Source organism: Nicotiana attenuata, unplaced genomic scaffold (assembly GCF_001879085.1).
Source record: "Nicotiana attenuata strain UT unplaced genomic scaffold, NIATTr2, whole genome shotgun sequence".
In the NCBI taxonomy this organism is placed as follows: Eukaryota; Viridiplantae; Streptophyta; class Magnoliopsida; order Solanales; family Solanaceae; genus Nicotiana; species Nicotiana attenuata.
In genome coordinates this window covers 25,126-169,304 of record NW_017672665.1, presented here as the reverse complement: position 1 = coordinate 169,304, position 144,179 = coordinate 25,126, and the positions used below count along the sequence as shown (strand labels likewise).

The 144,179-nt window shown below is 38.5% G+C and overlaps 6 protein-coding genes and 1 pseudogene across 6 annotated transcripts; 2 read left to right on the top strand and 5 right to left on the bottom strand.

Annotated features, from left to right (window-relative positions):
- Positions 1–28,853: 28,853 nt before the first annotated feature.
- Positions 28,854–29,544, bottom strand: LOC109214027. The gene is made up of 2 exons (XM_019377896.1): positions 29,390–29,544; positions 28,854–29,298 (listed from the first exon to the last, which is right to left on the bottom strand). Exons 1-2 carry the CDS (start codon positions 29,542–29,544, stop codon positions 28,854–28,856), a joined length of 600 nt encoding a protein of 199 aa, XP_019233441.1.
- An 8,564-nt stretch (positions 29,545–38,108) lies between these two features.
- On the bottom strand, positions 38,109–39,730 carry LOC109214026. Its single transcript, XM_019377895.1, has 3 exons — positions 39,530–39,730; positions 38,949–39,438; positions 38,109–38,284 (listed from the first exon to the last, which is right to left on the bottom strand). Exons 1-3 carry the CDS (start codon positions 39,728–39,730, stop codon positions 38,109–38,111), a joined length of 867 nt encoding a protein of 288 aa, XP_019233440.1.
- Positions 39,731–41,686: 1,956 nt separating this feature from the next.
- LOC109214031 (DNA topoisomerase 3-alpha-like) lies at positions 41,687–55,406 on the top strand. The gene is made up of 9 exons (XM_019377900.1): positions 41,687–42,062; positions 42,477–42,655; positions 42,757–42,829; positions 43,082–43,204; positions 43,294–43,415; positions 43,496–43,568; positions 43,662–43,778; positions 49,647–49,730; positions 54,628–55,406. The coding sequence occupies exons 1-9, from the start codon at positions 41,745–41,747 to the stop codon at positions 55,324–55,326; spliced, it is 1,788 nt and encodes a 595-aa protein (XP_019233445.1). The 5' UTR covers positions 41,687–41,744; the 3' UTR covers positions 55,327–55,406.
- A 1,334-nt stretch (positions 55,407–56,740) lies between these two features.
- On the top strand, positions 56,741–57,953 carry LOC109214025 (mitochondrial dicarboxylate/tricarboxylate transporter DTC-like). The gene is made up of 3 exons (XM_019377894.1): positions 56,741–57,122; positions 57,420–57,628; positions 57,737–57,953. The coding sequence occupies exons 1-3, from the start codon at positions 56,741–56,743 to the stop codon at positions 57,791–57,793; spliced, it is 648 nt and encodes a 215-aa protein (XP_019233439.1). The 3' UTR covers positions 57,794–57,953.
- Positions 57,954–58,703: 750 nt separating this feature from the next.
- Positions 58,704–65,685, bottom strand: LOC109214028 (annotated as a pseudogene).
- A 3,045-nt stretch (positions 65,686–68,730) lies between these two features.
- On the bottom strand, positions 68,731–77,040 carry LOC109214030 (mitochondrial dicarboxylate/tricarboxylate transporter DTC-like). The gene is made up of 6 exons (XM_019377899.1): positions 76,781–77,040; positions 75,964–76,047; positions 74,647–74,708; positions 70,764–71,125; positions 69,197–69,411; positions 68,731–69,104 (listed from the first exon to the last, which is right to left on the bottom strand). The coding sequence occupies exons 1-6, from the start codon at positions 76,898–76,900 to the stop codon at positions 69,048–69,050; spliced, it is 900 nt and encodes a 299-aa protein (XP_019233444.1). The 5' UTR covers positions 76,901–77,040; the 3' UTR covers positions 68,731–69,047.
- A 12,515-nt stretch (positions 77,041–89,555) lies between these two features.
- On the bottom strand, positions 89,556–99,837 carry LOC109214029 (putative esterase YitV). Its single transcript, XM_019377898.1, has 13 exons — positions 99,509–99,837; positions 96,930–97,006; positions 96,761–96,841; positions 93,514–93,642; positions 93,335–93,421; positions 92,882–92,935; positions 92,635–92,725; positions 92,488–92,558; positions 92,323–92,392; positions 92,181–92,233; positions 90,411–90,504; positions 90,175–90,272; positions 89,556–89,770 (listed from the first exon to the last, which is right to left on the bottom strand). The coding sequence occupies exons 1-13, from the start codon at positions 99,732–99,734 to the stop codon at positions 89,681–89,683; spliced, it is 1,221 nt and encodes a 406-aa protein (XP_019233443.1). The 5' UTR covers positions 99,735–99,837; the 3' UTR covers positions 89,556–89,680.
- Positions 99,838–144,179: the final 44,342 nt, after the last annotated feature.

Here is a 144,179-nt window from a genome sequence, read left to right as displayed (position 1 = left end):
TTTTTGTCTTACTAAACTCTGTTCGTATTCTTGCTAAACATGCTCATCTGCTTTTGTTTAAGTTTGTATCATCTCTTTCTTTAGAACTCGTTTAAGGTCCGAGGTTTCTCAAATATGTTCTTCATGATCTTGAATCAGCTTTCTTACTTTGTTGTTCAAACATGCTCTCATATCTGTTTTGTTGAGGCTCCGAAACAAACCTTTGAGTCTGTTTCAATGGCTTGCTTTCTCACCTTTATATCTGATTCAAGTTGAAACCCTACGATTTGGGGGTTCCCCTTGGCGATTTTCATTTTGTGTTCGAGTTAGGGTTCACTTTGGGACCCTGGACTCTCAGACTCGTATCCTCTTACTTACGATTCTGAACCTTTCAATGTTAGAACTATTTTTCTAAGTAACATGACGATTCTTTTGTTTGATTTGTCTGCTTTATATATGAGAAGTTCTTCTTTCAAAAGGGTTTTCGCCAACTACTAATTGATTTCGAATTCCTTTAATAGTATTTACTTGACTGTTACTAATTTCCTTTAAATTAAACCTTTCTTTACCCCTTTCCTGACTTGATTCATTCGAGTAAAAGCCTGTAACTTTGATTTTACTAGTTGTCCGATTGATTCCCTTTCCTTATTTCACACAAACCGTGTACCATTGGGTTGTTACCTTAAATAACTGCTATGTATTTACCCTTTATTGTACTGCCTGGAAAATATATTTTCAAATCCCTTTCCTTAATTGTTTTTACCCGTTTGAAATCAGAATCCCTTAACTAAAGGGAGATTGATTACAATGTTATTTTCCTTACCTTGTTCTTACTCGTTTGCTGCAGTATAAAAGGGGCTCGACCCTTCAGCACTAAAAGAACTATGAACTTTTGAATCCTAAGTTCAATACTCATACTCTCACACGCATACTCTCAATTACAATACTCTTTTAATTCTCTACTCTCTTCTGAGACTTTTGTACTACTTTGCTTGCAACTTGGCTTTTCAAGACTGCTGTTTTTACTTATTTGTTTTCCCTGAAACTGGTATGTCTCGATTTGATTTCAGCTTCTTCCCAATGTGTTTATTTTACAGTCACTACACTCTTGCCTACTTTGCTGCTCATGTTCTGTATTAAATATGTTACTTTCTTTTATGTTTACTATTTGTTATAAATTCCCCATACCCCCCATTCCCTTCTATGTGCTGAGTTAAAGTTCATGGCCTGGCAGTATCCAAATTAGTGCCCAAGTCTGAACCTGACCTTCAATGGGTCCTAACTCCCAAATCTAGCTGACAGGCTGGTCAGGGCTGTGCCGGCATTCCTAATTGTTGGGCATGACCACTAGCCTGTCACGGCCTTCCCTAACTCCCCCTCTGTTGCACTTACACTTACTCTTAGACTCTAAGTTCTGGCCCCCTCCTATGAGCCTTGCCTTGGGGACCTTGAGTTCCCTCTGAACATGGACATTTGAGGGCTAGCTCTTCCACACTGCACTATAATCTGATCCTGCAATGTATTTGGGTGTATGCACTGCCTGGAGTTCATGAAGCTCCTTGGAACTTTGACACACCCAAAGATGAGAAAGGCTTTGGAAATGTGATCTTTAGAAGTTGGTTTATTTCATGTTTCAGACTAGGGGTCTAAATTAGGCTCTCCTTGGTTGGAATTTTTTCTGATGTAATTTTCTTTACTTTTTTCTGGATTCATTCAAGTTGTAATAATCTTGTAATAACTTATGGGGTGTATAGTAAAAATGGGGGAGGGTCACTCATGTTATGCATATGGGGTAGATATCATGTTTTAGGTCTTTACTTCTGCAATCTCAACCTTTTCGTTTATGTATCTGTATATAGAGATCCTGCCTATAAGTTGTTTCATTACTGCATATAGAGATCCTGCCTATAAGTTTTTTCATTACAGCATATAGAAATCCTGCCTATAAGTTATGCATTTCGTTAGAAATAATGTATATAAGTTTCTGCATTCCTACATTAGAGACCATGCCTATAAGTGTCTGCATTTCCGCATATAGAAGTCATGCCTATAAGTTTCTACACTTCTGCATATGCATATGTCACTAGGCAAACAATCTATAGTTTAAAGAATAATCAATCGCATCCCAGATACCATGCTTATAGGATTCCTGCACTTACGTAACCGTTTTAAAAATCAGTAACGCTTAGAATTCATGCCTATAGGAGCTAATCGNGGGAACTGGTTTGTAGTTATTTTGTTCTTTGTTCCTAAACGACTTGAGAGTTCCTTGATGGATGATCACATGAGAGCTCTAGTGAAATCTCCAAGTGTTCAAGTGAAGTGTTTTTCCTTCCTTTATTGTATTAATACATGTATGACATCACTTGCAATGATGTAAGCAAGGTAGGTAAAAAGTCTTCCACAGAAAGTTGACTGCTGCATTGTTCCAGTACTGTAGCGTGTGCAGGCAGCAACTTTTCTAGTCTGGAGAGTTGACTTTGTACAGTCACCTCGGGAACTGGTAGGGACTTGAGGAGTTGAACCATAACCCAAGCTCGAACCTTGTGATCTTAAGGTCTTATAAATGTGTAACAGGTTCCTTATCTGGTTCTGGATAGTAAGTTTGTTAGATCATCAAAATATAAAACAAAGTACTTATGACCAAGGTACTTGTAACCTATCGTAAAACTCTGAAAAGCCAATCTCCCTTCCCTTTAGGATTAGTATTCCCAACTGCCTCCGGGACTGATAGGATTTGGGCGGGTAATAGCATGTAATAAGTAACGAGACCATTCCGCGATTTAATACCTTAAAGGGGTGGGTAAGGGTAGACATGGATATGATGACCACGCGATAGCACCACGTGTATAAATGGTTACCGGGTGTGTTGTGGGGTGATCCATGTTATGTATAAACCTAGGACCCCCTCCCTCTTTATTTGTTTACTTTCTTTTCTTTCCAGAACTTTTTTAGAAAAGCTGTTAATTTTTCAGTTCTCTAAACTTCTTCTTTTATTTCAGTCACTAAAAAATGTCTTTTAATTATTTGATTTCCAGCATTGTTTCTTCTCCAAACCTCCGCCTCTTTTATTCCCTTTGTTTGATTATTTGTACCAACTATTTGACCCCCTTTTCCTGCACTTGTATATCCCTTAAATAATTATGAAATCGCCTATCTCCGAACTTCGGCATGTTTATTTAACTTTTATATTTCCCTTGTTTGCAATCGTTATGTGAAAGCTGTCTTGTATGTTTACTTGTTGTTTATATTTAAAGTCACAATTATAGCATGGCCGGGAACCACACTAGTGGATCTTGGGGGGTGCCTAACATCTTCCCCCCGAGATAATTTCAAGCTCTTACCCACTCTCTGGTTCTTTTTTTTATTTTTTATTCTTAGTGTCCTAATGCACTCAATCATTAGGTAGCGACTCTTCTAAATTGCAAACCCGATTCCCAAAAGGAAAAGATTTGTCCGCCCAAATGTCATAAACCCGATTTCGCGAGAAAAAGGGGGCATCGACAAACGTATATCCCATGGCTCAATCACAATGTGTACAACAATCTCAGTAACAACAAAATGAATGAGGAAATGCTCAACAAGGAAAGATATCTCAACAATTAACAACTTCAACCTCAATGTGATAAAGGATTCCACAACATCAACATCAACAACGCAACGAGCAGATATTCCATGAAATAACAACTTCAAGGAAAACTTAATTTAACAACAAAGGAGTAACAAGACAGTAAGAGAGGTTGTAACTTCAACTAAGTCATTAGAGAGCAATTACATCAATAGACGATCGAACAAATACTAACTACGTCAATTAGAGAATGTGAGAGGAAATTCAACAATGATAGATGTAACATGTTATAACAAATTGAATTAAATGCATGGAAGAAGCCTAAAAGTCTAAACCGGTCAAAATACCATTTATAGCCCGTGTGCACACTCGTCAACTTGTGTACACATCTTCCACATAGTAAAATTAGCACAAACAACCCAAAACCTAAGGGGTAGTTCCCCCACGCAAAGTTAGGCAAGATACTTACCTCAACAAGGCCAAATAAACCCTCAAAAATAGCTTTTCTCCTAAAATTTGCCTCCACACGACTCAAATCTAACAAAAAATGATTGTTATCATCAAACAATGTATGGGAAACCAATTATGATAGATAAAGCTGTGATCTTTACACATTTTCCAAAAAGTCAACAAACCTGAACCCCGGGCTTGCGCGTTCAAAACCCAGGTCAAAGGGTAGATTCCGACTACCCATAACCCCACGAGTCCATATATGTGTTTTGTTTTCAAATCCAAGTCCAAATCGACTCTCAAAACTGAAATATTAATTTTTCAAAACTTGGACAAAAATCCCCAATTTTCCTCTTTCATTCTCATAAATTTATTGTTAAATTTTCGATATAATCATGAAATATAGTGCGAAATTGATTAGAATCACTTACCCAATGTTTGTAAATGAACAAGCCCTCTCCAAAGCTCCTACTACCGAGTCTAGGGTTCTAAAATATGAGAAATGAGACTTAATCTTGACTTTCCAGCCCTTATGTTCAAATGCAGATGTTGCAATTTCAAACCTCGCAATTGCGAAGAAAATCTCGCAAATGCAGCAAATTATGTCGTAATTGTGATCCTACCCAATCTGCCTATGTTCGCAATTACGATACCTGGACCTCACCTACTCACTTTTTTATTGCGAGGCTTGTGCTTGCATTTGCGACATCAGAGAGTCCAGCACACCAGCAACCTATTTTCAAGCCAAACATTTCTGAAACACGTCTGAAACTCATCCGAGCCCTGGGGGCTCAAAACCAAACATCCACACAAGTCTAAAATTATCATAAAAACTCGCTCGCATGATCAAAACACAAAAATAACATCTCGAACTACAAATTCGACATCAAAACGTATGAATTTAATAGAATAGTTCAAGAACCTCTATAACTACAACCAAGCGTCCGAATCCTATCAAATCAACTCCAAATTATACCAAATTTTGCAAACAAGTTCTAAATAGCATAATGGACCTATTTCAAGTCCCAAAACCAAATTTTGAACCTGATAACCAAAAGTCAACCTACGGTCAAACTTGAGAAATCTTCTAAACTTCAAATTGCCAACTTTCGGCGAAACAACACAAATCAACCTACGGACCTCCGAATTCGATTCTGGGCATACGCCCAAGTCCAAGATCATGGTACGAACCTATCGGAGCCATGAAAATACCATTCCGGTTTTGTTTTCTCAAAAGTCAACCTTTAGTCAACATTTCTAACTTAGGCTTCTAAACCAAAAACCAAATGTTCCAAATCAACCCTAAACCTTCTCGAAATGAAAATAACCAATCTCACAAGTAATAAAACCACAAATACACATGTGTGAAGCATCAAAAGGGGAAATAGGACGCAATTACGTAAAACAACCGATCGGGTTTTTACAAATAATATCCGAGAATGATAAGAATTGCCTATATCACCAATAGAGATTCTCTCTAATCATCAAAGTATTTGCTCGTAGGAACCCCCCACCAATACCTCCATTCCAAACTTGTTGACCTTTGGAAATCATCTGAACTGTTAATCTTGATTGACCTAGGATGAGACTTCATTATTGTCAAGTTTGGACAGGAGGAAAATATGGTTAAAGCATTACACCAAGGACCATGGTTCATATCTGGTAACTTCCTCTCCATCAGAAGATAGGAACCAAAAAGTTTTCACAGGAGGCAATTCTATCTTTCACTGCCATATGGATTATTCTACTACAATTGCCCACAGAGTTATGATAATGAAATCTTGGAAAAGGTTGGCAACAAGCTAGTCAAACTACTAAAAATAAACACATGAACCTCATCTACCCTGAGAGGGAGATACGCATGAATATGCATTCAAAACCCACTTAAAGTCACAGTAGAAACATCAATTACCATTGGAGATCACAAACAAGTTGTAATGACCCGGTCGGTAGTTTTGAGTATTATAGCCCCGTTTCCCCTATTTGATTCTTTAAATATGTGTATTTGTGGTTACGTGACTTGTCGGGGTGGTTAGTTTGGTTGTGGGGTGGTTTTGGAGTGAATGGGATACTTTGTCCCAAGGTTGGAAACTTAAGTTGTAAGACTTTACCGGAGTTTGAGTTTTGTGTAGACGAACCTAGAACATTATTTTTAGGGTTACAATATCTTTGTATGATGATTTTGGACTCATATGTCCGGATTCGGATTTGGAGGTTCTTAGTTTGTTTTGGCTTGAAATGGCGAATGTGGAAAGTTGAAGGTTTGGAAGGTTGATAGGTTTGACCGAAGATTGACTTTGATTGTATCAGGTTTGAATTATGGTTCCGTGAGTTGGAATAGGTCTGTTGTGTCATTTATTACTTGCATGCAAAATTTGAGGTCATTCCGAGTTGTTTAGCCATGATAGGCGTAAATTTTGAATTCGGAAATTTGGTTTAGTACCTTAGGCTTGTTGATGTTGTTTTGTGTGATTTGAGGCCTCGAGTAAGTTCATGTTATATTTTGGGATTAGTTGGTGTAATTGGACCGGGTCCCGAAGGCCTCGAGTGTGTTTCGGATGGGTTTCAGACCATTTCTCCATGTTTTGGAATTGTTGATTTCTGATGTCTAGTTTCCTCCTTCGTGATCACGACAAGGAAGTCACGTTCACGGAGGGTATTCTTATGGCAGGAGAGTTTATTCTTCACATTTGCATTAGTGTGGTTGCGTTCGCGAAGCTTGGGGAGGAAGTGGCCTTCGCGATCGCTATGTGCGGGACGCATCGTGTAGAAGGAGAGGCTGGTAGGGGCATCATACTTTTAGCCTTCACGATCGCGAGTGGAGCATCGCGTTCGCCTAGGTTCAGCAGTGATGTGCATCAAGTTCGTGGTCATTGTTTCGCGTTCACATAGGGCTTTTTTTAGGCATATTTTGGTTGCTTCACGATCGCGATGTTGGTCCTGTGATCGCGAAGGGTATGCTTTGGCAGACCATAAGTACTTTATTTTTCGAGGGTTTTAGTCATTTTAACATATTTTGAGTAATAGAGCTTGAATTTAGGCGATATTTGAGGGGATTTTCATGATTCGGATTGGAGCAAGTGTTTTTGACTTGGATTTGTTCATTATTCATTATTCCAACCTTGATTTTAGCATACAATTGGTACATTAAAGTGGAGAAATTGGAAATTTTATTAAAAACTTTTCTAAAGTAAAATTGATAATTGGAGGGTCGATTTGAGGTCGGATTTGGATGAAACACATATTTGGACTCGTATTAGAATGAGTGTATGGAATTTGTGAGTTTGGTTGAGTTTCGGGGTGCAAGCCCGGGGTTGACTTTTTTATTTTAGTTAAAGATCGATGCATTATTATTTGGAATCATTTCCTATGGATTTTATTGATGATATTAAGTGAGATTCGAGTCGTACGGAGGTTGATTCACGTGGGAAGGACTTCTTAGAGTAATGAATTAGCTTGCTTGAGTTAAATATCTTACCTAGACTTGGTTGAGGATCTAGTTGCCTAAGTTATTTGTGATAGCTACGTGCTATGGGTGGCGCACATGTGTGGGATTGAGCCCATGTGCATGCACCAGGATATTATTGATGCTCGGGATGGTGTTTAAGCTATGATATGTCTTGGATTGCTTGTTAAGCTTCATGATGTGATGGTTCTTATATTTGTAACCCTGTTGTGAGCTATTTGAACCATGTTGAGGTTAAATAGAGGTTAGTCTCCTGATTGAACCTGATAACTTCTATTTTGGTGATGCAATTGCTTGATTTGAGTTATGATAGCACAGTTTGCACATGCATACACCTTAGCATATCACTTATATCAATCCAGAAGTATGAAATTTGATATTCCTTGATCATATACATGTATTTTTGTATATTTTCTTTCTGTGTGATATGGTTTGGACTAGTAGTATCTGATCACACCGTGCGGTTTATAATATTGAGCATGTGACCACGCTAGGCAGATTATGATATTGAACCTGTGACCATGCCGGGCGGATTGTGATATTGAGCCTATGACCACGCCGGCAGGATTATGATTATTTTCACAAGACTATACCCTGCAGCGTGCAGATATGGATCCATCCCCCTAGGGTCACCCTCTCATTTTTCTTCTTGATGGTGTACATGCGGTTTAAGGAAACTGATTAGTGGTTTGGTATGGTTATGGAAATTCTGAGGAAAAGCTGGCCAGTGTTTGATATGGTTATTGCATTTCATCTTTACTTGCAATTTCCTTGGTTGTTTCCTTATTTATTTGCATATTTTCTTTATATGCTGGATTGTTGACTGGGCAGAGTACGCTATGTAATTGTGTGCACCAAGGTGGTTCTTTCTGTAATTCATGACTTAATCATATTATGGATCTATACTTGTTGGATTAAATGAACTGTATAGGTGATTAGCAAGTATCATTTATAATTCTTGCCTCTATTATATCGCTGAGGTTAGTTATGATACTTGCTGAGTACATGGGGTCAGTTGTACTCATACTACACTTCGCACTTAATTGTACAGATCCAGGTGTTGGACCGAGCTATTAGTAGCTGAGACCTGTTTTGCTGAGTTATCTGGGAGAGATGAGGTAGAGCTGCATCTCGACCGTAATCTTGGCGTCTCTTTTCATTTTGTACTATTTTCTTTTATTCTGACTGTATTGTTATTGGTATTTCAGACTTGTATTTCTATCTTAGATCCCATGACTCTGTATTTACCAGATCTGGGGATTCGTTATGTATCTACAATGTTGTTTATGTTAATTGGTCTTAGACTTGTACTATTTTTGTTAATTCAGTATTTATATTGTGCTTTTATTATATTTGGCTTGCCTAGTAAGTGAGTTGGGTTCCATCATGACCGGTTGGTGGTTTGGGTCGTGACACAATTGGTCGTCTATGAAGAAGAAGGGATACTATGTAAAGGTTGTGGGAGACTAGGGCATACTTTGAAATCGTGCACCCACAGACTAACCCCACAAACCCCATCCCAGGAACAACTAGAATGTTCCGGAGTTAATAAAATACAAGATGGGGACTATGATTGGATGACAATGACCTTCCCAAGAAGGAAGAAATCCACTAATCCCACTAACGAAGGACAAGCTAGAGCGGCAAAACACACAAATTAGAATGGGGAAATGGACCAAGGAATCCAGGTAAAAACGTTCGATACAAATTCTGGTAAGTTCCTAAAAACAAACCTTGAAGTACAAAAATAAAAATGTTTTTGATACATTGAATCACCAATAAGCCGGATAAAATGGACAAGTATGCAAACATGGCTAATCGGAATAGTGCTAACAATTTTTCTAACACCACCAAAGCCCACTTAACGCAAGAACAACCCAAGTTCAATGCCAAGAGGAAGGCAAGGCCCGTCTAGATAAAACCCGTACCAGTTTGGACGCAGACTCTACTCAACATATACCAAAAGTGACACCCATGCCCAACCAACATCCAAGCCCAAACACTGCCACTGCATTCCTGACAATAGGAAATTTATTGGCCCACACAAACTTTTATAAGTCCACCACAGGGGCCCAACCCCGAAAGGCGAACACTACCCCCCTGATACACCCTACTGCAGTAGCTACCCACCCTACTCATCCACTAACAGACCTCTCTAGAAACAAGATATATCAATAGTCGTAAGTCAACAAAGTACCAAGCGCAGAACTTCAGTACACATATGGATGCCCAGAGGGACAACTTGCCATAGTTTTGTATGTGTTCACAATGTGAGGCCTAGAGATTGGCTAATAGATAGAGGAAAAAGGATAGAAGAGTCGCATAGGCGCACAAGTTTGGAATATTATAACATGTACTTTCGGGGTGAGAATAAGGTGCTTAACATGATAAGGAGGTTATGTTGTGAGTTATATTAGTAGTATGATATCTGTCTGTTACGTTTCAAGCGAGTTGTGGAACAAAAGTTGGAAAAGGTCATCACATGTTACATTCATAATGTACAGAAAATTAGGTCAAATGTAGCTGCCCTTTTCTCCCAATATACTTTGAATAAAGGAATGATATATATATATATATATATATATATATATATATATATATATATATACACCAAATTGAATATCTACGAGTCTAGAGACTAACGCATTAAACCGTCGTTGATACAACATCAGAGTAGAGAGATATTCGCATTTTAATGAGACCACGCAAGCAGCTCCCATGGGACCCAGAAAGTCGATGTAAAACTCCAGCTTGTATTTAAGTCAATTATATGTCGTTTTAACTCATTTTTCTCATCCAAAACAGTTCCTAAACCCTCATAAATGCTCTCCAAGGGTTCCTCCATGATTCTAGGGTGAAAACCTAAGATAAAACATGAATCCAACGCTAGAAATCCTCTGGTGCTTGCTAGATCGTAGTTCTTCATCTTGTGGCTGTTTTGGAGGGTTCTTCAAATGTAAGTAACCTCATATTTCGTGTTTTTCCTTATTTTTTAGCTAAGAATCAGTCCCTACTTCATATATATTAGAGTTTCAAGGCGAAATACAAGTGTTTACACACCAACTTGAACACAAAAGTTTATTCAAGAAGAGAATACAAACCCTATAGTGTTGTGGTGTGATTGAGGTTGTTGTGAGCTACACCATCTGGGGATTTCAAGTTTTATCTACGACCTAAGGTAAGTAAATCATGTTCTTGGTTGTGCTTAAGTTTAACCATGTGTTGGTTGAGTTCTTTGAGTGAATATCTACAAGATAGTAATTGACATGGCATAAGGAATCGTTATCTTTTTTTGTGGGCTGTGTTGAGGCAATATATACGGTTTGTTGTGGCTGGAAATTGTTATAAATAGTTTGATTATGTTGTGGCTGTTTTTGTTAAGCTTATCTACATGCTAATTCAGTGTGTTGATCCATGTTGTTATTTCCTTATAAACGTTATTCTAAGTCAAGTATNCTGCAAGGTTTCATTCTACCCAAACCGATTCATGAATAAATAGGAGATGGACTCCGTTAATCATACTTATTAAGTATCTCATTAACAACTTTCATTTCATTTCCATTAGCAGCTTAAATCGTAATTATCAAAATATTACAAGTTTTATACATCATTGCCAAACATCAATATTTCTATTTTAATTCCAATACCCGACACTACCCACAACCTGTCTACGGAGCCTCTAAACACAACAGAATGATAATATAATATGGAAATGCCGGTAACAAGGCTCCGGCTATACCTCAACTATAAAGTACATGATAAACAGATGAAACAGGACCCCGAAACAAAGTGGGGCTCACCAAGTCAGCTGAAAGGATGATGCGACACTAGCTGCGACCAACACTGCCTGCTATAGAAACACCTACATCCATTTAAAGACGTAGCGCCCCCGGCAAAAGGGACGTTAGTGCCATCGAATAGCACTAGTATGTATAACTAAACACCATCTAGTTAGAAAGAACTTTCATACAAGAATAAGAAATCACAAGTATAACTGAAAAGCTTTAAACGATCACCACATTATCAAATAAAGGAATCATACAACTTTCACATCATTTTCCGTAGTTTTTTTTAGTTTTGGGCATTTCACATCATTCATCATTGCTCACAATACCACCGCTATCTTGAGCGGAGTCCGATCTCGACCCGATCGGCTAGGTTGCCTCATTTGAGGCATACGCTTCAATCACAATCTCATTTTCCCTTTTTCCAAAATTCATTCACAACACCACCGCTATCTAGAGCGGAGTTCGATCCCGGCCCGATCGTCTAGGCCGCCATGCCAAGGCGTTGTTCCCTTCTCATTTATCATTTCGTTTCATATATATCATTTCATAGGCACTTGGGGCCACAACTTATCACATCATTCTTGGCATTAGACCGCATTTCACAACTCACATTCCACATCACTTTCTCTTTCAACAATGAACTTACAATTTTAAGATAATGGGCATACACAAGAGAAATTCAAGTTATAAGCATAGAGGGGAATTCTCATGATTCGGCACAATAATCACAATTTAAACTTGACTTGAAATCTAGGCAATTTAGCATATACTTCACATTCTTCAATCTCAATTTATTGTCTAAGCATTTCAATACATGAATCACATTTCTTGCACCTTTTCAAGTTACCAAGAATAGCATATTGATCATATTGAGACACATCTTTCACGCATATAAGGTTGCAACACCAATTCATTTGGAATAACAATCAATACAAGAATTCAACTTCAATCTTACCATATTCACACAAACACCGATGAAGCTCAATTTCTAAAAGATGGGGTTTTAGCCATACATACCTCAAAGAGCTTTCCCTTAAATTTTTAGAATACACCAACACCTCTAGCAATAACAATCTATAAGGAAATAGCGGAAATCGATTAATAATTAGAAAGATTACCCATGGTGTAACCCTCTTAGGAATTTCATCAAACACCTAGCAAGTGAAGTAGACTACAAGGTTCTACAATGGAAATTCCTTCTTCCCTAATCCAATTTCATCAAGAACTACCCAAAATAGTTCATTAATCCCACATACTATAGCTTAGTGTCACATGCATGGCCTATTTCTAACCCCACAATATATTTTTGAACTCATAATCTCATATATGAAATATTAGAAGTAGGACATACCCGGAAGATAGTGAGCTAGAGATTGGCATGCTTGATTCTTGAGGGTTTGTGCAAGATTGATGATTAGGAGGCTAGGTTCCTCTTTCTCTCTCTAAAATGCTCTCACCTCTCTCTAGATTTAGTGTAAAAATAGTCCCAAATGAAGCCCCAAAGCTTATTTATCAAGGTGGGTTCGGATATGAAAATTTCCAAAAATAACCCCCGAAGTCAAAAATGTGGTGCAATTATGCTATAGCATAATCGAAATGTGGGCAGCATTCTTGCAGCATAATCGAAATGCAATAGCATAATCGACAGCATAATTGATTATGTTACAGCATAATCAACATGCGACAGCACGATGTTTTGCCCAACACTGCTTCACTATGCGACGCATATGCGGTCCGCATGGTCGTTTTGCGATCGCAAATTGGTTGCAAATCCAGCCTTTGGTAATTTGATCATAACTTTGTGTAGGAATGTCCAAATGACGAACGGTTTGAAGTGTTCGAAACTAGACTCAAAGACCTTTCATTTGATAGGTTATTAATCACATAAAATCTTATACATATTTATATATGCTCGTTCAAAGTATGGACTAGTGCAAGTACCTTTTGAATCTTAGTCTATTATGAAATTTTCCGCACTTGGCTTACACTTAGGCCTCTCCATGGACCTCACCTTACTTAATATATGACTCGTACACTTGTTTAACAACTCCAATTTATGCCCACCATGTTAATAGCACATAAAATATTAAAATTAGCCTATGTGGCATCATGAAATCCTAGATTACTTAGCGAAATTTTTCCGGGGCCTTACATTCTTCCCCTTAGGATCATTCGCCCTCGAATGAGGAGTGGAGTCTGACTTAAACGCTTAACATAATAAATCTCTTTTCTCACCTACCTCAAGTCCCTAAATTTTGACTAACTCCTAAATTTTTCAGAAATTTCGACAGAGTCTCCTTTGTAACTAGGCCTATCCACCTGTCAGACAATCACCCAAAACCATCCTAAAAACTCATCCACAGATCGACAAAGCACTACAATGTATATACCCATAACACAAATTCTCAGCATCACAAGAACTACATTATCATAATGACACCTGAACATGGACTGCACAATTTTAGATCATAACACTCATAAGGTACTCTTTTCAAGTCAAAACCAACTGCTATACAATCTAGAGAAAAATACCTTATTTACACAACACTCTCGACCTTCGATGTGGCCTCCTCGACTTACAGGCATTACCACAACACATTCGCGAAAACAATACTAACCTTCAAGTTTATCTAACAAGGATGACAACTAGATACCTCGCATAAGTTAACTATCCATTAACTTCACGCTCAATAGTTTACACCAGGATAATACACAGATGATCTCCGACTACCTTCTTAGACATAGACATATGAAGACACAAATCATGAGGAACGACTATAAGGAAACGTCACAATCCTAGAGCGACATAATGGGAAATGCGTGTCACGCCCCAAATTCGAGGGACATGACCGACGCCCGACCGGGTAGCCCCAGCCAAGCGAACCTGGATGCCTTTCCTAACCCACATGTTACCCCACGTTTTCCTTACTCAATTATTCCAAGAATTTGCCAAATAATTAATTAAGAACACTTTTTAATTTACAAAACACATACATACTTACATAATAGTAATGAAATCACCAACTCGTTACCAATGTATGAAAACACGGATCTACACAAGTTTCTAACCCACATCTACTGTCTACGGAGTCTCTAATAGTACAACAGGATAATACAGTATTTGTCGGTAACAAGGCTCCGGCTATACCTTACACAAAATCAACTAAAGCTCCGGAAACAATGTGGCCTGAACCATGCAGGGCCCCGAGAGGAAAGGGGCTCACCAAAAAGCTGATGGATGACGAAGGGGAGCTACGATCGGTGGACTGGAGTACCTGCTACGGATCCACCTACAATCATAACACGAATGTAGCACCCCCGGCAAAAGGGACGTCAGTACATTTGAATTGTACTGGTATGTATGAACAACTTTGCTCCAAGTAAACTCGAACCATAAGCAAGTAAGTAGCAGTAATAAAAGTGACAATCAAATCCACAAGGAGGGAACAATTAAGCCAACAGGTACACAATCTCTCCTCCATAAACAAGCATGTAATTGTAATGTAAATAACAATCAAATCCACAAAGAAAGAGAAATTCAACAAGTTTACAATCTCTCCTGTTTCCCCTTCCACATTTCCACATCAATAATTTCACAATTTGTTCATAGTTCATTTCAATAGCGATTTCGATCGCTTTCCAACCTTATTACCTCGGCCACCCTTATTACCTCGGCCACCCTTATCACCACACCCACACCTTATTTCTTCGTGTTGCGGCGCGCAACCTGATCCCACCGAACAATCACAATTCACAAACAACACAACAACAACAACAATTCACAAAGAATAACAACAACAATCCTCAAGAAACAACAACAATGACCCTCAAGGAACAACAACAACAATTTACATGAACTTCCATAGCCATCAATACCATTTCCATGTATTCCACTACTCATATGCATTAATAGGTCACAACGATAATTTCCCACGACAAACCACATATGTTACTACCACGGTCATTCCGATCACATCAATTCCCATTTCCTTCCATTACTTGTTTCACAGTTCTTACCACATAGTACATTCACAATCGCAAACTTGGTTTATTTCTAATTACTTGCATCAATATAGCGAAGGCACAACCACAATCACTCAGCTATACCAATCGCATGAATTTCACAAACAATCCCGTAGGAATCACATACCAAGCACTCAAACACCCAAACAAGGCGATTTTACAAGTTCAAAGTTAGCCATACATACCTGGAGCCGGGTCCCTTTTAACTTCTATTTCCAATTCACCAAATGGTCTAGCAACGTCAATCTAGTGCACAAGTTAACGCGTATGACTTAGAAAAGAAGTTCACAATTTCTACTCAAACTTATTTAGGTCACCAACCCATCTCTGTACCATCTTTTACTCCTACCCAATTACTCTCACTAGGTTTTAGGTTATAGAATGACATGCATGTATGGGTTCAACCACTATTTTCAAAACCCAATGCATGAGACTCCCCCCCCCTCAGTTTAAACCAGAAATTCAGTGAAAAGGGGTAGGGATGTTACCTGCAAGAAAAGGGGGATGAAGATAAGCTTGAAATTTCCCGGCCCGGATGGTTTTGAAGAATCAAATTTTGGAGAAGATGACTTTCTCTCTCAAGACCCTCTCTTCCNCGCTCGGACCCATACAACTCAAAATATATGCGGAAAGTGTACAACCAAATCCCAAACCCGAAAAACTCACGGGAAAACACAGGCTAACAGAAACATAGTACGCTGCTCTAACTCCAGAATATCTAAACAACTGAGAGAAAAGGGATAAACTAAATACTAAAGCTGGAACAGAATAGAGACTCCTGGTCTGCGGACGCGGCAGATATACCTCGAAGTCTCCGTGTATCTCCTCGCCTCAAGGATAGTGCGCCTGAGAAGAGGTACCTGGATCTGCACATGAAGAACATGCACAGGAAGGGCATGAGTACACCACAGCGGTACTCAGTAAGTGCCAAGCCTAACCTCGGTCGGGTAGTGACGAGGAAGGTCAGGGCCCTACTGAGATAAAACATAATAAATAATAAGATAACGGAAACAGTTTAAATAAAGTCTACAGCGAGAATCTAAACCAGATAAATAAGGAAGAACAGTAGTAGAAAGCAAAGGTAACGATAAAAGGAATACCGCTCTCAACCAGGAATAATAACCGGGGATCTCTTAGTATCCCGAGGATCTCTTGGTATCCTCATCACATGCACCAAGGATCTCTTGGTATCCCGAGGATCTCTTGGTATCCTCATCATAAACACTGGGGATCTCTTGGTATCCCGAGGATCTCTTGGTATCCTCAACATATACACTAGGGATCTCTTGGTATCCCGAGGATCTCTTGGTATCCTCAATAATATGCCAGGGATCTCTTGGTATCCCGAGGATCTCTTGGTATCCTCAATATATATAAATGTGCCAGGGATCTCTTGGTATCCCGAGGATCTCTTGGTATCCTCAATAATATGCCAGGGATCTCTTGGTATCCCGAAGATCTCTTGGTATCCTCAATGTATATAAATGTGCCAGGGATCTCTTGGTATCCCAATATATATATAGAAACACATGTGCCAGGGATCTCTTGGTATCCCGCACCCTCAGTCCAGAATATCTCAAGTACAGAGGGATCTCCCGGGAAGCCGTCCCGTAGTCCCAAATTAAACACACAACAACAACGATTCCTAAATCTCGGAACAATGCTAAAAATCAGGACACGAAGTAGTAAATTATAGCCTAACATGCTTCACAGGGTACAAATAGCACAGTTAAAGCAAATAAGCAGGTAAGCCAGCTAAACATGAGTCTCTAAGCTAGCACAGGTACAAACTTACAGTTAAGATGAACAAGTAACAGTAAATTCTAGCCCTACATACTTCACGAAATACAAACGAAGCAAATTTTAAGCAAGTAGGCAGGTAGGTCAACTAAACATGCTTCTCTAAACTAACACAGACTATAATTGCAAGTAAAATAAAGCAAATAAGAAAGAAACTCAGTCTAAGTATTTAAAGTAAAGCCGGAATTTCAACAATTAGCTCAAGTACGCGCTCGTCACCTCACGTACGAGGCTTTCAAATATCAAATATCATGTCCTAAGGGGAAGAGGTCCCCCACACAAGGTTAGACAAGCCACTTACCTCGAACCGGCTCAATATCAACTAGAAACCACGCTCTTGCCACGAGTATCCGACTCCAAATGGCTCAAATCTATTCAATTCGATTACACATCGTAAATAACATCGCAAACACCTGGTATTGCTAATAAATTCAAAGCTACGGCGTAAAATTAGGTGAAATAACCAAAATGCCCTTCAGGCCAACGCCTCGGAATCGAATAATTTTCACATTTTCAGAACACTCGTACTCTCACGAGTCTAACCATATAAAAATCTCCAAAATCGGAGGTCAAATGCTCACTCAAAACTCAATAATTTAGCCGATGAAGTTTTACCCCAAATTATCAAATTTTTGATCCTAAATTCGAATTCCCATGATGTATTTAACTATATAATGATGAAATATAACAAGAAGGGACCAAAGAAACGTTACCCAGTGATCTTCACTTCAAATCCCACTCAAAATCGCCTTAAACCGAGCTCTCAATTGATTTTGCAACTTATGAACTCAAACCCTCGACATCTCTATTTCTGTCCAGGGGTTTCCGCTTCTGCGGACAAGGGACCGCTTCTGCGGTCCCGCTTCTGCGGACCACGAGTCGCTTCTGCGGTTCTTCATTAAAGTCAAGATTTCCGCTTCTGCGGCCCTTCACCGCACCTGCGATTGCCGCTTATGCGGATTCATTACCGCTTCTGCGATTTCAAACAAAATTCCAAGGACCGCATCTACGACTACTATCTCGCAGGTGCGTAACCGCTTCTGCGGTTAAACTTCCGCACCTGCGAAAACTGAAGAAGCACTCGAATTTCGCTCCTGCGGTGGTCTAGCTGCTTCTGCGCTTCCCAAGCCGCAGAAGCGGAAATACCAGATGACAGAACCTTCAGCAATTCATTCAACTTCAAAAATTTTCGTCAACCACCCGAAATCATCCCGAGGCCCCCAGGACCTCAACCAAAAGCACCAATACCACCTAATATCTTATTCAAACTTGTACCAATCTTGAAAACACCTAAAACAATGCCAGAAACCCGAATTAATCAAAGATTTAAGCCTAAGAACTTCAAATTTCTTCCAAATACGATTTTGATCAAAAACCTAACCAAAACACGTCCGAATGACCTGAAATTTTGCACACATACCCCAAATGACATGACGGAGCTATTGCAACTTTCGGAATTCCATTCCGATCCTCGGATCAAAAACTCACTATCGGACCGGAACTTCAAAAAAATACAAACTCGGCATTTCAAGCCTAAATGAGCTACGGACTTCCAAAATACATTCCGAACACGCTCCCAACCCCAGAATCACCTAACGGAGCTAACGGAACCATCGGATTTCCATTCTGAGGTCGTCTTCACACTGTTCCGACTACAGACCATTTTTCAACACTTAAGCTCTCATTTAGGGACTAAGTGTCCCAAAACACTCCGAATCCTAACACCGAACAACCCGGCAAACCAAAATAGCAGAAATGAACTTAGGGGAAGCAGTTAAGGGGGGATCGGGGCATAAATTCCAAAAACGACCGGCCGGGTCGTTACATCAACCCTTCCTGACAGTTGGACATATATAATAGAGCTAAAGATACTACAACTTGTCTTCCAAATAAATATGCTCATGATATGTGCAAAATTCTAAAGGAATCTAATCTCAACCTTTCACTAGTGAAACCACATAGCTAGAACATTCTACCATGGGGGGAAATCATGTATTGGTTGGAGGAGTTCCAGTGGTTGACATAATGCTCCGGGAAGAAAGACAATTAAAACTCCTACCCTCCTTAAGGAGGTGAACTGCCAGGGGTAGCAAAATTTCCCGCACATGACAATGACGTTGTCAATAATCCTAGAAGTCGAGTGAGTAGAAGGCCACGTAACCCATCCTTAAAGCTACAAGACTTACTCTTTGATGCCATGAAACATAAATGAATTTTACAATAAGAATTATTAGATGAAACAGATAGTAGGGTAGAAAAACTAATGAGCACCATTTGGGACCAACAAGCTTAAACTAAGTCGAAGACATTAGAAGTCTATAGTAAGGGGGATTTACCCACTATCCGTGTCCTTTTAGAAAAGGGTACTTGTAGAGTACATAAAAATGAGGTGAATTTAACCGAATCGTATAGTTGGATAACTAGTTGAGACATTGAGATAATATCGCATTGAAGATTACGGGTAAACAACACACGATGCAAGATAAATGAAAAGAAAGTGAAAGAGCCTTATGGAAGTAACCTTTGCATTGTAACCACTAGGAAGGGTGGTAATATAAAGCGATTACGAGAAGCTACATTTTTTTAAAGAAGATCTATGTATGAAGTCACGTGATGTATAGCTCCAGAATTCTAAAATCCAATTATGTTTAGCAACTCTACCTCATAATGAAGCACTACAACACACTTCTGCACAACCAGCTATTACAAACCACATTGGGAGATGCTATAAGACTTGACTTAGAGAAAGGCTTTGATATATGTATGTGTTACTAGGTGTATTTCTCCCTGGTCAACCCAAAACCTAAATGCGAGAGTTAGACTGATAAGCAGATCGTTGGACTAGGACATGTGTAGATAATCCATTATCGAAAGGAGATCATTCAATCTCTGCAATTGCGACATGCCACCAACCGTTGATGAACTTGAAGTGATATGGGAACCCAATGAGATAGTATAGAATAATCATGGAAGGTTTGCAGATGTTCATAATGAGTTCTTCATGGATTTTGACTTGACAACTTCCCAGATGCTAGTGAGAGACAGAAAAACATGAGAAACAGGCTTTGTGCTATAATAACCCCCAAAGGTGTGCTTGGTCTTGACGGAGAGCCTAGTAAGGGTCCTTACGAGAAAGAAAGTGCTACAATGTCTCATAGAAGGATACGTTCTCTCATAGTTATCGAACAAGTGTGGGGAAACTAGTACAATGAATTCACTAACTAAGGAACACAATTATCACATGTTGTATAGGTGTAAAGAGAAAATAAATATTTGTTATGAGCCGGACACGCTTCTGCTATATTAACTCCCAACTACAATACACGACCACGCCACGAGCCCACAATACTAGGAATAAAGTGAGATACTTACTGTGGGATGTCCCAAATGGACATGAAAGTTATACTAAGATGGCGACACAAGATTTTTCCTATGACGGGGATGTGAGGATCTCAATTTTTAGAGAGACTTTGTGCACACGATGACCATTTCGATTGACATGCACTCATATGATAGGTGTTAAGGTATGCTCTTATGTTACATCGCAACACTGGGATGCTTTACATGGAACTCGACACCACATAGGTAAACTTTACGACGGTGCATGCATAGGCACAAATGGGCAGATGTTGTCCATTTCAATAAAATATTCTGTAAGAAATTCATCAGGTATAGTCCCTTATTAAGAATTTAGGAAAAGCATGTTGGAAGTATTAATCCTAGAGTCATAACTCCATTCAAGGACACAATTATAGAACTTAATTCCACAAGAATGTAAATAAGAGGATTTGTAATAGAGTGGATTTACGAATATTACGTCTCGTTCAAAGAGTCAATACATGCAATGTTTTGTTATTCAAAACCTTGTTAAGACCATGTTTATGAGAATTCTTCAATATGGATGTACATGTACAACGAGTAGAGATTTTGATTTGACTCACTTAATGACTTTAGGTTGGTAGGGCAATATCTTAATCGATACTCCTCGACTAAACATCCCTAACGTACGTAGGTAACATACTGATATACTACATGATCTGATGGTGCAGAGACACTAATAGGAACAAGGGTAGCAACAAGTTCTACCAATCCCTCCATGGCTCGATACATTCTCCTAACAAACACTTGGGCAATCTCCCTCATATTCAATGGTGGGGGCATTCCCTGCTTTCGGCTTCCAAAATCATGAATTTCTCATCTTGAGATTAAGACATAGAATGGAAACTAGCTCCCTATCTTGAGCTCTATTGCACGATCTGGAGTATCAAAGAAGGGTGAAATTCCTAAATGTCCGAATAGCCTCCAACTTACAGATGTGGTCGACTACACACCGTTAAGAAGGACTCTACTAGACACGGCTCCGAGACATCCTAGGACACATTAAAACCTTAGGTACTGATACCAAGTTTTTCACGCCCCAAAAACCGAGGAGCGCGACCGGCGCTCAACCGAGTGAACCCAACTGAGCAAGCCTGCTAGGTTTCATTCTACCCAAACCGATTCATGAATAAATAGGAGATGGACTTCGTTAATCATACTTAGTAAGTATCTCATTAACAACTTCCATTTCATTTCCATTAGCAGCTTAAATCGTAATTATCAAAATATTACAAGTTTTATACATCATTGCCAAACATCAATATTTCTATTTTAATTCCAATACCCGACACTACCCACAACCTGTCTACGGAGCCTCTAAACACAAGTGAAGAGTAATATAATATGGAAATGCCAGTAACAAGGCTCCAGCTATACCTCAACTATAAAGTACATGATAAATAGATGAAACAGGACCCCGAAACAAAGTGGTGCTTGCTAGATCGTAGTTCTTCATCTTGTGGCTGTTTTGGAGGGTTCTTCAAATGTAAGTAACCTCATATTTCCTGTTTTTCCTTATCTTTTAGTTAAGAATCAGTCCCTACTTCATATATATTAGAGTTTCAAGGAGAAATACAAGTGTTTACACAACAACTTGAATACAAAAGTTTATTCAAGAAGAGAATACAAATCCTATAGTGTTGTGGTGTGATTGAGGTTGTTGTGAGCTACACCAGCTGGGGATTTCAAGTTTTATCTATGACCTAAGTTAAGTAAATCATGTTCTTGGTTGTCCTTAAGTTTAATCATGTGTTGGTTGAGTTCTTTGAGTGAAAATCTACAAGATAGTAATTGACATGGCATAAGGAATCGTTATCTTTTTTTGTGGGCTGTGTTGAGGCAATATATATGGTTTGTTGTGGCTGAAAATTGTTATAAATAGTTTGATTATGTTGTGGCTGTTTTTGTTAAGCTTATCTACATGCTAATTCAGTGTGTTGATCCATGTTGTTATTTCCTTATAAAGTTATTCTAAGCAAGTATGTATGATCCTTGAATCCTACTGAGGTTCATATTGATAGTATGGATGTCCATAATGTTAATCGATGGTGCACCGAAATTACGTCACTCCGAAAGGTTTAGAACATGATTCTATGGGTCAAGCATGCATTATATATAGTATCTATTTTACTCTACCTCGATCGGGTATGACACCTGTCACGCCCCAAAAACCGAGGAGCGCGACCGACGCTCAACCGAGTGAACCCGACTGAGCAAGCCTGCTAGGTTTCATTCTACCCAAACCGATTCATGAATAAATAGGAGATGGACTTCATTAATCATACTTAGTAAGTATCTCATTATCAACTTCCATTTCATTTCCATTAGCAGCTTAAATCGTAATTATCAAAATATTACAAGTTTTATACATCATTGCCAAACATCAATATTTCTATTTTAATTCCAATACCCGACACTACCCACAACCTGTCTACAGAGCCTCTAAACACAACTGAAGAGTAATATAATATGGAAATGCCGGTAACAAGGCTCCGGCTATACCTCAACTATAAAGTACATGATAAACAGATGAAACAGGACCCCGAAACAAAGTGGGGCTCACCAAGTCAGCTGAAAGGATGATGCGACACTAGCTGCTACCAACACTGCCTGCTATAGAAACACCTACATCCATTTAAAGACGTAGCGCCCCCGGCAAAAGGGACGTTAGTGCCATCGAATAGCACTAGTATGTATAACTAAACACCATCTAGTTAGAAAGAACTTTCATACAAGAATAAGAAATCACAAGTATAACTGAAAAGCTTTAAACGATCACCACATTATCAAATAAAGGAATCATACAACTTTCACATCATTTTCCGTAGTTTTTTTTAGTTTTGGGCATTTCACATCATTCATCATTGCTCACAATACCACCGCTATCTTGAGCGGAGTCCGATCTCGACCCGATCGGCTAGGTTGCCTCATTTGAGGCATACGCTTCAATCACAATCTCATTTTCCTTTTTTCCTAAATTCATTCACAACACCACCGCTATCTAGAGCGGAGTCCGATCCCGGCCCGATCGGCTAGGCCGCCATGCCAAGGCGTTATTCCCTTCTTATTAATCATTTTGTTTTATATATATCATTTCATAGGCACTTGGGGCCACAACTTATCACATCATTCTTGGCACTAGGCTGCATTTCACAACTCACATTCCACATCACTTTCTCTTTCAATAACAAACTTACAATTTTAAGATAATGGGCATACACAAGAGAAATTCAAGTTATAAGCATAGAGGGGAATTCTCATGATTCGGCACAATAATCACAATTTAAACTTGACTTGAAATCTAGGTAATTTAGCATATACTTCACATTCTTCAATCTCAATTTATTGTCTAAGCATTTCAATACATGATTCACATTTCTTGCACCTTTTCAAGTTACCAAGAATAGCATATTGATCATATTGAGACACATCTTTCACGCATATAAGGTTGCAACACCAATTCATGTGGAATATACAAGAATTCAACTTCAATCTTACCATATTCACACAAACACCGATGAAGCTCAATTTCTAAAAGACAGGGTTTTAGCCATACATACCTCAAAGAGCTTTCCCTTAAATTTTTAGAATACACCAACACCTCTAGCAATAACAATCTATAAGGAAATAGCGGAAATCGATTAATAATTAGAAAGATTACCCATTGTGTAACCCTCTTAGGAATTTCATCAAACACCTAACAAGTGAAGTAGACTACAAGGTTCTACAATGGAAATTCCTCCTTCCCTTATCCAATTTCATCAAGAACTATCCAAAATAGTTCATTAATCCCACATACTATAGCTTAGAGTCACATGCATGGCCTATTTCTAACCCCACAATATATTTTTGAACTCATAATCTCATATATGAAATATTAGAAGTAGGACATACTCGGAAGATAGTGAGCTAGAGATTGACATGCTTGATTCTTGAGGGTTTGTGCAAGATTGATGATTAGGAGGCTAGGTTCCTCTTTCTCTCTCTAAAATGCTCTCACCTCTCTCTAGATTTAGTGTAAAAATAGTCCCAAATGAAGCCCCAAAGCTTATCTATCAAAGTGGGTTCGGATATAAAAATTTCCAAAAATGACCCCCGAAGTCAAAAATGTGGTGCAATTATGCTATTGCATAATCGAAATGTGGGCAGCATTCTTGCAGCATAATCGAAATGCGATAGCATAATCGACAGCATAATTGATTATGCTACAGCATAATCAACATGCAACAGCATATGTTTTGCCCGACACTGCTTCACTATGCGACGCATATGCGGTCCGCATGGTCGTTTTGCGATCGCAAATTGGTCGCAAATCCAACCTTTGGTAATTTGATCATAACTTTGTGTAGGAATGTCCAAATGACGAACGGTTTGAAGCGTTTGAAACTAGACTTAAAGACCTTTCATTTGATAGGTTATTCATCACATAAAATCTTATGCATATTTAGATATGCTCGTTCAAAGTATGGACTAGTGCAAGTACCTTTGGAATCTTAGCCTAGTATGAAATTTTTCCCATTTGGCTTACACTTAGGCCTCTCCTTGGACCCCACCTTACTTAATATATGACTCGTACACTTGTTTAACAACTCTAATTGATGCCTACCATGTTAATAGCACATAAAATATTAAAATTAGCCTACGTGGCATCATGAAATCCTAGATTACTTAGCGAAATTTTTTCGGGGCCTTACAACACCTATTGTTCAACCACTGATTAGTCGAGTTTTACCGAGCTCCACGTGGCCGAGTATGATTCTATCGAGCCTTATGATGGCCGGGTATGTTTTTACCGAGTCCTCTTCAAGGCCGGGTACGATATGATGATGATGATGCCCATAGAGGTGTATGTTTTTAAAGTTTATGTATATATATTTATCATACATTTCATGTCAGTAGCCTTCAGAGGCACTCACATGCTACAGGTTGTACCTCCTATATCTCTCTTTATATTGTTATTCTTATTTATGCTTTGCTACCTTGCATACTCGGTACTTTATTCGTACTGACATCCCTTTTGCCTGGAGACGCTGCGCTTCATGACCGTAGGCCCCGATAGACAGGTTGACAGTCCTCCTAGTAGGCTATCAGCTCAACGAAAGGTGTTGGTGCACTCCACTTGCTCCGGAGTTGCCTATTTGGTCACCATGATTTGGACAAGTATTGATTGGCATGGCGGGGCGTTGTCCCGTTCTTTTGATGTTTATGTACTCTTAGAGGCTTGTAGACAGATGTCATGTATATGGATACTTGTATGGCCTTGTCGGCCTATGTTTTGAGTATACAAATGATCATGTCGGCATTATAGGCCCGTATGTCACATGTATAAGTTTCTATATCATGTTCAGTCACCCTATGCCTAGCATTCCTTTATGTTTTATTCTGATTATCTCATGATGGCCCTTCTGGCCATTTACCCATGATGGTGTGATAAGAAAGATACACTACGTCGGTACTCGATTGAGTAAGGTATCAGGAGCCTATCGTGGACCTCCAATTTTGGTCGTGACAATAAATCAGGTAATTAGCCATGGAAATTGCAAGTAAAGATGAAATGCAAAATACAAAACAAACACTGCCCAGACTTTCCTCAATAATTCCAAATTTGTACCAAACCACTGATTAGTTTTCTTCAAATTCGTGTGTATGCCATCAAGTGAGGAACATGAGAGGGTGACCTTAGGGGGATGGATCCATATCCACACGCATGCATGGACAATTCAACGTGCTACCAACCCGGCGTTGTCACATGATCAATATCATAATCTGCTCGGTGTGGTCACATGCATAACAATACAATCCGCCTAGTGCAGTCATAGGAATAACAACATAATTCGCCTGGCATAGTCACAAGCATTACACCACAATCCTCTCGACGTGGTCACATGCATAACAACACAATCTGCCAGGCGTGTTCATAGGCATCCAGTCCAAATCATATCACACAGAAGCAAATATACAAGAATTCATTTATATGATGAATGAATAACAGATCTTATGCTCCTGGAACTATAAATGACATGCTAAAGTGTAGGCATGTGCAAAGTGTGCTATCATAGCTCAAATCAGAAATTTCATCACAGAAATAACAATCATCAAGTTCATTCAAGGAATTAGCCTATGTGTAACCTCAAACATGACTCAAATAGTTCACAACAATGTTACAAATATGAGAAACATCATAGCTTAAAGCTTAATAGTCAGTTCTAGGCATATCATAGCCTAAGCACTATGTCGAACATGGATAAATACACCGATGCTTGCTTATGGGCTCAAACCCCACACATATGCGCATCCATAGCACGTAACTATCACAAATAATTCAGGCAACTAAGCCTCAACAAAGTTTAGGCAAGATTCTTACCTCAAGAAAGCCAAATTACACCTCTAACAAGCCCTTCCCACATGTATCAACCTCCGAACGACCCGAATCTATCCAAATCAACTTAATGTAATCAATAAAAGCCATAGAAATTGAATCCAAATGATAAAGCTAAGATCTTTAACCAAAATCAAAATGTCAACCTCGGGCACGCACCTCGGAACCCGATAAAATTCACAAATTCCGAACACTCATTCGATTACGAGCACAACCATATCAAAATCATCCAATTCTGACCTCAAATCAACCTTCAAATCCCCATTTTATACTTTTAAGAAAGTTTTTACTAAAATCCCCATTTTCTCCAATTCAAATCACCAATTAAATGATAAAACAAAGATGGAATTATGAATAACTGACATATCCGAGTCAAAAACACTTACCCAAATCCAAATCGTGAAAATTCCCTCCAAAATCACCCAAATCCGAGCTCCATAACTCAAAATGTGTTAAAATGAACAAAGTCCTCGAAATAGAGTACTATATAGTCTGCCCGGGCATTACCCTTCGCGATTGCGAAGAACCAAATCTCTAGTTGCCCATATCCTCCTTAGTGAATGTGACACCATAGTCACGAATGCGATGACCAAACATACACAGTTATGCGATCGCAGACCTGACCACGCGATCGCGATGAACAACCGTGTGCAAATCTTCCCTTCCTTCTATGCGAACGCATATCCTCACTCGCGTTTGCTTTGAACAAACACCCAAGGCTTCGTTAATGCGTCATTTTCTTTGCAAATGCAATGAAGAAAGACCCACCTGCCAGCAATAACTCTACGCGATCGCGACCCTTTCTTCTCAATCGCAAAAGAGGAAACCAGAAACACAGAATCAACAAATCCAACAATAAAGAAAATGGTCTGAAACCCCTCGGAGCACACCCGAGGGCCCCGGGTCCCCGACCAATCGCACTAACCATTCTGAAAATACAATATGAAATCGAAATCTCAAATCACATCAAACAACACCAGTACCACGAACCGCCCCCCAATTCAAGCCTAATGAAACTAATGAACTTTCAACTTCTAAAACTTATGCAAAACCTTGTTAAACCAACTCCGAATGACCTCAAATTTTGTACACTAGTCCCGAAAGAAACAACTGACCTATTCCAACTCCCAGGACAAAAATTCGAACCCGATATCAACAAAGTGAACTCTTGATCAAACCTCTCAACCTTCTAAACCTTCAACTTTCCAACTTTCGCCAAAAAACCTCAAACAATCCTACGGACCTCCAAATCCAATTTCGGACGTACGCCTAAGTCCAAAATCACCATATGGAGCTATCAAAAACATTAAAACTCTTTTATATAGTCGTCTACACAAAAGTCAAACTCTGATCAACTCATCCAACTTAAGTTTCCAACCTTGGGACTAAGTGTCCCAATTCACTACGAAACATCCCCGAAACCAAAAAAACCACCCCGGCAAGTTACATAACCACAATTGAACATAGATGAAGTAGTAAATAGGGGAACAAGCCTACAATACTCAAAACAATCGACCAAGTCATTACATCATCTCTCCCAATATTTCTTCTGTCTACCTCTACCTCTCCTTGGACCCGCCATAGCCAACCTCTCACACCTCCTCACTAGGGCATCTGTGCCTCTCCTCTTCATGTGTTTGAACTCTCTCATCCTCGCTTCCCGCATCTTGTCCACTACATAGGCCATTCCCTCCTTATCTCGCATATCTTCATTCCTAATCCTATACATCCTAGTATGGCCACACATCCATCTTAATATCCTTATTTCCAGAACTTTTAACTTCAGAACATGAGAGGTCTTGACTGGCCAGCCCTCTGCCCCAAACAACATGATCGGTCTAACCACTACTCTGTAAAACTTACCTTTGAGTCTTTAAGGCACATTTTTGTCGCATAAGATCCCGGATGAGAGCCTCCACTTCGTCCATCCTGCTGCAATACGATGTGTGACACCCTCGTCAATCTCTCTTGGGTATGACTTGTGTGTCCAAACTCACTTTAATGTCATCCTCCCAAGTCATGTCACAAAACTTTCACTTCGGGTATTTTTGTCGTAAACCTGCTCAACTTGAAACCTTTAGACTCCAGGGTCTGCTTCCAGACCTCCAGCCTAGTGTTAACACCACCTCGTTTCTCGTCAATCAGAACTATGTCATCTACAAATAACATGTACCAAGGTACCTCCCCTTGAGTGTGTCGCGTCAACTCACCCATCACAAAAGCAAATAGCAACGAGCTAAGCGTTGATCCCTGATGCAACTCCACCTCTACAAGAAAGCGTCTCGAGTCCTCTCCCACCGTTCTAACATGGGTCTTGGCTCCATCGTACATGTACTTAATCATAGTAGTGTATGCAACCGGTACACCTCTAGCCTCCAAGCATCTCGACAGAACTTCCCAAGGGACTTTGTCGTATGCTTTCCAGATCGATGAACACCATATGTAAGCTTTTCTTCCTCTCCCTATACTGTTCCACCAATATCCGAACAAGATGAATGGATTATGTCTTCGAATGCCCCAGCATTAATCTAAAATGGTTCTCAGAAATAGACACACACCTCCTTACCCTCAACTCCACCACCCTCTCCCAAATTTTCATAGTATGGCTTAACAGCTTAATACCCCTAGAGTTGTTGCAATTTTGAATATCACCTTTGTTTTTGTATAGAGGGATCACTGTGCTCCACCTCCACTCCTCAGGAATTCTTTCCATCTTAAAAATGTCGTTAAACAACCTCGTAAGCTATTCCAAAATTGCTCTTCCCGCACTTTTCCAAAATTCCACCAGGATGTCTTTCCCGCACTTTTCTACAACCTGTAGAGGACGAGGGCGAGGCCGTGCTAGAGGCCGAGGCAGGTGCAGGGCCCAGCCCAGAGCAGCAGCACCAGCGGCGGGGCCTTAGGAAAAGTTCGAGGAGGAGGCTCCAGCCCAGACTGTTCCAGCAGGGCCAGCTCAGGTCCTAGAGGGGTTCATTGCTACCCCGGTACTTCAGGATGCTCTGGTCCGTCTAGTGGGCCTTATGGAGAGTGTTGCCCAGGCAGGCTTACTTCCTGTAGCACCAACCGTCTCTCAGGATGGGGGAGGAGCACAGACTCCCGCTACTCGCACTCCGGAGCAGATGGCTCCTCAGTTTCAGACTCCAGCAGCTCAGCCAGCTAGAGCAGTTCTGCCGGGTGTGGTAGCCCAGACCGGTGATGGAACAGCTATGTCTGTTGATGCCTTGTGGAGGTTGGATAGGTTCACCAAGCTTTTTACTACCACTTTTACTGGTACATCTTCTGAGGATCCCCAAGATTATTTGGACAGTTGTCATGAGGTTCTACGGAACATGGGGATAATGGAGACCAATGGGGTCGACTTTGTTGTTTTACGTCTATCTGGATCCGCCAAGACTTGGTGGATAGGCATGGTATCTACGTGAAAATGCAGAATTGAGAAAGCATACACCCTATAGGCATGGTATCTACGTGAAAATGCAGAATTGAGAAAATATACACCCTATAGGCATGGTATCTATGTGAAAAATGCAGAATTGAGACAATATACACCCTATAGGCATGGTATCTACCCCTTTGGCATGCATTCTATCCCATCCCTTTTCACTATATCCCAGTAGTTATTACAAGGTTCATTACAAAGCTTATGACAGACCAAGTGAATCAAAAGAATAAATGAAAATACATCAGTGATTACATCTACATCTAATCAGCCTAATCCAGACTCAAAGTCTAATAATATGAGATAAACCAACTTCCAGAATCGGATTTTTCAAAGCCTTTTTCTTATTTGGGATGTGTCAAAGTTCCAAGGAACTTCAAGAGTTCCAGGCAGTGCTTACACCCCAAATATTATTGCAGAACAGATTATAGTGCAGTGTGGAAGGGCCAGCCCTCAAGTGTCCAAGTTCAAAGGGAACTCAAGGTCCCAAGGCAAGGCTCACAGGAGGGGGGCAGGACTTAAGGGCTTAGGAGTAAGTGTAAGTGCAATGAAAAGGAATTAGGGGGGGAGCCAGGGCAGGCTGCTGGTCATGCCTAGCACCTGGGCTGCTGGCACACCCCTGACCAGCTTGTCAACTTAAAAATTGGAGAGTTAGGACCCTTTGAGGGTCAGGTTCAGCCATGGACAGCAATTTAGAGGCTGTCAGGCTATACCTTAACTCTATACACATAAGGGAATGGGGGTATGGGAGATTGAAAGAGGCTGGGATCCAAAGGACCCAATCTTAATCCATGACAACAACTTTGTATGTTGCCATGTCTTAAACTACAGCCCAAGCACATAAAGGGGAATGGGGATAGGGATTCATTGCAATAACAGATAGCCAAACATAAGTAATCATTTTAAAACTAAACTCTATAAAGTAGTAAATTAGGCATGGGCATAAAAGCTTGTAAGTAAACACATTGGATTTTGATGCTTGAATCAAAAGTAGGACATACCAGTTCATAAGAGCGAGTAGGAAGAAACAGTAGATTTAGGGAAGCCAAATTGCAATCAAGAAGCAAGAGTGTAAGTTTTAGAAGAGAGTTGTGAAGATTAAAGTCGTGTGTGTGTGTTAATGAAAGAGCAGGGTATTTATAATTGCAAACAGGTGTAGCAAATGAGGCAAGAATCATAGTTTAGTAATAATTAAGGAACTATGTGCCAATTAAAATCAATCAACCTATAGACTTCCTTTAATTAAGGAGTCCAAATTCAAACGGCAATGGGCAGAAGTTATTTAAGGAAGGAAATCAAGTAAATACCTCGTGCAAGGTAGACAAATAAGGGTAAATACATGGTGGTACTTGATTTGTAAAACAAGGAAAGGGAACCAGTAAAATAACCAGTAAAGAATCCCATTGAAAGCCTTGCTCGAGTCAGAAAAGAGGTAAAAGGAAAGTTTTAATTTAGGGAAAAACCAGTAACAATCAAATAAGCAACATTAAAGGAATTCAGAATCAATTAACAGTTGGCAAGACCTTTGAAAGAGAAGCTCTCGTATAAAACACATAGACATGTCAAGCAAGAGGGTTTCAAAATCACAAACGCAGAAAAAGGTTCAAATTCAATTCATAAACTCGAAGTGAGTCTGAGAGTTCAAGGTTTCAAAGTAGAACCCTTGTCCAAACATAAAACCAAATTTAGCCAAAGAAAACCCCCAAATCCTAGGGTTTTTAAACTCGAATTTGATACAGAGATGAAGAGGCAAACTATCGAGGTGAGCTCAGAGACCTTTTCAGAGTCTCATGAGAAGCATACAAGCACAATAGCAAGTAGAACATAGGAACCAGTACAGGAAACAAGTTTCAAGAAAGCTTGAAAATTAAATGAGTTCAGGTAGTGTAAACTTAAAGAAACAGTCGATGAAACACATCTAGAAAGAATCCAAGCAAAGTCCGGTAAAGGCTAACAAAGGATCAAAACTCAGTAGGAAAATACAGTAGAGGAACACATAAGATAGACATGAGAGAGCATGGTGAAAAACCAGTATGAGATAGAACGGAGCATAATAAAATAAATTTCATAACAAGGCAAATATAAGAACACACGAAAGGCATGTGAGTCAGAAAAGAGCCAGTAAGAACATAGCAGGGATCGATTCACACCAAGAAAAGAGAAGAAGAAGAGTCAGAAACATTTTAAGGACTTTCCAGAAACCCTAATCGAAAAGAAGTGCTTTTTTGAAAGAAAATCGAAAAAAAAGGTTTAAGAAACTTAAGCAACAGTGCAAACATGTAACAGATCTAAAATAATCGGAGAGAACCTCGATATTTAGGGTTCCAGATGAACCCTAGAGATGAGAAAGGCTTCGAAAATACCCGATCTAAGTCGGATAATGTCATAAACAGGCTCAAAAGACCAAGAGCCACCGGAGCAAGGCCGGAGATGGCCGGAATCTTTGAATCGGTGAAGGCTTGGGTGAAGACCCTCGAGGTCTGGCCTCGATCCTTCGAACAACAGGCATGCAGGAGCCATAGGAGGTGGGTATAGGCTGTCCATGGCCTGAGAAGCCATGGACGCTGGTGAAAACATGGTGGAACAAGGTAGGGGAGGCTAGGGTTCCGGGGAGGGTCCTTTGAGAGAATTTGGGAGTTCAAGGCGGCTGCAAGGAGGAAAATGAATTAGGTTTAGGGTCGTCTGTGAATTAAAAGGAATATAATCAATCTGAGCCGTTGATTTCTAGATCAATCGGCTGAGAAAAAAGGGGGATCCGGTCGGTTTTATAGATTGGGTCAGGTTAAAATTTTGGGCTAGTTGCAATTGGGCCTCAATTGGTGGTGTTAAAATATAAAATTGCAAAGGGGTTATTAAATTGAAAATGGACGAGGCTAAATGTTAAATCAGCATTTCTTCCCTTTCTTTATTTTAAAAATGTTAAAATAATTTCCAAAACCAGTTAAAAGCACTAAAATTGGATTATATCATATAAATATTAATTATAAAGTACTGTGGAGCAATTTGCAATTCCAAAAATACTGGTTGAATCGGAAAATAAGGCTATAATGTGCAGATAATGCAATTTAAGCCTTTAATAACCAAAGTAAATTTTTAAAAATGTGAAAAAAATCACATTAATTATATCTTGGTGTAAATATGAAATAAAAATAAATTAATTCATTAACAAAAAATGATAGTCCCGGAAATAATTATTGGTTTTGTACTAATTAAAATAGACAACACAATTGATTTAAAACCTTTCAAAAATAAGGGAAAAGATACCAAAACTCTTTGGGCATGCTTATAATATGGCATGAACATACTATTTTGAGATATCTTGAGTATATAAAATACATAGAGAAAATTGTAAGGTCACATAGTCTTAGCATGGAGTCCATTTTATATTATACATTTTGATGGGTAGCTCGAGGCCCGTCCCGACCATAATTACATTCTGTTATCCCTGCGAGGCTTGTTAGACGATTCCTTGTACATTTTATATTAGAATTGCGGCCTTTACCCAGCCCTATTGTAGATGTTTTAATTTGGTATTGCTGGTTGTGTAGACGTTATTTTCAGAATGATCAGAAATTTTCGGCCTCATCGAGCCTAAGTTGAGGGTTACCCATCTAGAGTTCATAGTTACAGAGTGGTACGCTCGGGCCGAAGTATGGCACGGGCGGTCGGCCACGCCTTTAGGTTTGGGGGTGAACCTAAGCCCAAACCAAGTGCCAGCCCCACCTTTAAAAAGTCCACGACAACTAAAATCTACCTGAACACCATTTCCTATTTCGTAGCTAGTTTTCCATTACCTCAGTTAGTTCTCCGCTCACCCATTATAAATCACATGAAGGGACAATTTTTTCGGGTTAAGATTCCAATAGCCCTCAAAGATATCTCTCTCCACTGGGGGAACCGACGGAACACCTCTTCTTCATTATTACCGTTCCACGAAATGACAAACACACATTTTCTCAATCGGGTCCAATGTGAATTTTTATTGCCACTGTCCTTCACCACTCCTCACTATTATACCTTATAGACTTGTACTGAAGTATTACATATCCTCAAAAATCAAAGGTTGAGGGTAGGCGTTTTCCTATGTAATTCCCTGTTTGTGTGGGTTTTCGTCACTGAAGTATGTATTGTTGGAGCCTCTTATTTTTTTTTAAGATGTGAGTGCGCTTGATCACTGATTAGTAACCATTGAAAATGAGGATAGGTGTGCCATGTGAAATCTTGTCGAATGGAGTCAAGAAATATGGTTATCTGACGTAAGGCCTTTTATTTTGGTGGGCTAGGTTGACTTGGGATTGGGTAATAAATAAATATAAGTATGGCGTCTTTTTAAATCATGTGCAACCACATAAATTACGTTCCAAAATAAGGGTATATCTACTTCATAGGTAAAACGCGTAGGGTCCTGGATAATGACAATTAGTATATATAAGAGGGCATATTTAAACATTATTTTTGATAATACGGAACAATCATATTTGGCCTTTTTCATGTATAAAATCTTACGTCCAAGCATTGGTAAGTATAAACATTGTAAAATAATGCGTAATCATCCACAATAGTATCTATGTGAGTTAGTTGGGTCTCGAGAAGAACTGGAAGATTCAGACAGTGATGAACTTTACAAAGAAACTAATTTATAGAAGGTGTTAAATGGGAAGGAATTGAAAAAAAAAAGAGCAGAAAAATACCCAAAAGCTATTTTTTAGAAGAGAATAAATACTTAGATGTAAGAAGAAAAGAAGGTCAGACAACAATGGAGGAAAGAAATACTTGGGGCCTTTTTTCTTAGGAGAATCGGTCGAGGGGTTGGTATATGTGAGGTCGAAGGAATTTTTTAATGGGTGGGGCATTTTAATTTATGATTTGATAAAAAGGGAAGCAATAATTGATGTGCCACGAAAGGTATGTTTATAATGGTTTGGGGTTTTAAAAGGTTAATCTAAGTACGCGTTTGACATACGAATTATAAAATTCAAAGGAAGTGAAATTTTTTCAAAGGAAAATGATACTTAAAATTACAGTTGTGTTGGGACAATGAATATATTTTGGTTGTTTTTTGAAAAAATTTGAGTGAGTTGAGGCCAAAAAATGTTTGGAAAAAATAATATTTTTGGAAGTTTTTCATATTTTTCGAAAGTATTTTAAAAATTCAATATTGAGGTAAAAAGTGAAATTTTTATTGCCTTTTTTGAAAAAAATCTTTCACTTTAATACCATTAATTTCAAACTATTTAACCCTTCAAATGTCATGGCCCAAACTATTACTACTCCCTACCCATGGCCCCCAACTACATTTTACCCCCCTATTTACCCTTTAATCGCGGAGAGCCGCATGTCAAGCTCTCATAAGCCGAGAGAGTACGGCGTCTTCCCTTTGGTGAGGCCTCGCAATTCATTGAAGCAAGTCTTGTCTTACATTGCTGGCTCCAAATATTTTGTGAACGATTTGCAAATTTCTGGGGTTGACTCTGTGGGAAGTAAAGGAGCAGGAAGGCGACGTGCTCTGGCTGGCATTTTCGACGTAGGAATTTACATGCTGCACATGGTGAGTAGATGATAATGAAGATGAAGAAGATGAAGCCATTAACACACAGTATTATAGCTTATTGACTGCACAACAACTTTCCTCTTCTTAGAAGAATTTAATTGTTTGATTCGATGTGGTTGCGCTTATATATCTTCGAGTAAGCCTTCCCAGATTCTAAATTTTTATGTGTATTTGAATAACCACCTTGTTTGGGCTTGGAAGCTCAATTTATTTTTTGAAAGATTTCTTGTTTGATTCAAAGTGGGTGCTGTTAAAATATTGCTAATATAGTACCTCTGGAAGTTCATACTGAAATTTGATAGCAAGTTGGAGTTGATTTGAGTTGATTGAGATCCGAAATTTTCAGTTGAAAATATCGAAGAAGAAACACTCAGCTACATTAAGCGCTCGTATACAAATATGTTGTAGAGTATAAGCTTACTGCAACACATATATATTATAGTTTACAAAAACAGTATATCGCTATAAGTATACTAATATACTATAGGATATTATAGTTATAACTACAACATATAACTATTATAAAATAACGATATATTGTTTGGATATACTGTAATAATATGCAAGATACTGTAACAATATCTGATGTAATAGCATAACAATATACCTATAATAGTATACTTATTACGCCGTAAAATTCACTTGTCTTTTCCCTTTTAATTTGTTTTAAGCTTTTACCCCGTGCTAGGGGTAAATTGAAAATGCGGAAAAAAAAAATATAACAGTATGCTATTATGATGTTAACGGCAACTCTTACAATTAGATCCTTTTAGAATTTTTTTTTTACAAACTGATGATTAATTCAGTTTAATAATTGAATTAATTTTTTTAACTCTTTTGCGTACAATTGCTATACCATGTTGGTATTAAGCTATATACTATACTGGTATCATATGTTAGTTAAATATTTTTGGTTGTATTAACTACATTTAATTGGTGCACAATTTGATTTTTCTTTAGTATAATATATAAAAAAAAGAATAATAAACAACAGCTTGAAAACAGTAAATGAAATTAGATATGAAGAAAAAAAAGATATACAAAAAAATAGAAGTTAAATGAAATTAGAAAAGAAAAAAAGGCAAAAAATAAGAGAGAAACAAGAAAAAAAAAGGAGAAAAGAAAAAAAGAAAAGAAAAAGAAGCAGAGAAATAAAAGAATGTAAGAATAAAGAAAAAATTCCTCACCAACTGGTCAAAAACCCCATTTTTGTTATGTGTCCCAAACGGGCTCTAAATTTAAATTAGGAGCCCGTTTGGATTGACTAAAAAAAGTGGCTTTTAAGCACAAGTGCTGGAGCTTGTTTTATAAATAAGCAGTTACGTTTATTTGGATAAAAATGCTGAAACTTAAAAAAAGTGGTTAAAGTGTTTGGTAAACAAAGTGTTGTTAGACTTTTTCTTTTAAAATGACTGAAATATCCTTAAAGCTGATAAACACTTAAAAAATAAGCTTATTATTACAAGTTTTTAATGCTAAATTATTCCTAACAAATTTATGTCTTGTTCCTCGTTAAGTTCTCAATGATTTGATAAAATAATTTTTAATATATATAATTATTTATTGTAATAACATTATTAATATAATTTGGACTAAAATAACTACTTGGCCAATGGCATGTAATAATAATTTAACTAGTTTACCACTATGTCAATGAACATTAAATGAATATATTTAAGATGTTTTCTAACTTTCAAACTTTTTTGCGTGAATTGGCCTGTCAAATTTGACTCGTGATGGTTTATTACAAAAATATTGTGACGGGAAAGGAGCACCATTGGAAAAGAAAAGAAAGGAAAAGGAAAAGATGGGAAAATAATTAATGAAAGAGTAAAGAAAGGAATAAAAAGAAAGAGAGGAAAGTTATGGAAGAGAGAATAAGAAAGCAAGGCTACTGCAACAGAAACGAGAAAGAAAAATAGCATATTTTAGGTTTTAGGGTAATTTCGGGATTAAAGAAAAACTATAAGGGATAAGAATGTAAGTGTACTTGGTCAAAGCAATATGACTTTTCCATAGATTATGAGTGTCGCCAGTTATGTTACAATATGTTGTCAAGAGATATTTGTTTTTTCCATAGCCTGTTAAAGTCAACCTGCAATTTAGTACAAAATAATATTTCTTCAATTGAAATGAAAATAATAAATATTAGTGTTTTTAAAAGATTCATATAAACTACAAGTATTCAAAAGCTTACAAATTCTTAGCCAATCAAATCGCGAAGACCCATCCAAACAAGATCACTTTGCTCTTCCAACATTTTCCGCATTTATACTGTTATTAGCTCTCAAAGACTGACCAACATCAGGATCAACAGATGGAATATATCTCTCATTTCAGCAGTCCATTCCTTTCTCAACTTGCTCCTCTGTATTTCCTCCAGTTTTTCTTCATCTTCATCGTCTGACGAATAACTTGGATAAGGATCTATTATGTCACTAGAGTTTGAACTCTCCATTTCAACTGGAAAATAAAAACATAAGTAAGAAGGAGTTAACTGTTAGCTTTACAAATGCATTCCAATGATTAGTTTGTGAAATTTAAAAAAGAACTGGAGGAGTGAAGCTAGTTAAAAGCTAGTTTACAACATAAGCTTTACAAACTGAAGCATTTCCAGAACATGAATTAACATAAGCTTTACAAATTCATAAGCTTATCATTAACATTAGCTAAACTGAAGCATTTACATAAGCTCACTAACTGAAGCATTTAACATAAGCATTACAATTGAAGCATTATTAGTTAAAAGCTTATCATTTAACATAAGCTACTAATTAAAACATTTGACATAAGATTACGCTAATTAAAAAGCTTTACTAAAAGCTTTACAAATTCATAAGCTTTACAACTGAAGCTGCGTTAAAAGCTTAACAAACAAAATCTTTATATTTAATAAAAGTTTAGTCATTACAATCACAACATCTAAATACAAAAACCATAATAAAGTTTACACATAAAATCATAATAAAGACTCAACCATAACGATATATTATCCATTTTTGTTAAGGTATAAACTGGTAGTTAAACTCCAACCAACACTTGCGAGGCTTCATCAGTAGGCATCCCCAAAAATATTTCGATTATTTTTCTTGCGGAACATATTCATAGTTAAAACTGTAAATTTCACTCCAGGCATAGAATATCCAGGGAATTTGTCCCAACGTGCCAATACACTTCTCGATGGATGTCTCATCAACTGCAGGAGATGTAGCAGTGCTTTTGCTAGACATAAACTCTATGAGAGAGTGTATATCCTCTTTTATTAATGTTGCAGCTGTTTTTTTCTTACTCTTTCTTACTTGACTACTGCTACTAACACCATCAGTTGATTTTTGTCTTTTTAGTGATGGCTCTGGAAACACAACAGAATTTATATTCTGTAGATCATCACTTTCATCGCTCATTTCATCATTAAGATAAGTGAAGTGTTCTTTGTCACAATCATCAATAACATTTATCCCTTCTTCATCGAGATTAAGTCCAATGCCCGATGATTGTTCTTGATTTGCTGCACGTGCTCTTTCTCCTGTGGCAACAACATCAGCAAACAGTGCATCGTAGCGAAACCATATGAGCGAAAGATCTTTGTTCCTAAATTTCTTATATTTTGCATTCTCCTGTAAAAAGAAAATAAAAACTACTTTAATCAAACAGATAAAATTAACAATGACAAAAAAAATTACACATATGATAATGTGAGAGATGTACCTTAATTTTTCGCTCCCACCAATCATCATCTGCCATAATCGTATTTTTCGTGGCATCCCATCCTAACCCCGTCTCCCCTCTCATCAACTGCTTAAAAAGTGTCCATTCTCCTTTCATGTAATCCCAATGATTTTTTATTTTTTTTATCATAGTCTTTTCCCGTCTTCTTACAGAACTCGTCAACAAGACTTTTCCACCCATCTTTATTTAAGTAAGTGTTTGGTCTATTTCCTTTTCTAACCTCTTGCTCACACAACTCAATAAATATAATATGTGTATCATCGTCCCATTTAGCGTTGTCCGGCATAACTGAATGTAAATAATCTGAAGAAAGCAGAGCAACCAAGAAGCTAAGACTGAATATGTAAAAATAGTAATACCAGTACTTTTGTATGTTAACTCAGATCAAGCATTAGGAATATTGCATAATGAATAAGTTGGTTTATGTAACTAAGAATGTGTTCTGTACCATCTAGAAGTTAAGTTTGTGTTGTAATTGTTTATACAAAGTAAGGATCATGTGCCAGGTCGAAAAGCAGACCAACTTTTTCCTTGTATAGAAAATTAAAGTAATCACTATCATATAATTTTCAGGATGTATGGCACTGTGAAATATGCAACCGAAAGCCAGGCCATGGTTTTGGTATGTTTCTTTTGGTTTTATATTTTTTCTGCTGTCGAAGATTATTCTTCTTTATAACTTTACAAAGCAAGTATTGTTGACTTGTAATTTCTGCACCCATTTCTAAGAGCACAGATCAATTAACAAGAAACCAAGAAAAATAAAATTATGAATAAAGTCTGTTTGAAATCAACTTATGTGAAACAAAATTTCTAAGAGCACAAATCTTTTTTCATCCATAAGGGAGCGTGATTGAAGCTGATAGGTGATGATTACTGTGCGATGTAAATACTGCTCGACAACATGTATAATCAAATCAGTAAAATTTTCCAATTCAAACAAAAATATACAATTAAGGATCGAGAAGAACTTACAACGATAATTTCGCTGGTCAAACGATAATTTTGTGAGATGGCTATTGGATAATCTTGTTCAAAGAAAGAGCTTCCTTAAAGATGAAGGAGAGATGATGAAGATGAAAGGAGAGGCAGTCTTCAAAGTTCAACTAAAGAAAATATGAGAAACACGATGATTTAGGGTTTCTTTTACCGGGGGCAATTTTGCTATTATAAAAAGTTATAAGGGACAGGAGGGTAATTTCGCTGGTCAAACCAAAATGGCTTTTAAGCCAAAATAAAAAAAGTTGGGGTAGACCAACTTCTTGCTTTTAGCTTTTTTTAAGCACTTTTTTGCTTTTTTTAAGCAGCTTTTTTTTTTTATCCAAACACTCCATCCCATAAAAAAGTGCTTAAAAGCTGGTTTGACCAGCTTTTAAACCCATCCAAACACCCTCTTAATGCTTTTAGCTTTTTTTAAGCAGATTTTAACTTTTTTTAAGCTCTTTTTTGGTTGCGAAACACTTTCACAAGTTAATAAAAGCCCATCCAAACAGGCTCTAGGTTGGGGCATTTTTAGGTTAAAATATCATGGTATAGCCAGTTTTCACACTGGTCAAATGAAAAATAGCCAGCGTTTATCAAGTCAATGAAAAATAGCCACTATTTTGCTTCAACAGGGACCGGTCCAGTATAATATACGGGAGTTCTGGTGCATTTGTGTACGAACTCCAGCATATTATGCTGGACCGATATACTTTGCTAACTCCTGTAAAATTTGCGGGAGACTGGAGCACCAATGCTCCAAACTCCAGTATATTATACCGGACAATTATACTTGCTGGAACTCCCGTAAAATTTGCGGGAGTTCCAGCATAATTATGCTTGAACTCCCGTAAAATTTGCGGGAGTTCCAGCATAAGTATGCTTGAACTCCCGTATTTTTCTGGATTTTGAATAGTATTTTCGCTCAGATTTAAAGTGGCCTTTCTTGGGGGCCCTGTGTAAGGGCGGACGGGAATGCCTACCCTTCTAAAAGCTCAGATTTAAAGTGGCTAAATTTCGATAAGCTCAGATTTAAAGTGGCTAAATTTCGATGACTTTTGAAACTTAGCTATTTTTCGACAACCAATGCTAAATCTGTCTATTTTTTAATTTCTCCCCATCTTTAGCCATTTTCCGGAAAACGAATAAAATGAGGTTTGGCTGCACAGCTTTAAGTTAAGCCGGGAAAATCCTACTATTAAGCAGCGGCGGAATGGCGGGCGGTGGAAGCGGAGGCGGAGGGCGGGTGATAAGGGTGCTGAACGTGGCAGAAAAGCCATCGGTGGCGAAGGCAGTGTCGGGGATACTATCGAGGAATCAAGGAGGTGGGATGAGAGTGAGAGACGGACGTTCCAGGTACAACAAAATCTTCGAGTTCAACTACACCATTCGGAACCAGCCTTGCCAGATGCTCTTTACCTCTGTCACCGGCCACCTCATGGAGCTTGAGTTTGACGATCGTTTCCGCAAATGGCACTCCTGTGACCCCCTCCACCTCTACGATGCCCCTGTTCGCAAGTATGTCCCTCAGGTACCGTCTTTCATCTCCTCCCCTACAGTTTCTTTTTGTTGGAAAAGAATTTGTATTTCTTCTAGATGCAGAGTTGGTATTTCTAATCTTCCGCTTCTTTCCCTTCAAGTATTCTTCTAGTCCTGCCTATCCAAAATATACACAATGGCGTAACCTCCCAAATGTCCTCCCCCCGCATCCCAAAGGGAAGTTGTAGATGCAAATTATGTGTCCCCAGATTAAAATGTTTCAATATTTTGTATTCATGTCAAATACTGGTGTATTTGTTTCCTCCCTCTTGCCATGTTGTAAAGTGAGAAAAATATAAATGTTTTTCTCCTTTGGTTTATCGCAACATTGTTGTGATTGAAATTGAGACGTCATTTGTAAAAGAATATGAAAATATGGGCTATAATATATTCTGGTCATTTGTAGGATAAATTGGATATCAAAAGGACACTGGAGGAAGAAGCCAGAAGATGTCAGTGGATTATATTGTGGCTTGATTGTGATAGAGAAGGAGAAAATATTGCATTTGAAGTGTTGGAAGTATGTAGACAAGCGAATCGTAACCTTAATGTGTGGAGAGCTCGTTTCTCTGCCTTAATTGACAGGTTCTGCCAGCTACCTGACATCTTGTGTTCCATATTAAGGTTTTACGTGCTACTCATGAATTGTCATTTTGCTTTCTGAAAAATACTTCTGAGATCACCAGGGAAATTCACCAATCAGTGCAGACCCTTGTTCAGCCAAATCAGTTATTTTCTGATGCTGTAGATGTTCGGCAAGTGAGTTCCGTTCCTCAAGTCATTCTATTTTAAGACAGTGAAAAGCTTCCTTAGGTCCGAGACAGCCAACTAGAGCTTGACCATCATCTTCCTGTTGGCAATAAAATTGCAATAACCTTTTTAAATAATAAATTAAGTGATAACCATTATATTTTACTGGCGGAATCTTTATTACTGGTTGGTCAAGTATGACAGAATGCTCTAATATAGTTCTTTGTTTCTCATACTGTATTTTTCTATTTGAATTTGCAGGAGATAGATCTTCGTATTGGAGCTTCTTTTACAAGATTTCAGACAATGCTTCTGAGAGATGCATTTGTCCTTGATTTTGCAACTGATGATAGAAATCTTGTCTTAAGCTATGGTCCCTGCCAGGTAACAGATAGTATAACATTTTTACTAGGTGGATTTTGTTTTACTGTGTGAGGTGTAAAATTTTGCAGTGCACATCGTATTTGCTGCAGTTCCCTACACTTGGCTTTGTTGTGGAGCGTTATTGGGAAATACAAGCACATGAGCCTGAAGAGTTTTGGACAATCAATTGTACTCACAATTTCGATGAAGGCAGTGCTACGTTTAACTGGATGTAATGTTGCACTTGGTTCCATCATAAGATTATTTCTGAAATAGAAGATCAAAGTACCTATACTAATTTTGACTTGGCAGGCGTGGTCATCTGTTTGATTACACATGTGCAGTAACAATTTATGAGATGTGCATCCAGGAACCCACTGCAACAGTGAGCTCTAAAAAGCCAATTCTCATAGCTAAACCTTTTTATAGACCAGAAATTGAGGTTGCGAAGCTTAATTGATTATGTTGATTTGGGAAGGTGTCCAAAGTTAAACAGCAGGAGAAACTCAAATACCCCCCTCATCCATTAAGTACAATCGAGCTTGAAAAGCGTGCATCCAGATACTTCCGTATGAGTTCCGAGCAGACAATGAAGGTTGGCATTGTTCAAAAGTTTTTTTACTGGAAATCTCTCTTTTGCTGTTTTGCACATATTTTTTTCTTTAATTTCCTTGTTATGGAAATATTGTTAGTTTTCCTTTTCTTTTATTTGCCTCTTTGGTTTCTTTGTAGAATTGAGGCCTGCAATTAATATAGGTAACCTAAGGTATAAAATTTACACAACCGTTATATTAGGTGATTATAATCAGCTTCAAGCACTAAGTTCTTTATTTGAGGCTTTGCAGATGAAGCTTCATATCCCAAGGTCATGGACTTTGTTGCTGTTAAACTCAAGGATAATGAATGCCTTTTTGTTAGGACAATCAGCTTGTATATGCCCAAGTCATCCACATTTATGGCATCTCTTTTTAAAAATAGCTTCTTAAGCCATGGGCTTCTCTTCAACTTTCTGGACACTTGGTTTTGTTATAGATGATTGTGGCTTTGGAGATCTCAAACTAGTACTCCCATGGTTGAAAGTGTTCGGCTTTTTGATGGTAGTTGATGAAAATGTGGCTTTGACTTCCCTATGTTGTGTCTCTACGACCTTGGCTAGTTTGACAACATCTCCAAAGGTCCAATGGGGCTGCAACTGAATCACATTCGCAATAGGCTTATTTAGTCCAGCCAAATATTGAGCAATTAGGCGGGCTGGTTTTTCTTTAATGTCACTAGAGTCTAAGATATTTAAATTCTCTTGTGTACTCATCCACGGATAAAGTTCCTTATCTAAAAGAATGAACTTCAAGTAAGAATTTTCTTCATATGTCTCTTGCAAGAACTGTTTACGCAATTCTCTTTTCATTCTCTCCAAAGTGCAAATTTGTTTTCCTTCAGGCTCTTGCTCCCTTTTGAGGGCTTCCCCCCATAGTAATGCATAACCTCTAAGCTTTATAGCTACAAGTTTGACATTCTTCTCATCAGAATATTCTTTATAATCAAACACAACTTAATATTTACAAGCCAATCAATGAATTCATCGCCTTGAGATTTGCCATCAAACTTTAGATTTTCAAGCTTAATATCATCACGCTGATACCTCTCTCGATAATTGTTGTGTGGCTTTCTATGATGTCTCCTTCTATCATGTTGATACCGAACTTCGTCAGGGTCGTACTCTTCACTACCTTGATCATCTGAGTATTCCGAATTTGAGTTTTTATCATAGTAAGCATGGCGCCTCAGTACTCTTATGCCTTGGTTAGCTATAGCTTCTTCCGCTTGCTCAATATGTCATGCTTTACGCGGTTGAATTGGTGGATCTTGAAGTGGAAGACGTAGTGGTGGCACTGGTATATTATGTCTTGGTGGTAGTGGAGGTTGTAGGCGTTGTGGCGGATTTGGGAGCTGATTTTGAATCGCCAAACCTTCAACCAATTTTGCATTAATTTCTTAAAGCCATCTAGTCGCACTTTAATTTCTTTATCTCGTTCAAGGGTTTTACTTCTTAATCTTTCAATTTGAAGTTGTTCATCAGTTGAAAATGATTCCAAGTTTGTTATTTTCTTGTCTAGCGACATGATGAACAAGATAATAATTTAAGAATTCTGACCTAGAACTAGTGCTTTGATACCATTGATGTTCTTTCAAGGTTTTGCACCTCTCAAGCACAAAGAAGAGAGAAAACAAAACCAACCTGCTAAAGTTTTTCACAAGACTAGCGAAAGCGTTCTTCAAACTCACGTCTGAAGAATTTAAGATGAAAAGAACCTTACCCACACGTTCTTCAGTCCCGCAAGATTGCAAGAAACGTTGAATAAAGGAAGAAGAAATAAACAAAAGAGAAATCACGTTTTTGAAGCAAGTGCCTTAAAAAACTAATCACCAATGTTTATTTTTAGCATATTGAGCCCTTTAAATCGGCTTTACAATGAGTAAAATTGATAATGTTTAGGATAATTAATCCTAATTAAACTAGAATAAGAATAAAGCTAGCACCCAAGGGTGTGGCCTAGTGGTGGTCAATGAAATGGGTGAGAACCATAAGGTCTCATGTTCAAATCCCAGGAGAGACAAAAAATACTAGGCGATTTTCTCCCATCTATCCAAGTCTTGATCGGGAGAGGGGGGTGGGGCGGGAGGTGGGGCAGGGGCTAGGGGATAGGAATGGCGGCAAGGGAGGTAAGGGGAACAAGGGTGCCTATAGTTGAGAATTGGGTCATGGAACGTAGGTACATTGACGAGTAAGTCTATAGAGTTGGCAAAGATCCTCCGGAAGAGGATGGTCAATATAGCATGTGTCCAGGATACTAGGTGGGTAGGGTCGAGGGCGAGGGATGCGGACGGTATAAGCATTGGTACTCCGGAGTCCGGAAGGGTAAGAATGGAGTGGGTATCTTGGTGGATGGGGAACTTAGGGAGTCGGTGGTTGAGGTTAGACGGGTGAATAATAGATTGATAACTATTAAGTTGGTGGTTGGAGAGTGCACCCTAAACATCGTTAGCACTTACGCGCCGCATACGGGCCTAGATGAGGATGTTAAACGACGATTCTAAGAGGGGTTAGATGAGATCGTGCGCCAGCTCCCGCTTACGGAGAGGCTTTTCATAGAAGGGGATTTCAATGGTCATATTGGGCCGACTGTAGGCGGCTATGGCGAGGTACATAGAGCTTAGGTTTTGGGGAGAGGAATGGAGGAGGTACTTCGCTGTTGGACTTTGCTAAGGCTTTTGGGTTGGTGATTGTGAACTCTAGCTTTCCGAAGAGGGAGGAACATTTGGTTACTTTTCAAAACGTAGTGGCGAAGACTCAGATTGACTATCTCCTCCTCAGGAGGTGTGACAGAGGGTTGTGCAAACATTGTATGATTATTCCGGGTGAGATATTCGCGACGCAACATAGGCTCTTGGTGATGGACGTTAGTATTATGTTAAAGAGAGGGAAAAGGTCTAGCCGAAGACGACCGAGAATCAGGTAGGGTGCCTTGACTAAGGATAAAGCCTAGGAGTTGGAGGGGCGGTTATCGGCTATTGGAGCCTGGAGGAATAGTGGTGACATGAGCATTATGTGGTCGTCGACAATAGACTGTATAAGGGAAGTTGCGAGAGAGGTATTAGGGTTCTCGACGGGCTTCTCTGGCGGGAACAGAGGAGACTGGTGGTGGAATGAAATGGTCCAAGGTAAAGTGGAAGCGAAGAAGGTGGCATACCTGAAGTTAGTAGGGAGCACACGTGAGGAGGAGAGGAGAGCGTGCATGGAGTGGTATAATGTAGCTAGAAAGGAAGCTAAGTTGGCATTCATGGAGGTTAAGACTGCGGTCTATGGCCGTATGACGAGGAACTGGGGAAAAAGGCGCAGAGAAGAAGTTATTCCGGCTGGCCAAGACGAGAGAGAGGAAGGCTCGGGATTTGGACCAAGTGAGATGCATCAAGGACGATGATGGTAGAGTATTGATGGAAGATGCCCAGATTAAGAGGAGATGGCAGACTTGCTTTCATGAACTTCTGAATGAAGAAGGGGATCGGGATATTGTGCTAGGTGAACTGGAGCATTCCGAGAGTCAATGTGACTTTGGGCACTGCAGGCGCATCGAGGTAGAGGAGGTCGTGGGAGTTATGCGTAAGATGAGTAGGGGCAGAGCGATAGGGCCAGACGAAATTCCAGTTGAATTTTGGAAGTGTGTGGGTAGAGCAGGCTTGGAGTGGCTGACTGGGCTGTTTAATGTTATTTTTAGGACGAAGAGGATGCCGGATGAGTGGAGGTGGAGTACGGTGGTTCTGTTGTATAAGAACAAATGTGATATCCAGAATTGTAACAATTATAGGGGTATCAAATTACTGAGTCATACCATGAAAGTTCGGGAGAGGGTGGTTGAAGCGAGGGTGAGGAGGATGATGTCTATATCCGACAACCAGTTCGGGTTCATGCCGGGTCGTTCTACTACGGAAGCTATACACCTTATTAGGAGGTTGGTGGAACAGTACAGGGAGAGGAAGAAGCTGTGGAGGTCGAGTATTAGGGCTGTAGGTTAGGAGATAGTTTAGTCTTTCCTTACTTCGTACCTTTGTGAGGCTAGTCTGGTAGGGCTTTTGTCGAAGTCAGCTGGTGGCAATGTTGTGTCTTACTACTCTTTCGTTTTTCATAGCGTTGGGTGCATGTACTGTCTATCGCTTTTGCTTTGCATCTACTTTTTCATTTTCATGATGTTATGTTTTCTATTGGTGGTACTGATATTGTCTCTCTTCGTCTTCTTGAGCCGAGGGTCTTTCGGAAACAACCTCTCTACTCCCTCGGGGTAGGGGTAAGGTCTGCATACACACTACCCTCCCCAGACCCCACTAGTGGAATTTTATTGGGTCGTTGTTGTTGTATCCAAGTCTTGATGGATAGAGTTACCTGGTACCTGTTGCTGGTGGGAGGTGGCAGGTATCCCGTGGAATTAGTCAAGGTGCGCGCAAGTTGAACCGGAGACCACGGTTATATAAAAAAAAGAATAATAATAAGGCTGAGAAAACCTATCCTAACTAAAATAGAAAAAAGAATTCTAGTAGGAATGAAATACCAACTAATCCTTACTAAACAAGAATTAAGAAATCCTACTCTTTAAGGAAAATAATTCCTAATCTTGAATGGATTATTGGACTTCTTCAATTTCTTGAGATTGTTGGGCCTCAATTGGACTAAGGCTAATTAGTGTAAGCATTTTAAATTCGTGGCTCAATTCTCCAAATCCATTGGCACTTTCGTAAGCCCAATAAGCCTCCATTGTTGTAGACAATATGGCCTCCACTTGTGCTTCTCTAGCATCATGATTTGAGCTTGTATGTTCATCCAGAATTTAGATATTTTTCTTTAAATACCCATAATTTCTAATGCATTAGAACTATGCTATCCACATTTATTAGTTTTGGGTGTCAAAGGGGCGAGTTTGGGGAGGGGGTGGGTCAAAATAGGGTGGGTCAATAAATGATTTATGACCCCAATTTTATGTGGAGCAAGATGGGTGATATCAGTTTTGACTAAACTATGGGTCATAGTTGAACCTGCTCGGATCAAAGCCATTTTTTCCACTTATTTGTTTGTTTTGTTAATAGTTTGTTTAGTTATCAAACCACTTTTTTTCCTTTATACAGAGAAAGATTGTGAAAGTATAAAGACAGAAATATCCATAACGATTAAATAAAATGTCATTTTGTATTTGTTGTCGAAGTTTACTTATGGGTCAAGTTGGGCTGCTCTGAAGCTTCTGTATGAGTCACCTTGGGTTTGGTGTGCCCAAATTGACCCATCAATGAATGTATTCCTAGCCCAATCTGCCCAAGCGCGGGGGAGTTGGACGGGTACACTTTTCTAGACTAATTTGACTCTCTTAGTTTTTTTCTGGTGTGTTACTTCATGGGTCTCAGAATGATTGGTGTTGGTAAGACATTAGTATTTTCATGGTTTTCGAATGTCCTACTTCCTTTGTCTTTGTCCCCATCTTAATGTGATGTTGTTCCACTTGCGAATTTTACAGTTTAATTTGAATTGTATATTTTTGTTGAAATAGAACAAAATGATAGTTGAAAATTTGTTTATATGGAAAAATGTTTTGTGAGACTTTTTGAAATTTTGAATAGCTAAATGTACTGAGTTCTTGACAAGTTCTCAAGAAAATTAATACTAGCAGCAGCGAGACGAATTTTGGGACCAGGATGCAAAGTGAATAACATAAACTAGGATAGGAGTATTATGTATCTTCTTCCGGTGTTTTTCTATCGGTCAGTGGGTTGATTGGTCTAGTGTTCAGAATTTTACATTATTTGCCTCATTGATGTGGTATGCCCTTTAATATTTGCTGATGAATATGTTTAATTGCTCGACATGCTTCTGGATCGGGATTATTAGATTAACTTCCTCTGTTCCTTTTCGAGTTTTTGACAGGTGGCAGAAGATCTATATCAAAATGGTTTTATCAGTTATCCTCGCACAGAAACTGATTGCTTCTCGGATAAGACTGACTTGCGTGTGAGTAACTATTTTTTTCACTTATAAGCTAAATGTAAGTCATGTTGTAGGTGATGTTATTCAAGCTGTGCCACTTGTTAAATCATGATAAGTATGTGAAGAGAGAAGTTATGAAAAAGCATGAGTCCCATCTATGTTGCTCGGAACAGGTGTGGCACCTGACATGAGTATGGATCTAGAAGTTCGTCATCACCTGAATTTTAGGATTCGGGGATAAGGATAGGAGTATGTATATGGGTGTTAAGGTAAAACCAGTAAATGCATATTACGAAGTATATAAAAGCCTCTTTGAAAAGCCACCATTTGGTGCAATTACACAATTAAGATGTTTGTTTGGCCAAATAATTACACGGTTTGCATGGAATTAAGTGTAACGTGGGGGTTGCAATTACAGTCTCCAATTCTCAAGGGGTAAGTAAGAATTGGTGGTAATTACTACGTGTAATTATAAGCTTATATAGCTTTTCTATTTCTCTTTTATTTTTCTTTTTTCAAATATTTAAGTGTTATCTTTTACACTATCTTTTTTCCATTTCTCTTATTCTCATTTTTCAACTTTCGAACGTATTGCTTATGGTGTGCTTCCATATAATTTTGCAACTTCGCATGTTTTATACTTTATTTTTCTTAATTGTTAAAAACAATTTCGTATTTTACTAGCTTTGCTTTCCATTCATTTTAGTATAAATATGTATTAAGAAAAAATACCTTCTAAACTCATATATATCTTTTTGTTATTTAAAAAGTGCAAAAAATAAAATATTTCATATAATATTCATATGAGCGGGTAAAAAACTTAATTTCATAGTTAAAATTTGTATTGATTATTTTAAGTTAAGATGTTATTTATTTGAAAGATAGTCAAGATACCGATTATTCTTTACAATATTAGTTTGGCAGAATATATTGGGACTCCCCCTCAACGTGACGATTTTTATTCAATACGCACCTAAACTTTAGGGTAGCCTAATTTCCCCCTAAACTTGGCAATCTGATAGCCTCAACTCCCTTGACACAGATGTGGCAAAGAGCGTGAATACACTATCGGTTTGTGCGTGAGAGGGAGAAAAAAATAAAAAAATCAGATTCCAAATGGGATATTTTTCAACTATTAATTGCCACATAATCAAATACAATAATTTATTTGTTCCAACTTTGCTTCTCTATGTTTCATCTTACTATACATTTGGATATTTTATCTCAATTGTATTTCTCTTCTTTTTTCGAGCAAAATCTTTGGAACTCCATTATTTTAGCCAAATAAAAAGATGTTTTAACAAAAGTAATTGAGTTCAAGTGGTGTATTTTCAAGAGTGAAAAAAACTGTGTATTTCTTCTTCTCATGCAATGACTATTTGTTTAACTATGTATTAATTCCTTTTCGGGTCAAATTCGTTAGACATTTGGTGGGAATTTTATGTTTTGCCTTTTTAGCCAAAATAATGGAGTTCTAACTGCATATTTTTTATTTCTTCTTTACATGGAATGATTATTTATTATAACAGTGTCATTTGTTTAAACAACTCTACTAGGATATCATTATCTTTAGCCAAAATAATAAAGCTGTAGCCAAAATAACGTTTGAAAGTTTTTTCTAGAGATTTGGCTCCAAAAAAATGATCATAATAATTGGATTTAAAAAGGTTAAAAAAAAAATTTTATTCTAAAAAAGGCCACATTGACAAAAAATCCATGTGACGGTGCGTGTGCCACACTTATATGGGTTTTTACTGACTCCCAAACCTTTTGCTCTAATTGAGGCCATGACCTTGTCGCATTCTACCAGCAAATATCTCCTCTCTACTGTTGCTTCACACCACAAAAAGTCCCTTATTAATTTCTTACTCAAGCTAATAGAAGCAAAATGGTGACCAGTAACATGAGTTGTGAACTACCGGCTTGAAAGTGTCGCTTCTACTAGAGCTTTTACACCCCTATTGGAAAAATATTGCTTTTTTCATTCTCCAATCTCCTTTAAATTTTTCGCATCACCGGTCACCACCTTAAGGTAGGGTCAGATAAATGGGCTCAAGTAGAGTGGATAGAGTATAGAGGATTCAAATAGCCTATCTCAACTAGTTTGAGATGGAGGATTAGATGAATGACAGAAAGTGGGATCAGATTAAGTTCTCAGGAGATTAGCCACCTTATATCCATATGATGATGTTAATTCTTGTATGGTCTGTGCTTCTCCTATGGGAATATAATCTCAATTCATTATATCTATACATTGTCTGGTTTAACCTGAAACCATATTAATATTTTTGAACAATGATCATACATGTCTTATGTGTAATTCGCACAATATCAATTTATCATCTAGGAATAAAAGATGTGAAATATGGATCTTTTCATTCATTCCCTCGATCGCCAGAGATGACGAGTTTCCTTGTCTAATGCCTCTATTATTACTGGAATAGCCATAGGAGTCCCCTTAATCATTATGGAGAACTTTACGGTGGATATGTGATAATGTATCAACTTTTTGTCGCCAAAAGCCCATTCTGCAGGAGTATTTATTTAATAACTTCCTTTTTACGTGGTCATAAGCTTTCCCATATCTGCTTAGCACGTAAACCATGATCATCCGCTTCTGAGCCTCGAGTACCCTGTCTCATTAGAAATAAAACTTGCATGCAAGATTTGTCTTCCACTACAAAAGCACTCTAAGTAAAAGATGCTAATCCATTACTATCCTATACCTTATTCATACTATTTTTGCCATGATTTTGTACATGCTCCATATCAGATGCCCCTCTTCTCTTGGGCATCAAAACTATTAAATGATGAATTGAAACTTATCCCAAATGATCCACAAAAATGGAAATATCTATACATTCCAACACATCATTTTGTAAAAACCATTTCCCTACAATGTTGAAGAATGTTAGGGTTAGAGTGCAAACCATCAAACCTTGGTGCCTCATTACCTAAGCAATGACAAAACAACTTGTTTAACCACCTCTTCCTGAAAGGTTTCTCAAGCTCCTTCTCATTCTCATGGCTTATACTCAAGAAAGTAACACCATCCATGCCTTGTCTCTAGGCTTCCTTCTCCAGTACGCAGTGCCTGATAGTACTGTAGCATCATTTGCCAAGCCTTTGAGGCTATCAAATTTGTTAAGTTCGGGGGGGGGGGGGGGGTAATTAAGCCAACATAAACTTCAAGTTTGAACTAAATAGAAGTCGTCAAGGTCGGGAGGGGGGGGGGAGGGGGGTCTATTATGTTGATAATTATTTAATACTTCTATCTTAAAGAAAAATATAGTTTAAATACCTAGTTATAAATAATGTGTAATATTTCTTATATACATGTATTTTTCACACATTAACGTTTGCTTACTTTGTATTCTACTAGTTTTATTTTGTACTCCCTCAAATCCACAATAAGTGATCATTTTACCTTTTTATTTTTATTTTGGGGAGGGGTAGAGTGTACGTAGACCTTATTCCTGCCTTTGACAGAGAGGAGATTTCCGGAAGACCCTCGGCTCAGGGAGGAAAAAGGGAAAGGGCAATAATAAGCAAACCAATCTGACAGCCAAAGCGAAAATATAAAACTAACACTAAGTAGTGCAAACAGAAAATCGAAACAAGGCAGCAATAAGTAATAACAACAATCTAGAGATAAAAAGAAGTACCCGAAAGACACTAAGAGTTGTATCAAAGCTACTGCGACAAACAAGGACAACAATCGGCTACCTAACCCTCTACCTTTATTCTCAACCTCCACACCTTATTATCTATGGTCATGTCCTCAGTTAGCTGGAGCAACGCCATATCTCGCCTAATCACTTCATCCCAATACTTCCTCGGCTTGCCTCTACCTCTCCGTTGGCCCTCCAACGCCAACCTCTCACACCTCCTCACCGGAGTATCAGTGCCTCTCCTCTCTACATGCCCGAACCATCTAAGTCTCGCCTCTTGCATCTTATCCTCCACAAGGGCCACGCCAACAAGATGCTCGGAATTAAAAACTGGACACAAAAGACTGAGTAAAACCAAATTTTCTGATTCGGCAATAGATTTGTGCTTTCAAATATTTTGACAAATTGGATTAACCTGAATCAGCTGAACAAGCTGAGAGCATCCAACCCAATACTCATACTCGCGACAAGTATTAGTATTATATGAGTTGAAGTTCAATTATTGAACTTGAATTGTATTAAAACATGAGATAACGTTAATCTTTTTGACAAACTTAGTACTCCTCTCGCAAGAAGAATGGCAAGGTTCTGAGCACGAGGTCCAATGCATCTAATTTTTAATTTTGTAATTTTTTGGAGTAAATTTACATATCCAGGAAGTACATAAACGTACTATATAACAATCTATTATAAGTAAAACTATGTAAAAATGTTTCAACAAAATGCAGTAAAAAAACTCCACAAATAATAACTTTCCTTTTAGATTGAGGAAGTACTTGTAGAAGACAAATAAGTCCCATGCTCCGGTTTCAGTTTGGGTGATGAAAGAGCATATATGAGTTTCCATAAAAATCTAATTTTTCTCCAATGGAGTAATACAGAAGCATTTGGTGTTGTGGAAAAACCTAACTAGTAAACTAGACATAATTAACCAAAAATGAAACTAAGATAGTTAAATTAGGCCAATTGGTAGGGTTAAGTTGAGGAAAGCTCATTGAGGCCTGCTAACTAAAACACCAGAACTTTTTAAATAGCTCTTAGAAACCAACAGCAAATTTACTATGAATTTGAATTAGAAAACAATTTTCTTTTTGTTTTTGTTCTGCATTTTTTTTTCCAGAATGTGTTCAGATTTTGTATGTGAGAATGGTTTCTGGGTGTGTGCTGAGAATTGGCTTTGTTTTTTTCTTTTTCTTTTTCCAAAAAGAAAACTGTTTTTACAGCAAAACCCGTTTTGTTTTGAAAATCAGAACAATTTTCGTTCCAACAAACTATTGTTTTTCAAGTTCGAAAACATGTGGCTGCAACAAGAAGGTTTCATTGACATGGTGAAGGAGTGGTGGCAGAGTTACGTCATAAGTGGCAGCCCAGATTTTATACTAGTACAAAAACTGAGAAATTTAAAAAAGGACATAAGCAACTGGAACAGAGATGTCTATGGCAAAGTGGAAGCAAAAAGAACCAAGGCCTTGGAGGAGCTCTCAATTTTAGATCAGACAGCAGAAAACAGAGCTCTAACACAAGCTGAGAAGCAAATGGTAGTGAACCTGAAAGTGGAGCTAATGGAATTGGCTAAAGCTGAAGAAATCTCATGGAGGCAAAAATCAAGATGCTTGTGGCTTAAAGAAGGAGACAGGAACACAAGATACTTCCAAACAATTGCAAACTCACACAGGAGGACCAACAATATTGACAAGCTCAAAGTGGATAATGAAATAACAGATGATAAGGATGTGATCAAAGAAGAGATTTTGAACTATTACCAGAACCTGTACACTGAGAGTGAAACCTGGAGGCCCAGTGCTAATTTTGATGATGTTGGCAGATTATCAAGTGAAGACAGGGAGATGTTAGAAAAAGCTCATGCGCTCCAGATAAAGCACCTGGTCCAGATGGATTTACTATGGCCTTCTTTCAAAAGACATGGGACTTTATCAAGCCAGAGGTGATGGGGGCGCTCAACCAATTTCACCAGCAGTGTTACATGGTGAGATCATGTAATGCATCTTTCATCGCTCTGATCCCCAAAAAGAAAGGAGCTAATGCTGCACTGTGGGCCGGGCCCAGCCCGGGACCGGACCGGGACCGCGGTCCAAATGGGCCAAACGGGCCTGGTGGGCCGGTCTCAGTGGGCCGGTCCCAAATGGTGCGCAAGGCCCGTGGCGGGCCGGTCTACTTCAAGGAGCCCACGAGCCCGGGACCGCTAAGCCCGGGACCGGCAGGTGGGCCTGGGCCGGTTCAACCGGGCCCAACGGGCCTAACGAGCTCCAACGGCTAATTTTAAAAAAAAAAATTTCAACGGTCAGATTTTTAATACTATATATATATATATATATATACATAACATTCTATATATAGTATAGTATACTATACTACCATATATATATATATNAGCTCCTTAGTTATAGTTTAGCACATCCTAAAGGGGCTTACAAACTCTTATTTTTCTGTATTTTTGTCTTCTGATTTTGTAACTATTGCATCTACTTGATGCCTTTCTAATGAAATACCTTACTTCATCAAAAAAAAAAATAACATGTGGTAATTGAACAATGGAATCTTTTGACATTAAAGAATAGACAAATTTCCTGATATCTGCAACTGAAGATACCCCCAGGCAATTCAACAACCACCTTAAACTGTTTCACTAAAAAGACAATTTTCAGCAGTTCTTTCTCACCAACGGCAGATGATTGAATAGAAGGGGAAGAAAGTGAAACTGCACCTCAATTAGTGGAGAATTCATAGTTCTACAGGCTGCCCTATGCTTCAGAACCTTCAATCCCGGAAAGTTATCTTGGCATATTTCTGTTTTTTCTTTAATATTGAAGTCAATTCAAAAGTAGAAGAAGGGAGTCTCAGGTCACCTAGTGATCACCATAGACACAGTAGCATGAAGTAAAACCTGTTTTAACATCACATAATTCTGCTCATGCAACCCTTGTTAGAAGTAGTAGAGTACTCTGTATCCAGCTAACAGGTTAGAACTTCTTACTAAGGAGAAATGTGGGAAAAATACACTATTGATCACAGAGGAGAAAAAAAGTTTTTACAGATGTTTATACGGAGTTTACTTTTAAGGATCCATACTTGTGTTTTTCAAAGGCATAGCATCTTTACTCAGGCCATCATAATTGATGTTTACTCAGTTCTGAGCAACTACAGAGATCACATTTTTTTGACTCATCCCCTGAAAGGTAAGTTGTTTCATTATCATTAACCAGGAGGAGGGTGAGACGACATAGGTGATTTGGGACATGCTTTTGATATTTAACCTGGTTGAGCTTATAAATTCATTTGCATAATTTTTTTTTTTTTTTGTTGACAAGCTAATTTGATGATGCTTAGAAAGTACTTAGATGAATGATTTTGCCCCTTTCTTCTAGGATTTTGACAAGAAAAGTGGAAGCCTTGAATAAAGGGAGCCCTTTGACCATCTATCAGGAGGCTGCTTGTGGGCTTATCTCTGGAACATTTCGTGCTTATATTTGTTATCCTCTGATAGAAGGACATGTTGCTGCTGCCATTGCTCAAGCAGTAAACCTTAAATATAATCGCTTCGGACATATTTTCAGTACAATCACACAGGTGGTAAGAAATGAAGGGCTTTTAGCATTATGGAAAGGAGCCTCGCGTGTTAATCTAGTATCACTAGCATCATGCACGGGAATGCTAGTATCATATGATCGGACTCGGATTTATTTGAAAGAAAGATATGGTCTAAGGGAAAATGCTGCACGTTTAGGTAATTACTTTTTAGCATCCGTCTGGTTTCTGTTATTTCCGAGGGCCTTTCGGAAACAACGTCTTTACCTTCATAAGGTAGGGGTAAGGTCTGCGTACACACTACCCTCCCTGGGATTTCACTGGATTTGTTGTTGTTGTTGTCTGGTTTCTGTTATTATTGTCCTCATTATTATTGATCCGTCGCTTATGTGGTTACATATTATTTGTCACAGCAAAAATGTGCTTTCAAATGTTTTTCCTTGATCATTTTTTTTAAGTGAAAAAAACTTAAAATGTATCCTCTGTTGTGCTTCAGGTGCAGGAATATTCTCAGGGATGTGTTCTGGCGCCTGCACTATATCAGTTGGTTATGCAGCTGGAATTATTGGCTTTATTCGAGCCAAAAGAATTAAATCCCCACATAGTTTTCTATTCTATGCCTTAAAAGTTCTTAAGCCAGGTGGAGGCTCTAATTTCTACTCACGTCTCGGAAACCAATCTGTTCGTAATGCTCCTGGTGCTATGGTAAATACTCTTTCATTGCTTTAAGAAATGAAATTCTTTTTTTCTTTTGTTGCTTACAGAACTCCTGTTTGCGCATTATTTTTCTTTTAATGCAATGATAATTTGCAGACCGTGTGGGTGTTTCTGGAAGCCATCCGTGACGCAGAGGAGTCCATTGGGTTGTAGCACACCAACTGGAAACTCAGTTTCACAGGAAAATAGTGAAATGTAGAGGTCAAAAACTAGCCTAGGAAGTTGCTGTAATCAAAGGAAACGCAGGCAATGTAATGCCATCTACTGGTTTATATTTATTTGAGACTAACTAATTTAGAAGCTCAGTTACTTATCTCTTGCTAATTTAAGCCTTGTGTCGCAGTAATAGTTACCCCGTTGTTTCCTTCTAGTGCAAAAGTGGAACATAGAGCAAGGGCAATAGCTGCTTCTGAGCTCACACAGGAGAAACAAATTAATTACATTGATAATTCAAGTTTACAGACATCAAAGAAATGAAGTAATATTGTGATAACTAAGGGACAATGCACATAGCTTCTAATACAATCTTTCATGAAATCACTAAGAACATAGAAATAAACTGCTACTTTGTCGGGAAAATAGCTCTTTTCAAGGTATTATAACATAGTCTAAGTAAACTAGCAGCCATCTCTACCAAGCTCTTAGAGGACCTCGAAGTCCATGCATTTGTGACAAGCTTGGTACATACGATTTATATACACCAACTTGAGTATATACACGAACTTGAGAAGGACAGTTGGAACATTAGAAAATTATGTTGGAATTCGGGAAATTAATATAAAAGGGCAACCCGATGCATTAAGATCCCACTATGCGCGGGGTTCAGGGAAGGACCGGACCACAAGGGTCTATTGTACGCAGCCTTGCATTTTTGCAAGAAGTTGTTTCCATGGCTCGAACCCGTGACCTCCTGATTACATGGCAACAAATTTACCAGTTACGCCAAGGTCCCCTTCTCGGGAAATTAATGATATGAAGAAATTAAGGAGTCAAGTTCACCCCAATACATACACCGTGAACAAGAAGTCCAAGAGTCCACAACTTACTCAAAAGACGCACCACATAGAAGTAACGGAAAGATCTATCACACTAAATGCAAGCATACAATTATTTATCGTAGTTATAACATTCGCATACATTTCTTTATCTCATTATTTGTAACAATCATCAATATAAAGAATTCACACATCTTTCTCTTGTATAGTTTCCAACTACTCTTTTACTCTCTTGTTCAAGTGCTTGTTATTATATCAAGCTTAGTCTATTCTCAAAGTGTCCACAAAGCCAATAACTACGATTATGACGTGAATGATATAGTAGTCTCAAACAGACACATCAACATAGGATGAGACCATCTTGATGACGTAAACAGGATCTCCCACTTTGATGGTCTTTCTCTTCTCTTGATCAAGGGAATCTATGCACACAAAATTCTGACCAAAGTAAATCTGCATTCAATGAAATTTAAGCAATTAAATTGTCGTCAAGAGAATGATGAACACAAGAACTAATTTAATTTGCTTACTCGTCCTTGTGGTTTCTTATTTGTTTTTAAGATTTTATCTGAACGAAACTTCATGAGTGTTTCACTTGGCTCGGAACCTGCTTCTGCAGTTTCTTGATTGATTGTGGGAACCTGAAGGCCGTATGTGAAAAGTTAACGAAGAAGATGAGTGTTTATATACATGATTTAGGATATTTTTTCCAAAGGCACGTTTAGTATCATTGGAGCTTCATAAGAACCAAGAGTTTCATAAACATAAAAAAAATTACAATAGGGGCGAACAAAGTGGAATTTCCTGCTTCCGACACAAAGCCTAGAGTTCATCACTGAGAATTTCAACGTAGACAACAAAGCATTACTTTTGACACAGTTATAAGTTTGCAGCCGCTTTTTCCTCCACTGTGTTTCTTTGTTGTAATTGGAATATCATCCGAAAAATGTTCTGCATGTTTTTGCTTATTCGCATGCATATGTTAAGTGTGTTGTCTGTGTGTGTGTGAGTATGCAAACACTCAGACATAAACATGCTAGATGACATTCCTTCAATCTTTTACAATAGAAAATCCCCCCAAAGTAACGCCGATGGCGGACCTAGGTTTTGAGGTATGGGTGTTCGAGAACCCATTACTTTTGGATCCAAATATCATTTATATAGAAAAACTAGTAATTCATACAAATATATTAACTGAGCACCAGTCTCAGTACCAATTTCCAGATTAAAAATGCCGAGCACCGATGATTTTGAAATTCTAGATCCGCTACTGGTAATGGTAATTATCAAGACTTAGAGAAAGCATACCATTTACCTTGCAGCGATAACATAACTCCGTGCTACGGAATGTACTTTCGCCTATCTTGATATCCTTCCATAAATCTTCACAATATGGCTCAGATCCATCAACGAGGATGCTGTATGCATGTTTCCAACAGCTAAGAGGTTACGAATTAATGCGAAAACAGAATACCATTTATGTTGACAACAAAAGAAATGAGTGATGGTTTAGGGGATTTTCGTAAAGATTCGTTCATGGAGCATTTATTCCAAAGAAGCCACTATCATTAGCTTAACAAGTAGACCATGTAGAGGACCACGTTGAGGCAACAATTAAGTTCTTAATGATGCTGGCTCAACAACTCTAAAGAAATAGGGTCATATTTCAGGGCTTCAATGTCATAAATAAAGATGAAAGAATTAAGCTACTGGATTGACCTCTTTATTACTTCCAAACAGAAGCTCCTTCGATAATAATCACTGAATTGGAAGAAAGAATTAAGAATTTAATTACTTCCATTAAAAGGTTGAGTAAGAGCGAGAAGATACTTTGGTCTAAAGCGGTTAATTGACACAGGCTCCTTCAGTTGTTCATTTAATGTATCCAGTGATTTCTGCCAAAGATAAAGGAAACAGGATTAGAAAATAAACCCAAATTGATAGATAAGATTTCATCTTTAAAAAAAATAATAAGTTAATGGTAACTTGTCTAACCTGGGATATAAGGAGGAAGGGATACGCATCATTAAATTTAATTTTGTACCCAGGAGCATAATTAGGGTCGGTAGGTCTAGATTCTGATACTGCATGAGCAACAAAAAAAAAAGAGTGAAATGACTATGGCTGAGCACGCTTTCAGATGCACACATCTTTAAATACATACCCTCCGTTTCAAAAATATATGTGGCGTAGTTTGACTAGATGTAGGTTTAAGAAAGAAAAAAAAGACTTTTGGAATTTCTGGTATTAAACATGCTGTGAGATTTCCCTCTCTATAGCCGGGAGGAAGGAATTAGAGGTAGTTGCAGCCGCGTTGAGTAGAAGCATCAGAAGAGAAAGATAAAAGATACAACTTGAAAAGCAAGTACTGATGTCCAGTGTTTAAACAAATGGACATTGTTAAATTTATTACACTGATCTTTTGTTTTTTCTATCTTTCACTAATAAGTCAAACTATCCAACTTGATGCAGCAAAAGTACACGATGCTAGATTTTTGTGAAGCAGATTAACTCGTTAAAACTAGCTATTCTTCATCAACAAATTTAGCAATGAAACGCAGTAGCATGACCAAGTTGGCAGAAAAGGTTCTTTATATTTTGTTAATTACTCATTCAGTTATTCACATTAACTTTCTGGTTACAGCGCCACAGGCATCTTGAAAACGAAACATAAGATACAGAGACAGACCATACAGGTCATTTATTTGCAAGAGAAATAGTCCTTTAGAAGAGATCAACCTACACTAATATAGACAGACATAGAAGTATACCTTCATTGAAACGTACGAGACGATTAGGTTTCCCTAGATATTTGGAGAACCATTTTGATGCTTCATCACCTTCATCCAAAGCTGAGCCAGACCACTCCCACACTGAGACACCATTTGCTACTTCAGATGGCTCAACTAGTGGGACTTTAAGCACATCCATACCAGGGGCCTTTATCACTGTCAAGAAAAGCTGAGCTACTGATACTAGTGGAGTTTCACATTATTGCGATTATAATTGCCTTACTTCTGGAGTTTACAAAATGCCTCAAACGAAATGATGAAGATTAAGAGAAAACAAGGATCACAAATTTTATTCTCTCGCTAACCTAAAAATGAGCTTGGATTGGGTTCCCAGCCCTCTAATAATGCCTCCTTTGGAAGTTCAACCTCAACTAGTGCAAGCGATGGCTCTACTCTTTGAGTACATGCTCTGCCTTTGGAGTTTACAACTATCCACTGTCGATCTCATCGAAACCCTGAGTACAACCAAAGCAAAAGAAGTGATTTTGGGTTCAAGGGTCATTGACTTTGAAAGTCAATTAACTAGAAGATTAATATTAACTTCTTGTGTTCTATATGAAGCATAGGGTTATAATACCTCACTAACAATTTCTTCTAAAATCCAATTTTTGCGCAATGTGGTAATTGACTATTATACGGACATGCTATCAAACATAGGCGGTAACTCATTACATGCCAATTCATAGAATTTTATGATCTTGCGTCATACGCCTCCATACCAATGGAAAATCTTATAATACAAAACAATGCAGTCATTACATGAGAATATCTTTTACTTTTCATCTATTGATAAGTACAGGTTCAGACAAAAGGTTAACTAAATAGTCGATCAATTCGAAGATTATTAGGCATTGGTGATTCACACCAAAATATGAGACAGTTTAGGCAAATTGATAATTCAAACCTTGATACGAACTTAAGAGGAAATGAACAATTTACAGAAAATTGAGGAAGCCTCAGTTAAAGACCTCCAAGGAGTTTACAGTCGCGGCTTTTTGTCCAAAATACTTGTCAAAGGGGCTTGAGTTCTTAATAAACTTTTTTTTTGGTGAACGTTTTAACATTTGTAGATGACAGGAGGTATCATAGTATGGCTTTGTCTTCAACAGTTTACATACCCCATATCTGGTTGGATAACAACTGAACTACAATGAGAAGATCTACCATGGAGCCAGATATATTATTCATTCTATTAGGTTGTAAAGCGCAGTTCCTCATTGGCTTCAAATTAACCTAGGCAGGGATTGATATCCTGAGTATCAAGCAACAATAGGACAGCTAAAATTTCGGCAATTTCACATGGTATCAGAAAAGGCTACATACATAGAAAATATGCTATTTTCAGCGTGCTGCAAAGGCTTTTTGCATTAGTTCTACTGACAATAACCAAACATAGAAACTTCTGCCAACTGAATCTCCAAAGAGAGAAACGGCTTTGCAGCCAAAAAAGAAAGAAATCCAAGAGAGAGAGATAGAGAGAGAGAGAAATGCCTCATTTAACCTTTTTATATTTATTAAACTAAGGTTCCTCTTCTTCATATTTAGAATCAAGTAAGTTCCGGTTAAATATAAAGAAGGTACAAAAGTATTTCTCTATTAGCTATGTATGTAGGGAACTAACAAAAATAGCAAAAGAAAGATCTCCTACATGTTGGATTTTGCATCTGTTACTGCTACTGTTTTCTAGAATAATTAATTATTTAGTTTTAGGAGGAGTCTGCTAGAAGATTCAGAATTTTAATTATAGTAAGAGTTTAGTAATTTAGTTGTAGGAGGATTCTACTACTTAATTTATTTGGCTATTTAAAGCCCTATGATTAATAAAATTTTAGAGACAGTTTTTCAATCCTATTTTTCAACCTTCTTGCTGCTTGCATATTTTCTAAAATCCATAACAGTGGTATCAAAGCCTCCATTGATCTTGACGGATATCTGAATTAGCTGAAAAACAACCAATTTCAACCACTTTTAAACCATACCAATTTTTAACCAAATTTTTAACAATGGCAAGCAGCGGTCTCTCTTTGAATACCAACAAACTTTCACTGGTGAAAACTATCAGATTTGGTCAGTGAAGATGAAATCTTACCTTGAAGCTTATGATCTATGGGAAGTTGTAATGGAAGACAGACTTATATAACCACTTCCTGCAAATCCTACCCTTGCCCAAATCAAAGCTCATTCAGATGAGAAAACCAAAAAATACAAAGCCAAAACTATAATTCAAAATTCAGTTGCAGATTCAATCTTCTCTAAAATCATTGCATGTAAGATAGCAAAAGAAGTTTGGGAAACACTCAAACAGGAGTATCAAGGAAGTGAACGAGGCAGACAAAATCAGATTTTAAATTTGAAAAGAGATTTTGAATCTTTTAGAATGCAAGATGATGAGACCATCGCTAAGTATTCTGACCGAATTTCTTTAATTGTCAATAAAATCAGGTTGCTTGGCGAGGATTTCAAAGATGACAGGATAGTTGAAAAAAATTTTGTGACAATTCCCGAGAGATTTGAATCCAAAATTTCCTCACTGGAAGAGTCTAAAGATCTCTCTACCATCTCTGTTGCAGAATTAATAAGTGCTCTTCAAGCACAAGAGCAAAGAAGGGCCTTCAGACAAGACAAAGTTACTGAGGGTATTTTTTATGCGAAACACCAAAAGGAAAAAGTCGATTATCCTTATTGCAAATATTGCAAAAAGAAAACACACTTAGAAAATTTTTGTTGGTGGAGACTAGATGCATTATGTGGAAATTGCAAACAAAAAGGTCATGTTACAAAAGTGTGCAAGTTCAAAGATGCTCATGCACAAGCACTAATAGCATAAGAAGGAATTGAGGATGACCTTCTTTAGACTGCAGCAACAGAAGCAAGGAGGAGTGTTGGATTTTGCATCTGTTACTGCTACTGTTTTCTAGAATAATTAATTGTTTAGTCTTAGGAGGAGTCTGCTAGAAGATTCAGAATTTTAATTATAGTAAGAGTTTAGTAATTTAGTTGTAGGAGGAGTCTACTACTTTATTTATTTGGCTATTTAAATACCTATGATTAATAAAATTTTAGAGACAGTTTTTCAATCCTAAAATCCATAACACTACACCCTTCAAAACATAGATTGATCCCTCCCTCTAGATTCTCCTTCTCTACCAATTGCAAAAAGATTGCTTCAAGGTCTTAGGCATCACTGATTTGACTTCACAAACGTCCAAACTTATACTCCACAATTCTGTTGCTAAAGGGCAATGCAAAAACAAATGGTCTACATCTTCCAACTTCTTTCATACATAAAGCACCCGCTACAGATGTGAATCCCATTCTCATTAAATTATTAGTGTAAGGTAGGCTTAATATACCACAATCCTCACTAGACATGCAACTCTAGGAAGTAAATCATTTGCTATTTCCAATCCTTACTGTTGCGAGTTGAAAGTCTGTTGCAACTTGGCACTGTTGTGTAACCTGATTTAACTGTATCACAACTTCAGCTTTTCTAAAGGAATCTGCCACTTCCGTTGACAATTAACTTGTCGAGTTACACTCATTTAGCCCAGTTACTCCGTTATTGCACTTTCATAATTATATCAATCACCTAACCTGTCATACTTTGATCCGAACACCTAACCTGTCATACTTTGATTAGAGGAGGGGTTATACAAATTTGGGCTAATATTGACAGAACCAGAGATATTTAAAGTTTACTAAGTCGTCATCTTTTCCCGATCGAGGGTTCAAGTTGGATGAGTGTTTATGCTCTATATCAGCAAATTTAGTGTTGTAACTGTAAAATGGTGAAATGAGAGGGCATATTGTAACAGAAAGCAGTCATTTATTGCACATCGGTTAAGAATCAGTTCTCAAATTCAGTTGACCAATCACTCTTACCAACTTCATATGATCATATCCCCAATTATATAAGAATCTCAGAATTCCAACTTGCACAAAAAAAAGAAGTTACTAAAACATGTAATTGTACAACTATAAGGATGCAAAATTAAACAAGAAAGGTTATGTTGTGACTTGAAAGAAATTAAGTTCAAATATCAAATGGAGAATCCTAAACGAGAGTGAAGTAATTTCATACCAGTAGAAGAAAGGGCAGCTTCAGAAACAGAAATACCACGGCATGATTTCACTGGGTATATGAATATTGATTTAACTTGTGCAATTCCTACTTCTGCCATATCAACAAAGAAAACAACTACTCTCTCTTTCTTCGCCCTTCACTTAATAAATGAATTTTTCTACCATAGAAACTGAGCACGTGTTCATGAAAAGTTTGGTCGACTTATCCTATCACTATTGTGGGGTAAGACCATTTTCAGCTGATTCGGCTCCTTGTCAGCTCCTTTGGCTTCATTCCTTTTGTCTCACCTAAAGATTTTTTTTATCTTTTTTCGGTCTTCTAAATCAAGTGAGTTTGGGCAATATTTGAGTTGAAGCTGGAAAAAGAATTTTCATATTAAAATCACAATACTTAACATAACTTAAAAAAACTAATTTGTAAGATGAAGATTTATAAGTAACACTTGCAAACCATTATTTTAGAAGTGCTCGTTTGGATTGGCTTAAAAAAAGTAGCAGCTTTTAAGTGTTGGAGCTTATTTTATAAATAAGCAGTTATATGTTTGGATAAAAGTGGTGAAACTTAAAAAAAGTTGTTGAAGTGTTTGGCAAACAAGTGTTGGTAAGCACTTTTTTCTATTAAAAAGACAAAAATATCCTTAAAGCTGTTAATATTATAAAGGAGCTGATTACTACAATATATTTAATTATGAATTAATGCAAATAAAAAATAATTTATATTTTAATTTAATTTTAATTTAATTGATTACTTTAGATAATTTTTATAAATATAATTCTTGAATGCTCATTTTTCACCACTTTCAATCAAGTAAACTTCCATAAAAATCTCAACCTATTTAAAATGTCAAATTATTTTGTTGAATTCCTCTTTCCCTTTTTGTTCATTTACTCTTGAAAAATTAAAGATGCAGTTACATCCATTGAAAGTAGAAGGAAGCTCATTTCTTTTTATGCCAGGTATGGTAACCATTGGCTTATATTTGTCGGTTATTTTTCTTGCGGAACATATTCATAGTAAAATAAATTTCACTCCCTACTAAAATATTAGGAATTTGTTCCAACGTGCCAATACACTTCTCGATGGATGTCTCATCAACTACAGGAGATGTAGCATTGTTTTTGCTAGACATAAACTCTATGAGAGAGTGTATATCCTCTTTTATTAATGTTGCAGCTGATCTTTTCTTACTCTTTCTTACTTGACTGCTAGTGCTAACACCATCCGTTGATTTTTGTCTTTTTAGTGATGGCTCTGAAAACATAACAGAATTTATATTCTGTAGATCATCACTTTCATTGCTCATTTCATCATTATGAAGAGTAAAGTGTTCTTTGTCACAACCATCAATATCATTTATTCCCTCTTCGTCAAGATTTAGTCCAAGCTGTACGATTGTTCTTGATTTGCTGCACGTGCCCTTTCTCCTGTGGCAACAATATCAGCAAATAGTGTGTCGTAGCGAAACCATATGAGAGAAAGATCTTTGTTCCTAAATTTTTTATACAGAGCATTCTCCTGTAAATAAATTCAAAGCCACTTTAACCTAAAAATGAAATTTAGCAATGAAAAAGGAAAAGAACGACACATGTAGCAATATGAGAGATGTACCTTAATTTTTCGCTCCCACCAATCATCATCTGCTATAACTGTATTTTTTTTGGCATCCCATCCTAAACCTGTCTCTCCTCTCATCAACTGCTTAAAAAGTATCCATTCGGCTTTCATGTAATCCCAATGGTTTTTCAATTATTTTTTATTATACACTCTTTCCGTCTTCTTTTCGAACTCATTAATTATATTTTTTCACCCATCTTTAGATAAGTAAGAGTTCGGTCTATTTCCCTTTCTAATCTCTTGCTCACACAACTCAATAAATGTAATATGAACCTCATCGTCCCACTTAGCTTTACTTTCCGTCATGATTGAATGTAAATAATCTGGAGAAAGGAGAAACAAATATCTAATTAAAGTAGAAGAAACTTCCTCATTAGTTGGAGTGACTAATGAAATATCAAATATATCCAGTAGGCTCTATTTACTGTGATAACTTGGCAAGTTTGCTCATAAACAAGAAAAGTCAGGAAAGTTTAGTCCCCAATTTTGGTTGGATATTTAATAAGCATTTGAGTGTTCTCCCCGCCACGATAATTTTTCTATGAAGCTAACAAAAATATACAACATAACTAGGTTACAAAAATACCGACGCATACAACCAGCACATAAGGAGAGGAGGACTCCGATCCTTTTCACATAAGACCTTAATTATAATATTATTATGTGCAAATATAAGGAGTAAAGAATTAATGTAGTTCTCTTCTAAAATGGTATACAAAATACATATTAACACTACATTATACTATTGATTGTTCTCGTGGTAGCCACTTAATAAGTCAACAGATTCTTCTCCTTTAATAATTTGCGGTAGGCCATTCCAATAGTATAAATAGTATATCCAAAAGAAACAACCCCATTATATCCACCTTTTGCCTTTGCAACTATCCATCTAGCTCCTCTACTTTTCACACTACAAGTTAACACTGCCGGCGTTTAAATTAATACTAAAATGCTATACAAAATACATATTGTAGAAACAGAGGAAGTAGATGGAATCGAGAATGACGCCGTAATATCAATAATTATTACAATTACAATAAGGATCGAGAAGAACTAACAACAAGGATTGATTTCCACTGAAATGCTTGAGGAAAAGTGTAGAAAAATGAGAGTAATTTTGGTATTATGAAAACTTATAATGGACAAGAAAGTTGGGGTCAACCAACTTGTTGCTTTTGGCTTTTTTTAAGCACTTTTTAGCTTTTCTTTAAGCAGCTTTATTTTTTTTGCCAAACACTGCAGAAAATAAGTGCTTATAGGATTCCGGTATATCTTCCTTTTTTTTTTGTTTTCCATCAGGTTTCTAGTGTTTGATACTTGGCTCCGACTAATCCGCATTCGCGATGCATAATACCCCATAAATGAGGAAATACTCCCTCGCAAGATTTTTTCTATTTCAAGGTCTCGATTCAAATACTTGAGGTTAAGAATGAAAGGATCCTATAGATCCCACAACTTTAGGTCCTTTTTCGAATCATTAAGTTATTATTCTATAATAAGAGTGCTTTCAAGAAACATATGAACTCATAATTGAAGAGCATTTCCTCTTCACGTTAATCGTCTAACTTTGGGATTATTCGTTGGTAAATCTAGCTCTAAAACAAATAATTAAAAAGTAACTTAGCAATCACATCAGCAGCTCCAGAGTACATATATTACTCAGCTAAAAGAATTTTCTCCTTTTTTTTTTTGGATGACAATTCTCTCAAAGAGAAATTGGAAGGAGTACTGTCAACTCTAAATCCCTGTTGTAACAGGAATCACTGAAAATATCTTGAGGCACCCCTTTTCAGTCAAGGTGAGACATTACAAAATCAAAAACTTGTAAATTTTGAAAGAAAAAAAAACAGAACTAAATACAAGACGGCTGTGTTATTCTCCTAGAACTCAACTTGGCGTATGAATGAGTAGTCTTCAGCAAATTACAATCCCATTTTCTTCTCCACCTTCTGGATTTGGTTAAGGAATATCCACGTCATCTGCACAGAGAATTCGTAGAGAAAATGTCCAAAGTTATTCGAGGCATAATCAAAAGTTGAATGCTCAGTTGGAGGACACAGAGAAAACATACCATGACATGAGGTGCGATCCTAACACAATATACTGGAAATCCAGTGTAGAATTTGAAGGGCCCTCCTGATTTCAAAGTTTTCATGGCACAATCGAATGATCCAGTGTAGGGATATTTTCCTTCAGCATCTGGCTGCATTTTCTGAATCTGGGTTTTCACATAATCAAATGGTAAACTGCAAGCAGCAGCAAAGAATCCCGAAACACTGCTGGCTCCTGTATTAGGAAAGAAGAAAGAACTTAAATTTAGTAAAGCTAATTTAACTCTGAAATTACTGCACGACTATACATACATCATTATAATTCACCTTTAACTATATATCATTTTACTACAGGCCATATACCACCTATATGCTATAATCACCACGAGATCAATATGGCATACTAAAACATGCAATATTAAACGTGAACCTGTCAAATTTCTGACATTTAAGGCAGTCAAGGTCCGAGAATTCGGACATCTAAAGCAGTGAAGGTCAAATGCAAAAAGGAGAATACAAAAAGAAACAAATGCAACAAGCAGAGAAAATTCTTACATTACAATCCCTGTAACACAATCCCTACATTGCTATAATCTCTACATCATGAGCTCATCATTACTAATTCTTGCATAACTTGCTTCTAAATCAAATGACCCCTTTAGAAAATTCGCATAGACACTTTTCCTATTCCCAAGTCTAATTTCTTCCTATTTTGCTGAATCATACACAAGCACAAGTTCCTAAAGAAGAAATTCTACATCCAAAAGCAGATGTATACAACTGCCCTTACTGTCGGACAAGCAATTTTAAACCCTCAAAGGCATAGCTCGTCATTTAACATTCTACATAGCTAACCAGCATTCCAGACCCTCTAATTCATATCAATAGACTGAGTCAGCACCTTGACTTATTTTACATATAAAAAACTTCAGCAAAACAGTACTCCTCCGGTCTCAATTTATGTGGCACCGTTTGGATTCCGAGAGTCAAACGAGTGTTTCTTTGATCGCGATTTTTACATATGCCTTTTAAATATTTTGAATTGTTAATCATTGTGATTTATAATATTTTTTTACGTAGTTTCCAAATATGTAAATTTTATTCAAAAAACTTAAAGATTCGAGGTCCAAATTCACGATGAAAATTAAGAAGTTTGACCCTTAAATCCAAACGGTACCACATAAATTGGGACAGATGGAATAATAAATATAAAAAGTTCTGCCAAGACCGCAATCTTTATCCTCAAACCACTAATTGAATAAAAACAAAATTAAGATCCAAGAACACTCTATGTCCTACACCATGTAAAAAAAAGGGGACGGTTTCCCAATGAATATAATAATTTCCCTGGATTGAGTTGTCATATTTTTAAGTTCAGTCAATGCTACAAAAATTGTTACGGACGGTTTCCCAATGAATATAATAATTTCCCTGGATTGAGTTGTCATATTTTTAAGTTCAGTCAATGCTACAAAAATTGTTACTTCTCGTTCTCGACAAGCAACAATTGACCAAATTACAGTGCAGGATTGGAGAAAAAATATAAGGCTGACATCAAGATGCTGAGAAGCAATAAAGTTATCATACCAACAACTGTAGCAGCCTCCCCCATGCCGAGATTGTCCTTAAAGAACTCAACACTCTGGTCATAAGAGGCAAGCATTCCCATGTTCAATGCCATTGCCCTCACTACTGTAGGCCCAGCACCTTTCCAAAGGGATAAAACTCCTTCATCAGCCACAATACGGTAGAGTGCATGAAATGCATTTGTGTAGTTACGTCTCTGGGCTACAGGTAAAGTAGCATCAGCTTGCATACGGATTAGAGCTAAATCTGCTGGACTACCAAAACATGCCCCAATTGCTCCGGCAGTCAGACCACACAAAGCCTTTTGGTATAGAGGTAAGGGCTTTCCATCATTCGCCTCAATAGCCTTGTTCGTCAAAACTCTAGCACCAGACAAGCTTAGAGGTTAGTCCCATTTTTTTCCTTTTAATAGAAAAGAACTACTTAGTAAGCAAAAGATATAACACCAATATGTCACCAGTCTATCCAAAGGATTAAAGCACTCTGTCCAACAAAGTATGGCGGGGTTCAGGGTAAATTCGGTCATCGATTTTCTATTTCTTTTGACAAAAAAATTTGCACATTAGAAACCAAATGAAAGTACATAGTACTATAAATAACAATTTTAGTAGTTAACTTTAAGAAGAGTGCAGATTTCATGATTTCATTGATCATTTTTTATCCATATGCAGGACGAATAATGAGACCACATTATAAAAGCTCACGATTAACGGGCCTAGAGGCAAAATTGTGTGTGTTTTTCCTTTTAAATAGGAGGGAGTGTTTTAAAGGTTTGTGACCGTATAAATATCTCATTTCAAACATTTAACAGTAGGAGTGTGTCTATTTTCGAGAACCGATTTGGGTTTATGCCGGAGTGTCCGACTACAGAAGCCATCCACCTTGTTAGGAGATTGATGGAGCAGTATAGGGAGAAAAGAAGGACTTGCATATGGTGTTCATCGACTTAAAAAAGGCATATGATAAAGTTCCGAGGGAGGTTTTGTGGAGATGTTTGGAGGCTAGAGGTGTACATGTTGCCTACATTAGGTTGATTAAGGATATGTATAATGGAGTAAAGACCCGAGTGAGGACGGTAGGTGGGGACTCGGACCATTTTCTAGTTATGATGGGGTTGCACCAGGGGTCAGCACTCAGCCCTTTTTTGTTTGCTCTGGTGATGGACGTACTGACGCACCACATCCAAGGGGAGGTGCCGTGATGCATGCTATTTGCAGATGATATCGTATTGATTGACGAGACGCGAGAAGGTGTGAACGCGCAATTAGAGGTATGCAAGCAGGCTCTGAAATCCAAAGGTTTCAAGTTGAGTAGGACCAAGACAGAATACTTGAAGTGTAAGTTCAGTAGCAAGACTCAAGGAGGGGAAGGGGAGGTGATGCTGGACTCGCAGGTCATCCCTAGGAGAGGGAGTTTTAAGTACCTTGGGTCTATTATTCAGGGGGATGGGGAGATAGATGAAGATGTCACACATCGTATTGGGGCGGGATGGATGAAATGGAAACTCGCTTCCGGTGTTTTGTGTGACAAGAAAGTGCCACCAAAACTTAAGGGTAAGTTCTACAGAGTGGTGGTCAGACCAACGATGTCTGGGGTTGAGTGTTGGCCAGTCAAGATCGCTCATGTACATAAGATGAAGGTAGTAGAGATGAGGATGTTGATATGGATGTTGATGTGCGGGCATACCAGGTTAGATAGGATCAGAAATGAGGTTATTCGCGACAAGATGGGTGTGGCCCCTATTGAGGACAAGGTGCGGGAAGCGCGCCTTAGGTGGTTTGGTCATGTGAGGAGGAGGAGCACTGACGCCCAGGTGAGGAGGTGTGAGAGGTTGCCATTGGAGGGCCTATGGAGAGGTAGAGGTAGGTCAAAGAAGAGGTGGGGAGAGGTGATTAGGCAAGACATGGCGCAGCTTCAGCTGACCGAGGACATGACCCTTGATAGGAAGGTATGGAGGTCGAGGATTAGGGTAGTCGAGTAGGTAATCTAGAGTGTTCATAACAGTAGTATTGGCACGCAGTCTCACTTTCTATTGGTAGTAGGTTTTTATGACTAAAAGTTGTTTTCTTTCATTGTTGATCACCTTACTGTCTTGTTTTTATTCTGCTTTTATATGGCTTTTTGGTATTGTCCATTATTGTCCATATTTTCTTTAATATGGTGCTTATGCTTTCCTGAGCCAAAGGACTATTGGGATATACTCACAAGGTAGGGGTAAAGTCTGTGTACACACTACCCTTAAGATTGGGTATGTTGTTATTGTTGTTGTAAACATTTAACAGTAGATATAGAACCTTCAACCTTTTTTTGATAAAGAAAAAGTAAAACAGTAGATATAGGTTACTTCAACCTTTGATACTCTGCTAAAACTTTCCTCATGTCACTTTCACCTTCTACCCACAGATATTGTAACTCCGCGAGTATCCATGAAATGAAAAGTACTACATCCAAGTGTAGACATAATATCACAACAAGATGCTTGTATTCGGTCAATCAAACGGAAGTTACAAAAAAAAAATCACATCTCGCAAATACAATTTGCAGAAAAGCAAATTATCATCAATCCGAAGAACTAACTACTTAAGAAATAATAGAAAGTAACAGCAAGATGAAATGAGACTTTTCCTTCAAATAAATCCCAAGAGCAAGATTTGCCGAGAATTAACAATATAGAGTCCATGGATTTATCCCATATCTTGTCATATCCAAAGATTAAGATATAAGATGGCAATCTGAATAAAATGTACACCCCTGGCCCCCTTCAAACACCAAAACGCAAAGTAACACAATCAGAAGTCATATATTTTCAAGCATTAATACTATAAATATCAATTAGTCAAGTACTACAGGCAATCCAATGGGACTTCTGTAGAGAAATCTGTCACACCACGCAAAATTCACGAAAACGTATCACTAAATATCTTCATTGCTAAACTAGAAACTAATACAATATATCCATTATCACTCTTACAAGAAATTTGACATATATTATATAAATTCATAAAATCCGAGAATCAACCATCCCAGATGGAAGAGTACACACAAAAAGGAGAGAGGTGACCTAAAAGGTATTCAGTGGGCCATGAAGGTTCCAAAAAGGAACAATTTCAAGAGAGTATCAAATATAGGAAACACCCATATATATGACTAAAGATATAACACAACAATTTGTATAGATGTAAACTCCCTGACCCCGTCTTGATTTGACTCATTCAGAATGTATCTTTAGCTCAACCATCTCAAATGGAAAGAGTAGACACCAAAAGGGGGAAGGTGACCTATTGGGCAGGACAGAAAGGCTCCACAAACTTAGAAAATTCAAGGGAACCTCCGATATACACTACACCCATATACACAGTTACTTTAAAAGCGAAAAACTCATAAACGCAACAAGTTCCATTGGAATTGAAGCGAAAAGTGAGAAGTAAAGCATGTGTTTCTTTGAAGTGAAGCGTATGATTTACGAAAAACTAAAAAATAACAAGCATCAATGAATTTAGTACAATAAAAATTAGATTGCAATTAGAATAAACTAATTTCAGCATTCAATATACAATATTCCCAATATTAATCCAACTCAAAGTTGAGATTCAATGGAATCATTTTGTGCACCATTAGTTTAAAGTGCAAACTTCTCTAAAAAGTGGCGATGCGATGACTTTTACTAGCACTACATACACTTGTATAAGACACACAAGGAACAGAGCATATGTTAGGCTTATGCAACTGCATTCAATAAGCTTCCATGGGCATATTGGTAAGGAAATAATAACACTGCAAAGAGTTTTAAATAACCTTGAGATATCAAAATCAATATTTTAAGGACCTCGATATATCTAACGAGGTTTGAAGGGGCAAAAGGAAATGTAGGACAAGCATTCACCTGAATGATCCAAGTCGTGCTGTTGTGTATGTTGCTTGCCTAAGAAGACCAGCTGACAAGCCCTGCTCAAAATAATGAAAAAGTTCATAATTAAGGTCTGTGACAAATAAAGAGGTGTACAACACATAAAGGTAACCACATGACTCATTAAAAGAATATAAGCAGGTTAAATTCCGATGTCCTGGCCCAAAAATGACGATGGCATGTTAGACAACCCTCATACCAACACCTGTCTTCAGTTACAGGCACATTAAGGCTGCTGACATCCATCTTGAGGCAAGATAATTTACCATTTGAAAATTCAATTTATCTTGAAGTTATGCTTCTCCATGTTTAACATTTTTTTTTTTGATAGGTTCTCCATGTTTAACATTATTCACAAGCTCTCCAAAAGACTTCCAACTGAAACTACATCCCAATACAACAACTTGCCTCAATCCCAAAACGGAGTCATGCACAGATGATACTTTTCAATACACTGACATCCTAATTCCAACTGTACTTAAAAAAAATGACAATTGAGATAAGTCATATATTTTCAAGCATTAATGTTATACATATCAATTGGTCAATTAGTAAAGACAATCCCATGGGACTTTTGTAGAGGAATATGTCATAAAACACTATGCAAAATTCTCCAAGATATATCACTAAAAATTGGCACTGCTGAACTAGAAACTGATACAATATATTCATATCAATCAAGCAAGAAATTTGACATTGATTAAACAAATTAATAAAATATGGAGTCAACTGATATAGTAAATCATGGTACTCTGCACATGTTTAACCCCTGATCCATTTAGTACACTGCATTACCAGTTAATGTGAAGTGTGATCAGATTATCTCTGTTATGCGCTAAGCAATAAATAGCGCACTAGAGGGCACAAAACAAGTAAAAGCAAAAAGCTTTTGCATGCATATTTTCAAATTTCCTTTGCTTTGGACGTTTGAATTTTCAATAGCATACGAAGTGGTAGCAATACAAAAGAGCATGAAGTCAAAATAGGTAAATTTTGTTTTTGTTGGTGAAAATAGGTAAACTTGTACCGTGTCCAATTATTTTCAATTCTCATAAAATGACATCTTGAGGATAACATAATGTTTTTATCCATACCACAGCCACATCTTTGTTACCCGAAGAAGAAAAATCCAACTTATACCTATTATGGATGATTAAAATACTCCCTATCTGTATGTTTTTTAATCTTAATAATTATTTTGTTTTTAAGTGGATTCAGCTTTAACAGAGTACAGCTATTATTCATCAAGGACAAAGTTAACCCGTCTATGCGTAAAACTCCAAGGGAACAAACCTTGTAAAATGCACCAAATCCCTCATTCTTAAGCATAGTCCTCGTGACATCTCCAGCTGATCCCTGCCCTAATTGGATTCTTACCTGCCATCATAAGAAACAAAATCCATAAATATAAATGAAACCCATCAAACTGAAGAACATAGAATTGAAAGAGTAACTTCACAATGTAAATAAGCCTCAAATTTCAATCTTTTCAAGGCTAAAGCTTGTTCATTTACTACAAAAGCACCTCAAATTTGAAATTTGAAGTCACCCCGTTCAATCCAAAATGTTTCCGAAAATATTTTCAATAGGAAAACAAAATCCGTAAAAGTCAGGAAAATCACATCAGCTGTGGAAGTAGGGAAAACAAGTTCCATAAGCGGCATTCCATGCTAATTGTCTCCTCCCCACTCCCAAAACACCCTACCCCAAACTCCCAAACCCGAACCTGCCCCCCGACCCACCTCGTCCCAAACCCCCTCACCCTCTCCCCGTAGTGTTTGCATGAATTATATATAAATGCTCTTGCGACAATATTTTTGCTTAGTTACCAAATACAAGAAAATAAGTAAGAAAATGCAAAAAAACATTACCTTCGTACCAAACACACCCTTAGGCTCCAAAAAGACACAAAGATACCAAACTCAAAAGTGTAGACAAAAATCAAAATGAGAAGAAAATAAAAAGAGAATTCCACAATATTCATTTTCATCCAAAAAAAATTGACCCCAAAACTACTCAAAACAAAACCAAGGAGTTACAAAAGAACAATCTTTACAAACAAGTGTAGTATAATTATAGAAAAATTGTGGGGTTAACTTTAAAAGAGTACCTTGATCATATCAATGGGCTGAATAACGCAGGTGGCAAGCATACCAGACGCACCTCCATTAGCGAATGGCTTTACAGTGGGCCAAACACCCGTGCTACTCGATTTCGCCTTCTCTCCCATTTTTCTACTCTATTGAAAGAGAGAATTGTGTTTGAGTGGTGAAGCTCTCAAGGGTTTTTACAGAATGAAGCTTTCCAAAACGTAGGTGAGAAGTATTAAGTAGCCAATAGCAGAGTGTTACTTTGTGTGACAGAGTCCACACAGCCACCAAATTCTCTTTTGACACAAATTTAAAAAAAAAAAAAAAAAAAAAAGAAAAAACAAATTCCTCCTGGCCTCTCACGAGGTGGTGGTGGTGTGAGTGTGTGTGTGTGTGACTACCTTAATTTGTTGCTTGGAATTTGGCCCTTGATTTTGAGAAAATTACACTTTTTTTGTATACATGCAAGCTCTCTTTAATAGCCTGTTTGGCCAAGCTTATTTTTGGCCAAAGTGCTTTTTTTTTTTTGCCAAAAATTGAGGTGTTTGGCCAAGCTTTTCGAAGGAAAAAAAAAATGCTTTTGAGGAGAAGCAAAAGCAGTTTTGGAGAAGCAGAAAAAAGTAGCTTCTCTCCAAAAGCACTTTTTTGAGAAGCACTTTTGAGAAAAATACACTTAGAAGCAGTTTTTTAAAGTTTGGCCAAACACTAATTGCTGCTCAGAAGTGCTTTTCAAACTAATTAGCCAAACACAAACTGCTTCTCACCAAAAGTACTTTTGACAAAAGCACTTTTGAAAAAAAGCACTTTTCAAAATAAGCTAATTTTTGCAGTTTGGCCAAACGGGCTATAAGTCGGGATCTATCGGAAACAACATCTACACCTACAATGAAAATGACATAATGTAGCCACTTTTAAGCATGTTGTTTAAAATATATCCATAATTTACGATGTATTTAAAGATTAGTCAATTTCGCTCAAACTTCAGGACATGACATCCTAGAGTTTAAACCTCAAAAAATCAAACTTCAGGACATCGTATACTAAAGTTAGAAAATTGTGTCCTGGATTTTAAATTAGTAGTTTAGAATCCTGAATTTCAAATTAGCAGCTCAAAAATTTAGGACATTAGGTCCGGAATTTCCAAATTCAGGGTACTTAGTCCTGAAATTTTAATGAATTGACTAATTTTTAAATACATCGTAAATTGTAAATATATTTTGAATACCAAGCTTACAAATGGCTATTATTGCACTTTGCCCTCACCTGCCCAAGGTAAAAATAAGACTGGTACTCTTTACCTATGTTATTATTGTATACTTTTGTGAATATAAAACAGAAATCTTTTGCTTTATTCTTGGTAGAATATCTTATTAATTCAGTGCATACCTAAATTTTTTATTTCTTATATTCAGTTATTTGACAATCTCGATTTCTGAGCAATCTCAGCTAATAGAAGTGAGAGCAACGTGGTCCATATGGCCTTTTTTAAAATAAAATATATATTTTGCATTTTTAAAATCATTAGATTTTTGAAATGGCAGTAAGTAACTGAAAGGAATTATCATAATCAACTCGTTCATGTTACAGGAATTTAAACATGCTTTCAAGTATAACAATTAAAGCCCGACACTAATAAGAACATGTCAGTTACAGCTAGCATGAGGTATGATACATGTCTATGCGTACCTATCAATTATGCATGTCAAATGAATGATTTCACAATGATATCACCAGATGCTCTCACTCTCAACATACTCACGTTGTCTGCCTCAAATGCCCACCTCATCACGCACACACAATCACTCAGCACTGTACGGGTGCTTGGCATCAATGTCCCTCACCAAAGCACGTCTATATATATATATATATCATTATGTCTGCGTTCATTGCTGGTATGTCAGACTCCAGAGGGGCGAATCCTACCCAACACTAATCAAACTACGGCATGTAGCAGCAGCAACAAACAACAACAACAACAACAACAACAACAACAAACAACAACAACGATAATAATAATAATAATAATAATAATAATAATAATAATAATAATAATAATAATAATAATAATAATAATAATAATAAAGCCAATATGGTCTGCTACGGCATGTAGCTCGATCCACAATAACACTCTCAACACAGCTCTAAGGCTCGCCTCAGTCATCAACCTCTCAAGTCTAAAGGGCTCACAATCTCATATCACTCAGTCCATCAGTACCACGTATGGAACAACAATGATAACATGCGATGTAACAATAAATGATGAACAGACACTGATATATGACATGCAAGTGAAGAACCATGACTAAATGTAAAATTACAGTTAAATCAGATAACCCCAAACAACAGAAATAGCCTCATCAGGTCTCAATCAAATAAACACATAGCCTAAATATAATTTCTAACATTAATCATGGCTCAATTAATCTAACAAGTAGTTGATGGTAGGCTAGAATCACGTATTCTAGCCACATTTTGCACTTTAATTATTGCACTTTAAGCGTGTTTGAGCTTAAATGAAGGTGATTTGTACTTTTTACGTGTTTTATGCTTTGTAGGAGATGATTCCAAGTTAAGAAGATGTTCTAGAGCTAAATCGAATAATTTGGAGCTTTGAAGTCTGAGTAAAAGCCCAAGGAATTAAACCGGGATCACGTCCGGGATTTGTGGACCAGCATTGCATACGAAAGTTGGAAGAAAGAGCAAGGGCTAGAGTAAAATGTACTAGTGCGTTGCATAAGGCGTGGCATTAAGCGTCGCATTAGTACAAAAGTTCATCAGAAGTTTGAGAAGTTCAGAGACTTGGAGTTTTTGGGTCTGACATAAAAATACACTAATGTTACGCATAATGTGTGGCATAGTGCGTAGAATCAGTCAAAATTTTGTCAGACAAGCTAAGTTCAGAGAGTTTACGGCCGGGCAAAATTCACTAATGCGACGCATCCTGCATAGCACTGTGCGATGCATGAAGCGTAAAATTTTTGTAAGTTCCCACTTCGGCTCAAAGAGGGTAGTTTCGTCCAGGTTCGCTCATACTTGGTATAAATACACTGAAAACATATTTTTGGAGGGACTTTTGACCTAGGAAGCTTTGGGAGAGCATTGCAGGCTACAAGCACAGGATTTCATCATCTTTCTATCAATTCAATACGGGAGTTCGGATTGTAACGTTAAATTGATGTTTTTTATTCTTTTATTATATTTGTGATGACTTCCTCCATAATTATGGAGTAGTTTACTTTAGGGTTTGATGGATATGGTGTTTTGATAAATATTTGTGGATTTTAACTCTAGTTCTTTGCTTGAATTCGTTTATGGAGCTTAGAATTGTTACAAAGTTATTCACTGGTCTATTTAATCGAAAGAGAAATAGTTTGGTGATTATCTTTGCATTATTTTATTTGATTTAATTCATTGATTCTTTTAAGTAATCGAAAGAGCTTGTTGAATTGTTGACTAAATCAAGTTAGGAGAATATTCGAGAGACGTTTTCCTAAAGACTAATCCATTAATGGCATGCTTGCATACTTTCACAGTGCTTATATTAGTTCACCTCGTAAAATTAAGATTTAATCGAGAGAGGATCCTGACTACACGTTTGAACTAATCATCGAGTGAATTCGTGAAAATCATTAGAACATTAGAGTGAATTAAACTAGAGTTAGATCCCAAAATAACTATCTTGCACCTATCATGTCAGCATCCTTATTTCTCACATTGATAAGAAACCAATTCTGCTAATCTCTAGTTCTTTGCATTCAGTTGTCAGTTGCTTTACTTTTAATAGTTAGTTGTAATTCATAATCATTCCAACCAAGGTGTTAATAATCCTAAATAGCATTTAAGCCAGAAATTACTCGAACATTATTTAAATTCAATACTTGTGGAGACGATATTAAACTATATTATCTTTGGCTAGCAAGCATCAGTTTCATGTTGTGTTTTGTGCTCGTCAAATTTTGGCATCGTTGTTGGGGATTGGCAATCAATAGTATTCAAAATAATTTTTGGTGCTAATTTGTGAATTAGTTTTATTATTATTATTAATATTTTTTTTATTAGTTAACTTCTTTTAAGATTTGTTTGTAGCATCTGACAAGTTCTAGGGGCAAAAACTTTAAGAAAACATTCTTGATATTGAACTCTAATTGCTGTGAAGATGGAGTACAACTAGCCTAAGAAATGGTTGAAGAGTTAGCAGTTGAACATTATCACAATTCTGCTGTTTGTTTTAAATGTAGGGAAAATCATCTTTGGGTTGATTGTCAAAAGTATTCCTCCAATGGTTCATCTTTTGAAGAGTCTCACTCTATTTCTAGACTGTACAGGTATAAGGTTTCATATGGGCACAATTTTAACTCTGGCTTGAACGAATACTCTAATTATGACTGGAACGAAAGCGAAGTGAGACAACCACCTCAAGAGGAGAATGGTAGTTTAGAAGAGCTTATGTATTAGTTCATGAATAGTGTTGAAGAGAGATTTATACAAAATGATGAAGTCATTAATAACCTAACAACACAAGTTAGTCAAATAGTAAGTATACTTTCAGAAAGCTCATTGCCTTGTGATGGTGAAAATAGGGAGGAGATACCCTGTGAAAATGAGCCTGCCCAAGAGGATGAGCATCCATAGAGAGAACTTGGCACTCTGCAAGAACACTCTGATTCAATTGAGATGACAGAAGATGAGGCTTTGGTTGATTGTGGAGCAACAAAAGAAGAGTTCAAACCCCCATTCACATTTCCGCATTTACTACCTTTAGTAGAAAAGAATGAGAAATAAATGGTCTTGAACATACCAGAGGAATATTCATATGACCTTTCTTCTTTGTTTTATTATTCTAACATTAATCATGTGGCTTCTTTGTTTTATTATTCTAACATTAATCATGTGGATTTTATTTTTGGGGATTTACAGGAAGATGTATGGACTGATACTGTACAAGAATGCAGTAACAAATTGAGGATTATCTTGCAAGAACAATTTACCGCTCAAAATGAGGCCAAGAAAGAAAGAAAAGAGCAGGTCTTACAGATATCCTCAGATGAATTTGGCCTACTGAGCTCCATATAGAATCCCAAAGAGTAAAAACGGAGAATGAATTCAAAATTAGGGGTTAAGTTCATAAGTTCTCGAAAAAGGAAAAAATTCAGGGGAGTTTTCTTTACCTCTTGCTTTTTCTTTGTGTGTCATCGGGACATGCCACAATTTAAAGTGTGGGGTGGGGATGTAAATATGTATATGTATGATTGTGTTTTTTTCCGTTAGTAATAGTTGGAAAAAAATTGACTTTTTCCGATGATGGATTTCCTCGACTGTCTTCTTAAGGGATTAAAGTCGAACAAAAATACAAAAATATTAAAAAGTTCTGATAATCCAAAAAAAAAAAATTAATTTTTTTCCTAGGCAGGTAGTAATTCCCCCTTGGTTTTTCTTTGTGTGCGGTTCTTTTCCAAGGGTTTTTACTTGAACCAGGTATAGTTAGTTTCTTTTTATTAGGAGTAGAAAATCTTGTGTCGTAGTGCTAATTGAAAGCAATTTCTCTAGACTTTGTTGTGCCTTGAGATCGATGAGTGCCTTAGTTGTGAAGTCTAGGCTCAGTTCTTGACTCGTAGATAAGTATCTTAATTTGTTTGATCTCGACTTTGCTTAACTGCTTTGACTATAGAGTCGGATAGATCCACCAGAGTGAGTTATATGCCAATGTGTTTGTGAGATTTTGTTGATATTCAGTGCATGTCAGTTGATGTCTAGAACTTGCCTTGTGTGTTTGCAAAGCGAAATAATAGTTTTGTTTAGTCTAAGAAGTGATAGAGGCGTTTCTTTGTCACCCAGATATATGCTTTTACCCACCTAATTAATATGTATATTAGTTAGCCCCTTTGAGCTTGTATTCCTATTTCTTTAGCAACCACGTTACAAGCCTGACCCCGTTGTTTGAATTGACTATCTATTTGAACCATTGACCTCTCTGGAGCACTTGAAATTGTTATGATCTTGTTAAAAGCTAAGTGGAGGTATGGTCGGATTTTTAAGTGAAACTATAAAAAATGGAGAAAGGTGCAATATTTGAAAAAACTGTGTGATCCACTTGTAAGGAATTGAAAAAAAAAATTGAAGTTGTTTGTGCTTAAAGAAATTGGGAGCTTGATTCTATTATGTGTGAAGGTTGGGGTTTGGTTCAACATAAGTGTGGGGTTGACATATTAATGTATATGTATTAAAGTGCTTAGGGAGGTGTAATCACTATTATCTATATGTATCCTACCCGTCCCGCAGTCTACATTACAACCAAATTAAGTCGTACTTGATCTTTGACTGAATGAGCTTAAATTAGTAGAGCATTACACTACAGGCAAGTCTATGGTACGCCTTCTGTAGCATAGAAGTTTATTCTTGAGAGTGAGTTAATTCTTTCTATCTTGAGTTCCTAATTGTTCTTGAACCTTATTGTATGTGGAACTACTCTCTACTGTTTATGTGAGGGCACAAGATTTGCGAAGGTAAGGTGAAATCTTTGACCTACGTGTTAGAGTAAGTCAGCGGGTTGCGAAAAATGTGTGGTGCTTTGAGTTGAGTGTTGAGGCGAGGGTGTTATGATATGGTGCTTAGTCTGTTTTAAATATTCTTGGCATGATGCATTAGGGAAGTTGTCTGATGAGAAGGTCGTTTCTATGTGAAGTGTAGTTTGATTGCTCGAGGACGAGCAATGTTTAAGTGTGGGATGTGTAGGAAAAACACGGATAAAACAAGACATGATAGCAACAAAGTACAAAAGTCAACCTGGATCATGATTACCCCGGTGCACACCCACACACCTGTCACCTAGCATGTGTGTCACCCCAACACATCACAAATAACTTGGTTCTCAAGGATAATTACCCTCAATTCCAAGTTTAGAAATGTTACTTACATCAAAATGCGCAACTCAATACTCCAACAAGCCCTTGCCTCGCTAATCGGCCTCCGAGCGACTCGAATCTAGTCAAATCAACTTAATACCGTCAATAATAGACATAGAAAACAATCTCAAATGTTAAAGTTAAAGTCTTGAATCAAATATGTAAAGTCAACCCCGGAATCGCACCCCGGAACCCGACACAAATTTCAAACACGCATTCAATTACGAGTCCAACCATACTAATTTTATCCAATTTCATCCACAAATCGACCCCCAAATCACCAAATCTCACTCTCCAACCACATGGTCTAAAATCCCCAAATTTCTCTTCAAATTCACATAAATTAGGTGTAATAATTAGTGGGTAATCAATATCTAATATCAAAAGTGATTAAACTTCACTTACATCTTCAATTGTAGCAAAAATCCTCTCAAAAATCGCCCTTAGCCGAACTCCACAAATCCAAAAATGAGAAAAATGACTCAAACCCTCGTTTTAATCTTTTCCCCTGCGATTCTCGCACCTACGGTCACTTAACCGCATCTGCAGCCCCGCAGGTGCGTCCACAATAGCGCTTCTGCGATCCCTTTATAGCCTCCGGTCTTCCGCATTTGTGGACAATGTTCCGCATCTGTGAGTCCACTTCTGCGGACTCCCTCTGCACCTGCAAACTATGAAGCTCCCAACCATCTCCGCATTTTCGGACAACTTAGCGCACCTGCGCTTCCACATCTGCGGTATCACACTCGCCAAATCCTCGCAGGTGCGATTGCACCAGAACCTACAACCTTCAGCATTTCTTCTAAGTCCCAAAATGATCCGCCAACCATCCGAATCACACCCGAGGCTCCATCCAAATATACCAACCAGTCCTAAAACACATTATGAACTTACTCGAAACCTCAAATCACATCAGACAACATCAAAATCACGAATCGCACCCCAATTTAAGCCTAATGAAACTAATGATCTTCCAACTTCTAAAACTAATGCCAAACCATATCAAATCAACTCCGAATAACCTCAAATTTTGCACACTAGTCCCAAATGATACAACAGACGTATTTCAACTCCCGGAACCAAAATTTGAACTCGGTATCAATAAATTCAACTCTCGGTCAAACCTCTCAACCTTCCAAACCTTCAACTTTCCAGAATTCGCTAAAAAGTCTCAAACCAACCTAAGGATCTCCCAATCAATATCCGAAAATACCCCTAAGTCTTAAATCACCCATTAATCTGCAAGGACTAATGATTAAGCATATGGCAAGAGTTGTTGATACCAAAAAGGCTGGACATGCTGCCTTGTGGATTTCTACTGACTACCTTTTCTTGAGTAGTTGTATGCGCGCTTTCTTGAAGTCAAGTATGGGACACAAAATGATGTGTATGATGCTATCACCCTAAGACAATGTGGATATACTAAGCTAAAGTCTTGGGTAGGAGCTAGTTTTTCTGCACTTCCTAGAAGTAGCAGAGTTGTTGGGTAGGACACAAAATGATGTGTATGATTTTTACGACTTTAATTTTGGTGATTTTGTATTTAAAAAATCTTGTGTTCTTTATTATTTTGCAATTTACAGTTTTAGTTGTCTGGACTAAACTAAGTAAAAGAACTATGTTTGTTAACAGAAGTTACGTGAGTTTTAGGAACACAAAATTTGGTACGACCCAATCTTGAGTCGTAGTCACCCAAAGTAATAATGTCTTGATTAATTTTTTATGAAACTTGACGATATCATAAAAATTGTGGAATTTGTTGGTAGTTTCAAAGGGTTTTGACTCAAATGGAAGCATGATTCTTTCAATTTTTTATACTTGTATTGTTTGCTTGTGTGTGTTCATAAGCTTACTCAGTGCGATCCTATAAATGGTGTCCGGGAAGGATAGGATGTAGGCAGACGTTACCCTCACCTTGTGTGAGTTAGAGAGTCTATTTCCACACCGTAGGCCCAAATACTTACTATAAATAGCCTCTTATTTTCATTTTAGGGTAAGTGGACTTTTGAGGAATGGAAGAATACTCTTTAATGGTTAAGTTTATCTTTAGTTGGAATTAATTAGTCCCTATGTTCCACTTTATATGAAACGTTCACTCTTTACGGTGTCAAAGAGATCTTTTTATACCTTGTTTTTTACAAATAAAATATAATCGACAACCACTTAAAGTTGTCCACACTTTTCACTTAAACACTTTATCTTAACGCTGTTCCATTTGAATACTTTAATTCCTGCTATTAATGTGGGTATCTCCGTTTCCAGAGTGGGGTCCGCAACTCAAATAAAAGCCATGAAATAAGTAGCTGGTAAATTAAAATTAGAACTAGCACAATTCGCAGAATTAGAAGCCTTTGCACATGGTATCATTATGAAAATACAAACCAAAACTGTGAAAGCATAGAAATATACATGCCCAGTTGAGATGGGATATGATTGCATCACGATGTCTAAGGACACGATCTAATAGATCGTTGTACCGAGTAGTTGGATTATAATCTCTTACCATAAAAATGGCTGCATGCGCGGCAGCAACAACTATGAGAAATCCACCTATCCACATGTGATGTGTGAACAATGACAGTTGTGTACCATAGTCAGTAGCTAGATACGGGTAAGGGGGTCAGGTCTTTACTGTGTCGTTTAGACACAAAATTCGTAAGCAGCCACACACAAAAGGTGCGTGTAATTCACACACCACAATAACGAATAAGCCGAGGACATGTGTAACTTGATCAAATTAAAAAAAAAACGAGAACCCCACCCCAGAGTCATCTTCCCCAATGATTCCTCCTCGTCGGAAAATTAATTTCCGGCCATCACTTTTCCAGCTCTTTCTTGTTCTCCAGAAATTTAATTTCTTTTTCTTCTTTTTCTTCATTCTTCCTTTCTAGGTTAAAACTACCAAGAGTTTTGGAACCAAAATGACTGGAGAAAAAATTTCTGGTGAAGAAAATCAGCTATTTGTGCAAATCAGTTGTTGTAATAGCAGAAGCAGAAGCAGAACCAGAAAAAGAAAGAGCATAATAGCCCCTTTTTACAGAGATAAAGGAGTGCTGCTGAGATGATTCAATATTTTTCTTTTATTGTTCTTCTTTTCTCAAAGCATTGTTGATTTTGATAATGGAGAAATCATGGACATGGCAGAGAGGGGCGACCATCAGTAGGGCGACCGTCCTTTACTGAAAATCCTTGAGGTTCAGATCTGTGTAAAATGGGGCAAAGAGAAGACAACAACGCCATGGCCTCTGCTGCCGATCACCGCCTGTCGGCGTCGAATCTTCACGCGAAGCCCCGCCCATCACAACATAAGAGGAACCAAAAATACCTTCTTCTTAATGACCAATCAAACAAAAATAACCTTTGAGCATTCAAAAGTTTCTTGTTAATTTGCTGCAATAGGAACAAATTTCTGGGTGTTAGTTTGTTTATCCAATGCACCAAACAAGTTAAGCACATACTCGACATTGCCTCTCCGAAATAAATTTGTGCCGACAAACTTCACCTGCGAACCATTTGGTCTCATCGCAAAGCTTTCAGATCTGAAGGATTTTTGGAAGATCCACCCGGAAAAAAAATTCGGCAAAAATATTCATTTTCCGGCAAGAAGTATGAAAGGTTTGTTTTTTGGTCTCATCGCAAACTTTCAGATCTGAAGGGTTTTTGGAAGATCCACCCGAAAAAAAAATTCGGCAAAAATATTCATTTTCCGGCAAGAAGTATGAAAGGTTTGTTTTTCAGATCATTTTCACGCGCTTGAAAAATGTGAGAGATATTTGCTTTGCCATGTCAGCATATTGTGTCTGAACCACTGGTTAAAGTATTCAAATGGAACAGAGTTAAGATAAAGTGTCTAAGTGAACAGTATAGATAACTTTAAGGGGTTGTGATGTATTTGGCCTTTTAAATATGTTGAATCACTGACTTTTGACTTATACTCTTTATGTAGATTTTAAATATTTAAGTTTATTCAATAAACTTTCAAAAAAAATTATGTTGGAACTCACGCCAAAAATTAGTCTGCTTAACCCTCGCACTTTGAAGTACGTCATATAAAGTGGAACGTATAATTTTAGGAATTAATCCGTTCTATTGTCAACAACCAAAGAGCACAGCATAAAGCACAACTCTACAAGAACGCTAACTCCACGAAATAAGTTTGAAGATGCCATGGAATACACTTGGGCTTAACTCAATCCCTCCGCCCTCCACATACCCCCCCCCCCTCCCCCTAAAAAAAAAAAAAACCAAATAAAAGTTGTGAATAAATGTAGAATTATTGTCTTCTATCAATTACATTTTCCCACTTTATTAGCTAGTAAAGCAGCTTTTACCATTTTACAGAAGAAATTATCAACGAAAACCTTGCTATTACACTTTAAGGAACCTGTCAAACCAATTGCTCGCTTCCTTCACCATCAATGGAGTCATTTTATGTCCAATACCATCTTCCGCTATCACCTGAAATGTACCGAGTAGTTGGATTATAATCTCTTACCATAAAAATGGCTGCATGCGCGGCAGCAACAACTATGAGAAATCCACCAATCCACATGTGATGTGTGAACAATGACAGTTGTGTACCATAGTCAGTAGCTAGATACGGGTAAGGGGGTCAGGTCTTTGCTGTGTCGTTTAGACACAAAATTCGTAAGCAGCCACACACAAAAGGTGCGTGTAATTCACACACCACAATAACGAATAAGCCGAGGACATGTGGATGTAACTTGATCAAATTAAAAAAAAACGAGAACCCCACCCCAGCGTCGTCATCTTTATTCCTCCTCGTCGGAAAATTAATTTCCGGCCATCACTTTTCCAGCTCTTTCTTGTTCTCCAGAAATTTAATTTCTTTTTCTTCATTCTTCCTTTCTAGGTTAAAACTACTAAGAGTTTTGGAACCAAAATGACCGGAGAAAAAATTTCTGGTGAAGAAAATCAGCTATTTGTGCAAATCAGTTGTTGTAATAGCAGAAGCAGAAGCAGAACCAGAAAAAGAAAGAGCATAATAGCCCCTTTTTACAAAGATAAAGGAGTGCTGCTGAGATGGTTCAATATTTTCCTTTTATTGTTCTTCATTTCTCAAAGCATTGTTGATTTTGATAATGGAGAAATCATGGACATGGCAGAGAGGGGCGACCATCAGTAGGGCGACCGTCCTTTACTGAAAATCCTTGAGGTTCAGATCTGTGTAAAATGGGGCAAAGAGAAGACAACAACGCCATGGCCGCTGCTGCCGATCACCGCCTGTCGGCGTCGAATCTTCACGCGAAACCCCGCCCATCACAACATAAGAGGAACCAAAAATACCTTCTTCTTAATGACCAATCAAACAAAAATAACCTTTGAGCATTCAAAAGTTTCTTGTTAATTTGCTGCAATAGGAACAAATTTCTGGGTGTTAGTTTGTTTATCCAATGCACCAAACAAGTTAAGCACATACTCGACATTGCCTCTCCGAAATAAATTTGTGCCGACAAACTTCACCTGCGAACCATTTGGTCTCATCGCAAAGCTTTCAGATCTGAAGGATTTTTGGAAGATCCACCCGGAAAAAAAATTCGGCAAAAATATTCATTTCGCAAGAAGTATGAAAGGTTTGTTTTTCAATTCATTTTCACGCGCTTGAAAAAAGTGAGAGATACTTGCTTTGCCATGTCAGCATATTGTGTCTGAACGACACAGTAAAGGCCTGATTAAAGTATTCAAATGGAACAAAGTTAAGATAAAGTGTCTAAGTGAAAAGTGTGGACAACTTTAAGGGGCTGTCGATGTATTTGGCCAAAAAGAAACAAACTTTCTCTTTTTTTTTTCAAAAATTTCGGCAGAGTTTCGGTACCTTTTGGACATCGGTTTTTTTCTTCAAAACAGGTAATTAGCTCTCTAACCNAAAAAGCCAAATAAAAGTTGTGAAATAAATGTAGAATTATTGTCTTCTATCAATTACATTTTCCCACTTTATTAGCTAGTAAAGCAGCTTTTACCATTTTACAGAAGAAATTATCAACGAAAACCTTGCTATTACACTTTAAGGAACCTGTCAAACCAATTGCTCGCTTCCTTCACCATCAATGGAGTCATTTTATGTCCAATACCATCTTCCGCTATCACCTGAAAAGTAAAGGAAAACAGAAACTTCAGGAAAACTGGTCCTCTAAAGCCTCATCCCCCACCACCCCCACCCCTATCCCTGCCACTACCACCCCGGCCCCGACCTTGACCTACCACCCTCCCTCGCCCTTACCCATTTCGTCTCCCGTAGTGTTTGCCTAAATAATATATTTTTCAAAAAATATTTTTTGTTACCTGATACTCTACCTAGCCAAAAACCAGTAGTAAGAAAACCAGTTATTTTCCAAGAAAATATTTTCGAGGACAATATTTTTCTTCCTACCAAACACGCCCCTTGTTTTCCCCTTTTGAACCCTTGGAATCAAAATTAGCTGATTGTGAAGAAAGGAAACATGTTTTGTTTTCCTGAAAAAAGGAGGGTGGCAGTGAGGATAACAATGTACCTTGAAATTAAGTGGACAACCAGCATTCTCACAAGCTTTATGGGCTCTTGATTTCGGAATATCCAGGCCAGCAATGGGACAACGAGGATCTTCCGCTCCTACATTTCCCAAATGTAGATTTATCTTCCAGTTATTTGCACAAATTTGAAATGGTGCATACATTCTGACAATTGATGTTTAATAAATGGTGATAGCACGAATTATCATAAATCATGTGAACAAATAGATCACCATACCATTTAAAATCAGCAAGGGGCGTGGTGCAATGACTGGTACTGTGTATGGTGAATCGAACTGAGATGCCAAACCTGGAGCAATTCTGTCCCAGACCTGGTCACATATTCTAATTAAGATCAAACAGAAATCTTTTCTTGATGAATATTATCGTGAAAATTTTAAAAAGTTCTAAAGCTGCATTTCGGAAACTGATGACTATAACAATATACAATTGAATTTATAAATTAAAAGTTGCCTTGCCACAAGTCTAACTTGAACAGTCGCTTGATCCAGTCTTTCGGAGAGCTATACATTTACTTTTTCTCAGCTTTAGGCTGATTAATTTTTACAGCTTCTCAAATACAGTGCTGGCCGATAAAACTGCATCAGAGATCTCCCTTAATTTATGTCACGCGAGGGGAGTTTATCCACTAAGAATGGGGTCATTGTGGATAGTCTTCTATTGGATCAAGAAATTTATTGGAGACTAGATGAAGGAAAGATGAAGTAAAAAAGAGAGACATTGAAATAATAGCAAACCAGATGAATAGGGTTATGAACAAGTACCAAGAAAAACGTCTTAAGGCTTTTGGTCTCAGAAATTTAGATGTCCTCAACAGCATGAGGTATGGGTTTCCATCTTAATTAGTAGAAACTATGAGAGTTCCACTAAAGAAGGATGAGTCTACGCCTCACCTTATTTATACATCAGCTGAACCTCTGAGAATAATCCGAACAATGTGAGATCCCATTTTCTTCTGGTTACTACGGAAACTGGTAGAACCTATGAGAGTTCCACTAAAGAGGGATGAATCTATGCCTCACCTTATTTATACGTCAGCTGAATCTTTAAGAATAAATCTGAAAATTGTGAGATCTCACAATAGATCCCGCTCCCTTGCACGAGAACTTGCTTAAACAGATTCAGTTTTGCTGCTACTGCTCCTCATTTTTCCCCTTAAGTGGTCATGGATGTTTAGAGAGCTTCTGGTGAAAAGGCTTGATCAACTGAAACATAGGAGCATTTGCTTTTTTGCTTTTGATTACAATTTACGCAGCTGCAACTAGTGCGTCAAGCCGCAGGCTTGCTCCTTAGAAGTTACTTCTACCTATCTAGAGACTTTTTTACTCTTGCCCTTTCCTTTGATGATAAGAAACAAGATATGATTGTCCCAAATCTCCAGCCACTTTAAGGCTAGTTATATTTAAAAGAATCAAGCAACTTGGGTAAAGCTAATCAGGATCTGCACAAACACAATGACCAAGTCGCTTACTAGACATCTAAGTTGCTCGGACTCGTGCGGGGCATCCGATACGGGCACGGATTCGAGTGTCGGATTCGGCAAAATCTCAATTTTAAGATTCTGGGGTGCGGATCCAGGTATGGATACGGGTGCGGGGATTCGGCTAAAGAAATTCAAAATTATAAAAAAAATAGAGCTATAAGACCGTATCAGAACACGACCCCCCTTGAATTCTTGGTTTTTCTGGAACACAAAGAAGCAAATATGAGATAAAGTACTACAATATTGAAGGTACGCCATTTTGCATGTCTTAAATATGTTCTATTTTTAATTTTGAGAAATCAAAATCTCAATTTCCCCCCAAATTTGTCGATAGACTCAGGTCAAAGTATCCGAAGTTAGTCGACCGAATCCGGGAGGTATCCCGCTCCCGTCACGTGTCGAGATGGGTGCGACACCAAAAACGAAGAGTCCGCACAACTTAGCTAGACATGCAACAAGGAAACCAGATAGAGTAAAAGAAGCAGGAAGACAAATAGACCTGACCTTCTGAACCACTTCTTTATCAATTTCATTCTTGCCTAAATCAGCACGTGCTTCTGAAAGGACAAACAGATGACATTTCCAGATAAGAACATGCACAACTACAATAAGCTGATAAATTACAAGTTAAGTTAGTTTCAGTCACCTTCAAACACAGCCTTGATACTGTCAACTCTTGCCTGCCACCTGTCATGCTCAATAGCCCACTGGAATCCCTGCAACCTCATTCCAAGATCTCCACAGTAAATGTACTATTGATATATCCGTAACTCTTTCCTTATCTTCACTTAAACTAATTTTCAAGGGTCACCTGAACTCCGATGATAGGAACAACCACTGTATAGCGAGTATCAGCGAATGCAGCAAACCATGCATGCATACCTGCAAGACAGAACAAATTATGAACTCCACATGTTTAAGTAACAGTTGATATTGAATGTAAAGTGACTCGCCTAACCTCCAAGTGATTCACCAGTAATTCCAATCCTTGACGAGTCAATATCTTCCCTCTCTGTCAGATAATCTGCCAGTTTTATCAAGTCCCAGACCTTCAAAATTTGCAGAAAAGTATTTTTTTCAGAGACTAGATATTAGATAATAAGCACGGTGGTTTAAGATTAAAAACTGTACTTTATCAAGTTCTCTCAACTCAAAAACAGTGGAATTACGTTCATTTTCCCAACAACAAGTCTCAGTTTCCTTACCGTATCAAATATGAAAGGCATTGTATCACCTTTCTTCCATGATGATATAAGGGCCTGAATTGTAGAGAGAAAGCAGTCAGGCATATCAACTCAATCAAATAGTAGCATCCAAGCATTCCATGTAAAGAAAATAGTGTGGCAAGTTCCCTTCTTGATTTCTCCTCCTCAATATGAAGCCAGTAATAACAGAAAAATTAAGTACACCATGATATACAGAACAGATCCTCCCCCCAGTTTATACTCCGAAAAAGCGAAGTAGTTTCAGTACTTCCATAGGCCATAGAGTTAATACTCAACAAATTGGATCCTTCACGATAAAAGGCCAAAGGTTTTGCTACTAAATGGTAGAGTAATTAGTACAAGGTATAAATTTAAGACAGCTCGCCCATAGCCTATTGGAACTGAATATACTGTTTTGAATGAAAAATCAAGATTAAAATGCTATGTTCTTACATCTCGATATGTTGTCATATTGGTGGCACGTTCTCCATGATATCGAGAATCAATTGCTACAGCTATGTAATCCCTTGAAGCATACGCCTGAACCCAAAAAGTAAAAAGAGATTCATACACAGAATTGTCCTTATTGATCCATGATGATTTAGAGTATTTTGAAGAAAACAGAATATCACCTCAAGCAATGGCCGTAACCACTCTTTGCATTTGTTTGTACTATGCAGGAAGACAACAGCTGGCCTCTTCTTCTTATCACTTCCCTTCATGCTCAGTACCAAGACAGGCAACCGCCCTTGCTCTCCTTCCTGGAAACAGTGAGTTCATGCTCAATACTGACAGCTGGAGATTGATAAGTTGGTATTTTGCTAACTTATTCATAGCTTTTTCTTGAGTTTTAAGGTTCTTTAAGTAAGATTTAATAGCCTTAACTAACTTAATTCGGTTGATTTCAGGTGTTTGCGCCTAAATGAAATAGTTGATGAAGGATTTGATCAAAAAGGATGAAAAGAGAAGGAATTTGGAGCAAAGGATTGAAGATATAAAGACTTAATGATGGAAGAAAGTGGAGCCGAAACTAGGGATGAAAAAGTGCATGAAAAAATGGCTAAGTACGGAAAATTTGGAGCGAAGTCTGCGCAGCTCCACGGTCTTGAATGGCTAGACGAACAACTACACGATGTGAATCGTGGATGAGCCGATTCAGGCCATGATCGATCTTGAAGAAATTGAAAGAACTCTGTCCAAGTCCACGAACACCGATGGCTCCATAACAAGGCCACGAAGACACGTGAAGCATTAGAACCAAAGTGGAGACGGTCATCAACCGGCTCCACGACTGGACACCATAGGGACACTTTTGCCAGATATCGCAAACAATTTTAAATAGCAATCTAGGTCATTCTTTAGAGCATCTTTGATCCCTTTGAACAACGTCGGAGAGCAGCATTTGGAGTTTCCCTTAAAGTTTTGGGCGACTTCACCATTGTTATAAACAAACTTTCTTTCCTCTTTAGTAGTGTTGTGAAAAGCGGGCGCTTCCTCACTTACAGCGAGAAGCGAAGCCAGGCGACCCATCGAGCTCTTCTGCTATCTGAAGCGTAGCAGGTATTCAAAAGCGTTCACTTCCCACTAAAAAGCGAGAAGCGACGATGCGAAACGATGCGTAAGAAGCGAGCGCTTCTCTGTTTTAAAGGGCTGCCAGCCTATTTAATTAAAAAAGATGTTCTTTTTTTAAAACATATCGACCAGCAGCAACAGAGAAAGAAAGAGGCAACTAGGGTTCAAGTTTTCTACACTTTTCAACTTCAAGATCATCAAGTTTGGTCCGGGTATGTGATTTCTTCCTCCTCCTCCTCCTCCTCCTCCTCCTCCTCTTTCTTCTTCTTCTTTCACTGTTTTAGCGTCCAAATAGTAGCGAAGTGCTACACTTTTCAACTTCAACATCATCAAGTTTGGTCCGGGTCTGTGATTTCTTCCTCCTCCTCCTCCTCCTCCTCCTCCTCCTCCTCCTCCTCCTCCTTCTTTCACTATTTCAACGTCCAAATAGCAGCGAAATGCTAGCCAGGTATGTGATTTCCTCCTCCTCCTCCTCCTCTTGCCATTTTTTACTGGAATGGTATGCTGCCCTTCCTCTTATTTTTGCTTACAGTTACATGTGTTGTCTATGCAGTATTTATTTTTTTATTTTTTTAAATTCGGCGTCACTTCAAAAAAGTGAGCGCTTCGCTTCTCGCTTTGAGCGAAAAGGGGGTTGTCGCTTTTCCTCGCTTCACGCTCTTCACAACACTGCTCTTTAGCTATTATGTTGAGAATTTCATCTCTTTTTGTACTTTCTTTCCTTATTATGTCTAGCTAAGCTTTTTAAGCTAGGATTGTGAATCCTAAGTGGGGTTATGCTTTTGGGTTGTTAATACAAATTCTAAGTTTGATTAAGCTTTGTGTTATCTAATTACTTCATGCTTTATTGATTGATTTTGTGGTTGCAAACACTAAGTTCATGCCTATTTTGCTTGTTCCAACTTGGAAGAGTGGAACCTAGCTTAGGCACAAAGTAATTACCTAGAAATTAAGTGGGTTAATCACTTGACTAATGAAATCTAGCTAGGAATAGTATGATTTCTACATGCTACTCAATGTCTTATCATTGAGCCTTAATTGACTTGGAAGAGCAACTTGGGGTAAAAACCTTTTTAAGTGTTGGAAGACATTAAGAAGTTACTAGAATAGAAATTGAGGCCATAACACATGCTTAATTAACTAGAATTGAACCCAAAAGCATAGCCTACACGAAGGGAAAACAATCCTAGTATCTTTCTCTTATTTGTTACTACACATTTACCATGTTATCAAAGGCGCGCTTAAGCCTTGAAGCGAGGCTCAAAACATGTTGAGCACTTCGCTCGCTTAGCGAGCACTTCAGTGCTGTCATCAAGCCTCTAAGGCATACTTTTCCTTTCCAATGAGCGTAATACTGAAGAGGTGACGCTAAACAATTGATATTTTACTTTATCGTAAATTTTCTTCAATTTCTTTGTCCATATATTTGGTATTCATGCTTATAGATATTAGTCTTCGTCTCTTCGACAACACATACATATTTGTAGTTTTTTTCCATTTGCGTCGTTCTTCATTAAAGCTCATGCTCCGCTTTTCGCGTAATGCCCGAACAGTCCTTAGAGTTTTTTTGTGCTTTTCGCCTTTGATAACACTGCAGCTTTATTTGCATTCTATGTGTTCGATAAAATTCCTTAGTTAAATTTTACTAGTAATTGTAGACATAATCGATCACCACTCTTTTGCTTGAAGATAAACTTAAGAATCACCAAGTTTACATGTATTTGGACACTTCAGCACAAACCTACTCCTTGTGGGATTCGACCTCAACCTTTGTTGGATTTATTATTGCTAAAGACCGTGCTACACTTCATTTAGAGGTGTTGGATGAGACATGGAGAATATTACTTCTGAAAAATGAGAATATTCCTACATTTATCTCTCAATTAATATGTTATTTTTGTAATTAAAGAATTATAAATGATATAGCCACTTCATTGGACTGCTAGCACCATTTCTTTTTAATTATCGCAGAACCTTTACACTTTTATTTACTTTACAAACACTTTGAGGCACTCTAGTCTAAAAATAGCGAAATGAATAGTTAGGATTCATATAGCTGACCCCAACTGGATTTAGATTAAAGTCGTAGTTGTTTTTGTTTTATAGAGGCATTCCAGTTGACAGAATAGTTCTTTTCCTTAGATCTAATACAAAAGAGATGTTGGAAAAGGGTCTGGGCATTATATTCTTTTATCTCTGTCACTAATATATTAAATACCTTTACTTCCATTTCTTAAAATATATCATAATGATATATTAGTAATCTGTAGATTGATGAATGTAATGAAAATATAGAAATCATGTAACCTCTGTTCTCAGGTAGAAATTTTCCTCCTGAAGAAGTTCCTTCAAATTGGGTATATCTTCCTTAGGGCAAGATGCCATTACCTGCATTTGACAAATATCGCCGGTCAAAATGGCACCAAAAAAGTGCAGAATAATAGTAAATATAAAGCTTGTGAAGGAGTTGTACGACCTCACTGAATGTTGGCTTTGGACTTTCCTGATATAATGGATCAGTCACAGGTTTTCCAGGTACCACACAGAGTTGAACTGGAAGGAATTACAGAAAGGAATACAAGTTCGTTGATTAGTCTAAGGGCGGTAAGACAAGAATCCACAAAGTCTACCAAATGGAAAAAAGAAAAGGTGATCTCAACAATCAAAATATATAGTTGAAACAAGAAAATCTAGTAGCAGACCGATGGTCAAGTGACTATGGGTCTTCAAACTAGGCAAAATATGGAAGAAAAGCCCCCTATACATGAAGCCCTTCTTCAACATTCAAAAATATTGAGAATATTCTATAGAGCAATTCCCCATCAACCACCTGTGCGGCAGCACCTTTGATTTTTTTAGGATTAACTTTGCCTAATTCGAAATTTCAAAAGAAGTTTGATACAACCCATGCCAAAAATAAATAAACACAAGAAGAAATTGACAAAGTGTCTTGTTTTCAATCTATAACTTTTTGGGGGCAGTCTTTATTCTCCCACAAAGTGTGCTTAAAGCAGTTGACAAGAGATGTAAGGACTACCTATGGGGCACATCAGAGGAACACAAGAACATAGCATTGGTGGCTTGGGAGAAGGTGTGTAAACCAAAAAAGTATGGAGGATTGAACATAAGGGATGCAGCAATTGGAACACAACCTCAGTGGGAAAACTACTCTGGCAGCTAAATGAGAAAAAGGACTCACTTTGGGTGAGGTGGGTGCATGGCATATACATAAAGCAAAATGATACCATTTGGAACCTTAGCCCTCCAGTGGATAGTAGTGGATAGTAGCTGGTATTGGAGGAAGCTTAATGCACTTAAGGCAATCATGACACAGTGGTACCAGAGCGGTAAATATACTCTCACACCTAGCGGACAGTACTCAGTAACTCAGAGCTACAATGCACTACTGACTGGATTGGTTAGATGCAAAGTTGATGATTTAGTATGGACCAAAGTAATGCAGCCAAAGCACAGGTTCATAGTTTGGTTGGCTAATCAAAAGAAATTGCTCACAAAGGAGAGACTGCAGCACATGCACATAACAGTGACAGACAATACATGCAGCTTATGTGGGAATGGAGTAGTGGAAACATTGCAGCATCTGTTTGTGGACTGTGAGTGGATAAGGGAGATGAGAAATGAGTTAAGTCAATGGATAGGTATTCAATTGATGGCCAGGGGAGTTACACAAAGCCTACATTGGTTGAAAAGCAGAAAATGGAAACAGATGAAGAAAAAAGTAGTGGCATCCACATGGGGGGCAGCGATATACCACACATGGCAGGCACGGAATTGGAAGATATTCAGGAACACAACTGTGAATACAGACCTTGCAATTGCACAGCTAAAAAAGGAGCTCAAATACAGATTAGAGGATATACAAATAGGTAGGAAAGCACAGCAATGTAGACAATTACTGAACAGCTTATGTACTTAAGGGTCGTTTGGTTGCCGGTTAGAGTTATGCAGGTATTAGTTATACATGTATTAGTTATGCAGGGATTAGTTATGCAGGGATAAGTAATGCAGGGATTAGTTATGCAGGTATTAGTTATGCAGAGATTATTTTTTTGAATGTTTGGTTTGTTGTATTAGAAATTGATATACATTTATATAAATTTTAAAGTAAAATGCTTGTTTACAACTATACCCTGACCTTCTTTTGCATTGTTTTTTCTCTCTTTCCATTTAGGTAGGAAACAATTTAGTTAGGAACTTTGGGTGTTACTTTCACTTCTTCGTCATACTACTGAACTATGTGAAGTTTAGACATATTTGATTTTCACTTCTTAGTTTTGGTATTTCCATTTTCTAGTGGCTTCTCCAGTTTGCTTTTGCTAGTTTGTTCTTTAAAAATGAGAGAAGACAAGGTATATAGTTGGCAAGTGAAAGCAAGTGAAACCTGTTGACGGGTTGGCAGAGAAATAAGGAAGCCTTATGTGTAAAGTGATAGGGGTAAATTTGTCATTTCAGTATTTTATCCATGTATTACTAATACATGTATTAGTTATTCCATCTTCTACCCCGCATAAAATAATACACAGATTGACTCATAACTTATACATGTATTATTTATGCATAATTGAAAAATGTCAACCAAACATGGTATTAGTTATGCAAAATTTTATACAAAATAACTATTGCCTACCAAACATGGTATAAGTTATGTTACCCCTTATACATGAATAACCTTTCTTCTAACCAGCTACCAAACGACCTCTTAGAGGAAATACTAGAGGTTAGTTTGTGTAGTTGGCAGCATTTTTCTAGTTTTTTGTATTTGGAGACTTAAATGCAGAGATGAGTGTACTGGAGCTATAGGAGCACAAGAGATGTACTAATTTGGTTTGGTAATGGTAATATTTCACATTTATTACCAAAGAAATAAAAAAATAAACAACAAATGCAGCTACTACCAGAGACCGATGCAAGAAAATACTTTCAATAATCTTTAACACAAAATTGAAGAGAGAGCATTTGCGATTTTGAGCTTGTAAGTACTCATATTCAGAAAATTAAGGAAATAGAAACACTAAATAGGGTAAAAAAGAGTACCTTGAGGAGGACGGCGGCTGCGAAGGAGCTGAATAAAGTCAGAGCGAAGATTGGCGGCATCGATGGCTTCCTCCTCCGCCATTTTGTTGTTGGTGTTTCGATCAGTGAAGACGACTTTATTGTTTGCTGAGAAGTAGTTGTTCACATTTGAGACTCGGCCTCGCTGTTTATAGCAGAGGGCGTATGGCTTGTCGGATTGCACGTGCAGTATGGATCCCACCAACATCTCCAAACACACCAAGAAGGTTCCTACGCAGCTACCGCATCCTGCAAAAAAACATTAAGAAAGGGAGTGCGTGAAAATCCGAAGAAGATATATTTCAAGTATTCGTATCAACGTAAGTCACAAACAATCAATAATTTTTGCTCTTTAGTTTGTTCCTTCTTCCATTAACAGCTTGTTTGGATGGTTGTTACTTGTTGTATCATATTATATTGTTATCTCAAAATAATATTTGATTGTTTCATTAAAATTGATTATATTATATTATTAAATTTATTAATTTCGGAACAATGAAAAGTCTCATTTTTTGAAACAACCGATTTGGTGGGATTGTTTCCTATTTTTCTTTTCAATTATGTCCTAACTTATTACTCCACAATTATATTTTACCCTTTATTTTTATTTTATTTCTTTTTTTCTATTTTAACTCCAAGTCTCCAACCTATAACCTACTTTTTTTTTTTCATACCAATGCTAAAGTTGTTTGCCGCCTTCTGTTTTATTTTTTCTCCTAATTTGCTTTTAACTTAATTCTAATTAGCTGTGCTCCTTTGTTTTGCCTTCTTCCGTATCGCTCCTTTTTTCTGCTTTCTTAAGGTGTTTTGCCTTCTTCTGTTTTGTTTTTCAAATTATTTTTATACATAATTTTTGATAAATATAATATTTAAAGAATTAAGGATATTTTAGTAAACTTATCCGTTACAGTACAGTATGATACAACCAAACTAAATAACAAAATATTATTTAACAATAACAAACAATACAATCTATCCAAACATTGTATTCATAAAATGATACGGTATAATACAATACATTATAAAACGATGGGGAACAATGATCCAAACAGAGTGTAAAATAAAAGTGTATGGTCTATCAAAAATAAATTCTCTACTGCGTTGTGACTTTCCGAATTCCACTTGTGGAATTTCATTGGGTCGTCATCGTTGTTGTTGTTATTAATCAAACACTAAAGATTCATTTTTTCTAAATAAAAAGTACTACTATTTGATTAGGGGTGGCAATGGGGCGGGGAGGGTGCAGGGCGGGGCGAGTTTTGTTTGATGCGGGGCTGGTTAAAATAATTTTTAAATTTTTTAAAGCGGGGCGGGTTAAAATAATTTTTAAAATTTTTAAAGCGGGGCGGGGTCGGGGCGGGGCGGGGCGGGGCGGGTTAAAATATTTTTAAAATTTTTAAAGCGGGGCGGACGGGTTTAATACGGGTTCAATGTGGATTCAATGTGGGGCAACTTTGAATTTAATCTTTTTTGAAATAAAGCAATCATTTCAACTATAATTTCACATTCTTTTTCACTAGCACGAATACTATTTTGGAATTTGGGGCATAATAAAAAATATCCTTAGAGCTGATTTTGTTTAAGTATATGTTATTAAGAATAGAGTTTAAGTTAGATACAAGTATAAAGAAAACAAATTAAAAACCTGAAGAAGATAAAGTCACAGTAATAATAATGTGTAGTACTGGTCTATTTATTGGAGGCAAAAATGTACAGCATGTTTACCGCGACTACAGGTAAACTGAAATAAACTGAAATCAATTTCAAAAATAGAGAAAAAAGAAAGAAAAAATTAAGCGGGGCGGGGCGGGTTGAAAACTGAAAAAATAATTATGCGGGGCGGGACGGAACGGATTGAAATTTTTGTGGATTTTACCAAACCTGCCCCGTACACCCCTCCCCGCCCCATTGCCATCCCTATATTTGATACTCAAGAACTATGGAAATTGTCATAAGCTACAAAGTTCATTTATATCATGTAAAGAAAAGTAAGTTTAATATTTTTAAAAATTATAAAACTCTAATAAGCAAAACTAAAGTTTAAAAATTATTTAAATTTGCTAACTTATGGAGCAATTAAATTAGGTGTTTAAAGAAAAGTCTATTTCGCTATAAGTGCAAAAAAATTATTTTTCCGCAATAAATGAAAAATGTTTTCCTTGAGAACAAATCTCACAAAATCACTTTCTCATAGAAAACATTTTTTTTGGTAAAAGTAACTTATACCAAACATATATCTTTAATGTCCTCCTCCCTAAAATTTAAGCATTTTAATATTAAGTTTGAAGTCAAGAATGAAGATTTTTGCTATAGTTAGCACTAAAACAAATGTGTATTATTTTATAAAGTTGAAAAACATATTCTTATGATTATGAGATCTAAAAATGTAAGTTTTAAAAAGGATTTCAGTATGATTTTTTTTTGGGGGTGGAAGAACAAGTAGAACAAAAGGAAATAGATGTAATGTGGGACTTTCTAGCGCGAATCCAAATTTAATCGAGCCCAAATATGGGGACCGGACACCATATGGGAAACCAAAAAAAAGTAAATAGATGTAAGTAGAGGGTTGATGTTATGCCTTCAATCTTAAAAGTCACTTGTATTTTTTTATTTTCTTGTTTGCGTCATCTGGTTCAATTTTTTCTAGCCTTCTGGATTCACTATTATTGCTATTTTTGTGTTGTGTTCGATGGTTGTGGAGTCTTCAGAGTTCTCCATTATATTGACTATAATAAAGTAATATATCACACTATAAATTCATTTCGTCCATCTGAATATGTTATTCCTTAATTCTTCTTTAAGATTATGGATATGAATCATTTTGTGTGTGTATTAATGATTAAACCTGCAATGACATGATGTTGAGTTTTAATTTTTATCAAATATGAAGTTGCACGAAAGATTGACTCAGCCATAAACATTTTATCTTCAACTTTTGCTAAGTGTTAAAGCTTTGTTAATTGTTGTTTTAACTTTTAACTACCTGAAGACTCGGTTTTACAGATCTGATCACTATTGGGCATATTTGAAAGCCTTTAGTTTAAATGGCTGTGTTTGTAAACATAGTTTACTTTAGCTAATTTTGCAAACATGGCCTAATCGGTGTGTTGAATGGTTATATTTGCAAGAGTAGTCTCTCATAGCTATTTCTGCAAGTGTGGCTCAAGAAAAGTGGATATGATCATAGACGAAAAGGGCCAGATTTGCAGCTTAGCTCATCCGCGCATGTTCCACATCTCTACAGATATGAGTTTAAAGAGGCAATTGGGCTTTAAGAAGTCAATGCACAAGAAAATAATTGCACTATGTTTATAATAATGACATGTTAAATAAGTGGGAAAATACATAAAATGCACCCGGAACTCGTCCTGAAAAATCAGTTTCCAACTCAACCTTTACGGTGTATACGGTCGAAATCAGGTATGCCCGATTTCCCGAGCTTGAGGGATCGCTTTAAGCCCGAGATCAGGAAAGGTCGAGTTCGAGCTTTATGGACCGGACTCGAGCTCGAAGACAGAGTGCAGTACCCGAAGATTGAAGTATGATGGATACCGAAGCCGAGTATGCTCGACCCCGAAATAATGCCGTTATGGATTCGTAACAGAATGAGCGAGATTCCTGCCACGTCCCCAAAATCATGGCGCAAATTCCGGAATAGAATTGTACAAATTTGTACTAGGCGGTTATACAACTGTCCCAGTAAGATTCCTTACTGTAAATGGAAATGTACCTTATTATGAGGATGCTCGAACAACTCACCAAGAGGATCGAGTCCGGGGAAAAGAAGATCGAAGACAACGACAAAAAGGTGGAAACTTATAACTCCCGTGTTGACCAGATACCGGGGGCACCTCCAGTCTTGAAGGGTTTAGATGCCGAAAAGTTCATACAAAAATCGTTCCCTCAGAGCGCGGCTCCGATGCCCATTTCTAAGAAGTTTCGCATGCTCGATATACCCAAATATAATGGGACAACCGACCCTAACGAGCATATTACTTCATACACTTGCGGGATCAAAGGAAATGACTTGAATGACGATGAGATCGAATCAGTCTTGTTGAAAAATTTTGGAGAAACATTGTCAAAGGGAGCTATGATTTTTGGTATCACATCTTGCCTCCTGACTCTATTGATTCGTTTGCTATGTTAGCAGACGCCTTCGTGAAAGCACACGCCGGGGCCATAAAGGTGGCAACGAGGAAATCGGATGTTTTCAAAATAAAACAAAGGAACGACGAGATGTTGAGGGAGTTCGTGTCTAGGTTTCAGATGGAGCGCATGGAATTGCCACCGGTCTCGGATGACTGGGCAGTACAAGCTTTTATGCAGGATTTGAATGAAAGGAGTTCGATTGCGTCTCGACAATTAAAGCAGAATCTGATCGAGTATCCAGCTATGACGTGGTCGGACGTACATAACCGTTACCAATCGAAGATTAGGGTCGAGGACGACCAGTTGGGATCCCCCTCGGGTTCAGTTCATCCTAACAGGTCGGCGCTAAGCCCCCGAGGGATACAGACAGAGAATCGAGGTCAAACAAAGAACGGTATCAGTCGTATGTTGATCGGAGAAATAATGGTTTGGGCCGTAACGCTCCTCGGAATGATCGGAAATGATCGAGGTCAAAGCTCTCGGGGACTCATGAGTAAGAGCGGGTTCGATAAACACACCGACCCCGCGGAGACACCTCGATTGTCAGAGTATAATTTCAGTATAGACGCATCTGGGATCATGTCAGCTATTGGAAGAATCAAAGACACTAGGTGGCCCAAGGCCCATACAAACCGATCCTTCTCAAAGTAATCGAAACTTAATGTGTAAATATCATGGAACACATGGCCATAGAACCGAAAACTGCAAGCAGCTAAGGGAGGAGGTAGCTCGGTTGTTCAACGAGGGTCACCTTCAATAATTCCTCAGTGATTGAGCTAAAAACCACTTCAAGGAGAGAGATGTAAGAAAAAATAAACAGGAAGAACCACAACATGTAATCCACATGATCGCTGGCGGCATCGACGTCCCACAAGGACCTGTGTTGAAACGTACCAAGGTATCGATCACCAGAGAAAAACGGACTCGGAGCTATGTGCCCGAGGACGTCCTATCATTCTATGACGAGGAAGCAGAAGGCATATCTCAACCGCACAATGACGCCCTGGTAATTCTATTCTTTTAAATAAAATTCAAGTTAAATGTGTTCTAGAGGATCCAGGTAGCTCAGCGAACATAATCAGATTGAGGGTCGTAGAACAACTCGGCCTACAAGATCAGATTGTACCTGTGTCCCGGGTTCTAAATGGCTTCAATATGGAAAGCGAAACAACAAAGGGGGAGATAATCCTACCAGTAAACGTAGCCGGAACGATACAGAATACGAAATTCCATGTCATTAAAGGCAACATGAGGTATAATGCACTCCTCGGGAGACCATGGATACACAACATGAGGGCAGTGCCTTCAGCTCTTCACCAGATGATGAAGTTCCCAATAGAGGATGGAGTGAAAACAGTTTACGGAGAGCAACATGCTGCAAAGGAGATGTTTGCAGTCGATGATGTGACGCCGGTACCAGAGCCTTCGACCTCGGAGAAGTCGAGCACCAAAGGTAAGCAGGCGGCTAAATAGCAATCACCATCCCTAGCCTCGACGGAATCGGAGCAACAGGTAATTGAAGACGAAGAAGAGGATTTCCTTACTCCTCGAACCTTCATCGTTCCCGAAGAGTCCGATACAACCAAATCAACTGTCGAGGAACTGGAGCAGGTCATATTGATCGAATACATGCCCGAGAGAAAGGTATACCTGGGAACGGGACTAACCCTCGAGCTCAGGAAAAAACTCATTCAATTTCTTATTGATAATATGGATTGCTTTACTTGGTCCCATTTAGATATGACAGGGATTCCACCGGAAATCACAACACACATGCTAGGCATCGACCCCGGGTTCAAACCGGTAAAGCAAAAAAGGAGGCCCCAGTCCGAGGTGAAACATGCGTTCATAAAGGACGAGGTAACCAAACTTCTTAAAATAGGGTCCATTCGGGAGGTAAAATACCCCGAATGGTTAGCCAACGTAGTTGTAGTGCCTAAAAAAGGATATAAACTTAGGATGTGCGTAGATTACAAGGATTTAAACAAAGCATGTCCGAACGATTCTTTCCCACTGCCCAACATCGATTGTATGATCGATGCCACGATCGTCCAGAGATCCTAACTTTTCTCGATGCCTACTCCGGGTACAATCAAATTTAGATGAACCCGGAGGATCAGGAAAAGACTTCGTTTATCACTAAATTTGGAACTTATTGTTACAACGTAATGCCCTTCGGGCTAAAAAATGCAGGAGCTACATATCATCGCCTAGTTAACGAAATGTTCGAAGAAAAAATAGGTAAAACAATGGAAGTTTACATTGATGATATGCTGGTTAAATCCTTGCGCGCAGAGGACCATTTGACTCATTTGCAGGAAACATTCAAAATTTTGAGAAAGTACAACATGAAGCTTAGCTCGGAGAAATGTGCCTTCGGAGTTGGCTCGGGTAAGTTCCTCGGCTTTATGGTGTCGAATCGGGGTATCGAAATTAACCCCGATAAGATCAAGGCCATCAAGGATAACAATCGTGGATAGTGTGAAGGCCGTGCAAAGGCTAACAGGTTGAATAGCTGCCCTGGGTCGTTTCATTTCGAGGTCATCAGATCATAGTCATAGGTTCTTTTCTTTGCTCAAAAAGAAAAAGGATTTCGCATGGACCCCGGAATGTCAGCAAGCCTTAGAAGAATTGAAACAATATCTATCGAGCCCGCCTTTGTTTCACACCCCGAAGGTAGATGAAAAACTTTACCTATACTTGGCAGTATCCGAGATAGCGGTAAAGGGTGTACTAGTTCGAGAAGAGCAAGGTACGCAATTCCCTGTTTATTATGTGAGCCGAACTTTAGGAGATGCTGAGACTAGATACCCTCACTTAGAAAAATTAGCACTTGCATTGATAAGCGCATCTAGAAAGCTAAAACCATATTATCAGTGCCATCCCATATGTGTATTAACAACTTACCCCCTTCGAAATGTTTTGCATAAACCCGAGCTATCGGGCCGGTTGGCCAATGGGCCGTCAAACTTAGCGGGTACGATATCGAGTATCAACCCCGAACGACCATCAAGTCGCAAATCCTAGCTGACTTCGTGGCCGATTTTACGCTGACCCTCGTTCCCGAAGTGGAGAAAGAACTCCTGCTAAGATTGGATACATCATCGGGGATATGGACCCTTTTAACGGACGGTGCCTCGAATGTGAAAAGGTCCGGGCTTGGCATTGTCTTAAAGCCACCTACGGGTGGTACCATTAGACAATCTATCAAAACTTCTAGGTTGACTAATAATGAGGCCGAGTATGAGGCCATGATTGCAGGTCTCGAACTAGCTAACAGCTTGGGAGCAGAAGTCATTGAAGCCAAATGCGATTCACTGTTGGTGGTAAACCAAGTAAACAAAAGTTTTGAAGTTCGAGAGGATAGAATGCAACGGTACTTGGATAAGCTACAGGTAACTTTGCACCGCTTCAAGGAGTGAACTCTGGATCATGTTCCTTGAGAACAAAATAGCAAGGCCGATGCACTTACTAATCTGGGATCCTCGGTCGAAGAAGATGATATCGTCCCGGGGACTGTCGTCCAGTTATCCAGGTTTGTGGTTGAAAAGGGTCATGCCGAGATAAATTCAACAAGTTTGACTTGGGACTGGAGGAATAAGTATATCGATTATTTGAAAAATGGAAAATTCCCATCAGACCACAAAGAATCGAGGGCCCTACGAACCAAGGTTGCTAGGTTCGCATTAGATGAAGATGGAACACTGTACAGGAGACCGTTCGATGGGCCATTGGCAGTATGTTTAGGGCCAGGGGACACCGATTATGTTCTACGAGAAATCCACGAAGATACTTGTGGGAATCACTCCGGTGCCGACTCTTTGGTTCGTAAAATTATTAGAGCGGGGTATTACTGGGATAGCATGGAAAAAGATACTAAGGAATTTATCAAAAAATGTGATAAGTGCCAGCGGTTTGCACCGATGATCTATCAGCCCGGGGAACAACTCCACTCGGTTCTATCCCCGTGGCCTTTCATGAAATGGGAAATGGACATAGTCGGCCCTCTACCAACGGCCCCAGGTAAAGCTAAATTTATTTTTTTTATGACTGATAATTTTTCTAAGTGGGTGGAAGCACAGGCCTTCGACAAGGTCAGAGAAAAAGAAGTTATTGAATTCATCTGGGACCACATCATATGCCGGTTCGGGATACCTGCCGAGATTGTATGTGACAATGGAAAATAATTCATCTGTAGCAAGGTGACGGAGTTTCTCGAAGCACATAAAATAAAGAGGATCTTATCAACACCATGCCATCCAACTGGAAATGGACAGGTCGAGTCAACAAACAAAACTATCATTCAAAACCTAAAGAAAAGGTTGGACGAAGCAAAGGGAAAATGGAGAGAAGTTCTACCCAAGGTCCTTTGGGCATATCGAACAACATCGAAGTCTAGCACAAGGGCTACCCCATTCTCTTTAGTATATGGTTCCGAGGCCCTTATTCCTGTCGAGGTCGGAGAACCCAGTGCCAGGTTTCGACATACATCGGATGTGTCAAATCACGAGGCTATGAATACTAGCCTCGAGCTATTAGATGAAAAATGAGAGGCAGTACTTGTTCGGATGGCCGCGCAGAAGCAAAGGATCGAGAGATACTACAATAGAAGGACCAACCTTCGACACTTCGGAATCGGGGACTTAGTTCTAGGGAAAGTCACCCTCAATACTCGAGACCCGAATGAAGGGAAAGTGGACCCAAATTGGGAATGACCGTACCGAGTCCTCGGAGTTGTCGGTAAAGGATCTTACAAACTTAGCACAATGGAAGGGGAACAACTGCCGAATAATTGGAACGTATCATTACTCAAACGATACTATTGCTAAGGTATGAATGTATTTGAATTTGAAACTAACTCATTACAGGTGTTCGATCGAAGGCACCTTTTTACACGAAGGCCTTAGGTTTTAAAGCATGCGTTGCACTCTTTTTCCCTTAGATCGGATTTTGTCCCAAATGGGTTTTGCCAACTCAAAGAGCCCAAGGACCAACCTCAAAGAGCCTAAGGGCCAACCTAAAAGAGCCTAAGGGCCAATATAAAAGATCCTAAGGGCTGAATCATGAGGAGTTCGAGACCCTATTCTCATTCAACTAGGACTCAAAAGTCCCATTATCCCGAGCTCGCTTCAAATCAACTTAAGCTTAGATCGAGGATTAACAAAAACCTTAAGAGGTATTCTATTATAAAGATCGTTCATTGATCAATAAAAACCTAAGGGTTGTTATCAAAAATTCTCCCAAACAAAGATGAAACGGAATTCAACACAAATCAAAGATGAAGCAAAGAGTTTAGTTATATTTATAAGAGTTGTTTACAAAATATATTTACAACGCCCATGAGGGGCCCTTACACAAAAATAAAGAAACAAAAAAGAGCCTAATCTATTTCGGGGGTACATCCTCAGAAGCAGCATCTTCAGGAACTGCGTCCTCGGGAGCTCTATCTTCGGGAACCTCCTCCTCCTCGGGGACTCCATCTTCACCTTCCCCGCCCTCGGAGCCACTCACAGAATCTTCATCATCGGAAGAAACAAGAAACCAGGCATCGGTTTCCAGCGCCTTTGCTTGGGCTATTTCTTCAGTGAGGTCAAATCCTCGGGCATGGATTTATTCGAGAGTCTCCCTCCGGGCTTGGCACTTAGCCAAATCATTACTTTGTTTTTCCCAGTCGGAGGCCTCCCTTAGCTATGCTTGTATAGCCTCGGTGTCCCTTAAGTGTACGGTGATAGACTTATCAGCCATAGCCTTCGTCTTCTCAACTTCAGCCTTGGCCTCTGCAACCTCGACCCCGACTTTGGCAAGACTTGCCTCTAGCTCCTCAATTTTTTTGGCCTGGGCCAGGTTCTTCACTTTTATACCCCGAAGATAACTCTCAGCCGAGGCCAGTTGGGCCAGAACGGTTACTTTATCGGCAGCAAGCCGATCCATGCTCTCTTTCCATCGGTGGCAGTCAGCCTTAACCCGATCGACCTCGACCCGAAACTGCCCTATCATCTCCAACTTCTACTGTAACTGAGACTTCGAAGTGTTAGCCTCCGCAGTAAGGCCGAGAAGGCCATACTCTGTTAAAATCACAGTTACCTGCTCATCTAGCTCGGCCTCATTTTTTCCGAGCTTTGGCCAATTCAGTCCGAAGGTCCTTGAACTCCTCCTCCATTTGGCTGCAGAGGAGCCTCAGTGCCTTCTCTTCACCCAAAACCTTCCTGAGCTCGGCCTCACATTGGCTCAGCTCGGCCTTGAACTTGATGATGGCCTACACATGAAACAAAGACATGTCAGTCAAAGGAAGGGTGGAAAGAAAAAATTACAACTATGAAAGTTAATGTTTACCCGAGAAAGGAGACGTTGAGCCTCTTCGAAGAGGGTGGATGCGTCATTAAGATCAACGGCATCGTCAATTCCGGTGAAACAGTCCTGGAAAGGATCTTCTTCGAGGACCTTGCTCGGGTCGGGCGTCCGCAGAGCCCGGGCATCCTTTATTGCTTCTTCAGAGTAAGGTGGTAAAGAAGGTGAGTGATTCATTGTCACGGCCCCGAGCTCCTCACTCGGGGCGCTCTGATTAGCTTCGGTCTTCCCAACGCTTGTCCCCTCCGGTGTACTTGCTGAAGGAGGGGGAATGATCTCAATCTCCGGGGACTCGAGGGCTTTACCCAAGTCTTTTTTCGGAGTTCCTTCACCACAAGACGAGGTCTCAGGTTCGGAGGGTTTGGCGGCGTCGACTGCTTTCCTAGCTCGGGGCACCAACGCCGTTTCTTCGCCCTCATTTTCTTCATCTTCCAGATATTGGGTGGCGGAATCCAAGTCCGCGTGTACAAGCTTCCTCATCGGCTCCCGGGTAGGAGTCCTCTCGTGTTGGGAGCCTTCGGGCTTCGAAGCCCTATTTCTTTTGTTGTCTTTCCCCGATTTCGGAATCAAGGATGCAGTCTTTTCCCCAGGCGGGGCTGGCCTCATTTCGGAGACATCTTCGATGCATGCACAAATAAACATGAACGAGATGGCACCACCAATAAAAGAAGAATATCAAAAACATGAGAAGAGAATTTACCATGATGTTTGGCCTCCCATTTGCCCTTCGATAATTCGCACCATTTGCGCTCATTGTACGAAGAGGTTGTAGCTAATTTTCGAACCCAGTCCTCGAGGTCGGGTACCGCGTGGGGCGTCCAAGCAACGGCTCCAAAAAGGGTAATGGCATTATGAAACATGGAAGCAGAATATGAATGGATATTTGGGAAAGGAGTTCACTTACGATTAAAGCTCCACCTTTCCGGGAATGGCATCTTTCCCCTAAGGATGACGTCCGAAGTCCTCACTCTGATAAAACGGCTCATCTAGCCTCGATCTTTGTCCTCGTCATTACTAGAGAAGAAAGCCTTTTTTGATCGGCGTTGAAGTTTGATGAGCCATCGGAATAATTGAGGCCGATACAGCCGAATGAGATGGTTGAGGGTAAACCCAAATCCCACGGCCTTACCGGAAAAAGAGCGCAGCACGATCACGATGCGCCAAAAAGAGGGGTGAATCTGGTCGAGGGTAACTTCGTACGTTTGGCAAAAATTGATCACTTCCGGATCGAGAGGACCCAATGTGAAAGGGTAAGTGTAAACACTTAAGAACCCCTCCACGTGGGTAGTGATGCTTTCCTCGGGGCTCGGGATCTGAACCATGACCTCGTCTCCCCAGTCGCAGTCCCTCTTCATGGCTTTGAGATACTTCTTCGATATCGAGCTAATATATCGAGATACATGTTCTCATCGTCGTGGGATATCGGGGGGGGGGGGGGGGGGATTCTCAACATTGAAATCCTTCTTTATCACACAAGGACCAGGGGTGATTTCGTGAAGAGCCGGCGGCACCACCGGTTTGGCCGGCCGGGTATTCCTTTCATTTATACTTCATACTTTTTAATTATTAATTGGTATTGAACTAAATCACATATCTTTAAAACCACAAATCAAATTTAATTGTTACTCGTATTTTCGAGGTAAACATACGGGCATTCTTTTTCCACTCTGTACTTATCAAGACTGAATTTAAAATAACCCCAAAATTGTGACATAGTAGAGAAGTTGGTTTCACTCTCCCAAACTCGAGTAGAATCAAGAAAAGAATATTACTTACATACTAAATCATACACATATTACATTTTTATTTGACATTACATATTTAACTTAACTTAATTATTTGCAGGGTCACACTTCCTTTTTCTCTTTCTTTATCTTATTTATTTTATTTTATTGTCTTTCTCTCAATCCTTTCCTCTATCTCCTCTTCTCCAACACAAAATACACAGCCCGTGCTACACTCTCACCATTGCTGGACCACCTAATCTCCCCTCCTCTTTTAGCCCCACCATTTTCTTTCCCACCTGACCCATGCCTCCAATATTTTCCCAACCTCATTTTCATTAGCTCATCCCAAAAGATCAAATAAAATCACCATTGGAGAGTTTTTCCTAGCCGTCTTCATTGTCTCTGCTGGTCAGTTCGTCAGATAATTTTTCCTGCTAATATTCAGTCAAACAACTTTGGTGGGTCTTTCTTCTCCATTTTTTTCTACCCGAGCTTCTTTCTTTAGGTAGCAACAACTGATTTAGTGGTCTTTAATGGTTATGGTTGAAGGAGATAAAATAGTGATAACTCCATAGAAATCCAATTTTTTTCCAATATAACGGTGACAGGGGTGGAGTGGGATTGAAACATAATTTAAAAATGAAAAAATAACTGAAAAAAATAAAATAAAACAAAATAGAAATTGACATGTGACGGAGCATGGAGAACACAGCCCTCCACAAGCTTGGTTATGTATTTTTAGGGAGGAAGTAAATTCAGTTAGGACAAGTATAGGATGAAAAAAGAGCACACGTAAAGATTGAGTTGAAATTTGATTTTTCAGGACAAGTTCGGTGTGCATCTTATATACTTTTCCTAAATAAGTTGCAAATGAATAGATGGGAAACGAAAAGTTCAATACGAGCCCTTACTAGAAGTAGTTCAAAATTGTTGTATATAGAAGCACGTGAAGTAGATAATTTAAGCGGGATTCATATTTTATTCAGAGAATGATAGCGATTCACGATAAATTGAATGAGTGTAGTAGAAAATTCAGGTGGAGGGCTCGCTTCCTTAGCAAGGTTACCCACACGTAAATGTAAAATCTATTGAAAAGACATAAATGCCCTTGATTGGTAAGCAGAGATGATGACAATCTCGTCCTGCTTCTTAACCTCTTCCATATAGTACCTTTTGTGGTAAGCATGTGTTGAGCTTGGGCCCAAACTCAAGGTAGAAAAGTAATAATGAAATAAAGAAAGGGAAGGAAAAGTATCAAATATGGTAGGCTATGGGATTTGCAAATCTGCAGAGAGGAAAAATGTCAAATATGGTAGTCACTTATGAGATTTGCAAATCTGTAAGAAGGAAAAATGTCAAATATAGTAGGCTTCAGAGAGTGAAGCTTCGACTATAAAAAGAGAGACTCGGCTCTCATTTCTACACACCAATCTCAGAGGAAAAATATAACTGAGAGTTAAAAAGAAAGAGTGAGGTTTCACATACAGGGTATAAGAAAATAGTCTGTGAGAAAAATAGAGAGTGAGCGATATTGTAGTAAGGTGGGAATATCAAAAGAGGGTTATTTCTTTTGAGTGTTGTAGTGGTCTTTGGAGTATTTTACTCGGACCTACAAAGTAAAAAATTCCTTGCTATAATGATATCAGTTGCTCCTCTCGGGGCCGTGGTTTTTTCCTTATTCAAAAGGGTTTTTTACGTAAAAATCTTGGTGTCGTTGTTACTTTTTTATTCTTGTTAATTACCGTATTTCGGTGCTATGTTATTATTGTGCTTTTATTACCGTGAATATTATTTCTGTAGGGGGTTTATTCCCAACAACTGGTATTAGAGCACAGGTTCTACTCGCTCACATTCACTGTCGATAGTACAATACCCGATGAAAAAAAATATCCGGAGTAAAGTACGAGGTAGCAAAATTCAACGGAGATAACGGTTTCTCAACATGGCAAAGAAGGATGAGGAATCTGCTCATCCAACAAGGATTACACAAGGTACTAGATGCTGATGCCAAAACGCCTGATACTATGAAAGCTGAGGATTGGGCTGACTTGGATGAAAGGGGCTGCTAGTGCAATCAGGTTGCACTTATCATATGGTGTAATAAATAACATCATTGATGAAGATACCACACGTGGCATTTGGACTAGGTTGGAAAGCCTATACATGTCCAAAACGCTGACAAATAAATTGTACCTGAAGAAGCAGTTATACGCCCTACACATGGGTGAAAGTACGAAATTTTTTCACATTTAAATATGTTTAACGAACTAATCACACAGCTCGCCAACCTCGAAGTGAAAATCGAGGAAGAAGATAAAGCCATCTTGTCATTGAACTCGTTGCCATCTTCGTACGATAATTTGGCAACAACCATCCTGCACGGTAAGACTACCATTGAGTTGAAATACGTTACATCAGCTCTCTACTTAATGAGAAGATGAGAAAGAAGCCTGAAAATCAAGGACAAGCTCTCATCACAGAAAGTACAGGCGGGAGTTATCAAAGGAGTTCGAGCAACTATGGTAGATCCAGAGCTCGTGGGAAGTCTAAGAACCGATCCAAATCAAGAGCCAGAAATTGCTACAATTGTGATCAACCAGGTCATTTCAAAAGAGATTGCCCAAATCCAAGGAAGGGCAAAGGTGAAAGCAGTGGCCAGAAGAATGACGACAACACAATCGCCATGGTGCAAAACAATGATAATGTTGTTCTCTTTATAAATGAGGAAGAGGAATGCATGCACTTGTCAGGTCGATAGTCGGAATGGGTGGTTGATACAGCAACATCTTACCATGCCACACCGGTAAGAGATCTTTTCTGCAGATATGTAGCAGGTGATTTTGGCACTGTGAGAATGGGTTTACTCAAAGATTGCAGGGATTGGTGACATTTGTATCAAGACAAATGTCAGATGTACATTGGTTCTAAAGGACGTGCGGCATGTACCTGATTTGCGGATGAACTTGATCTCGGGAATTGCTTTAGACCGAGATGGATACGGAAACTATTTTGCAATTCAAAAGTGGAGACTCACCAAGGAATCATTGGTGATTACAAAGGGAGTTGCTCGTGGCACGTTGTACATGACAAATGCAGAAATATGCCAAGGTGAATTGAACGCGGCAGAAGATGAGATTTCTGAAGATTTGTGGCATTAAAGAATGGGTCATATGAGCGAGAAGGGATTGCAGATTCTTGCCAAGAAATCACTCATTTCTTATGCCAAAGGTACATCGGTAAAACCTTATGACTACTGTTTATTTGGTAAGCAGCATAGAGTCTTGATCACGCCCAACTATGCCTTATAAAAAGGACTAAGCGGTTGTTGTAAATATAATCCGGTTTACAAGTCCGGAGTCGAATCCCACAGAGAACTAAGGCTTAGCTACAACTGTTCAATATTGCTAAGAAGACAAGCTCGAACAATTCCTATGTTATAAATATTAAGATTCTTGTATCTAATTAACTAACAAATTAAATTAGTAGATTAACAACTAGGGATACTAAGGGTTGGAGAAACGATTAAAGAGGTCTAGAGTTATGACTTCCCCTATTGTCGGAATCCTTCCCGCTACGTTTTCTATAAATTCGCCTAATTATTCTCTACCGATCATGAGCTCTCTGGCTGTCGTAACTCTCTCCCGAGTAATTACCACAATTTACTAGACATATTCTCCCGAATTACGCTAGCTGGCATTAAGTACGGCTCGCTCAGATCGCACCCAAGGGTTCGTTATCCCTAATCCTACCTTTAAACCCGTCGTATTGATCCCTCATATATGTTAGGAGTGATGTTGTTCAACAACTACCTAAATATGCACTCTCTCCCGAGTAATACACACTAAATAGGCACAGTCGATTGAGAGCTCTTCAACCAACCATAATAATAACGTAGTTGAACAATTAGAGAAAAAGCTACAACAAATCTATATTAATGTAACAGGCAAATCATCCTCCAATAGGTTCCATCAAAATACTAGATAACAAATTAGCTATTCATAATAGTATGCATAACTACAATACTAGAATTCATAACTAATAATGAAAATAGGAAGAAGGAAATGAAAAACTCGTAGAAGAATTCTCCGCCTTGATCCTAGTGTGTTCTTGCCTCCTTAGGTCGAATCCCCGGTCTCCTTAGCCTCCTTAGGTCTAAATTATGTCAAAAGTATGTCCTCTTCTTCATCAAAATAACATTTTTACATGTATTTATACCAAATAGGGTCGGGCCCAGATGAAACACCTTTTCCTGCGCGAAATAGGACTCTGACTCTGACTCTGTAAAATTTACACAGGCACGCCGCATGGGGCGACGCGCCATGCGGTGTGCTTGTGGGGAAGTTCAGAGAGCTGATTCTGATAGGCTGCAGGAATTTTCCACAGGTGCAGCGCACCCCACGCCGCTCCACGCACCGGGGTAGTGGGAATTCACAAAAATGCAAAACACGAAATTTGTAGCCCTTTCAAATAGCTTTCCAACGATAAATTGTGGAGCCCACACGGAGTTCTGAGCGAAAAGTTATGTGCATTTTACTAGATAATGCACTGTATGCCCGCTCGATTCTCCGTTTCGTTCTTGACTATCATCCGTTGATTCCTGAACACGATCCCGGCTTGATTCCTTAGGCTTTTACTCAGACTTCAAAGCTCCAAATCACTTGAATTCATTCCACAATATTTACATAGCTCGCAACCACTCCAACAAGGCATAAAATACACAATTAGTGCAAAACACTAGCGATTAAAGCTCAAAGTCAACTAAAGTGCAGTAAATTAGAATGTAATAATCGACTAAAATACGTAATTATAGCCTATCATCAAGTCTCATTTCAAACATCGTCTGAAAGAAAATTGAATATACTTGATTTGGTATATTCTGATATTTGTGGTCCAATAAAAGTTGAATCGATGGACGATAACAAATATTTTGTTACTTTTATTGATGATGCTTCATGCAAATTATGGGTTTATTTTTTGAAAACCAAAGATCAGGTATTTCATGTTTTCCAGAAGTTTCATGCTCTGCTGGAAAAGGAGACGGGTCGAAAGCTAAAGCGTCTTCGAAGTGACAATGAAGGTGAGTACACTTCAAGGGAATTTGAAGATTACTGTTCAAGTCATGGGATCAGACATGAAAAGACAGTTCCTGGAACCCTACGACACAGTGGCGTAGCCGAGAAGATGAATCGCACCATTGTCTAGAAGGTGAGAAGCATGCTTAGAATGGCTAAACTGCCTAAGTCATTTTGGGGTGAAGCAGTTCAGACAACCTGTTACCTGATCAATAGGAGTCCATCAGTTCTGTTGGAGTTTGACATCCCAAAGAGAGTTTGGACCAACAAGGAAGTGTCTTACTCACATCTAAAGGTGTTCGGTTGTAGAGCTTTTGTACATGTACCAAAGGAGTAGAGAACAGAGCTGGATGATAAATCTGTTCCCTGCATATTCATCCGATATGGAGATGAAGATTTCGGGTACAGATTGTGGGTCCTATAAAGAAGAAGGTCATTATAAGCAGAGATGTAATCTTCCAAGAAAGTGAAGTTGGAGCTGTAGATGATCAGTTAGAGAAGACAAAGAATGGTATAATCCCTAACCTTGTTACCATTCCTTCTTCTTCTAACTATTCCACAAGTGCAGAAAGTACGACCGACGATATTGCCGAGCAGGGGGAGCAACCTGGTGAGGTTATTGAGCAGGAGGGGTATCTTGATGATGATGTCGAGCAAGTGGAGTGCCCCACTCAGGAACAAGAACAACCTCAACCTCTAAGGAGATCAGAGAGGCCAAGGGTAGAGCCATACAGGTACCCTTCCACAGAATATGTCCGCATCAGTGATGAAGGGGAGCCAGAAAGTCTTAAAGAGGTGATGTCTCATCCAAAAAAGAACCAGTGGATGAAAGCCATGCAAGAAGATATGGAATCTCTACAGAAAAATGGCACGTACAAGCTGGTTGAACTTCCAAAGGGTAAAAGACCACTCAAATGTAAGTGGGTCTTTAAACTCGAGAAAGATAGAAATGGCAAGCTGGTCAGATACAAAGCCCGATTGGTGGTTAAAGGCTACGAACAGAAGAAATGTATCGATTTTGACGAAATTTCCTCACCTGTTGTCAAAATGACTTCTATTCGAACAATTTTGAGCTTAGCAACTAGCCTAGATCTTGAAGTGGAGCAGTTGGATGTGAAAACTGCATTTCTTCATGGAGATTTGGAAGAGGAGATTTATATGGAGCAGCCAGAAGGATTTGAAGTAGCTGGAAAGAAACACATGGTGTGCAAATTAAATAAGAGTCTTTATGGATTGAAGAAGGCACCAAGGCAGTGGTATATGAAGTTTGACTCATTCATGAAAAGTCAAACATACATAAAGACCTATTCTGATCCATGTGTATACTTCAAAACATTTTATGAGAATGACTTTATTATATTATTGTTGTATGTGGATGGCATGTTAATTGTAGGAAAAGACAAGGGACTGATTGCAAAGTTGAAGGGAGATCTGTCCAAGTCATTTGATATGAAGGACTTGGGCCAAACACAACAAATTTTGGGTATGAAGATAGTTCGAGAGAACACGCAGAAAGTTGTGGCTGTCTCAGGAGAAGTACATTGAATGTGTACTGGAATGCTTCAACATGAAGAATGCTAAGCCAGTCAGCACACCTCTTGCTAGTCATCTAAAGTTGAGCAAGTAGATGTGTCCTAAAATAGTGGAGGAGAAAGGGAACATGGCTAGACTTCCTTATTCTTTAGCAGTTGGAAGCTTTGATGTATACAATGGTATGCACTAGACCTGATATTGCTCATGTAGTTGGTGTTGTTAGCAGATTCCTTGAAAATCCTGGAAAGGAACATTGGGAAGCAGTCAAGTGGATACTCAGGTACCTCAGAGGTACTGTAGGAGATTGCTTGTGGTTTGGAGGATCTAATCCAATCTTGAAGGGCTACACGAATGCTGATATGGCAGGTGATCTTGATAATCACAAATCTACTACAGGATACTTGTTCACATTTTCAGGGGGAGCTATATCATGACAGTCGAAGTTGCAGAAGTATGTTGCACTCTCTACAACTGAAGCAGAGTATATTACCGCTACTGAAGCTGGCAAGGAGATAGTTTGGCTGAAACGACTCCTTCGATAGCTTGGACTACATCAAAACGAGTATGTCGTCTATTGTGACAGTCAAAGTGCAATAGACCTGAGCAAAAATACCATGTATCATGCAAGGACCAAACATATCGACGTGAGATATCACTGGATTCGAGAAATGGTAGAGAATGAATCTCTAAAAATCTTGAAGATTTCTACAAGTGAAAATCCCGCAGATATGCTAACCAAGGTGGTACCAAGAGACAAGTTCGAGTTGTGCAAAGAACTTGTCGGCATACACTCAAGTTAGAAGTCTGGTGTTACCTCCTTCAGGAGAATGGGTCTGGAGGGGGAGATTTGTGGGATCCATCCCCATAAATGAAACAAAGAAAGGGAAGGAAAAGTGTCAAATATGGTAGGCTATAGGATTTGCAAATCTGCAGAAAGGAAAAGTGTCAAATATGGTAGGCACTTATGAGATTATTAAATCTGTAGGAAGGAAAAATGTCAAATATAGCAGGCTTGAGAGAGTGAAGCTTCGACTATAAAAAGAAAGCTTCGCTCTCATTTCTACACACCAATCTCAGAGGAAAACTATATCTGAGAGTTAGAAAGAAAGAGTGAGGTTTCACATATACGGTATAAGAAAATAGTCTGTGGGAAAAATAGAGAGTGAGGGATATTGTAGTGTGGTGGGAACATCAAAAGAGGGTTATTTCATTTGAGTGTTGCAGTGGTCTTTGGAGTATATTACTCGGACCTACAAAGTGTAAAATTTCTTGCTATAGTGATATCAGTTGCTTCTCTCGGGGCCGTGGTTTTTTCCCTTATTCAAAAGAGTTTTCCACGTAAAAATCTTGGTATCGTTGTTACTCTTTTATTCTTGTTAATAACCGTATCTCGGTGCTACATTATTATTCCGCTTTTATTACCGCGAATATTATTTCTGTAGGGGTTATATTCCCAACAAGTTGTTATTCTTCAATTTTCTTGGGCATCATAGAAAATATACAGGCATAGCCTTTTCTTGAAGGAAGTAATTAAAGGGAGAACTTTGTGCAAAATGAGATTTGTCAAACCAAGTTTTTTTTAAGTTCAATTCCTGTCAACTTAACGGAAATGTTTTGAGTTCCAGAATCACCAAGATACAAGGATGGAGACGGTTAAAATTATGTATCCTAGCGAAGTAACAGTCAACTGTATCACTATTTAAGTCCAGTCTACAGGTCCCCTCTGAAAAGATAAGAAGAAAAAAAAGAGCTATATATTTGGATTTTGAAGTTTAAGCACACCTTTGCATTTATTTATCCAGGAGTATAGGCTGCATCCTGCAATAAAAGACAGGTTACGATCATGTAAATAAGATAAAATGGAAAGTTTCGCTAAATTCTTCTCTCAAAACATGGTAAACCAATCTAAAAGTATTCAAAGTTTTCGCTAAAGGTGCATATGAATACATATTAGAGATGTGGAACAAGAGAATGACATATTTCTGATCTTTCTCTTCTTTTACCTTTCTTTGGAGGATTTTCATAAATCAAAAAAAAATCCACAAGAAAGAAGAATGTAACAGAGGAGATAAACTTACCGATGACAGGAGCTGCAAGTCTCAAAGCAGAGCATAGAAACACATGAGGGACGTTACGGAGCTTTTGAAAAAAGTATAACATGATTACATGACTGACCTTTTAGTAATGCAACAACTAATTTCATACCCGACCAACGGACATGATGTTTTTAAAAGATAAGATTGTGTATAACTTCTTTTGAAAAAGGTAAAAGCTCAGAGCAAAATAAGGGAAAAGGGTTAAAAATACCCTTTTAATTTGCGAAAATAATGATTTATATCCTCCGGTCCATTATTACCAGAGGCGGATCCAGGAATCGGAGGTTGCGGGTGCCACTACTTTATGCATATAATATATCCAGGGGCGAATATACATGACACCAAGCGGTGTCACATGACATCGCTTCCCCAAAATCTTTTACTAAATATATAATATATAAATAATAAATAAAATAAAAATATTGGATATAAACACAAAAATTGACGTTGTCACTATAGTTATTTATTCATTTGTTCACTTCTTCATATGTTGACACCATTTATAAAAATTGATGCGTACGCCCCTAAGTATTACCTATAACTAGATACATGACCAAATTGGAAGGAAGGGTCGGTTCGGTTAGTTTATGGTTAACTCGAATAGGTCTTTCATTCACAAAGCAAATAAGTTTGATTTAGGTTCATTTTTATTCATGAAAGAGTGTCTGCAATCAAATTTTTTGCTTAAAGAATAGCTTAATACTACATATTCTTTGTTTGACTATATTAATTTACCTTTATCGTTCTTGTGTTATTTTTTACATGTTAATTGTCGACTTATATGATAATATGTTTAAAGCGAAACCTTCAACGTTCAACCTATAATAATTAACTCGAAATGACTATTAATCAAGTTATTTTTTTCAAAAGCCAATAGAAAAGACGGTTCCAATTATATTCCAATATTTAAATTAATATTGTGTCATAAAAAAGAAGAAGACATTATATGCTAACTAACTTGATAAAAATTGTTCATGAATTAAGGTATAATAATAGAAAGTAGAAACAAAATAAAAACTGCTATACCAAAGTTTAAAAAATAAAGAAGAAGAGAGAAACTTAGCAAATAAGAGGAAGAAAAAAGAGGAAAAGAAAACGGAGAAAAAAGAAAAGGAAAAAGAGGTGAGGCTGGGGCCCAACTGAAAATAAAGGAAAACCAGGAAAAAGGAGAAAAACAATGAAGAATAACGCTCCTGTAGGGAATCGATCCCGCACTCATGAGGTGAATGACAGCTTTCAGCTGGGACACTGAACCACTGGCACCCACTTTGCTATTTCTGGGTGCCATCGCTTTAACATATCCGGTATTTCATAGATAATACATACATAGTAAAACTTTTAGCGAAGCGAGCGGGTGGCGTGACACCCCGACCTCATAAGGTAGATCCGCCCCTGACTATTACCCCAACATTAGAGAACTGGTCCAAAAATACCCCTCCTCTGTTAGGACCCTTCTCCCAGGCCAACACCATCCCACGTGGCCTGACCCTTCACTAGGATGAACGCCACGTCACATTCCACCTCAGCACCCTCCCCCCTCTTCTCCCACCACCATCTCCCCCCTCAGCAAAACTAAAATTGTTGGACCTAGAGTGTGTACTGCAATGTAGCAATGATTACTCATAACGTCAAAATTATTATTTTTTGTAAATTGAACCAAAATACAATCTCAACTCTTGAGAACGATTTGGGTATCTGATGCTTGGAGAAACCCGCATGTACGTTTTCCTTTGAAACTCATGTATGTGCTAAATATAATTGCGTCCATAAAGTACCGTTTGCAATTGGTAAAGTGCATTCCACAAATTTTCTTATTTATAAATTAGACACATTTCTCTATTTTAAAAGGAATTTGAGGCTTATATCTTGGCTTGTCTATGCAATTGCGCTGTCTACAAATATGTTTCAACTTTTAACCAGGATATGTTGTTTTTGCTTCGTGAAACTGAGGTTCCCAAGTAATGGCTTTTGAATATGCTGCTTTCTCGGATGACTCTGCATTAGCTACGATCTTAGTGTGTTTTAATGATAGCTTTTTGATTTATTTGATTTTTTGAAGCCCATTCAATATTTAAATAGCTGGTTTTACAAAATATGCTAATAAATGTTAATTATTTCGCGCGAGGATGGGGAATATGATTGAAATCGAATCTTAAGTAGTAGGGAGGCTCATTCACCCTAAAACTGTTGGGATTTATATTAAAGAGATGTTGGATGAAGGAGGAGATGGTAGTAGAAAAAGAAGTGGAGGGAGGGGGTAAAATGAGAGATTGGAGCAGTGAGGTGGCATGCCACGTGGTGCTCACTTCAGCGAAATGTCAGGTCATGTAGGATGATGTTGGCTATGGTGGAGGACCCTAATGGAGTAGGGATGTTTTTGCGCCAGTTTAATAACGTCTGGGGTAATGTTAGACCAATAATATAACAGAGAGCATAAGTGATCCTTTTCGCATAGTAAAGGGACATTGTTGACCCTTTTCCCTAAAATGTAATTGACAGAGTAAAAGACCACTAAGAACACTGGAGTAGCCCTACTTCGAGTGTGCCTTAAATATTATCGAAATAACATGTTGAACCCCTAAAATGAGTATTTAAGTAAGTATAAATGGCGTGTGGTAGCCACTATTTAAGGTGGTATTTATTTTTTATCTAGCAATTCTAATGTTGAGCAAAAATAGCCACTACTCTATTAAAATTAATATGAGAAGACATTTTTACCCTTTCTTCCATTGCTTTTGTTCCCAAACCTATTACATACTTGCGTTGTGACTGACGCAGCCTGAAGCGTCCTCGTTATGTCAAAACAGTTTGGGAGAAATAAGCTCTAAAATTATTATTTTAATTTTTTAGTAGCTACTATTCTTTCGTTGTATCATCAACAACATCAACTAATATAAATAATGACACAGACAAAGGCTCTAAATTTGGAGAAAAGAGAAAACATGAATATTAATGTTCTTGCAGATTTGATGAAGAGTTTTTTTTTTTCAATCAAAGCCACGGTGATTTCGTTCATATTATACGAGTAAACAAAGATTAACAGTTCAAACAATCAAGGCTCTTGATACCACATGTAAGCATAAACTTTAATTCATACCAGGAATCTTGAACATGATAATCTTACATATGAGTTCAAATGTTAAGGACACGCAGTCCTTAACTTACAGTTACAAGTTCAAAAGTTAAGGACACTTGGTCCTGAAGTTTGAGTTTCAAGTTCAAAAGTTAAGGACAATAGGTCCTGAACTTAGAATTACAAGTTTAAAAGTTAAGGACACTTGGTCCTGAACTAAGTTACAAGTTCAAAAGTTAAGGACATGTAGTCCTGAAGTCTTGAAGTTAAGTATAAAAGTTAAAGACATGTAGTCCTGAAGTCCTGAACTTAGAGTTACAAGTTCAAAAGTTAAGGACATGTAGTCCTGAAGTTAAGTTCAAAAGTTAAGGACATGAGCAGAAGGGTATTTTCGTCTGGACAGTTGAAGTTTATTAAAGCAGTGGCTAAAGACTAAAGACATTTTAATTAGTGGCTTAAAAGTAAATACGTATGTTATTAGTGGCTAACTGTGCACTTCCCCCTTTAAGTAACTAGGTCATTATATCTTTTCGATAGACCGTTATGCATCTTATGACTTACTCGTCATACTTTTGAGATACCAAAGCATGCTTTATTATTTATTTTCATTACTAAGCATATCATATATACTTTCTTGTATTGATTGTGAGCACGATTATTACCATCTCGTTGACATACGTGTTGAATATTATGACTGTTTTTATATCAAATAATATTATTTGACTTACACTGGTGCTCGGTTGTGATAATGGCATAATAGTATATTGTTGTTTGGTCTAGCTGTCCTATTTCGCGAGGGCCTATGAGTTGGTTTAGTGGATCCTATATCCATCGGGACTTAGTGTGCGCGAGTTGGTCTAATGAATATATTTACGAGGATCTAGTGTACGTTGGTTGGTCAAGTGGACACTATCCACAAGGGCTTATTGTGCATGAGTTGATCTAGTCGTCCTAAGGGGTTAGTGTGCGTGAGTTGTGGTGTGACTTATTTACCCGTTTATGATTTGTTGCACATGCTATGCTTGATTGAGATTACCTATGTTATATTATATACACACATGCATGATATTTAAAAGACTTGGTACAACAACGGGGGAGAGCGAGTCAGTAATCTTACTGGACTTTAGCTCACCAAAAATATTATTTACTACTTTGTGCAAATCCTTTTACTGGTATCGCAATAGATTCAGTCTGATCTTGTTAGAGACGGTAGCTGATTCCAATTGAGGTGAGCCAACCGCATCTACTCGTACGTGGTGGTGGATTTTGACTATCCTTACTTTTATGTCTTTCATTTTGGGCTTCGACCCTGAACTTTTGTATTCAGATTTACATTAGATGCTCCATGACTTTGTTTTGGGTTTATGGGGGCTTCCAGTCGCAACCGTATATTAGACTTATGCTGTATTTGAGATTTGACTATATCTATGTAATGCTTCTATCTTGGCTATTAAAGTGCGAGCTTAACCTTAAAATGGTAATGGTTCGCGAAATGGGTAGTAGCTCTTAGGTGCCAGTTGCGGCCCCAAATTTGAGTAGTGACAAATACGTGGCTATAAAATGTCCTCAAAATTCTAGTTCTGTGAAGGCTGACCAAAGTTCAATATGCGTTTCTTTCAATTTGCAATGTTAGTGTTTTCGTTAGAATGAAAAGAAAAATCAATATGATTGACAACTAAACATGGTCCTTAAAAGTCTTGCAAGGTCCAAGTTGCCCTCTATGAGTACGACAAAAACTCTTCAACTGTCACTTATTTAGGCCAAAATTTCACGGTATAGCCAGTTTTCGGACTGGTCAATCAAAAATAGCCAGCTTTTACCAAGTCAATGAAAAATAGCCACCATTTTGCTGCAATAGAGACCGGTCCAGCATAATATACTGGAGTTTCGGTGCACTTGTGTATGAACTCCAGCATATTATGCTGGACCGGTATACTTTGCTGGCTCCAGTATAATATACTGGAGACTGGAGCACTGATGCTCCAAACTCCAGTATATTATACTGGACCATTATACCTGCTGGAACTCCAGTATATTATGCTGGAGTTCTAGTGTATTTATGCTGGAACTCCATCATAAGAACTCCATCATATTATGCTGGAGTTCCAGCATACTATCCTGAACTCCAGTATAATATGCTGGAGTTCAAGTATACTTATGCTGGAACTCCAGCATAGTATACTGGAGTATTTTCCGGGTTTTGAACAGTGTTTTCGCTCAGATTTATTTTTACATAAAAAGTGGCTAAATTTCGATTACTTTTGAAATTGGGCTATTTTTGAACGACCAGTTGTAAATCTGGCTATTTTTAAAAATCACCCCTTATTTAGTAGTAGTGTAGAAAGGCCTGCATGTGCTGAGCCCAGGCCCAAACTCATATTATTTTATAAAAAGAATGGATAAATTTCTATGAGTTGTATCAGTTTATTGTTATTTGATATATAGTTTGAGAAGCTCAATTAGCGAGGGATGAAAAGAGAGTAACATAACTATATTAAACTCATCTCAAGATAGCACTTTGAATAATTCTTTGGATCCCATGTCTGTAATGGGACAGGCAGTAACATTTTCTATTTATTTATCGTTCTATTTTCACCCATCCAAAAAAAATAACTTTGTTTCTATTTAATCTGATTAGTCAAACACGTAGAAATTTCGGTAGATAGCGGAACAAAAAAAAATTCAAGCCAAAAAGATATTTACTGCTAGTCTTTCGTTGTCGTATTTCTTGTTGGAAGAAATAAGTTAATTTCGCTGAATTTTAGTATAAGTTACAACAGTAATATCCCAATAATGTCTTTACTATCATCCCTCACATCAAGGCGTTAAAGTATCAAGCAACATTCAGTCTCTCTTATGATTAGAAGACTTTTTTTTTGAAAATGAGGCTTAGCATGCTCTTCTAAAGAATACTACATTTTGCTCAATATACCGCGTGAATCATGCAATTTACTGAAGGATTCTATAGAGGTGTTTACACTATATAAACTCAGAAAACCGCTCAATGTAGGGGAATGAAAATTCAATAATAAAACCATCTCAAATGGTATAGATATAAGAAGTGGGAAGACACAATTGTTAGAAATGAGATGAATATATATCTAGGTTATATCAGTCAAGTATCACTTTTTTCTGTTGAAGTAGCATGTTTCTTAATGTACAGTTGATTTATCAACTCTAGACAAATGATGGGTGAAGAGCTTTCTGGTCTGAGCGTCAAAGATTTACAGAACTTGGAGAACCAACTGGAAATGAGTCTCTGTGGTGTTCGTGTGAGAAAGGTATGAAACTTCCACAACAAGGCCACTCGTGGGCACAGGAGATCCTTGTTAGAAACGGCGATGTTCATATTGATTTTGAAGTAGAAATTTTCAACAGAGAAACACAGAAGTAGAATGAAGGAAAAAGAAGTGAAGATTGATAAAAAAAAATCATTGTACAATCACGAGTGCTTATATAAGTTTATATATAAACTTGTGATATCAAAAAAGAAAATATAAACTTGTGTTCATTCAGGAGAAGCAATATGCAAACCCATCACTTATATGAGGTAAATAAAACTTTGTTTTTACTTTTTTAAACTTTCTCTCTCTCTCAGCGCACGTGAGGTGAATAGTTAACCTACGCCATCACCGGAAATGGGAGGAAGAGGAAGTGCAAAGAAGAACACCAGCAAAACGCCAGTCGTAGAAAGGAAACTAACGGACATCATCACACGCGAGCAAGGGAAACGAACTACTAGAGAAAAAGAGAAAATGCAAGAGGAAGATTAGGACCAAGACAGCGATAGTGACCCAAATTGGCCAGATCAGGGCAGCGATCGAGTTAAAATGGTAACGCCGGTGAGTTCAAGCAATCAATTGACACCTGTGGTGAACTCTGGGAAAGGAATTGCTAAAGCACTGATTACAAGTTAGCAGCCAAGCTCGAGCAAAGCGCAGACCAATGGAACATTACATGCAAGTCCACCTAAGGAACAGAGAAATGTAGAGATTGATAACCAGAAGAAGATCCAGCCAAAAAAATCGAACAAGCTGTGGAGACGGGAAGATCATGGGCAAGGCTATTCCAGGAGAATAAATTGGCAGCAAAAGGTATGAATCTAACCTACATACCCCCAGTGATGAAAGATGGTGAAGTAGTGGTACAATTCATGGAAGAGAACATTGAAGAAGAGAACCAAAAGTGGAATCGAGCAGTTATTCTCTATGTGGTGGGGAATACACCATCTATTGGGGCCATTGAGAGATTCATAGCTAATAAGTGGATAAATGTTCATAAACCTAAGGTACTCTTCCATTGATGGGTATTTCATAGTTAAACAATAGTGAAGAGAGGGAGGATGTGATGCTGAATGGGCCTTATACAATTAATAGTAGGCCAATTATAATTAGACCATGGTCGGAAAACTTTAATTTTAATGAAGAAGTGCTGAAAACCATTCCCCTATGGGTCAACTTCCCAAAACTTCCACTCAACTACTGGAGCAAACATGCCCTAAGTAAAATTGGAAGTGGTTTGGGAAAGTCATTGTATGCTGATGCTTGTACCACAGTGGCTGAGAGAGTCTCTTATGCAAGGGTCCTGATTGAAATGGATGTCACAAGGCCACTGCCAGAGAAGATCAAAATGTATGATCCTAGAGGCAAGGTGATTGAACAAATGGTTCAATTTGACTGGAAACCACAGTACTGCCAGACATGCTGCCAATTAGGCCATTCGTGCGAGAATCAAAAGAAGAAGAAACAGGAAGGAGTGATATAGAAAAGCATGGAAATAAAGCAGAAGCAGGAATGGAAAATAGTTAGAGCTCTAGACCCTGCTGTAGACAAAATTGATGCTCAAGGTAGATTCATTGATCAGATGGATTTAGCAGGAAATGAACAGCTGAACCAACAGGAAGTTGAACCACAATGGAAAATTGCTCGAGGAAAATCTGCTACGTAGAAGAATACAGAAGTTACAAAGGAGAAAGAAGTGGACATTGGCAATGCTTTCAAAGCGCTAGTTGATATAGCACAGAAGATAGTACAACTATCTGAAGCCCAAGGTATGAGGGAGCAGCAGAACATGAATGATAGGGAAGGAGGTTGATAATAGGCTACATAGACGATATTTACACCCTAATTATACCATGCTTTATTATTATTTTATAGGCTAAATGATAACAAAATGCTCTAATTTGTGTTCTTTTGCTTCGTAGGGACTAATCCAAGTTAGGAGGAACTATGGAGTATTTTGGAGTCAATAATGTGAAGAAAACGTCCAATCAAGAAGCACCCGAGTGGAAAGAAGCAAAAAGTGGACTAGGTTTGAATCCACCGTGACCGCGTTGGACCGCGGTGGGACTGCGGCAGGCCACAAACGCGAGGCAGAATGTTTGGCTCTCACCGCGGTCGCGCCGCGGCCGCGGTGAACTGTGCAGTGCCCAGAACTTGTGGGACCAAAGTGTAACTCGGGAAAAACTTATTCCAAACCCTTATAAAATCAAAAAGCTCGCCCAAGAAAGTATCAAGCTTGTTTTTAAAATACTTTGGAGGCAAGAACAAGTGTGAGAAGATCAACCAACATTAGAGTTTTTCTATCTCCTTTTATTTGTTGCAATCACACATTATGAACAATTTTGTATTTTTATCTTGCTTTGTTATGAGTAGCTAAATATTTGATCTAGGGTTGATGGAACCAACTGTTGGATGAAGTTTTGACTCAATTTTGTTATAATAGAGTCAGATTTATTATATGATTGTTCAACTACGTTTTGTATGGTGATTAATTGAATGGGCCCTTGATTAATCGTGTCTAATTACCTTATGTTGCTTGAGAAAGAATATTAGGTTAGACTGCTGTTGAACAACACCACTTTTGGGTAATTGAAGAGATTCATTACTCGAACTTAAAAATGGGATTAGAGATAACTAAATTTTGGTGGGATAATTCAGAGCTGCACAAATTTTCGGCTAGAGTAGTTCGGGAGAATGCTCTAGTAAATTATCGTAGTTGATCGAGAGATAATTACGATAACCCATAGCTCATAATCCTCATAGAGTATTACGGCGAGATTAATGCAAAAGAGTTTAGACTTAAACTAGCAACTGGGGAAATCAATACCCTAGATCTTTTTACCATTGAATTATATTTGATTTAGCATATTGTTATTTTTAAGATCATTTGAAGTAGTTAAACAAAAACCCAACTTTTATTGATAAAAATCTTGCATATGGAAATTGTTTGAGTTGATAATAGCATTGCCAAGAGTAGTAATAGATAGATTAGTTACCTGAGGATTCGACTCCGGACTTAAAACCGAATTATATTTGCAACGACCGCTTTGTCTTTTAGAAGACATAGTTGGGCGTGATCAAATTTTGGCACCGTTGCCGGGGAATTAACGGTGTTATTTATTATAACTTAGAAGTAGTGCTGGAATTATTAGTTTAGATCAAATTTATAAGGTGTTAAACAATTTTTTCCATTGAAATTCTCACGTTTGAACTCTTGTGGGATTCAGGTGTATGCCTAGGAATTCTTCGAGGACTGGAGAACTGCTTGAAGAACTCTCCGACCCCGAGAAAACATTTAGGGCATTGAACCGTGCCAACAAGAAGCACAAACAATCACAACAAACACACCAACTTGAAACTGACATGGGAGACGTAGATAACGTCAACGGAAACATCAAGGAAGAGCCAGCTGACCCAAACGTCAGAGTGGTGGCACCTCTTGTGACAGAAGCTGCACTTTATGATTGGGCACAACTAACAGCTGACAACCTGGCCACTGCCATTGGTGTGCCCCCAATACAAGCGGAGACATTCCAGATCACTAACAACATGCTGCATCTTCTGCAGAATAAGGGATTGTTCTCCGGGTCACACATTGAAGACCCTCAACAACACTTGAAAATTTTTCTGTCGATTTGTGTGACTCAAAGGCAGCCGAATGTGACCACAGAAGCTATCCAGCTGTTACTGTTCCCGTTCTCTGTGATTGGGAAAGCTCAGACTTGGCTGAATTCGCTCCCAATAAATTTCACCTGGGAGGAATTAGTCAAGTAGTTCCTGAATAAGTTTTACCCGCCCAACAAGACTGCAAAACAGATTGATGAGATACTGCAGTACAAGCAGCAGCCTACTGAGACCTTGCAGGGAACTTGGGAAAGATTCAAAGGGATGTTAGTGAAGTGTCCCCACCATGGTATTCCAGACCAGATGCTCGGCCAGAGATTCTACATGGGGTTAGTTGACAATCTAAAGGCCGATGTAGATGCTTCAGCTGGGGGTGCATTTTTGAGTAAGACATTCACCGAGTGCAAAATCCTTCTTGACAAGATGTCGCAGAATTCGGGGTGGATGACGAGAGGTACAACACTGGGACCAATAGTGCATTCAGTTCCTCTTGACCCAAATAATTCGCATGCAGAGAACATAGCCACACTCATGACTCAGATGAGTATATTGACAAAGAAGATTGATGAGATGGGTACAAAGCAAGTGCATATTGTTGACACAACAAATGGAGGACTATGTACACCCTGTGTTAATTAGTCTTATGTGTGTTCATGGAGTACAGAAGGTGACAACCAAGGGTTAAGAGAGGATATGAATTATGTCAACAACTTTGGGGGTCAGAGACAAGGAGGACAACAGTGGAGACCGGCACCAAATCAGCAGTATAGACCAAACATGCCACAACCTGGAGGTATGCATCCCCAAGGCCAAGTGGTGCCATATCAGAGACAACAGGGCTATCCACAGTAGAACCAGTTACAGTTGGCATATTAGCCACCTCCTCAGCAACAAGATAACAACATGGTAGAGATCAGGGGTATGCTTCAACAACTCATTGGAACAAATGGTAAGATGCAGGAAAAGTTGGCAGTGCATGACTCAGCGATAAAGAACATTGAAACTCAATTGGGGCAGCTGTCTATGGCCTTAAACAACCGCCCCCAGGGAACATTGCCAGCAGACACGAACATTAACCCCAAGGAGCAAAACCCGAATCAGCTGATGGCAGTAAGTCTCCGGAATGGGAGATATTTAGACAGGGAGCAAGAAGTTGCACAATCCAGCAAAGAGACTACGCCAGCCACTTCAGTTCCATTGGAGGTAGATGAATCAGTAGAACTTACTGAAGTGGTGGTTGAACAGGTTCAGGATGATAAGGGTAAGGCTAAAGAGAGTGAACAAGCTGCAGAACAGGTGGTACCTCTTGTGCCACAGAACGCTAACAGAGAGAAGCCAGCAATCAGTGCAAAATGGGTGATAGCTGCACCGTTCCCTCAGAGACTGGCAAAACAAAAGAAGGAAGATCAATACAGGAAATTCATGGAGATGCTACGTCAAATTCAATTGAATATTCCTCTGATGGATGCTTTGAGGGAGATGCCAGGCTATGCAAAGATGATGAAAGACCTAATGTCACAAAAGTTTGATTTTCAGGACCTATCCACAGTAACTCTGACAAAGACATGCAGTGTAGTAGTGATAAGACCCATGGCTCAAAAGATGTCTGACCTAGGTAGCTTTACTATTCCATGCACTATTGGGAGTTATGCTTTTGCAAAGGCATTATGTGACTTAGGAGCCATCATAAACTTGATGCCGCTGGCCATATATACCAAACTGGGCATTGGCAGAGCTAGACCGACTTTGATGCTTTTGCAACTGGCTGACCGCACGGTTAAAAGGCTGACAGGGATTCTTGATGATGTGTTGGTACAAGTGGGGAAGTTTGTATTCCCTGCAGACTTTGTTATTCTGGACTGCCAGGTAGATGAGAGATACCTATCATTTTAGGGAGGCTATTCTTAGCCACTGGAGAGCACTGATCAATTGTTAAACTGGGGAATTAAAAATGAGGTTGAACTATGAAGAAGTCATATTCAATGTTCAGCATTGAATATGAACATTCACACTTATTGGTCCTCTATCTTCATACTCCGAAAGAAGATAACAAAGAACATCACAGCTATATGCAGGAACTTCTTATGGGATGGGAAAACAAACACAAATAGGGTGCCACTGATTGCTTGGGAACTCATATGCAGGCCCAAAATAGAGGGTGGACTGGGGATTATAGACTGTGAAACTTGGAACCAAGCGGCCATAGCCAAGTATGTATGGAATATAGCAAATAAAGCTGATAGCCTGTGGGTACAATGGGTTGATCACATATATTTGAAGAAGAAGGATTGGTGGCAATACAAACCACCACAGGACTGCAGTTGGTACTGGAGGAAAATCTGTTCCATCAAGGATCAATTTGCTGAAGGATTTGATCAGCAGAAGTGGTTGGCAAACAAAGGAAAATATACAGTGAAAATTGCTACACATGGAAACAAGGGACAAGGGAAAGATGGGCAAGTAGCAGATGGATATGGAGTAGAAACAACATCCCAAAGCATAGCTTCATCTGCTGGTTAGCTATGCACAAGAGACTTCAGACAAGAGAAAGACTGGCCAAACTAGGGATATGCAAGGAAACACAATGTGCTATATGTGAGGCAGGAATAGAAACAACTGAGCAACTATTCTTTGAATGTGACTATTCAAGGACATGCTTGAGTGAGATACTGAAATGGCTACAAATTGGAGTGCAGCAGTACAAGCTAGAAGGATTATGGAGAAGAATGACAAGAAATTCAAGAGGCAAAGCTTACAGAAACATCACCAGTTCTATCTTAGCAGCTACAATGTACCACATTTGGAAAGCAAGAAATGATGCGCTGTGGAATCTCAAAGTCCAACGACCCCAGAAGCTGATACAGACTGTGAAAGAGGAATGCAGGCTGGTCATGCAGGAAATCCTGGGAAAGAAGGCAACATCACAAAGACAAAAAGCATGGATACACAAGCTAATGTAAATAGAATAGAAATAGAAGAATAGAAAATTGATGTAATAGAATAGCTTTGAAGTGAGGAGTAGGATCTACAAGGAGAACAGTCTGTACATTTGAATTTTGGGTTGGTGATTAATAAGAATATCTCTCTTTCACCAAAAAAAAAAATGTTCAGCAATCCATGAGGAGACCCAGTGAATATGCTAATTGCTCCCTAGTGGAGGCAGTGGATGTGATCCTGCATGAAGATGATGTGACCCTGACTGCTAAAGATCCATTGGAGGCCTGCCTGACAAATTTAGAAGAGATGGATGGTGAAGGGTTGGCAGAGTGGGTCATGGCACTCGAAGGCCAAGGATTCTGGAAGAGGGAACCTCAGTTCGAGTCCCTTGAGTTAGAAAAGAGGGCTACACCGCCAGCAAAACCATCAGTAGAGGAACCACCCAAACTGGAGCTGAAACCGCTCCCAGCTCACTTCAGGTACATTTTCTTAGGGCCTGATTCTACTTTGCATGTTATTATATCATCCGGTTTTCTGGATGTGCAGGTAGAGAAACTCTTACAGGTGCTACAGGAATGTAAGACTGCCATTGGTTGGACCATGGCAGACATAAAGGGTATCAACCCAGCTTTTTGTATGCACAAGATTCTCTTGGAAGAAGGGCACAAACCTTCCAGAGAACATCAATGAAGGCTGGACCCAAATATGAAAGATGTGGTGAAGAAGGAAGTGATCAAATGGTTAGATGCGAGTATCATCTTCCCCATCTCAGACAGCAATTGGGTCATCCCTGTTCAGTGTGTACCGAAAAAGGGAGGAATGAATCGTGCAAAATGAGAATAACGAGTTGATCTTGACTCGTACAGTCACGGGATGGCGGATTTGCATGGATTACCAGAAATTGAACATAGCCACCCGGAAGGACCATTTTCCCCTGCCGTTCATTGACCAAATGCTAGACAGGTTGGCTGGGCGATCTCAGTTCTGTTTCTTGGATGGATATTCGGGGTACAATCAGATCTCAATAGCCCCCGAAGACAGAGAGAAAACACCATTCACTTGTCCGTATGGCATCTTTGCCTTTCGGAGAATGCCCTTTGGGCTTTGCAATGCACCGTCGACATTTGATTGGTGCATGTTAGCCATTTTCACGGACATGGTGGAGGACATTATGGAGGTATTTATGGATGATTTCTACGTGGTGGGGGGTTCATTCGAGGACTGTCTTCACAACTTAAGAAGAGTGCTCAGAAGATGTGTGGAGACAAATTTAGTGGTGAACTGGGAATAGTGCCATTTTATAGTACAAGAAGGGATAGTCTTGGGGCATCGAGTGTCCAGTAAGGGAATCGAGGTTGACCATGCTAAGGTTGACGTGATTGAGAAGTTGCCACCGCCTACTTCAGTCAAGGCAGTGAGAAGTTTCCTTGGGCATGCCGGGTTCTACAGGCGATTCATAAAAGATTTCTCTAAGATTGCTAACCCTTTATGCAAACTCCTTGAAAAGGATCACCCCTTTGTGTTTTTTAATGATTGCAGGTTGGCATTTGAAGAGCTGAAGAAGAGATTGGTGACTGTACCCATTATTGTTGCACCCAACTGGGAGCAACCGTGAGCGAGCTCATATGCGACGCAAGTGACTATGCTATAGGAGCAGTCTTGGGGCAGCGAAAGGATAAACTGATGCACCCGATTTACTATGCAAGCAGAACGCTAAGCGGTGCACAACTCAATTACACCGTGACGGAAAAGGAGATGTTGGCTGTCATTTTTGCATTCGACAAATTCAGGTCGTACTTGATTGGCTCGAAAGTTATTGTTTATATTGACCATGCAGCAATTAGGTACCTGATAGAAAAGAAGGAGTCAAAGCCACGCTTGATTCGCTGGGTTCTTCTGTTACAAGAATTCGATCTGCAGATCCGTGACAGAAAAAGGACAGAGAACCAAGTAGCTGACCACCTCTCAAGGTTGGAAAGAGCTGCAAAGAAGGTAGATGTTGAGGATATAACAGAGACATTCCCGGATGAACAGTTACTAGCAATGACAATGGAGGAGGCACCGTGGTATGCTGATATAGCTAATTATTTAGCAAGTGGTATTGTACCTTATGAACTCTCCTCAATTCAAAAGAAAAAGTTCTTTCGTGATTGTCGGTCTTATTATTGGGATGAACCTCAACTGTTTACAATATGTGTAGATAACATGATTCGGCGGTGTATCCCCGAGAAAGATCAACATTCTATTTTGTAGGCTTGCCATGCTTCACCATATGGTGGACACTTTGGAGGAATTCGGGCAGCAGCTAAGGTGTTGGAGTCGGGTTTGTATTGGCCAACTCAAGGATGCCCATGCTTGGGTCAAAAGTTGCAATGAATGCCAAAGGAAAAGCAACATATCTCGCCGACACGAGATGCCAATGACCACAATTCAAGAGGTGGAGGTTTTTGACATGTGGGGGATCGACTTCATGGGGCCATTTGTCAGCTCGTATGGTAACAAGTACATATTGGTAGCAGTTGACTACGTCTCCAAGTGGGTCGAAGCAGTGGCTCTCCCAACCAATGATGTTAAAGGGGTAACAGGCTTTCTAAAGAAGAACATTTTCACACGTTTTGGCACCCCGAGAGCTATACTCAGTGATGGCGGAACCTATTTCTGCAATGGAGCGTTAGCACGACTATTGGAAAAGTATGAAGTCCTTCATAAAGTAACCACCCCATACCACCCACAGTCGAGCGGGCAAGTTGAAGTGTCCAACAGGGAGATTAAAAACGTCCTTACAAAAACAGTGAATGCAACAAGGACCGATTGGGCAAAGAAGCTGGATGATGCATTGTGGGCGTACCGCACAGCCTTCAAAACTCTAATTGGTATGTCACCGTACAAGTTGGTGTTTGGAAAGGCATGCCAGCTTCCGGTAGAGCTCGAGCATAAAGCACTTTGGGCATTGCGGCAGTTGAACTTGGACATGGAGACAACATGCACCAACAGAGTCACTGGGTTACATGAGCTAGAGGAATTTAGGTTCGAGGCATTCGGGAGTGCTAGATTATACAAAGAACGAATGAAACTAATGCATGACAAGCACATTGTTAACCGAAACTTTAAACCCGAAGAGCTAGTGTTGTTATACAACTCAAGATTGAGATTGTTTCCGGGTAAGTTGAAGTCCCGATGGTCAGGACCCTTCAGAGTGGTGCAAATGTTCTCAAGTGGAGCTGTTGAGATTGAATCAGAAGATGGGACGAATAAGTTTACAGTGAATGGGCAAAGGTTGAAACATTACCTTGGAATGGCAGAAGAGAAAGGGGATAGAGAGATAATAACGTTGGACGAGCCCCAGTACGCGAATGAGGAGTGATGACCCAAGCCTGCATCGTACCGCAACGTTAAATCAGGCGTTGCGTGGGAGGCAACCCATGAATGTTATTGTTTTCATTTTCTTAAAAAAATAAAAGAAGAAGAAAAAATCCTCGCACCGCGACCGCGGTAGAGGACGATGATTCTGCCTCGAATGTGCTCAACCTACCGCGACCACGGTGGGACCGCGGTAGGACTGCGGTGAGGCGAGAGTATTCTGCCTCGATTTGTTTAACCCACCGCGGCTGCGGTGGGACCGCGGTCGACCGCGGTGAGTTCGTACCCAGGTAAGTTTTTTTTTTCATTTTTTTTTCTTTTCTTTCTTTTCTTCTTCTTTTATTTTATACTTTTTTTAACCCCCTACTAATATCTACACCACCCGCCCAACCCCCTCCTCTCTTCTTCTTCTTCTTCTTCACTTCTACCACATTACCACCCATCTTCCCCAACCCCCATCCTTCTAACTCTTAACTCACCCCAGGTATGGCACTCTTCTCTCCCTCTTCTGTTGTATTTTAGTTTAAGTTTTATCTTATTTCAATGTTTAATTGTGTAGTATCTCTAGTTGAATTTTTTTCTTTTAGTTTTATTCTTTTCTTGCTTTTTAATGAGTTATATGCACAATGTTGTAGAGTAATGTGTGCACAATGTTGTAGAGATGTGTGTGCTTGTGTATGTAAGATTAGTGTTGTGGGTGGAATGGTGAAGTGTAAATTGTGATTTGGGGGCAGCATTGATGTATTCATATGGGCTATATGTGTCAAGAAAGTGTCTTGCCCACAAGGTGTTTGTGGAATTGCCCCAATAAAGTCTAAGGGCTACTGTGACCATGGTTGTGGTGAAGTCTGAGTAACCACCCATGGTTCACACGACTCATACCCTTACTGATAGGAGATTCTCTATTTGACAGGTACAATGAAACCATCTAGAAAGAGACGCACAACAGGGTCCTCTGCTAGTGGACCGGGCAGTTCCTCGAGAGCTCGGGGCCAAGCTAGTGCGGCACAGTTTGACCGCACTAGGTTTGTCTCCAAACCGGCGGAGGATAGTACAATGCAAAGGCGTCAAAGAAATTGCTACCGGAGGTGCATATTAAGCGGGAAGCTTTGCAAGAGGAATGCCCGAATATCTTTGCTGAGTTGAGGAGGTGTCAGCTGGACATCTTCTTTGAGGAACCGGAGGAGGCAAACGTGAGAATGGGGTTGTCACAGTATGCAATAACCGGGTAAATGCATCCCTCGAGGCCATCCGCAAGGTGTATCGGCTGCCAGTTTTCATGGGGGAAACCAACAATTATCGTACTTATCGCCAACATAGTGTCTATTGGGCAAGTCTTCTTGAGACAATATGTATGCCAAACAGAGAGAACATATGGATAAAGCACCAGATCACACTTAACTCCCAGTCTCTCAATTGGGAGGCTAAGTGTTGGCTCACAATTATCAATAGTCGGCTGTTGCCCTCCAGCAATACTACTGATGTCAATCAACCACGAGTAGCAGCTATCTACTGTTTCATGACCCACCAGGATTTTGATGTTGCTCAACTCATTCATGATGAGATGTTCATCCGCTCACATGAGATACTTAGAGGTTTTTACTTCCCTTCTCTGGTCACCAAGTTGTGTCGTGCTGCTAGAATCCCTGAAAACCTCAGAGTTGATGGGAAATTGCCATTGAAAACCCCGTTCAGGGCCAGCAAAATCACAATTGGGAGAGAGCCGATGGTGATGGTTGAGGATGATGATGAAGCTGACGAGGTGGCTGAGATTGCTGCTGTTCCACCACCTCCAAGAACTGATGAGGCGGGCCCATCATAGCCCCGCCGAAGTACCCACCTGACAGCCCTAGAGCAGGAAACGGCCGGCCTCAGCACTTCTGTCACTGACCTGGGCACCAGAGTTGACACTCTGGCCACTCAACAGGCCAAGTCGGAGAAAAAGATTATGGGATGGCTTCGAGCGCTAGGACGAGCATGTCACCTCAATCCTGGCACCGTCTCTGATCAAGATTGAGCTTCACGGAAGTCACCTTACCTTACTCTGCTTATTATTTGTTGATATGGGGACATGCCAAATTTTTAGGTGTGGGGTGGGGGATGGTTGTTGTTGTAAAAAGATTGTATAACTGTGTATGATGTTGCTTTTTTTTTTTGATTATTTGGTATCGTAGGGTCATATAGTTAACTTCGACTTGGCCCGAAGACGGACACCTTTCGACAGGTCTTTTGAGGGACATTAGTCGCACAAAAAAAAAATTAAAAAATAAAAAAAAGAATATAAGTACTCTTCGTGATGACGGATATTTGAGACAGTTTCTTGAGGGAAGTTAGTCTAGAGAAAAGACCAAAAAGATTTTTTTATTTTAGGTAGTGTAGTAACTCCCCCTTGGTTTTTCTTTGGGCCACGGTTCTTTTCCAAGGGTTTAGCTTGAACCGGGTGTAGGTAGTTTTTGTTATTTTGTTTTTCTTACTTTTAGTTAGTATTGATGGGCTACGAGCTGAAATTGAAAGAGAAACCCTTGGCGTTAATACACCTGAACACAGTCAACACTAGAGTGTTGCGCCTAGTCTCAGTGGTTAACTCTTGCTAAAGTGCCTTAAATTTGTATGTTTGTAACTGACATGAACACTCAAAAGAGAGTGTCCTGATTAACCAATCTGGAGTGAGTAATGTGCCATGTGTGTGTGAGTTGTACTGTATTCTATGCTTTACATTTGATGCCTAGAACTTGCCCTGGTGTATGCAAAGCGAAATAGTAGCTTTATTCAGTCTTAGAAGTGATATAGGCATTTCTTTGTTAAGCCAGATATATAAAGTAATCCCACCTAAATGTAATACATCGTAGTTAACCCCGTTGAGCCTATAAGCCTGTTTCTTTGGCAACCACATTGCGAACCTTACCCAATTGTTTGAATAGCCATCTGTTTGAACCCCTTTTACCTCCCATGAGCACTTGAATGGTCTTGACATATGCAAAAGTTAAAGTGTGGGGTGGTGGTTTGGTTTTTGAGTGGAACCAATGAAATAGAGGAAAGGTGCAGTTTTGGAAGAGTACAAGAAGAAGCGCCACGTAAAAAAAAAAAGAATAAATGTAGTAGTTGATAAGTGGTAGCTTGATACAAATGCACCTAAAGGAATGAGATGTTATAAAGAAAATGTGGTGGAACGTCTGGTTGACATAAGTATGATTTGGAAGGTTAATGTGATTATATTCAAAGTGCTTAGGGAGGTTAGTCACTATATCCAAATATATCCTACCCATCCCTTAGCCTACATTACAACCAAGTGAAGTCCTAGTTGATCTTAGACTGAATAGGCTCGATTAGTAGAGTAGTACACTACGGGCAAGCCTATGGCGCATCTTTGTGGCATGTGAATGTTCTTTTTGAGAGTGAGCGAATTTTGTCCATCTGAGTTCCTAATTGTTCTTAATAACATTAATTGTGGAACTACTCTCTTGTGTGATGTGAGGGCATGTGATTCACGAAGGAAAGGTAAGTCTTGACTTCTGTATAGAGTAGTTTGAGTAAGTGTGCATATTGCATGGCATGAGAGATTCGACTTTTGAGGCAAAGGTTGTTCACTACTAGGTGCAACTTTGGTGAATTGTTCATGATGTGATTCGTTAAGGGGAAAGCTTAGAGAAGGAACGTTGATAGAGTGTGGTGGATTGCTCGAGGACTAGCAATGATTTAAGTGTGGGGTGCTTCCAATAGGCTACATAGACGATATTTACACCCTAATTATACCATGCTTTATTGTTGTTTTATAGGCTAAATGATAACAAAATGCTCTAATTGGTGTTCTTTTGCTTCGCAGGGACTAATCCAAGTTAGGAGGAACTATGGAGTGTTTTGGAGTCAATAATGTGAAGAAAACGTCCAATCAAGAAACACCCGAGCGGAAAGAAGCAAAAAGTGGACTGAGTTTGAATCCACCGCGACCGCAGTGGACCACGGTGGGACCGCGGCAGGCCACAAATGCGAGGCAGAATGTTTGGCTCTCACCGCGGTCGTGGTGAACTGTGCAGTGCTCAGAACTTGTGAGACCAAAGTGTACCTCGGGAAAAACTTATTACAAACCCTTATAAACTCAAAAAGCTCACCCAAGAAAGTATCGAGCTTGTTTTTAGAATACTTTGGAGGCAAGAACAAGTGTGAGAAGATCAACCAACATTAGAGTTTTTCTATCTCCTTTTATTTATTGCAATTACACATTATGAACAATTTTGTAGTTTTATCTTACTTTGTTATGAGTAGCTAAACATTTGATCTAGGGTTGATGGAACGAACTGTTGGATGAAGTTTTGACTCAATTTTGTTATAATTGAGCCGAATTTATTATACGATTGTTCAACTACGTTTTGTATGGTGATTAATTGATTGGGCCCTTTATTAATCGTGTCTAATTGCCTTATGTTGCTTGAGAAAGAATATTAGGTTAGACTGCTGCTGAACAACATCACTTTTGGGTAACTGAAGAGATTCATTACTCGAACATAAAAGTTGGATTAGAGATAACGAAACTTTGGTGGGATAATTCAGAGCTGCACGAATTGTCAGCTAGAGTAGTTCGAGAGAATGCTCTAGTAAATTATCGTAGTTGATCGAGAGATAATTACAATATCAACTGCGATAACCCATAGCTCATAATCCTCATAGAGTATTACGGCGAGATTATAGCAAAATAGTTAAGACTTAAACTAGCAACTGGGGAAATCAATACCCTAGACCTTTTTACCATTGAATTATCTTTGATTTATCATATTGTTATTTTTAAGATCATTTGAAGTAGTTAAACAAAAACCCAACTTTTATTGATAAAAATCTTGCATCTGGAAATTGTTTGAGTTGATAATAGCATTGCCAAGAGTTTTAATAGATAGGTTAGTTCCCTGAGGATTCGACTCCGGACTTAAAACCGTATTATATTTGCAACGACCACTTTGTCAATTAGAAGACATAGTTGGGCGTGATTAGAGGTGCACAACAAGTATCCATATCATGATGAACATTATAGCATGGAATGTTAATAAAGTATATAAGCAAAAGAACAAAAAATATTTTGTAGAGTAAATAAAGTGGTACTTATGGCCATTATAAAACATAGAGTGAAGAGAAGCAATGCAGATTCAATGGGTAGCATGGGATCCAGCTCAGGTGGATTACTTGATGACCAGACTCATGAACAATTTATAATGGGGAAGGTAACTATGATTCAGCATAGAACCAATTTTAACTATTATGCAGTCTATGGCAAACACACAATTCAAGATCATAAAAGCTTATGGGAAGACTTAAAGGAGACAATGCATGGAATAAACAACCCTAGCCTAATAATGGGTGACTTCAATACTATCCTGGCTAGTGAGGATATGATTAATGGCAATCCTGTTCAGGAGATTGAGATAAAGGATTTTAAGAGCTTCTTAATGGATACGGGATTAGATGAACTGAAAACTGTGGGAAGACAATACACATGGTCTAACAACCATGTCCATAGTAGAATTGATAGAATCTTGGCAAATGCAGAATGGATACAACAGTGGCCTTACATGGAGGGAGCCAATATGAATCCAGGTTTTTCTGATCATTACCCTCTGAGTGTGGGGTTTGATATCACTAACTATGTAGGCATGAGACCTTTCAAATTTCTCAACTGCTTGACAAGCCTAAATGAGTTTGATGCAACTGTAAAGCAATGTTGGAGGAGTAGCAAAAGAGGACCTGTCATGTTATCTGTGTGGAACAAGCTCGAAACACTGAAAGGAGCCCTGAAACAACTGAACAAACAAGAGTTTAGTGGTATAGGGTGTAAGATACAAGCAGCAAGGGGAAGATTAGAAAGCATGCAAGCCCAAATGAATATCCCAGGCCAAGATATCGAGACAATAGCCCTTGAAAAAGCTACAAAGTTATAATTGGAGTAATGACTGATGGTTGAGGAGAGTGTTTTCAAACAAAAATCTAGAATTTAGTGGCTTAAACTTGGTTTTTTCAATACAATATACTTCCATGCTTGGACGAAAAATAGGCAAGCAAGGAATAGTATTGGCAGACTAATCACTAGCACTGGGCAAATCCTACAAAGTCCAACTGAAGTGGAGGAAGAAACTATAATCTTCTATAGGGGTGTGCTTGGTACTGCAGCAACACAACTATCAGTAGTCTACCTAGAGCTCATGCAGAATGGACATATCTTAAATAGGAGGCAACAACTGCAACTTATAAAACCAGTTACATGAGAGGAAGTGAAACAAGCTATAATGGACATTGATGTAAACAAGGCACTAGGGTGTGATGGATATAACTATTTCTTCTATAAGAAGACATGGCACATAGTGGATGAGGAAGTGACTGCAGTAGCTAAAGAGTTCTTTAAAAGTGCTGATATGTGTAAAGCTATCAATTGCACCACCATTACCTTGATACCAAAGGTTCAGAATCCAATAAGCATCAAGGACTTCAGGCCAATTTCATGTTGTACAGTCCTTTACAAGATAATTTCTAAAGTGCTCACAGCAAGACTTCATGATGTGATGGCAGAATTAATAGATAATTGCCAAACAACCTTGGTGCCTGGAAGACTGATTACAGACAACATCATTATGAGCCATGAGCTGGTTAAAGGCTATGGAAGGAAGAACATTTCCCCCCCAGATGTATGCTCAAAATAGATATGCAGAAGGCCTACGACTCTGTGGAATGGGTATACATTAAACAAGTGATGAGGCTATTGGGCTTCCCTGAAGTGTTTGTGACTTGGATAATGGCCTGTATCATAACTGTATCCTATTTTGTGCTAATCAATGGTAAGCCTTCTGTACCATTTGAGGCAAGGAAAGGGCTAAGGCAGGGAGATCCACTATCCACGTTCTTATGTGTATTAACAATGGAGTACCTAAGTAGGTCACTGAAGACACTAAAGGTTAATAAACAATTTAAATTCCATCAAAGGTGTGCCAGACTCAATCTAGTTCAGTTGGGATTTGTAGATGATTTACTTTTAGGCAGAATAGCCTAAATGGCACCTATACTTATGCCACTTTGTCATGCCGATCCCCAAACTTGACAATTTGCCAATTGAACCCTTACACTCCTTTAAACCGTGTATAATAAATGCTTATGACAGGAGGCTGCCAGTGCGTGTAATACAATCTCCTCCACGTTGGTTGCCACGTCAAAAATAACAATGTGTAGATGCAATGTCACATGGTAGATTAAAAATAATTAAAATAAAAAAATAAAAAATAAAATTCAAACATTAATTCCCTAATCCCCACCCTCATTGATTTCTCTCTCCCCTCACGTTCTTTCTCCTGCCCATCTTGTTTCTCTCTCTTCGTGTTCTTCCTCCTTTCCCCTTCCAATTCTTCACTTTTTATATTGTAGAAATAATATTAAAATATGTAAAGAAAAGAAACCGAGGAAAAATTATCTTTTTTTC

Coding starts and splice junctions, on each gene's coding strand:
- LOC109214030 (XM_019377899.1), bottom strand. CDS start 76,900: ATGGGAGAGAAGGCGAAATCGAGTAGCACGGGTGTTTGGCCCACTGTA. Junction 76,048..76,780: donor AGCCCATTGATATGATCAAG/GTACTCTTTTAA, acceptor TTATGATGGCAG/GTAAGAATCCAATTAGGGCA. Junction 74,709..75,963: donor GATTTGGTGCATTTTACAAG/GTTTGTTCCCTT, acceptor TATTTTGAGCAG/GGCTTGTCAGCTGGTCTTCT.
- LOC109214029 (XM_019377898.1), bottom strand. CDS start 99,734: ATGTTGGTGGGATCCATACTGCACGTGCAATCCGACAAGCCATACGCC. Junction 93,643..96,760: donor ATTTCTACCTGAGAACAGAG/GTTACATGATTT, acceptor CACTGTTTCCAG/GAAGGAGAGCAAGGGCGGTT. Junction 90,505..92,180: donor ATAAAGAAGTGGTTCAGAAG/GTCAGGTCTATT, acceptor ATATGTGACCAG/GTCTGGGACAGAATTGCTCC.
- LOC109214031 (XM_019377900.1), top strand. CDS start 41,745: ATGGCGGGCGGTGGAAGCGGAGGCGGAGGGCGGGTGATAAGGGTGCTG. Junction 42,063..42,476: donor TTCGCAAGTATGTCCCTCAG/GTACCGTCTTTC, acceptor GGTCATTTGTAG/GATAAATTGGATATCAAAAG. Junction 42,656..42,756: donor TTCTCTGCCTTAATTGACAG/GTTCTGCCAGCT, acceptor TGAGATCACCAG/GGAAATTCACCAATCAGTGC.
- LOC109214026 (XM_019377895.1), bottom strand. CDS start 39,730: ATGGGTGGAAAAGTCTTGTTGACGAGTTCTGTAAGAAGACGGGAAAAG. Junction 39,439..39,529: donor GGTGGGAGCGAAAAATTAAG/GTACATCTCTCA, acceptor TTCTTTTTACAG/GAGAATGCAAAATATAAGAA. Junction 38,285..38,948: donor CTGGATATTCTATGCCTGGA/GTGAAATTTACA, acceptor TTTATTTTCCAG/TTGAAATGGAGAGTTCAAAC.
- LOC109214025 (XM_019377894.1), top strand. CDS start 56,741: ATGATTTTGCCCCTTTCTTCTAGGATTTTGACAAGAAAAGTGGAAGCC. Junction 57,123..57,419: donor GGAAAATGCTGCACGTTTAG/GTAATTACTTTT, acceptor GTTGTGCTTCAG/GTGCAGGAATATTCTCAGGG. Junction 57,629..57,736: donor GTAATGCTCCTGGTGCTATG/GTAAATACTCTT, acceptor GATAATTTGCAG/ACCGTGTGGGTGTTTCTGGA.
- LOC109214027 (XM_019377896.1), bottom strand. CDS start 29,544: ATGGAAAGAATTCCTGAGGAGTGGAGGTGGAGCACAGTGATCCCTCTA. Junction 29,299..29,389: donor GTGGAGTTGAGGGTAAGGAG/GTGTGTGTCTAT, acceptor TTGGTGGAACAG/TATAGGGAGAGGAAGAAAAG.